The sequence below is a fragment of the Salvia miltiorrhiza genome, chromosome 5 (genome assembly GCF_028751815.1).
Source record: "Salvia miltiorrhiza cultivar Shanhuang (shh) chromosome 5, IMPLAD_Smil_shh, whole genome shotgun sequence".
NCBI classification, from domain to species: domain Eukaryota; kingdom Viridiplantae; phylum Streptophyta; class Magnoliopsida; order Lamiales; family Lamiaceae; genus Salvia; species Salvia miltiorrhiza.
The window spans coordinates 11,713,631-11,857,809 of NC_080391.1; the positions used below are offsets into that span (position 1 = coordinate 11,713,631).

Here is a 144,179-nt window from a genome sequence, read left to right on the forward strand (position 1 = left end):
ACACAAATAAAAAAATAAAAGTACGTAGGAGAAAATCAAATATTAAAAGCAACTGATCCTAGGGTAGTAAATTCATTAATTAAATCCACATAATAAATCTATTAATCCTATGTACCAGTTTAATCCAGTTATGATGAGAGATCACTTAATTAATCAATCACTCTCGCTAGAGCAGCAACGATCGTAGATTAGTAAATTATCTATCTCCGTTAGGTCTCAAGAAAATCTACTAACTCCCAATAGCTCATAAGAATAGCTCCCTATGATCCACCTATCTCCGCTAGGTCTCAAGGTTAAAATCATATCATACATTCCTGAATCCGCTAAACAGTTATCTCTGCTAGGTCTCAAACCGAATAGCTAAACATGCAAACTATTGATCAGATAATTCACAAGAAATTAAGCACCAGGAATTATGAATCATAAACTGGAAGGCACAAAGGTATTAACAAATAAATCACATAAATTCAATCAACTATTTACAAACCCTAGAATCAGCTAAAGGAAACTAGCCAGACATGCTTAAATAAAACATAAACATAATTAAATAGAATGCAATTGTAAAAACTGAGTTATATAAAAACCGAATGAAAAACGATTGTAGCGCTTGAATCTTCAATCTTGATCCAAGCCTTGAAAACTAGAAAACAATAAAAATCTAAAGCTAAAAACTAAAGTATGAATGCTTGGGTTCGGGGGGTTGGTGCTCTCCTCGAATAGGTCAAAAGAGAACCTATTTATAGATTTCAGATTTCCTTCGGATCACTATGGAAGTTGCCATGCACAGTGGAATTCTAAAGGTAATAGAATCGTGTGAAATAAGGCAACTCTCCAGCTGGATGCGCGCTCCGGAAAATACTCCCACTTTTGCCAACTTCGCAGCTCTCGCCAGAGGAACGATTGTCTCTCGGGAAACGGGTCGCCAGCGGAATAGGTTGCGCCAGAGAAATGACGAATTCTCTGCTATCGCCAGAGGAATGGTATTGCCAGAGGAATAGGTTGCGCCAGAGAAATGGACCTCCGCTCTGGCATTTCTCCGCTCTGGCAGCGGGGAAGCGAATCCTCTGGCATCGACTCCTCTAACCTCGACTCCTCTGACCTCGACTCCTCTGAAATGGCGACTCCTCTGGCGCCTTATGAGTCCTCTGGCGTTTCCGCGCTCGCTTCGATTTCTCTGGCGTTCGTGGATTTCGCTGCACTGAACTTTGATTTCTCTGACTCCAGAGGAATGGTGATTTCTCTGCTCTGGAAATGTCGGTTCCTCTGCTCTGGAAACCAGAACACCTGGAGAACGCCAAATTCTTCCAAATTCATTCAAAACTGCATTCTTCCATCTCGAAAGCCTAAATCTCCTGCAAAGCATAAAATACACCATAAACGCACCAATTTCCAGAAGATTATCTTAAAACATGCACAAACAAACCCTAAAAAATAGAGTAAATTAAGCATAAATCAAGTGCACACGAAGGTATTTTTTAATACACATGTTTTTTAAATTATGTACTAGAAATATCCATTTTTATTTTATTTTGCTATACTCTATATCCATCTTGATTTTTTAAACATGTTTGTTGAAAAAGATAAATTGATTGTGACATAAAAGGCGATCATTGTGATTGAAGTTATAATTGATACTATGATTATTCTTCTTTTGTCATATGGTAATGCATGCGTGTGAGTGTGAGTGTGAGTGTGCATGCCTTGAAAGTTTTCCTTCTTTTGTCAGATTGCAATTGCATGCGTGTGAATAAAGTTGAAAGTTTCCGCCTATGAACTTTTCAGTTTTTATTTGCATGCATGTATGCCTTGAACGCTCTATGATTTGCTTCATTAATTGAAGTTTCTCCCTATTAAGGTTCCCTCTTCAACCAAGGTTTAGGGCTATAATTAGAGGTGTAAAACGGTACGGGTCGGGCCAGCTCGGCCCGAATCCATCGGGCTTTCAATTTTTATCGGGTTAGGCCAGACCGGCCCGAAATTAGATTGAGAAGCAAAATCCGTCCATAATTTTCTTTTTGACATCTTATTTTTTTTGTTACGAAAATAATAAAAAATAATTTAAAGTCTATTACATACATGCTGCATGTGAAGAATATGTGATGGAATGTGCGATGTAGACATGTGTAGCCCACCTATCCTTATTAAATAAAATAAATTGTTACTATTTTTTTTTAAGTTTACAAGAGGTATTTGAATACAAGCAATTACACGCAGGCGAAACCTCAACACCACTCAACAGTGGAAAAACATCCTAATATAACAATTAACTCATTTGTTTATACACCTTAAAGCTTACACGAAACTGCAAGTGAGGCTGGTGGATGAGATTATCCTCATTTTAATTAATCGAGTTCACTAAGATAATTTATCCATTTATTTTTCAAAAAAAAGAAGAAGATAATTTATCCATTTCAATTCACAACTAGGAGACAAAAATTGTGCTGCGGAGATGTAATCCATTAATGTATCATCTTAAATTAAATTTGTATGATGATATAAAGATATTCATAGATCTTTAATTCAAATTTTAAATTGGGTCACCAAACATGACTTTTATAGTATCTAGATTTTATATGTAGAATATCAAATACATAAAAATAATATTAATTATTATTTATTAATATAATCTATCTTAATTTAAGCTATCTTGCTGTATCCTAACATGGCTACCGAAGGTCTAAATTAAATTTGTATGATGATACAAAGATATTTATAGACAAAGGAGCCCAAATCCAAAATTCAATAATTGGGGTGGAAAGCGGGTCGGACCCTGAAATGGTCATTTGATATAGTAGCAAATTATTTGAATGAAAATGGATGGGGGGCTCCGCCCCAATTTGTTTCGCATCTACTCCTCCGCCTGCGCATCCTTCTCCCTCTCCCCAATTTCTTATCCTCAAATTTACCTCATCTTCCTCAGATTCATATCTGTGTCAGTCTGCAACTATATTAGAATTTGATTTGTTCATAAATTATAGCTGTTTCAGATTGAAGATCTTCTTATTGATTTTTGCATCGACCGAGTTATTTATTAGTGCGGACTGCGGTGGGATTGGTGATCGGAGATGGCTTCGGGATCACCGGCGATTAATAAGATTGAGAGGGCACACCAGATGTACAGAGAGGGCAAGTATGCCGAAGCACTGGATTATTACACCGACGCGCTTTTCATGGCCAAGACCACGCCGCAGAAGATTGCGCTCCACAGCAACCGCGCCGCTTGTTTTCTCAAGCTCCACGACTTCAACAAGGTATCTATTGTCTACCACTTTCCGATGTTCTAATACCATGTTAGTTTATCAGCTCAACCTAGTTAGTTTTGGACGCTTAATCCGTTGGTTTTGTTTGGTAAATTGGTATTATGTATCGTTGAAGTCCCAGAATTGCCACTGCTTTTGTTATGAACGGTAGATGATAGGTTGGTGAAGGATGGAGTTTTGAGGATGCTATCAAAGACTAAGAATCATCATTTGCTCTTGAATAAATTTAGTTCCTTGGGAAACCTCTGATTTGCTGTAGTCTAGAGTATATTTTAATGCAAGATACAAAATTTGATAACCTTCTTTATTCATTGATATAGTATATCAGATGATAAATAACGAAATTATTGAGTTTAGTAGTGAATTGGTTCTCAAGTTAACTAGTATCTTATTCGGTTGGATATCTTGGGAGGAAACTTTACCTGGAAACTGCTGTACTATGCTATATATATACATATATGTGTGTGTATGTCTATATATATAAACCATTACATCTAACTAGTTATGTGCAAAATAACTGGAAAAGGAAAGATAGGATTAGCATTGTGAGTGCAGTAATGTAATTTGTTTGTCCTTATAGTTCTGATTTTTGAATTTGTGTTTCCCTCCACTATTGTTAGTACTGGATTGCTTCTGATGAAGTCAGCTATTTAAAAGGATCATACAATTCTCCCTTGATAATGGAAGTTTTCACTTGATTTAGTCAGTTTTATACTTATGACCTTATCTTCTGTATTCGTTAATTTAATGTGATAAACCAGTACAAATAAAGAGAACATAATGATTATTTTATTAAACTTAGTATAAATTAACATAATGATTATTTTATTAAACTTAGTATAAATTGGTAAAGTGTTCATTTTTCTTGCATCACTTAATTAATATTTATATTTCTCAGAGTGTGCGGGGAAACTAAAAAGGAAAGTTCAAATAACTTGTTAAGTTTTTCCTTGAACATATGCTAATCTTTAAGGTTGATACGCCATATTCTTACAGGCTGCAGAAGAATGCACCTCAGTGTTGGAACTTGATTACAATCATACTGGAGCACTGATGTTGCGTGCTCAAACTCTGGTCACCTTGAAGGAGTATCATTCGGCACTTTTTGATGTCAATCGGCTGATAGAGTTGAATCCATCATCAGAAGTATACAGAAACCTTCACACCCGTTTGAAGACACAACTGGTAGTTCCTAATTTTTCCTTATTGTGCTTTAGATGATGTTTATGGTATTGATACCTATTTTTGCTTCTATGTACTGTCATTATTTTCTTTTCATGAGAATGTCTTTTTTTAAAACATAGTACTAGTATGTTACTATGTTTTACTTAATATATGACTGGCCCAAACATTATGGCACTCTAATTAAGTTTATCTTTTATCCATTTGAATTCTTATGGAACTTTTAGACTGGTGCTGCTCTTGTTTTTCCTAGTATGGACATGAGAATTGTTTATATGCATCCCTCTTGTATCAAATGAAAAATACATATATATAGAATATAGGTATCCTATTGAATTATATCGTGGAATGGAGGGCATGAGTTTTAATACAATGGTTGGAAGATGTATTTTTCAGTGTAAAAGGGGTCCCACAAAGTGTAGTCATTCTTGTCCTTAAGTGGTGTCGGCCCACCCAAATTGAAAATTAAGGGGTGACATTTTTGTAAATGTTAAATGTGAATGAGGTTTAAGATATAAGGGATAGTTTCCAAAAAAAGGAAAGGATACAATTTTGTGGACGGACGAAAGTAGTAATAAGATTATAATTTTCGTGGATGGAGGGAGTAGTTTTTTGGTGCTCTGTATTGTATTTGCAGAAATTGATTATCCATTTTGTATTTTGTTGGGAACATTATCTTGGTCCTTTGTCAATAATTATGGTGTCTTTTGTTTAAGGAAGTCACTTGCTCCAATACCCGAAGATGAAGCAGAGTTTGAAGAAGATGATGAATATCTAGATGAAGATAAACAGGAACCATACGAGGAAGAACTGGACGATGAAAAGATTGAAGATCTTGGAAGTAGTGGAAGTGATGTGACTCGTGATGCTGCAAAAAATAACAACGGGGAATGTAATTTTGAGGATGTGAGTCTAACAGAGGAGATATTACCCAGCCAGAATATGATCAGACAACTACCATCTGATCAAACGTCCTCGGGTTGGCGGACAATTCCGAAACCGAAAGGACATTCTCAGCTAGACTACTCAAGGTGGGACAGGGTTCAAGATGACTCGAGTGAAGAAGATGATGATGATGATGAGGACGACGAAGATGATGATGATTCTCAACCTCAGTATCGATTTCGTGTTAAAACAGTTGGCGTGAAAGCAGTTAAATAGTTGTAAGGTGCCTCAACGGAGAGCTCTGTGGACTGTGGTGACTCATTTCCAGAGATCAAGTTACTTCCAGGATTGAGTAAGTTACTGGATTAGGATGCTTGGTAGTGGAACGAGCACATAGTTCCTAAGGTCGGAGAGCTGCATTCGCTGTGTCAAAACATGCTTGATTTCACGGAGACTGAATTATACACATATACTTCCATATAATGTTGCTCTCTACTGGAACTGTGAAAAAGTGCAGTTCCAAATTTTGACCCATCTTGCATGCATCTGCTGAATGCGTGCCTGCCTTGTACACACCTTCAGTCCTGAGTCGCAAAGGTCAGACTTGTGGCTTATTCTAGACAGATCGTTATATTCATTCTTTTGTTTGTATGTAAGACCACAGAAAAACAAATGTGTTGGACATATTGAGGAGTTGTGTGCATGTAAACGGAGTGTTGTTGTACAAATTTGGTATTGTTCATAATAAGATGAGATGTGATTTGGCTAATACCCATATAAGGAAGAGGACTGCTGTATCTTTATCTTCTTTTTTTCTTTCTTTTAGGGTGCGTTTCCTCTGATGAAAAATGAGAGAATGTATAAAATTTCTCTCTTTTTCGTTCATTTTCACATATTACTATGATAGAAAATTTTATCCGAACAGGATGGAATATTTGTTCGGATAGCTCATTTTCACTCATTTTCACTTCAATGTTAGATAATATTATCTTTGGATAATGGTGTGAAAATATTTTCTAACATCTCCTCATCTTACAACTAAAGTAAACGCACTCTTACGATAAACTGTGAGATAAGAAAAGGTGTAAATAGGTTTTAATATATATTTACTTGTGGTATTATATATATTTACTTGACTGAGAATCAATAGGTTTTTTCGATATAAAATGATAAGTCAAATAAGTATTATCAGCATTGATACCGATCTTGTTTCCATCAGGGTGGGATACTTTTATCACACTATTTTTTTTAATAAAAAATCTCATGTTCTTTAGGAGAGAGATACAGAGAAAATTTCATCACACCACTTTCCTATAATAATATTATCATGAATTAAAAAAAAAAAAAAAAGGAAAAATGAGATGTCCGAATTTGTTTTCATGTTAGCTTGAAGAAAATTATTCACCATCTAGAACATGCCTTTTTCCAGATAATGCACCTTTATGATGTTACATGTGTAAAGTTTCAAAGTGAAATATCAAGAGGTGGAAAAACTCCTACTTTTGCGTAGATTTTGTATAGCTGATTCATGATTGTGATGAGTGGCTGAAAACAGAAATTGGAGGTGATTAAATATGTACATGTATTGTGCAAAAATTGCAACAAGTAGTTGAAAAACTGAAAAATTATGCATAGGTTTTGCAATACAACTAATATTCCTCCACCTAGTATTTCAATTTCCACCCGTGCGTTGTAGATTTTTACATAGATAATTAATTACTCTCTTCGTTCCGTGAAGCTTGAACATTAGTATATGATAGTAAAAGTTTTCTCCTTTATTCACGTTTTCATTTTTTTCACATATCACACTTAACACACAAAATACTAACTTCTTAAAATCTGTGTTGAAAAGAAATTGCTCAAGTTTTGCAGAACGGGGGGAGTACATATTAGTTAATGCTATGTTGTGTTAAAATAATAAATAAAAATATTGTGTTATATTGTATAAAAATGCATAATTCATAATTTTTCAAATAATTTATTTTTTTATAATTGTACTATTACAAATAAGGGTGCTTTGTGAAATAATAATAAGAAATATAAACAAAATTGACAATTGTAGTATTGAATAAATCACACTAATACAAATTAGTAAATTTATAAGTTTTGAAAAAAAAAAATATAGACACGTTCATTGTACTTCATATTTATTCATTTATGTGTGATTATACTATTATTTTTTTTAAATAAACTACAAAGCTAATTAGAAATTTGTTATGCATATTATTATGATATTGGGAATCCTATTTATGAATGTCGATTATGCAAAATTCTCTTTTAGTACGATGAACAACAATGAAAAGATTACAGGCCACATATACCATCATACTTTAGTGGTAAATTTAAACTTGAAGTACTTAAAAAACCTCCACAATTACTGAATGAGCTTTTGTTTGGTGTTCATCGAAGAAGCAAACACTTCCAAGCCAATATTCATTCCTTTAATAATATGTTCAGTTTTGCATCTATGAGAGGCAAGGTTGACATACATTTTAATACAATATGTGTTCAAAACTAACATCGTATCCTATTAAATAAAAAAATAAAAAAAAACTAACATCGTATAGGTAGTTTAATACTAAAGCATGTGATAAAAATAATAATAACATATCAAGTACAATAAGTATTGTCTATAAATAAGTTTTTCAAAATTTATAGATTTACTAATTTGTATTACCATGCTTTATTCAATATTACAATTGTTAGTTTTATGGAGTATTTATTTTTAATATTATTTCATAAATCACCCCTATTTGTAACAGTACAATTATAAAAATTTAAAATTATTTGATTAATTAAAGATTATGTATTTTTATACAATATAACACAGTATTTTCTATTTGTTGTTTTATTTCGACACAACATTAATTATTATATAATTAATTATATCCATATAGAAAAATCTACAATAATTTACCCGGTGCATATGCACGAGCCTTTGAGGTAGATTGTAAAGTTAAACATGTTTGAAGTGGTCTTTAAAACGCATATGGTTGTGATGCACTTGAACAAATTGAAATGCATACACCTTACCAACATCAAAAATCAATTTTCATCCTTTTATGATCGGCGCGTTTAATAGACTCATGTATGTGATTGTCACTCCCATCATGGAATACTAACTTGTACGAGGAAAAATTGTTTGTGTTTTCGTACGAAGACATCTTATATGCACGAATAATTCGTAACTTTAGAATCAAATCATCTCCACTTTCTTCAGTGTTTTGTATATGTTTAATCAAGCTATAGAAATGGGCCATACTTTTTTTTTTTGTGACATGTAAAACAATGGATGCATATTTTCGGTGCAAGAAGTGGAAGATGATGTTGTTTAACTTGTATTAGAGTATTCATATCGGTCGACTCATCCGTAGGGACTCGAGTCAATTTTTGGATGAGTCAACCGATGTAAGCTCTCTCTTACTCTAGTCTAACTCATCCGGATGAGTAAGGCTCATCCGCCCATTATGGAAGGTGCGTGCCATGCACGCGTCACTTTTAGCCGACTCGTCCACTTTTTATATGGATTAGTCGGGCTCAACGAATGTAGGGGGTCGATCATAGCCGACTCATCCACTTTTTATATGGATGAGTCGATTTGTGACATTGACTCATAACCGACTCAATGTGGGGGCATTGACTCATCCGTGGATGAGTCTCTGACCGACTCAACGGATGTGGATGCTCTTAGCACATATATTTATAATGAATGATTTACAGGGAAAAGAAATAAATTGTTACATATAATTCTTCATGTCATTGCGTAACATATTTTTATTTCAATTTATATTTATTATATCATATGTTCTTTTATAGATATTTTTTATCATAACAATCTATAGATTTATAAAGTATAAAAATAGAGATAAATCAATCTCACAGAATTTGCTAACTCTACATAGAATTAAGACGACCCATGGAATTAGCAGAATCCGCATATTATATATAAAAAGTCTATCAAAATCTTTTAAATTCTTAATTGAATACACCCCTTAGGATCCTTCTAACTTCATTGTTAAATCCCCAAATTAAATTTGTCGTAGATGAAGTAACGTATATAAATAGATATATTGATTACACATATTAAAATTGAATAAACCCTTATTTTGCATTGATAAACACTCATTTTGCATGGTTTTTATGATTTATATTCTTTGGTATTGTGCATTGTGTGATATCTTTTGAAGTTAATTTCATACATTATTTTGTGATGTGACATTTTGGTATAGTTTTGACCAATTTGATCCAGGTGAGTGTTTTGGAGTAGTATTATTAAGGGAGAATGTTCGAGAGGCGAGAGCGTGGAGAAAAACGTCCAAAAATTGAGAAAAAGGCGAAGAACAGACAGAAAGACGGAGGCGATTGCCGAGTTCATGAAGGAACATAGAAGAAAATCGGCGATCGCCGAACATGCTGTCTAGTTTTCGGTGCCCAGCTTTGATCATCGACGATCGCCGATGTTTGCTTACGTGCGTGAAGGATTTCAGCGATCAGGACGACGATCGCCATTCCGATCGTTGATGTTTTCGTGTTTTTCTAATTTGCGCAATTTTATTTGTATTTTTGAATTTTTAAACTAAGTTTTTTCCTGTGCCTATAAATAGGTCTCATTATTGACCTATTTAGAGGACAACTTTCATATTTTCTTTTTCCTAGACTTAGAATTTTATTGCTTTCATAGATTAGGTTTCTTTTCCTTCAAGATTCAAGCTGTCATTATTTCTGGGTTTTATCAATTTCATTTATTTTTATTGTTTTATTCTCTATTATGTTTTTATTTTCTTTTTTGATGTCTAACTAGTTTTCTCTTCTAATTCCAGAGTTTGTATATAGTTGATTGAATTTATGTGATTGATTTATTGATACCTTTTTGCATTTGAGATTCTGATTTACAATTCCTGGTGCTTGTTTCTTGTGGATTATATGTCCAATAATTTACATGTCTAGTTAATCAGTTTGAGACCTAGCGGAGATAATTGTTTAGCGGATTGTGGATTGCGAATATTTGAGACTATAATATGTGTTGGTATCATTTTCTTATGTTTTAGATATGAAAATTAAGTGCAAAATAGGAAAAAAAAAAATTAGATTATCAGTGGGTCGGACCCGGACCGACCCGCCAGGTTTGTTGGACCGAAATTTCTAAAAAGTTGAACCGACCCGGACCGATCCTTGTGTGTAAACTGACTTGGGATTGGACCGAACCCGAGCAATGGGTCCGGTTCGGTTCGGGTCCAACCCGTCGATATTCTAATTATTTTTTTTCCTATTTTGCACTTAATTTTCATATCTAAAACATAAGAAATACGATACCAACACATATCATAGTCTCAAATATTCGCAATCCGCAATCACAATAAAAAACATAAATTAAAATCAATCTAATACATAATAATCCAAGCATTGAAGTTCATAAAAAGAAATGTGAAATCTTCAATCCAAGCCTAAGTTGCATTGGTGTTCATCATTTGTACTTAGCTTTGTTGAGTTTGAGAACTCATCCCTTGAGTTTGACTCACACTCTCCTCACTTTCATTAATGGAAAGGTTCCTCAAACCTACATAATAATATTTAAAATTTCAAATTAATAAACATCGAATAACATAAGTAATACATATATAAATAATGAAAAAAATACTTTAAAATGTTACCTTATTCATGCTTTTGTATGTCTTCAATGGTGATATTTTCTTTTGTCTTCCTTAGCCAATGTTGAGTGCATATGAGGGACTCGACAATTGTAGCAGATAAAGAACTCCTAAAAGGGTCGAGAACTCTTTCTCCAGTGCTAAAAGCTGATTCTGAGGCCACTGTAGAGATTGGGACAACCAACAGATCTCGAGCTAGATGGCAAAGAACAGGAAAGCGGTGTTGGTTAATCTTCCACCACATCAAAATATCAAAGCTCTCATTGTCTGTAGACATAACAAGCTCATTGCAATAGACATCCAACTTATCAATTGTAGAGAATGATCCAACTTGAACCTTTCGCCTTTTGAATCTCTCAAGCATGACCCGTTTTTTTTAGCTTTGAGATGATTCCTTTTGCTTTGTAGATTGAGATTGTGTGGCTGCGGTGGTTGCAGGTTGATGAATTTCCTTGTATGCATCATACAACTCATGCAAGCTAGCCAAAACCTCTTTGCCCACTTTCTTTCCAAGTACTTCACCCCACTCTTGAACTAGTACATACTCAAGAAATTCAAACTTGTACCTAGGATCAACAATCACACAAGAAATTATGTGATTCGTTTTATATGGATCTCCCCAATAGTTATCATACTTCTTTCTCATTGTGGCTCCCATGGATTTGACTACTTCATCATTACTTATCATCCAACCATTTAACATAGTACTAACACAAGTAATCTCATGCACAAATTCATTACATGTAACATAATTTTTGCTCGAGACTCTAATTGTCAACTCATAGAAAGCAAGGAGAAGATCAGACATTCTTCTCCCATTAATCCAATCCTTACCCAATGGAACACCATCATGATGAGCAAGATCAATCCCAAAGTAGGGATCTTTCACACTATAAGCCTTAAATGTCTTCTCAAACTTGCAAGCCACACTCAACATTAGATAAGTTGAGTTCCATCTAGTAGGTGTATCTAGGCATAAAAGACTTTTAGTGGAGATGTTTTCTTCAATACAACATTCCCTAAACTTGACCAACCTTAAGGGAGATTGCCTAACATACATCACCGCATCTCTAATCCTCTTAACAGAAATGCCTATTTCTTTCAACCCATCCAAACTACTAAAGCAATTATATGAGCAACACATTGCATATGTAGGAATTTACCCTTCAATAGGCAACAACCCTTCGCAGATAACTTATTTTTCAAAAAAGACATGCAAGTATCATTTGATGAAGCATTATCAACAGTCACATCAAATACCCTAGTGTTGGATTTTACACCAAGAAATCGAATCAATTGAACACAACAACAAGAAAAACAAATGCAAAACAAAGTAAAAACACTATCAAATACGTGGTTCGATCCAGTTTGGATCTACATCCATGGGCCAAGAGAAGGTGATCTTTATTGAGTATTCAAACTATGATTACAACCGCAAATCGAAGAACTCAAATCAGACTTAGAACTCGAGCTCTCGATTTACAATACACACACAAACTGTGAATCTCGACTTAGGAAGAAGAAGACTGTAGCTACATGCAAGGTTGTTATAAACCAACTAAAAGCCAGCTGCAATCTGAGCCGCTTGATGATAATCAACGGCTACGACTTAATCCGGCAACTTAAAGTTTTGTTTGCAACTAAACCCCTCCGCATCAATATAATTGCCACAGAAGTTCTTCCTCCTAAAATCGAAATGAGCTGAAACATTTCTAAGGCATTGATCGTCACACCTAGCAATCCCCCACTCACGCAAACAAGCATCAAGTTGCCTACCCAAATCATCACCCCTATGACTCTCTATTGTGCAAAAATTGATTGTCCTTTTGTTCAGCTTCCACTCTTTATCAATAAAGTGAGCAGTAATACACATGTAATTCAATCGTTGAATATAAGTCCAAGTGTATGTAGTAATACAAACACTTTGACCACTTTCAACGAAAAAATTACATAGCTTATGTTTTTCATCAAGATATAACTGAAAACAATCCATTGAGATTATCCACCTAGAGATAAGCCTAAACTTAGGCTGCAAGGTCCTAACGAATTTCTTAAACCCTTCACCTTCAACGGTCTTAAAAGGCAATTCATCCTTAATTATCATATCAATTAACTTTGTTGTTGTTTAGGACCGACTCCTTGAGGCTTCTTTTTGCATTTTCTAAAGTGTTTCATCATAGTAGACGTACCATTTTTTGAGGTATTTGCACAGTAATCCTGTTTGTAGTAGTTGCAATAAGCTCTTTCTGCTCCATTTTCATCCGTAAATCGGTTGAAGTGAAGCCAAATCACAGTAGTTTTTTTCCTGGTTCTTGTTTCTTTTGATGCAACATCCTCGTCCTCGGGTGGAGTAATAGCTTCACCTTCTGCTTCTACCGGCATATTAGTTCCTGATGTCGACATTTTATCACCTACAAATTTCATATTCACCCACATTAATGAAAAATCATATATACACAAACTGACTACTGACATGATGTACATTGACTTTAAAGAATCACAAAATACATAATATAAATAATTAACCAATTTAGCCTCGGACTGACAATACAATATCTACATTCAATAATAACCAATTCAGCCTCAAACTGATAATACAATATCTACATAAATAATCGATATCTAACAACTAAATAATTGATATCTACATAACAACTAAATAATTAACCAATTCAGCCTCAATAATAACCAATATCTATATTATGAAATATACAAGACAAGATTCAACTAGATGATATAATTGCATTTGCATGGAATCGCATACTTCACTTTCTGCTAAACACCAATTAATTAAATTGCACTTGCAGGGTGAAAACATCAGCTCTGCTATATCGAAGAGCTAATGAGCATGATTTTGCTATTAAACAACAATAATTAAAATATATATACATGTAGGGTGAACAACTAAAAAAAGTAATACGAATTTGGTAATCGATTCAGCCTCAATAATAACCAATATCTATATTATGAAATATACAAGGCAAGATTCATAATATACAATCACTTGAAGTTCACATACACGAGACAAGATTCATATTTCATAATATACACATACATAAATACACAAACACACAAGATTCATAAACTGAATATCAAGCTCAGCGGCGAGGACTTACCGAAGTCGGCCGTTGGGCGAGGCGGCGAGAACTGCCTGCTGGCTGTTGCGGGTTTGGGCTCGGTGGAGCGCGAGAATGGAGAACGGAACGAACTGGGTCACTAGAGACAGAGAGCCGAGAGGAAGAGGGTGCTTCGCGGGACTGTTCGGCATGAGGCTGGGAAGCGGTCCGGTTCGGTACAAGCGGGGCAGCGCCGCGGAAGGTTTGAGTGGGTGGGGTGGCACTTGGCAGCGGCGGCTAGGGTTAGACGGGTTTGAAAGTTTGAGTTCAATGCAATATGACTCACTCTTTCGGTTTCCAGATTTTTGAGCACTCTATTTACTAAAAATTTGAATATTAATTTTATTAATATTATTATAAATACTCCCTCCGTCCCATTAAAGTTGGCCACATTCTTTTCGGCACGGAGATTAAGAAAGGGATAGTTAGTGGAGATTAAGGGTGGTCCCCTCAAATTTGATGTACTTTTTGAAACTTAATTAAATTGTTAATTTCAACTAACTTAACAACCACCTTTTTCACTTTTTATAAATTTAATTTATTTTATTTATTAAATTAAAACCAATATTTTCAGTTTTATTTTATTCACTCATTACATTTAATTAAATTAAACAAAATTATTTTATTTAGTTGTATTCACGTGTAATTTTCAGTTTTATTTTATCAATCATTTAATTTATTCAATCTACCCATTATATTTAAGGAAATCAATATTTTAAACAATGAGAAAACTGAAACATAAACACTTGCAATGAAAAAAGCGGCTGTTAGATAAACTAATTTAATAATGCACACATTTTGGACTGTTAGATAAACTAAAAAGGCGGCAGTACATAATTTTGTTTTGCCACCAAAAATTTTCGGTGCACTAACACAACTAAAAAGGCGGCAGAACATCTATAAAAACAAGGGCTGATTCATTTTTACAAATTCAGCCGATTCCAAAAATCCTAGAAAAACACATCTACCAATGAGACCTCTTAAGGATCTCTGTAACCAAGATCGAAATAAGATTGTGCAATATCTTCTTGCCAACTTGAAGAATGGCAAGCCTCGGTACGGAGCCATGAAGGAGGCGGCATCCCTCTTCAACACATCACAACGTACGATTACTCGTCTTTGGGCGGCTGCAAAAAAACAAAAGGAGAATGGTCAAGAAATTTATCTAGCCAATGCCAAACTAGGTGCAACAAGAAGAAAAAGAATACAAGTCGACATAGAGCTCATACAAAGTCTGGAGCTGCAAAAAAGATCAACCATACGACGACTCGCACTCATAGAACAACTTCCAGCCAAGCGAAACAGCAAGAACAGGCCGGCTGGAACTATGGAAACAAAGCCCATACAGTCCGTGACCAAGGAAATCATGAAAGGATGCTACATAAATCAGGTATGCAAAAATGCAGCTCAAGTATGCAAAGAATGTGGATGTGATATGTATTGTATTTTCAAATAAAATGTTTTCAACTGTTCTTTCATCTTTATTACAGCTTCTACCAGCAATATATCAAAAGTGGCCTGAATTTGGAAGTAAATTGATCTATATTCAGCAAGATAATGCAAAGCCCCATATACTAGACTCAGACCCTGAATTTAGGGCAGCAGCCACAGCTCATGGATTCAACATAAGAATAGTTCAACAACCACCAAACAGTCCGGACACAAATGTGAACGACTTGGGATGGTTTAGAGCTATTCAGAGCATACAAGAAGAGCATGCATGTTACAGTTGGGATGATCTTGTGAAGGCTGTTGAGGCATCATATGCAGCACTATCTCCTCACACACTTAACAAAGTGTTCCTAAGTTTGCAATCATGCATGGTAGAGATTATGAAACAACGAGGTCATAATGCATACAAAATCCCCAACATGAGGAAAGATGCACTAATGAGAGCAGGGGAGCTGCCAAGGGATTTGGAGGTTTCTAAGAACTTGGTGGAAGAGTGCATTACTTACTTGACTGAACATGCACCTATGAATTTGGTGCAACAGATCATGGAGAAGTTAGGGTATCCCTTTGCAGAAGAAGGCCTAATCAATGACTTCCAACAGTTAGAAATTTAGGGCTGCTAGGTCTCTTTTTTTAAAAAAAACAAGGGTATGTTTTTTGTAAAGCAATGGTCTGTTTTTTTGTATAGCAAATGTCTGTTTTTTTGTATAGCAAAGGTATCTTTTTTGTAAAGAAACTCAGTTATGCATTTTGTAAAGGGCTGGACGCAAATGAATGAAAGACCAAGCAAATTAGTTATGCATTACTCATGTGTGCAGCCTAGTATGTGATGTTCAAACATAACAGAAGGCACCAGCCGGCCTTAAAGCTTCAAACAACACACATCAAACAACAAGGCACCAGCCGGCCTTAAAGCTTCAGACAACAGAGACATCAACACACGAAGGCACCAGCCGACCTTAAAGCTTCAAACAAGGCACAACATCAAAACTGAAGGCACCGGGCTGTACATCACAGCCCGATACATCAACAACAAAGATGGCACCAAGTGGCCTTAAACATAATGCAAACAAAACACCAAAAGCCAATTTCACAAAAAATCTCAGAAATACAATTCAAAATCATTTTTCATCACAGAATTTGATTCAATATTTTCATCATTTCAGCACCATGTACACCAACAACCAACAATGCAACAATTAATCCCCACTCAATCATCATACAAAATCAGATAAGACACACTAAAAGGAACATTCTCACCGAGTAAGGAAACATTTGCTTCAATGTTTGCCAACGGGTCATTTTCTTCACCGGAGGGGGCTTCGTCGGAGAGGGCTGCATCTCAGTCTCAGGCACTGGCGTCCACCCAGCGGTGTCAACGTCGTCATCGAGGGGCACAACATACTCCCCAAGAGACCACGGTGACAGTGTGTCCGCCACAACACAGCCATCAGAATCGGGTGTTTCAGGCGGAGACTGATACGGCTCCCGCTTCGCCGGAGACTCAGGGCTCGATTGAAACAACAATTTGCGTCGATTTGAGTGTAGATCGACGCCACCCGGAGAGGCGAAAGGCTCTGGTGACGCCGGAACACCAGTGGACGCAACGGGCTTCCAGGGAGAACGGCGACTACTCAGAGAGGCGAAGGACTCAGGGCTCCATTCAAACACCAATTTGCGGCGATTTGAGTGTAGATCGACGCCAGCCGGAGAGGCGAAAGGCTCCGGTGACGCCGGAACACCAGTGGACGCAACGGAATTCCAGGGAGAACGGCGACCACTCAGAGAGGCGAAGGACTCAGGGCTCCATTCAAATTTGCGTCGATTTGAGTGTAGATCGACGCCACCCGGAGAGGCGAATGGCTCCGGTGACGCCGGAACACCAGTGGATGCAGCGGGGTGCCAAGGGGGACGGCCACCGCTCAGAGATGCCGGATCTGCACTTGAGGAGGGTTTTTTCTTCATCGCGGCACCAAATCGGAACAGACCAGAGGCGACAAGCTCTGGGCGAGGAGAACCCAATGATGGGCTCGGGAGAGGAGAATCAAGGGTCGAAACCCTAGATCCGCCGGTCAAAACCCTGAATTTCCGGCGAGAGGGAGGCGCCGATAGAAACCCTAGAGAGCGAGAGGGAGACGCGGTGTGAGAGTGAGAATGAGTGAGGATATGATTGTTTAAATGAGTGTAGAAGATAGGTTTAATTAGGTGTAGATTAGTTGATTAATTATAGAGTTTAATTTGGTGTAATTTTTACCCAAAAAGGAAAGTAGCCAACTTTAGTGGGACGCCCAAAAAGGAAATGTGGCCAACTTTAATGGGACGGAGGGAGTATTAAATATATAAAATAATTAATTAATTATAAATGTATGGGCCGGTTCGGGTTCGACCGAGACCAACCAAAAAAAAATCGGTTTTATAAATTAGACCCGACCCGAACCAAACATATATAGTGGGTCGGTCCGGTTCGGACCGAACCCGTCGGTCCGGGCGGATTTGGCGGGTCCGGTTTGGGTTTGCTCACCCTAATCATAAGGAGTTATTCTTATGTGCTTCTGGGAGTTAGTAGATTTTCTTGAGACCTAATAAAGATAGACAATTTACTAATCAACTAAGCAAGAGTGTATGATTATTTTTGCGATCTCTCATCAAGACTAGATTAAATTGGTAATTAGGATTAATATGTTAACTGTGTGAATTTGATTAACAACATTACATCCCTAGGATCAGTATTTTGTTTATCTGATTTGTTTCTTTTTATTTATTTATTTTATTTGAGTCTAGTATTTATATTTTCCACTTTATATTTGTATTTTTGCCTGAATATTGCTAGAATTATGATTAATTAGAGTATTTTCACTTATCAGACCTTATAGATATGATACTCGATTGCTACATATGCTACAATTGCACCATGTTAGTTGCAGAATTTTGTTACTATTAAATTAGTGATCAATAGATTATGGTATAATTAATATTATATATATATATTATAAATAATATAGCTATACAAATATTACAAATGATTGACCGATAACTTGTAATTTCTAAATATGTTTTTCTTACACTTTTCTTATATAATTGTACTTCTATATAAAAATGTTGGGCTTTTTTCATAAAATAGCATAAAATTAACTATTAACATTCAAGGATAATTGCAACCTTTCACTTTAATTTAAACTTAGAATTAATATTTTTTTATAATAACTAACATTTTTAGTTACAACTTATAAATGTGAATACTTTTGAATTGAAAAGATTTCACTTTTCTCTCAAGTGGAGCTACTGTAGACTTTTCTCTCCTCCGCGTGCTGCTTTGCGTGACATCCGGTTCCGCCGACCCCGAGGCGATCTGCTGCTCTCCTCCGCGTGCTCCTCCGCGTGCTGCTTTGCGTGACATCCGGTTCTCCGAGCAGCAGCAGCAGAGAGGCGATCGCACGTCAACGGCGGCGATTGGGGAGCGGAGTCGAGGCGGCGATTGGGCAGCAGCAGCGATCCAGCAGCAGTATCGCCGATCCAGCAGAGAGATCCAGCCTCATCGCCGATTCGCCACATCGCCGATCCAGCAGCAGTTGAGAGAGCTCGCCGATCTACGGTCTGCCGCCACCACCGACGACCGGCGAAGATCACGCGTTCGGTGCAGCACAGCAGCGTCGGCCTCCTGGTAGAAGAGGAGCAGCAGCAGCGCGGCTCTCCGGTGAGAAATCGCAGTCAACGCTGCGCCCCGCCTTCTCCGGTTGCGCGTAGCCACGCTCGCCATCTCTCTCCGGTCTGCCGCTGCCACCAGATCGACGAAGATCAGTCATCCGGTGCAGCAAGCAGCATCAGCAGTTGCGGCTTCCAGGAGTTCGATGGCTTCAGCAGCGTCCGACGAAGAGTTCTGCGCGGCTCGTCCGTCCAGACGACCCAGGTTGTGGGTGTTGGCTGGTGTTTCTGGTGGCCCAGCCACCCGGCGTTCGCCACCTCTGCCTCCGCCCTGCAGCCATTGGTGAAGGTCCGCTCCCTTCAGGAAAATGGATTTCTTTGCTGAGATCGCCGGCACGCCGTTGAACGACCAACCGATGCCGCCAACGTCGACGAGCAAGTCATCGACGCCAACCATGCAAATCAACCAACAACCGATAATGGTTGATAAGTCAGGGCTGAATCTGCCGAAAGTTTCCAATAATTTCTCTAGTCATAGCCATGGAGAATGTCACGACAAAGAGAAATTTGCTGCTGAATCTACTAAGGGTGTGGCTGAGGAATCTACGCCGACGACATCCAATACTAGGGTTCCGAATTTGATCAATGAAAACAATACTAAGAATGCATCAGCGACGGAGCTTCATCGGCCGAGCACCACTTCTTTTGCTTCGCTTCTGAGGAGACCCCGACAAATTGAACGTACGCCGGATGTGCTTGTTCATCGCTTCACTTCGCTGCAACCGGATTTCTCTGGTGAAATACCAACGCTTAAGGTGCCAAAAGAGCATCTGCTGCCCAAGATAAATCAATTTGAGCATGCTTTAATTGGTCGTCTTCTTCTTAGGAAAGGAGAGAAGCCGCGTCTCCTCACGGATCTTAAACGTGATCTTCAGGTGGCTTGGAATTTTGACAATGATTGGCAAATCATCCCCATGGGAAAGAGCTTCTACACTATTAAATTTAATACCGCTGAAGACAAGGCGTTAGTTCAGAAAAGCACCTCTTGGGAGTTACCTTTCGGAACCATGCGAATTCGCGAATGGGTAAGATTCTTCGATCCCTATAAAGAAATTTCCTCACTTTGTGAAGTTTGGATGCGCATTTATTATTTGCCCTTAGAATTTTGGACTCTGGATGTCATTACGGGTATTGGAAGGGCGATGGGATCGCCTATTAAAGTTGATGGGGCTTCTGCACGTGGTGCTGCTGGTCATTATGCTAGAATTTTGTTGGAAATTGATCTCTCGCGTCCTCTTCCGGAGGCTTTGCTGGTTGAAGGGGAAGAACGTTCCTTTCACGTCGAATTTGAATTCGAACAACTCCCGGCCTTCTGCTCTAAGTGTAAGATCACTGGACATTCTATTGATAACTGCAATAGAATGAAGAACAATTACAAGGAGGACAGCAGGAAGGGGAAGGCCAAAGACATGCCGCTGGGTAAAGACAATGAAATAATTAATAAGGGAGCTGCCAAGGATGTTAGGGCATCTAACTGGAAGCCTAAATCTTGGGACCAGAATAGGACTGCCCAAGCTCACAGACCGCAGATTATCACTGAAAATCAGTTTGGGGTTTTGGAACAGGTGGCTGTCGAAGAAGAGCAGATTATAAATCAGTTGGGGGTTTTGGAACAGGTTGCTGTTGAAGAAGAGCAGATTCAGACACCGCGGGGAACAAAGAACCACAATCAGTCGTTGGCTTTAATTGATAGGAATATTGATTTTGAGGATGTCAATGGAGATAGATTGACATCGGGTCCGGATATCTTACAGGCGATCACTATGCCGGTTATGGAAGAGAGAGATTGGGGAGACGAGTCTGATGGGCAGTCGGATGTTGGCAATACACTGCCTGAAGCAAATTCACAACAGATCGTTATTTTTGAAAGTTCGGACAATCAGGATAAAAATTGGGAGAAACAGGAAAGGATGATGGAAAGCGCTATCAAAGCTCAGCGGATAGTGGAAACTTTCAGGAATTGTGAGGCGGAGGCGCAGGTGAAAAAAAGGGGGAGACCGCCGAAAGATTTGGCGGCAAAGAAACCGATGATTCGTGGGGAAGATAGTATCAAGAGTCGTCTCCGAAAGTCGGTGGAGCAGCAACCTAACCAACAGGCTGAAGATTTCATCAAAAATAAACTTTACAAAGCTTGGGAAGCAGGAGATAAACCTCGAGATTTCATTATTACGTCAGGGAGCTCGAAGAATGATAGAGCCCTGAATAATGTGGCGGCCAAGAGTTGGGCAGCTGAAGTGGAATCGGGTGAAAACCCGAACACGAATTCTCAGTCTTTATGATGAATGTCCTCGTATGGAATGTCCGGGGCCTTACGGACGAGTCCAAACGAGTTTTAAAGGAGCATTGCGACTCCTTCTCCCCTGTGATTGTTGGGATTATTGAGCCTAAGACGAATCTCAAGAAGACTTATTCAAGATTTTGGCGTTCTCTGAATCTTATTCCTTGTTTTCAAAATTCAAGACACAACATGAGTTCGAATATTTGGGTTTTTTCTCATCCTTCTGTTATTCATGATGTGATTTTCTCCTCGGAGCAGGTGGTTATCATGAACTGCAGATGGTCGACGTGGAATTTTAAAATCGCGGTGGTGCATGGCGTTAACACGTATGCTGGCAGACGTCGTTTGTGGTTGGATCTTCTGGATCATATTGATGGTAATGTTGTCTTTATTGGCGATTTTAATGCGGTGAAAGGCGCCCATGAAAGAAGTAGTGACTGTATGCCTAACTCTACTTCTTGTGCGGAGTTCTGTGATTTCATTGAAGCCTCCGGTTTCATTGAGGCGCCTATGGTTGGTCTGCATTATACGTGGTCTGGTCGTAGATTTATGCCAACCCATGTGGAGTCTCGTCTGGATAGAGCGATTTTTGCTGACTCTTTTGCGAATCTCTGGAGTTCAGTTTTTGTTCAAGCTCTTCCACGTATTACCTCGGATCATTCGCCGCTTGTTCTTCATTGCATGGTGGATGCTCCTCCTCGCCATCGTTTCTTTAAGTTCCTTAACATGTGGACCTTACATCCGGATTTTCTCAATACGGTGGAAGGGTCCTGGCATATGGATACCGAGATTGGTTGCCCGATTTTTAAAGTTATGCATAAATTAAAGCGTCTTCGGCAGGTTCTTCGCGAGTGGAATCGGAATGTTTTTGGAAATGTGGATTCTTGTATCATGAATACTCAACAAGAGCTTTTGGAGATTCAAGATCAGATTGCCAGGGATGGTTACACGGAGGATCTCTTTGATAAAGAAGTGGAGGCCCAAGCTAAGATCAACGTTGTGCTTTCCAGGCAGAGCTCGCTTTTACAGCAAAAAAGTCGGGTGTCTTGGATTCAAGACGGAGACAGGAACACGAAGTTCTTTCATGCAATGCTTAGGTTTCGTCGTAAACCTAACATCGTTTCTCACATGGAGATCAATGGTGTTATGAATTATGATCAGACGGCTATTGGAGATCATATCGTGGATTTTTTCTCTTCTTTGTTTTCGACTAGCAGCCATTCTAATACTGATATTACGGCAGTGGATGCGGTTATTGAGGAGATGGTTGAAAATCGTTATAATAATTCGCTCATTCGTTTGCCGGATGAAGAGGAAATTTCTGCTGTGGTTTTTCAGATGGAGCCGAACAGCTCACCAGGGCCAGATGGTTTCTCGGGTAAGTTCTTTCAGCATTGTTGGTCGATTATTAAAGTGGATATTTGGTGTGCTGTTCAAGCTTTTTTCAGGAATTCTTATCTCCCTCAAGGCTGTAATTCTAATACCTTGGTGTTGATCCCTAAGAAAGATGTCGTCAATTCGGTCTCGGATCTGAGACCGATTGTTTTGTCCAACTTTCTTTACAAGATTATTACTAAGGTGTTGGCGTCTAGACTGAGTCAGGTTGCTGCTGTTTATGTTTCCCGTCATCAGTTTGGTTTTATTAGCGGCCGTTCCATTCACGATTGTATTCTGATTGGGTCGGAAGGAGTGAACTGTATGCATCGTACGAGCCGTGGTCAAAATATGGCTTGCAAGATTGACATCAAAAAAGCTTTTGATACTCTTAACTGGGACTTTCTGCTTAACGTTCTTCGTGTTGCTGGCTATGATCCAAAGTTCATTACTTGGATTGAGATTCTGCTTCATTCGGCTAGGATTTCTATTCTGTACAATGGTCAGCTTAAAGGCTATTTTGCGTGTTCAAGGGGTGTTCGTCAGGGCGATCCTCTTTCTCCGATTCTTTTTGGAATCGCCGAGGATGTTCTTGGTAGGCACTTTGCAAATTGTGTTAGCGCGGGCACCCTTACACCGATGCAAATGAGACAGGGAATTAATTTTCCCACTCATCTTTTATATGCGGATGATATTCTGGTTTTCTGTCATGCCACGGTCACGAACGCTAATACCATTCAGAAAATTATGGAGTATTATGGTCAAATTTCTGATCAAATTGTTAGCCAGGATAAGTCGCAAATTTTTTTTACTAGCAAAGTTCCATCTCAGACCTGCAGGGCTATACGGAGCATATTGAGGTTTTCTCAAGGCAATTTTCCGATTTCTTACCTTGGGGTTCCTATCTTTAAGGGCCGTGTGCGTGCTTCATATCTTCGACCGATACATGATCGTGTGATCAACAAGTTCGCGAGATGGAAGGGATTACAGTTGTCGATGGCTGGGAGGATGTGCCTGATCAGGTCGGTTATCCAAAGCTCCCTCACGCACTCCATGATGGTTTATAGATGGCCGACAGCTCTTATTAAGGAGCTCGATGCGTGCTGCCATAATTTTCTTTGGACTGGCAACATCAAGCAAACGCCGTCTTGTTCTGTGAGTTGGAAAAGGGTCTGCTCGATTAAGGAGGAGGGCGGTCTCGGGGTAAGGTCGTTCGAGCTCATGAATAAGAGCTATCTCATGAAAATGGCGTGGAAGGTGGTTGGTGGGCGTGAGTTCGGATATGATTTAATTAGAGATAGATATCTCGATCGCTTTGGGCGTAGTAAATCTCTGGTGGCTGCTTCTACTATCTGGATGAGCTTACGTGAGGAAATTGATGGTTTGGTGGCGGATTCGTACTCATATATTGGTGATGGCGCTTCTACTTCGTTCTGGTATGACGACTGGCTTGGGTATAATCTTTTGAATAAATGCGGTATTCCACATTTCATGCTTCCGTTTCTTACTCAATCGGTGGCAGATTACTTCTATGATGGGGTCTGGCATTTCACGCAAGCCTTTGTTAATGCTTTTCCTGAGATAGTGTGTGATATTTTGCTCACTCCTCTGGGCACTGACGGAGATGTGCATTTCTGGAAACCCTCGTTGCACGGGAATGTCACTACTGCGCTGGCCTTCAACAAGCATTGTCATCATTTTCCGAAGGTGTCTTGGGGTTCTTGGCTTTGGGAATCCTTTGTTCCGATTTGACGTTCCTTGATATGTTGGCGTCTTCTTCATAATAGAATGCCGACTTATGATCGCCTTATCCGCTACGGCATGATCACGCCTAACGTTTGTTTGCTTTGCTTAAAAGGAAGTGAGTCTCAGGATCACCTTTTCTGGAATTGTGAGCGTGTGAAGAATATTTGGGTTACGTTCCTTGGGTGGTTCAATTTCAATCAAGGGTTGCAAGAGAGTGATATTCATAGTTTTTTGGTGGTAGCTTGGCAGTATAAACTTAGTCCCCTCATCGGTAATTTCTGGAAAGCGAGTATCATCACGGTCATCTGGGCCATTTGGATGCAGAGAAACAATTGTATCTTTGATAATCAAAAGTTCGAAGCACGTCGTGTCATCCACACTGTGAAAGTTGCTTTCAAAGAGATTGATAATAACTTTGCTAAATTAGGCTACATGTGGAATTCTTGGTCGGATTATCTGATTCTCCGGGCAGTGGGTGTTAATACCAGGAGTGCTCCTCCTCCGGAGTTTGTGGAGGTACATTGGTGGCCACCGGTGGCGCCGTGGATCAAAGTGAATACTGATGGTTCAGCGACGGGAACTCCGGGCACTATTGCTGCAGGTGGGGTGTTTAGAGATAACTGGAATGTGGTGCGTGGTTGTTTTCACTTCAAAGGTGGCTCGGGTTTTGCCTTTGAAGCAGAGCTACTGGCAGTTATCTCGGCGATTCAAATTGCTCACAATCGTGGATGGCACAGACTTTGGATTGAAGCCGATTCCACCTACGTGATACTCATTCTTAATTCTCGTTCTTTGAATGTGTCTTGGCGTTTTAAGGCGGCGTGGAATAGGATTTTAAAGATGTTAGATGATTTCTCGCTGCAGGTTTCTCACATCTTTAGAGAAGGAAACAAAGCGGCCGATTTAATGGCTAACCAACAACGTTCGGAAGGGTGGTGGCCGCACGAGATTGAGGAGATTAGGGCTGCGGTTCGTCTTGACATGGCTTCGCATAGCCATCTGCGTCAGAAACGGTAGTTGGGGCTGATGTGTGGCTGTTTGGTTCTAACCGCCCGTTTAGTTTTTTTTCGTGGGGTGAGAGCCGGGATAGTTTGGGGACGATGGTTAGGCCGGAGTTCCGGAAACTTTCCCTTCCGCTCTTCCCTACTTTCGTTTTGTGTTTAGACGAGTACTCTTTTTCCTTTTCACGGTTTTTCCCTCTGGGTTTTCAGTGAAAAGGTTTTAATGAGGTTCGGCCCTTAGTCTGCTCCTTCTGTGCTTTCAAGGGTTTTTTTTAGGTTTTTTCTTTCCTTTTTTTTATATAAAATCGTCATTTAATATAAATGTGAATACTTTTACTATTAACACAATAATTAAATGTGAATAGTTGTGTATTGGTGCCTTCCTATTATTTAATGAGAACCCAACTACAATAGCTATTTTGAAAATTTTAACTTATTGTGTTGTTCTTTTCTCGGAAGTTGAATGTCCACCAACTTTCAATATTTTTGCTATAAAATACTTCAAATAAAGCAAAACGCTGATCTCATACGTTAAAAACAACAATAAATCTATGCAGCCATATTATGGCCACCCACATATTAATATGATAAATTTTTTTTGATTTATTTAATTTATTTTTTAAAATAAAAATAGAATTTAGTTATTTTACTATATTCTCTATATTGTACTTATTTTTTTTTATTTTTTTTGCATTTTTTGTCTTTAATTTATTTTTTAATAAACATAAAAAAGTTACTAAAAAATAATTACAATGTAGAGAATATGATAAAAATAACTAAATCCTATTTTTATTTTAAAAAATAAATTAAATTAATTAAATTATTTTTTATTTAGGTAAATTATGGGTAGCCACAATGTGACTATTTAGCATTACTCAAAAAACAAACTAACAATTTCAATACTACTCCCTCTGTCCCACGAATCTTGATACGAAAATTAAAGAATTGTAGATTAGTGTTTTAAGTGTGTAGGTAATAAAGTATAAAAGTGATAAAGTGGGAGATAGAAGGTAATAAACGTTAATTATTACCTTATTTGAAAATGTGTCAAGATTCGTGGAACAGCTCAAAAAGAAATACGTGTCAAGATTCGTGGGACGGATGAAGTAGTATTTTTTTTATTTTTTTTGATAACTTAACAATTTTATTCCAAATATTTATAAGCTTATGTATAACTCAAATACTAAATACTTTAACAATTAAATAAAAAATATTAAAATTTGCATATTATAAACTTGAATTCAAAAAATTCGATCTTATGCACGCAAATACTGTACATAATGAAAAAGACAATAAATATATTTAAAAAAATAAAACAAATAAGACCGGTTTGAGGAGGGAAAACCCAAAATTTGAAACCCAGACAAAGCCACCGCATTCCACGTATTCTCGCACCTAATACGCATTGACATTCCTCTCTTACACTACAACCTATTTTCCTAATTATTAATTCCCAAATTTCGCACATTTCTTAATTTTTTCCAACATCGAACTCTCCGACGTCGTCAAACAGCTCCGCCGTTCCTCCCCTTCCGCCCTATTTTTCTAGTCTTAATCAGTCGAAATTTAGGGTTGTTTGGTGGTGGTGGCACATGGCGAACGGTGGAGAGGACGGTGGCGGCGGTCGGGCCGTAGGGCCGGATTTCGATTTGCCCGACGAGATATTATCTGTGATACCCACGGACCCCTACGATCAGCTGGATCTGGCGCGTAAGATCACGTCCATGGCGATCGCGTCGCGCGTCACGAAGCTCGAAACGGAGGCCGGAAGGTTCCGCCAGAAGCTTAACGAGAAGGACCGCCTTATTCAGCAGCTCGAGGATAAGGTCGCCCAACTCGAGGCCGCCTATCAGGACGCCGAATTCCGCTTGAAAATTACGCGCGAAGATAATGTATGCTTTTTATTCTATTCTTTTTCCGCATTGTTTTAGAAAATAGAAAAAGAGAGAAAAAGAAGAAGATTTTTTCCCTTGCTGTTTTTGAATTGGTGATTTAGGGCTTTTCTCTCAATTTGTGTTGCAGATGAAGCTATTGAAGGAAAGAGATTCATTGGCTATGACAACAAAGAAGCTCAGTCGTGATTTGGCGAAGGTAATAACATTTCTCTTTTACAGGAGGAATTCATAAATTTTGACTCTCTCTCTATCTTTCTTTTCAATTTTTATTCGGACAAATGGAAAATAAATATATATATATATATATATATATATATATATATATATATATATATATATATATATATATATATATATTGGTTGTGTTCATTATCATTTCGGTGAGAACACGAGTTGTAGTTGTTATTGCTTCGCAGTTACTGTTCTTTTATCCCTATATGTCAGGGAAAAACTCTAATTTCCTTACCAGCGTGTAAATTAGGTCATTGAGTCTTTACAGTATGCTATAGTGAGCAACAAGTGCAAGAAAAGTCTAGAATCTTTAGTAATTTGATTCATTGATTGTCGCACATCGAAGAATAAAACGCCTTTTGTAACTCTTATACGATTCACTGAGTTAAATATCAGGAAGTCTTGATTTTCTAGCTTACAACTATGACTTGCCCCAAGGCGAAAAGTATTGCCATTTCTTGTTCCTTTGGCTGGATTTGATATAAAATGACATGTAAGCACTAATATTCAAGTTTGTAGGCTGGCAAAACTGCATGAATTGTAGTATAAGACAATGATAATTCTGAAAGTTGAAATTTACTTGGTGTTTAGCCGCATAAGAGTCTTCTCAATTTTGTTTAGTGTGAAAGACATGCTTGCTTTCAGATTCTGTTTTAGGCGCCTCGTACTTCATTTTGTCTGTAAATCTGAGTGACATTATAGAGTGTCTTTCTTTTTTTCTTTAATGTACACATCATGATGTAAAATGGCTTATCTTACCTTATTAACATTATTTTTTGGTTAACAACAATTTTCTTTTGAGTTGAGGTGATTTAGTTTGGGCTTCTTATTAGTTGGCGTTATGATCTTAGGGTGTTGGTTTAATTTGCAAATACCCATTTATTTTGTTGTATAACTTGTATTCATTATATTCCCATTTTTAGTCAAACAAACCACATTAAGATCAATGCACATTTTGTTCTTCCTTTGCGTTATAGTTTTAAGTGAAAAGATAATTGGAACTAAGTTATTTCTGAAATTGATTATATGTCACTTGTCCAATTCCAAGATAGTTGATACCTGATGTAACAGCTAGATTACGGGTTCAGTCTTCTTTGTGACTTGTGTCGTGTCTTCTCGGCTTTTCTTTTACTCCTACTTAACATTCTAATTTCTGATCTTTTGACAGCTAGAGACATTTAAGAGGCAACTCATGCAGTCACTGAATGAAGAAAATTCACCAGTATGGTTCACTAGCATTTTGATGTTCTTTTTCCTTATCGATGTTGATTCTTTCCTACTTAATATTTAATCTCATCTTTAATAGCTAATGTTATTTACTCACTAAGTTTTAATTGTTCTAACATCAGTCAGAAACTGTTGATATTGGAACTTATGATCAATCAGTGCCCAAGGCTTACTCCACAAATGGTAATGCTGATCAATTCTGTGTAATTGAATGTCCCATTTGTTTTACAGTTAAGATTTTGTTTCTGTTTTTGCTGCTGTAATATGCTATTGTTGATTTTTTGTTAACTATTGCTCTATAGATGATTCAAATGGCTATACATCTTATAGTGGTTCTACCGACAATGCAAGCACAAATGATGAAGGTACTTGAAGTTGGATATTGAGTCCTTATTGATATTCTGTATATATGATTGAAGTACTGATTTCGTGGATTTCTTTTGTTGCAGTTTCCAAGCAAGCTGGGCAAAAGTTCTCTCTCACACCCTATATAACTCCCCGCCTCACTCCTACTGGAACTCCAATGATTTCCACTAGTGCATCCCCGAGAAGGTACTCAGCTGCTACCTCTCCTCAGAAAACCTCTGGTACTACTTCTCCTTCTGCAAATTATGAGGGAAAAGGATCCTATTCGTCTTGGTACCCTTCCAGCCAGCAATCGTCAGCAGCTAACTCTCCTCCTCGGGGACGTCCATTGCCAGGTCTGTAAAAGCTTGAAATATCCTAGTTTGGTTTTATACCTGTTTGATATGACTTGCATATTTCTTCTTCCCATCAAGTCCTCAACATGCTTAGTTATTTTAATTTGAATAGGTCGCGCTCCTCGAATTGATGGTAAAGAGTTCTTCCGTCAAGCAAGGTAAGTTTGAGATCACTATCATAATGATGATTTTGTGGCTGAATATCTTCGCTTTATGTCATGGTGGGTTTATTTGTTAAATGCAGGAGTCGGTTGTCACTTGAGCAATTCAGCGCATTTTTGGCAAATATAAAGGAATTAAATGCGCAAAGGCAGTCACGGGAGGAGGCACTGAAAAAAGCAGAAGAGATTTTCGGGACAGACAATAAGGATCTGTATTTGTCATTTCAAGGGTTGCTAAACCGCAATACGCACTAGAAAGGGGTGTCGTGCTCGTTGGTTTGTGCTCAGTTCTTTTCCCTTTCCTCTTGGGAGATGTATCGTCCAATTTTAGCAGGTACTGTTGTTCCAGATTATAAACAAACTTCACATCCCTTTTTTTCTTCTATTTTGTGCAAGGACACATGTAGTTGTAAATAATGGCATTTTTGGTTCCGCTTTCATCTGTCTGCTGCTATTTGATGTCAATTTCATTAAATTAAGGGTCCTCTACTATTAAGGATTGATAATATATGTGATTGAGTACATTTTTATCTTTATTACAAGGATTTCTATAATCCTGGCCCTTTTATCAAAATAGGATATCCAAATCCATCTTAAAGTGAATATTTTAGCCTATAAAATTTTATCTATTTGAGCTATCTTCAATAGTATGCAATCTCAACGACTGAAGTAATTGCTAATTAAATTCAACATTCCAATATTGTTTTAAATTAGTTCCAACTTGGAAAGACTCCCCAATAATGTCACAATCTTTCGATTTGTCATAAATTAGTTGAGGACTTTTGAAACTCGTGTTTGGAATGTCCTCTATGTCGTCAAGATAAAAATTTCTTTCTCACATTAATAACAGATTTAGTGAGAGAAACAGAAAGCATGAAGAGAGGGAATTTTGATGTTATCTTGTTCATGGCAATACAACAGTAAGAGGTTGAAATGGAAGCTTACGTGGATCAGAGCTAAAAGAGAGAAAAAAACGAAACTAATTAACAAAACTAATCCAAACTACCTCTTAAGGCGGTGGTGGTCTGTGGATAGCGTGTGTTGTTTCTTAGACTTCCATGATACCAAGAAACAAACAAAATCTAGTGAAGATATTTGTAAGGATAATTTAGATTATAGACCACGACCCTTAAAACTCTTATAGCATCTTGCATGTAACAACTGACTTAATTTACTACACAAATATAGTAATCTTCCAATCAGGCCTTTGTAGAAAATACAATTCATCACTATTGCTATTGCTGGTCATTAGACGACAATGCCTGTTTGAAGACAGAGTGGTCAGAAGCAGACTGCTGCAAGAGCAGAAAATTTTAAATACCCCTGTTTGAAGCTTGTTTTAATGACAAAATAATTTGAAATTACAAGAAACCGTTGAAAGCTTAATAAATTTTAGACATACATTTGTCTTCCTTGATGATTATAATTACAAAATCGCCACCAAATCAATTTGAAATTGGGAGTTGTTTTAATATAGTATAGATTTCTTCCGACCTCTTTATTTTTATTTTTATTTTTATTTTTTATTTTTTTTGTTGAGACGTAATAAACAAGTGAACACCCTAATCTTAATTTGAATACAGATATTATGTGGAATTTGCAGTGAATTACATTTTAAATTCGTAAATTCGAGGCCCATGTCACTTTGCTGCTCTGTATGAAAGCAACTTTATATATCTAGTTTTTATTACAATCTTGAGGAAGAGCCCCGGTTCACATGTGCGTTCGTTCTATTTAAAATTCGATTATAATTAATAAATTTTATTAAAAAGTAATTAAAATTAATAAATTATAATTAAGGTGAATGTATCCATATATTCGTATACATTTTCTGCGCGCCTATCCAAAAACAAATTCCTAAGGAAGTTCTTCAACTCAAAATTACAATTTACAATGTTTCGGCGCATTTTGCAGCTACTGCATAACAATTTTTCGTAAATTTATTCTTTTAAGAATGTAGTTTGAAAATAATCCAAAAGGTATATGAATTCTTGATCCATAGATTTGATAAAGTGAAATGAAAAATGTGTATCAGCTGTACTATAAAAGTTAAGATGCCCAAGAGTCTTCAAGTGGGCTGCAAAAACTGCAAAGCTGATTTGATTTCTTTTGTTTATTCTTACACTGGTATCCGCTTCTCTTTTGATTTAATAAAAAGTTGTATTCATTTTTAAACATCTTTTCTTTTTTTCTTTTTTTTCTTTCTTTTTTAATTATTATTATTATTATTATTATTATATGTGGGTCGGGACTAAACAAAATCTGGATACAGTCTTAACTTGAAGAACTCGTGACACTTGTTCAAAATTGAAGACATGCATTAACCGATTCACTTAATTTTGTTGATTAAAAGTAAGTAGTTAATCTAAGATATGAAATTGCATGCATGTGAAGCAAAGAAAAGGTTGGATCCTGTTTTGACTGAGGGGATTGGGTTGCCTTCCTCATTCCACGGCAAAGAATTATATGTGTACATTAAAAGTTTGACAAATCCATGGCCACCATGTATGCACATTAATTTAGTTTGTAGAGAAAGAGAGAGAGAGATTAATCACGGAATCTGGTATGATATGTATATAGAAAAAGTAGGTAAGCTAGGCAAAGGAAATTGGAATTGTATGATATAAATGTAGATGTGCAGGCAACATGCAGGAACATGATCATGTTCCCGCACCATATATTCAAAGAGAAATTGGCACCTGCCTGATTTACTTGTTTTCTTTGCAGATCTACTGGGAATCATATCACATACCCCACTTCTCGAATCTCACTAAAGTATGCATCCATATCATCTACTTCATTTTTATTTCCCATCTCAACTTGATTGCAACTTAGTTTGCGTCACATCGCAACCCACCTTTAATTAATACATATAGTACTCCTTGCGTCCCACGAATCTTGACACGTTTGATTTGGCACGGGAATTAAGGAGTTGTAAATTAGTATTTTAAGGGCATGTTTGATTTTGAGTTTTACAGCATATTAGTTAAGTTAATACAGAGTAGTAAAGAGTTTGGTATTCTATACCAATTATGCGGACGACCCTGCGATATGTGAAGGCCCTGAGCTAAAAATCCGGATTACGCAGGATAATTAATATCGCCTCCCCACTCGGATTACGCAGGATAATTAATACGGCCATGCATTATGTCCATTTTTAAGCTTATCTAACGTAGAAATATGGATACCAAACGAAAATCATGATTAATTAACCAAAATAGCAAACAACCAACCAATATTAGTAACACATATTTATCCACGCTAATAATCTAGTTTACTAACTATCCTGACTAATCCATTACCCAAAACCAAACACGTTGTGTGTAGTTAATAAAGTATAAAAGTGATAAAGTAGGAAAAAGAAGCTAATAAAAGTGATAAAGTAGGAGAGAAAAAATAATAAAAGTAATAAAGTATGAGGAAGGTAATAATTATTACCTTATTTGGAAATGTGTCAAGATTCGTGTCAAGATTAATGGGACAAAGAAAAACGTGTCAAGATTCGTAGGACAAAGAGAGTATAACACAACAACTAGCTATATATATATCGTTCAATTAAACGCCTTCAAATTTATTGTTTAGTGACATAATTTAAATTCGTATTATTATCCGAGAGAAATAGTTTTGCTTGCCGCGACCACAACCAAACTCCTCTTGAAAAATAAGTACTTCCTCCGTCCATGAAAAAGAGTCCTACTTACCCCATTTTTTTTTGTCCATGAAAAAGAGTTTCATTTAACTTTTTGAACCATCACATAATACATTTTCTCTTACATTTAACTATAAATTGTACTTGTATTCCACTTTTTAATTAAAAATGTACTTTTATTCTACTCCCTCCGTCCCACTTGAAATGTCTTGTTTTCATTTTTGGGCTGTCCCACTTGAAATGTCTTGTTTCCTTTTATGGAAAAAGTTATTCTCAAAAAGTAGGAATTTTGGGGTCCACAATCACCTTTTTTAACTCTACACCACACTATTTAATAATCTAATTAACATATTCCTAAATAACCGTGCCGAAAAGAAACAAGACATTTTTAGTGGGACGGAGGGAGTACTTTTTTGTACTAATAATACCCCTACAAATTATACATTTAGTTCACTTACACCTACAATTTAACAACTTTCTTAAAATCCGAGCCAAACCCCAAATGAATTTTTTTTTTCATGAACAGAGGGAGTAGTAGAAATCTCCATTACAAAAACCCTAATTCTTCTCGATCGGGGCAACCAAATTTATTTTTAATATTCATCGTGTAACAGAATAACGGCCATTGTAACGGAAGTGGCCTTAAATAAACTCTTTAATTTGTTGATATCCAATCATCAAATTAACAACTAATTAAGGACAACTTAACGAATTTAATACATGGCATCAACACAACACATCACATGAATGTAGGATAAAAAAGGATGCAGTTTGATGTTACACACCTCTAATAATCATTAAGAGATGATGAGGCATATTAAATCTTTTGACCATATTCTGTGATGTGAGTGAGAGAGAGCTAGAGAGAGAACCGTGCGTAAAATTCTGATTCTCTAATACTAAGATGTTTCTTAGGCATGCTTTTTGTGGAGAATTGCCACAAAAAACAAGCAAGTAGTTACCCTTGTATAAGAAGTAACTGTATATATATATGTATTCGCTGACATGAAACCACCACATAATATTCCTTTTTCTATTTCTCGATATATATATATAGGCATAAACAAATTCAAATCAAATAATATTATATTTTGTCGTCGAAAAGCAACAGATAAACACGAAATCGAACCACCAGACACCAGAATCCTTCTTTTGGTCCTAAATTCTTGTTTTGACTATATTTGTTTTAAGATATTGATAGTTAATTCCACTTTGTAGTTTACTCCCTTCAACTATTATTTTGTATTAATTCTGCATTCTTCCATGCCGAATTTTAGCCCCTTCTACCTACTCTTTATTTAATTATTCACCCGAATGTTATTTCAGTTATCATATCTGAATCAAATGTTTTTTAGTATCGAATGTAATGTATGAGCTATATATTACAATTAGGGATGACAATCGGATACAACGGGTACGGATAGTGACTATCCATACCCATACCCACGAACTAAATAGATAGTGGTTTTTAATCACGAAACTATTCATGAATATCAAATGGTATTCAAACCCGCTACCCGCGGATATCCGCTACCCATCGGGTATCCGTCAACCCGCTATCCGTCGGGTATCCGCCACTCGCTATCCGTCGGATACCCCCACCCACTATCCATCAGATACCCGCGAAACAGAATTTAAATATAAATTTATAACAAATTTAATACAAAAAAAAAATCAACACAAATAACATAGTTCAAATCCACATCCTTCATCCATGTTGAAATCCACAAATAACAAAGTTTAAATCCAAATTCATCAATTAAAATATAAAATTCCAATGACTGAATTAGTGTTTGGGCCTTAGGTTTAGATTCTGTTAGGGCCTTTTTTAAGATATAATATGCTGGCCCATATCTCAAATGTATATTCAAAGCCCATATTTTTAGGATTTTTTTGTGGGTATTTGAAGCGTATTTCACGGATAATTGACAGATATTTTCGCGGGTAAACGGGTTTCGCGGGTATGGATAGTAAGTATCCAAACCCATACTCACGAATTAAATGGATAGTGAATTGAAACCATGAAACTATCTGTGAATATCAAATGCATCTCAAACCCACCCTAATAGGTTCGGATTTTCGCGGATATTCGTTACCCGCGGGTAAATTGCCATCCCTAGTTACAATTGGATTAGATAATGAGCGCAAATTTAATTTTTGTAGGTCTTGTATGCATACATATATGTTCATAATTTTATGGCAAATACTCGCATGCGACTAGCTCTCGTGTATATAAGATCAGTCGCATAGGATAAGTATAACAAATATTTTCATTGAAGAATACCAGAACAATGTTGCGGTCAGTGGGTAGAGCATTGAATTTCCTACAGGGTTCGAATCCTATTGCATGCACTATTTCTATGCTTTTTCATGTTTTAATAAAGTAAAAGAATACTTTAAGGTATTGATTTATAAATGTAGAAATACTAGGTTCAATTTATAGTTGGGGCGTTTTTATATATATATATATATATATATATATATATATATATATATACTCCTTCTGTCCGCGATATCGTTTCTACATTGTGGACGACGCGAGTTTTAAGAAAAGTGATGGACAGTAGTAGATAATAGTAGATATTGTAGTGAGTGAGTTTGAATCCCCCACAATAAAGACATTTTTTGATGAAAATATAAGGTTAGTGGAATAAAGTGCTATGTGGACCCTACAACTATAAATAAAAGTGGAAACGATATCGCGGACGAACCGAAATGACAAATGTGGAAATGATATCGCGGACATATGGAGTATATATATATATATATATATATATATATATATATATATATACACACACACTTTTATTTTTTCACAAAACTTTTGATACTATTTATAAAATCAAATAAAACTTTTCTTAGCAGCAAATAAGATTTTTCATAAAATTAAATAAGACTTTAAAACATTTTATTTGTAAATGAGACTTTGTTAAATATAAATTAGATTTTTTATAAAATCAAATAAGACTTTTATTTAAAGTAAATAAGATTTTATGACATTTTATTTGTAAATGAGACTTTGCTTAAACGTTGCTGAATTATAAAATGTGATTATACCCAGATCGTTGGATTACCTGCACAATCGTGTGTAGTGATGAAAGGGACAGTGCCAAGGACGTAAAAAAGGATCGAGTGTAGTATTTTTTTTTAAACGTATATATCCTGCCTTACAATAAGTGGGTAGGAAACTATTTATAGGATACATGAAAAGAGGGGTAAAATGGTAAATTCCTATCCGAGGGACGTAATGTGCATGTAAAATAATGACTCCGGTGGAGAGAGTGAGTCAGAATCTGTCGGCTTTTGGACTTTTGTGGCATCGATGCAAGCCGGCAGAGATGTTGTAAACCACGGCTGGAGATCCTTCTTGACTCATATTTGACTTCGATACAGCCCTGTCAACTAGAGACATCCATACCTGTAATGCAAACCTAGAAATATTCAAGTTCAGCCGTGTTAACTAGGGACGTCTATACCACCTGTGTTTATCACTTTTGATTTCTTTTTGAATGGCGAATTTACACGGTTGTCGACTGCTTCCCTAGCTCATAAAGGCGATATCCTTATACGGATCCAACTTCATATTCCACTCGCCATTATACGCGTATAACGATCTCAGCCATTCACATACTTTACTCCTCATCAAATGTAAATAAAACTTTTCATAAAATCAAAGAAGATTTGACCTTTTATTCATAAATGAGACTTTATTTGAATGTAAATCAAATAAAACTTTTCTTAAGAGCAAATAAGACTTTTCTTAATAAAAAATAAGACTTTAAGACTTTTTATTCGTAAATGAGATTTATGCTTAAATGTAAATAATATTTTTCATAAAATCAAGGGTAAATATCACTTTATGTTCCATCGTTTGGCCGAATTATCGATTATGTCACAACTTTTCAATAATATCTAATTGGTACCCAATCTATCAACATTTTTTTAATTGTGTCCCGTAAAAATTTTCCGGCGCATGGAAGTTGACGTGGAACGCCAGAGTTTGATTACGTGGACTTATTAATCCACTTGGAATTGCCAAATTAATTATATTTTAATAAAAAACTTAACATAATCCATATCACTTCATCCTCTTCCCCTGCGCCAGAAGGACCACATCATCCCCTTCTCCGCCTCGCCGCCGACCTCCACTCTTGCAACGCTGCCGCCACCACCATCATCACCGTCAAGCCTACCGTCAGCGCCGCAGAAACACCAAAGGCCGTCTACCATCTCAAGCCTACAGTCGACTGTTCTCTTCTCCTCACCTTATTTCTTCACTCTCGACGAAACACCACAGGTCGTCTACTATCTCCAGCGGAATCCCGCATTCTCCGCCATCGCAGTGTTTCCGACGATGAGAACAATCGGCCACCTCCTCCCCAATACTCATCAACACAAAGAATTTTGTTTATAAATCCTTATATTTCGATTTCTCTTCATTCTTCGATTTCTGTTTCAAAAATTATCTATTGTGTAATAGTTGAAGTAAATCATGAATAGAGAAGGGAGCAAGAGAAAATCTTGATAGAATTTTGATGGGTATACGATTTTGCTATAATTCTTGTAAGGGAATTTTGCTATGGTCCTCGACATCCCCAACTCCCTCATCCGCCCCCAACCTCCCTGACGTCTTCCACTACCATGTAGCCCTCTTCCCCTGCACCAGAATGGGTCACCTCATCCCCTTCCTCTGCCTTGCCGCTGACCTCCACTCCCACAGAGCTGCCTCTCGCCGCTTCCCCTGCCCCGTGCTTTCTTCCCTCTCGCCGCCTCTCTCCATTGCCGTCGTTGATTTCCCTATCCTCCGAGAACATCAAATTGATGTTAGGGTTCGAAATCATCGCACGATTGGAACAGAGGAAGGGTATTTCGCGGCGGCGGATGAATACCTGAGAGGAGAGGCCACTGCGTTGAACGTGTATTTCGTGGCGGCGAAGGGTGGCGGCGACAAGCTTGGAGCGGCGGCCAGCGTAGGTGCCCTTGCCCGACGAAGAGTTCTTCACTTTTCCCAAACTTTAGAATTTTTAAGTTTTGATTTGGGTTTTTTTTCTTCACACTGGTTAGTATTGTTTTAGTGCCACATAATCATATCTTTTTTTTTTAAGTTTATTATAGCTAGCCAATCCAACTGTTTTAATATTTCCACGTCACAGTTTCCGGCGTGCCACGTCAACTTTCGTGTGCCGAAAATTTTTTAGGGGACACAATTGAAAAAATGTTGGTAGGTTGGGTACCGATTAGATATTATTAAAAAGTTGGGACATAATTGATAATTCGACCAAACGATATGACATAAAGTGGCATTTACCCTAAAATCAATATAAGACTTTTGTTAAGAGCAAATAAAACTTTTCTTAATGGTTAAGACTTTTTATTAGTAAATGAGACTTTTGCTTGAATGTAAAATAAAGGGTTAATTGGATGTAAATCCAAGCATTATAGTCAAAATTTGGTTTTTCCCGTACTCTATAAAATTAGTGTTAAAATACATAAACTTTCATCATTTTTGGAATTTCCCCCGAAATTAAATTTCGACCAAATCAAATCTGACTTGGCACCCAAATTTTAATATGTGGCATAATTAATTTTAATATTTTGGCTCATGACATGGAATTATATGTCCTCTTTCCAGGGAAGTCCTCTCATCTTTTCAGGGAAGTCCTCCTCTTTTTTTTTTACCATGTTTGTTTTTATTTTTTGTTATGCTTGGGTATGGTTTGGGGCATTCGGTTCCCCTTGCTTGATTGACTGCTGGTCTCGGGTGCATCACTCTTGTTAAGGTCGGTTCACATGTTGATTCTGGTGTTGTGTTGGCTCGTGTTGTTGTCCTTGTCTCTCTTGGTTTCGCGCTACCTGCGTTGTGTTATTAATTTAATGTTTTGGGTGCAACACCTTGGTGAGCAATCTTTGACGTGATTTGTCCGATAGGTGCTATGGGGAGTATTTTCATTGCATTTGCCTAATATCTTTTCTCTGGTTTGAAATGTTTGGTTGGTTGTTGAGTTTTTAATAGCTCTGGTCTCTACTCCTCTGATGTTTGCATTCAAAATATGTTGTTCATCATGTGCATGGGAAACCACGCGAGAATATTTTGGACCACCTCCAAAAGTGTTGATCTCGTGAAGTTGATCTTCTGTTGAGAGCAAAAATGATTTGACCTTTTTATTTGAAATGAGATGGATTGTAAAGGCAATTGCATTAGAAAACTCACCCATATCGGAGAATTGAGTCTAAAATGATTGGACTGTTTCAGTTTGTTGTTGCATTTTAAAGTCTTAACTATGCACACTTCCCGGGGACTGTTGATATCTTGCGAGACTTGGATGGGTGGGTGTTGTGTTTGGAGAGTAGAATCGCATTTGTTCCCCTTGGCTGTGGTGGTTGCTGCTTGGGCTATAGCTTTTGGTCTTGTTTAGGGGGGTTGTTTTCCCCGTCTTTGGTTTTTGGTGCGAGTTTGTGTGTGCTTTGTGCTTTTGTGTGCTTCTTTTTCGTGCTTACTTTTTGGCATTTGGTGTTTTGCAACTGGTTGGTAGGTCTTGGGCGTGCATTGGTCCCGGTTTTGCCTGTCTTCCGTTGGTTGTTTCCTTTTTGTTTCGCTGTTCTTTCCTCTCCGGGCCGCTCTGTTTTGGCTCTTGCTGTTCTTTTGTTGTCTTCTCTTGTTTCTGGTTTGTGTAGGTCGGGCTTTCTAGGGGCGATGGTTCGGCCGGAGCCTCTGAGGTGGTCCTTTTCCCTCTCGCCACCACTTCTTTTTCTGTTTTGTTTTGTCTTTCTTAGACGGGCTCTCTTTTGAGGCCCGGCCCTCAGTTGTGCTTGTGCTCTCATGGGTTTAGGTTTTATTCATTTATAATAAAATTTCTTTTTCAGCAGACATGGAATTATAGGGCTGATTAAACAAATTCTATTTTATCTTCACTATATACTTAACTCTAATCAAATTGTTCTAGAGGCCGTAAGTAAGCAAAAATGAATTAAGGGGAAATTCCAAAAATGATGAAAGTTTATGTATTTTAACACTAATTTTATAGAGTATGGGAAAAACCAGATTTTGATTATAATGTTTGGATTTACAGCCAATCAACCCTTTATAAAATCAAATAATATTTTTCTTAAAAATAAATAAGATCTTTTATTCGTAAATAAGACTTTATTTAAATGTGAATATGATTTATCATAAGAGTAAATAAGTTTTTTCAGAGAGTAAATAAGATTTTTCTTAATAGCAAATAAGACTTTTTATAAAATCAAATATGACTTTTTCTCAAAAGCAAATAAATTTTTTACTTGTAAATGAGACTTTTGTTAACATGTGAATCAAACTTTTCATAAAATCAAATAAGACTTTCTTAAATGTAAATAAAACTTTTTTCTTAACAATATATAAGATTATTCTTAATAAAAAAAGACTTTATTGGAAAATAAAACTTTTATATAATCAAATATGATTTTATAAATAGATCGCGATTTCTAAGGTAGTCATACAAAATAGTGAAAATTAATAGATGTCCACAAACATAGTTTAAATAAATTGTAGCAAAAATTAAGTGTTTTGGACGAAATTACCCCGATCCTTTTTACATATAAAAAAACACCGCTAGCTCTTTCCCTCACTTTTGCACTTCATCTATCTCTAAAATCCCAGTTCGCCGCCACGCCTCCACCGCTCAAAAGTATCTCTCTTGATGCGTTTTATCCAATAAGCCCGTCTATTTCCGATTTTCTTTATCACTGCTGTCAACCTAATGTTCTTCCATAATCCAGCGAAATATGAATTCGAGAAGTTGCAAAAGTTCAAGGAGTTCAAGATATATGAAAATCATGAAATGAAAATTCAGATCTAAGAATATCTGGAACAAAATGGTATGAACTCGTACCATCTGTTCCAAGATCTATCGTATTAAACAGATGAATCGATGAGGTCAACGCGTCCATTAGCCTCATCCACGCCGTCCGTACCAAGATCTGTTGGGACAAGGACTGGTACGAATGGTGCTAATTGTTCCATTCGTGCCAGCCGCCCCGAGATCTGCCTCGTATATGCAAGGAACGAGTGGAACGAAAAATAATTTTCGTTCCAACTGTGAAGAGTGTCTAGTTGGGGACGAATTCGATCCATCTGTGCCAAGTGCGCAGGATTGATGTGAGGAAGAAGTATAATCATACATATTCTAATTCAGTCATCAGCCCTGATTTAGCCCACGTCAATTTTAATTCTTAACATCGATATGTTGCTAATTAAAATTCAATATAAGAGTGGTCAATGAGGCCTAACTCAAGTGGTAAAGTTGAGGCACCCAAAGACTCTTCTTTATGAGAGGTCTTAGGTTAAATCTCATCTGCGTGCAGTATAATTTTTCGACTTTTGTATGGTGTAATGGTCATGTCCTTTGTATGGTGTAGAGGTCCTACATGCATGCGACTTATTTGATTACATATTACTATATAGATAACTCTTGTAATTAAAAAAAATATATATATATCAATATAAGAGTGTGAGTGTGTTGGCCTAACGATAGGTGGTTAATGTCCAACTGTCCAAGGCCTGAGATTCTAGGTTCAAGTCCACCGTCGTGCGCTCTTTAAATTTCTTTATTATTTATTTATGTAATATATATACGTGTGTGTGTATATATATATATATATATATATATATATATATATAGAAAAACTCAATACGAGAGGAGTGCAAAAACGACCTAAACTTACAATATCACAAATTCATTTCTCCCACTTTCAAATGTGCGATATCCCTCTCAAAAAAAGAAAAAGAAAAAAAAAGCACCTGCGATATGCTATTGATTTTCATCTTATAAATATTTTCCATATTCAACCAATTAATCGTATTTAAATAAATGAAACTAAATAACACACTCAATATATATATATATATAGGGGCGCGCTCCAGTGAGACCCCCTATTTTTCGTGTAACATGAGTACAATGAATAAGACATATAATACTAATGAACAAAACGTATATCTAATGAACAAGATGTATATACTGATGAAAAATAAAATTTAAAAAATTTGTAATGAACAAGACATATATACTGATGAACAGGGTTGTATATACTGATGAACAATGCATTCATACTGATGAATATCAAAATTTAAAATATTCTGCTCCCTCCAGGAATCGAACCCTGCGAAAAAAAATCACCCTCCAGATACAATATCAGCCATAGGATTGATAAAATAAACGCACCAGATCGTGCCCTAGATCTCACTAAAATTAGGAGGTCTCATTGGAGCGGCCCCTATATATATATATATATATATATATATATAATGGTAGGTGGAAAATCGAAGTAACTGGTCCGAATCATAGATTCTTAGGCTACGTATATAGGTCAGATCAAAGCAAACAGCTTTAAACAGTAGAGAATAGTGAGCACATGAAGCGCTCTTTTCCTCTGCTGCCTTTTTTCTTCTTAGCGCGTATTTACTTTCGCGAAAAAACATAGAAAAAGTATATTTTCATATATTTTCATCATTTTCATTCATTTTCATTTCTTCTTTTCATTCATTTTCTCTCTATTGGATAATATTATCCTAGGATAGGAATATGAAAATATTTTTCAATATTTTTTCATCTTTTCATTTCTAGTAAATATAGGATTAAAAAAAAAAAATAGTAATATTTTCTTATCTTTTCTTATCAATTATTTTCAAATAAAATTTTTACCATCAAAATAGACACACCTTTAAACCTCATTAAACGAAATCACCCTTTACCTAAAGAGCGAGTGCATTTTCTTCTTAAAATGTACTATTTGGTAAATTTAATCAAACCTTTAGATGCAATTAACCATTAATAAAATGGAGTGGCAAGTTTAGAAACAAAAATTGAAGTACTCACTAGTCACTACTCACAGAATATAGTTGTAAAGAGATTAACTAGTTTAAATAACTCCAGGTGTGTGAAAGTCTACCCAAGAGCCAATAAAAACAATGAAAAGACAAGAGTGGGCGTATATGTAGAGAATAATATAACCTGCAGCGACAATTTCAAACATTTGAGTTTTATTTAATTATTTCTCTCTACCATATCATGATTTGGATGCTCAATATCTTTAATTATGCCAAACAACATCACAACCTAGCCATCTTAAATTATGCCAAACGACATCACAACTTAGCCTTTTGAGATTTATATGTTTTCCTCATCTTAGAAGCTGGATGCAGCATAGTATATAATTTCATCATTATTTTATATAATATATATAGAAACAATAGGGCCAAATGACCCTATTCAATATACAACATCAAATTTTGTCCACCATTTGAAAAAAACATAAATTTTGGCCATTTTTTGTATGTCATGACTATTCTACCCTTCTCTCTCTCCTCTCTTTTTCTCATCTCCCTCCCTCTCTCTCCAGCGGCTCCTCTCTCTTTCTCATCTCCCTCTCTCTCTCCAGCGGCTGCACGGCAGCGGCGCCGAGCTTGGAGAATTCGTCGGAGCTCTCGCGGCTTGGGCAGAATTCGTCGGAGTAGAGGATGAGGCGGCGGCGGCAAATCTGGTCTGATGAGGCGGCGGCGGTGGATTTGATCTAATCGTTGCGCCGCCTCCTCCATCGGCAGATCTGATCTCCGCCTCCTTCGATTTCAGCCATGGCTGATCTGATCTGTTATTGTGCTGCACGTATGGCACTTATGGCACTATTAGTGCCATAAGTGCCATAAGTGCACACTTCCCCCTAGGGTTTAGATATTTCATTTAGGGTTTAGATTATTCATTTGGGGTTTAGATGTTCCATTTAGGTTTAGATTATCCATTTAGGGTTTAAATGATGTTGTTTCTGTATTTGTGCTGCACGTATGGCACTTATGGCACTATTAGTGCCATAAGTGTCCAAATGACCATTTTACGTAGTTTTATTTTGAATTTTCGTTGGCACTTATGACACTAATAGTGTCATAAGTGCCAAAATGACTATTTTACTTGGTTTTATTTTGGATTTTCGTTGGCACTTATGGCACTAATAGTGCCATAAGTGTCTAACCCGACCCGGCACGCGACCCACGTGCCTGATCCTACCCAGTCCGCCTCATTAAGGGTAAAAACGTCCAAATCAATAAAAATGGCCAAATTTTGTGTTTTTTCAATGTGTGGCCATAAATTGTGTTTTATGCTTCATTTTGACTACTTCAAAATTTTACTCATATATATATATATATATATATATATATATATATATATGTATATGATAAATTTGCACACAAGTATACAATTTCATTATTATTTTATATAAACCAAATTAAACCAAACTATATTATTACAGTTTGGTGCAGTATGATTTGCGGTTTACATATATTTTTATTTTTCTATTTAACAATAATTCAAATCAAATATATATATATAAGCTTTAAATAGGAAAATATGCATTAAAAAATAAAACTAAAAATGTTCGTACACATGAAGAGCCATAGAATTTGATTATTTGACATAGGATTTGATTATTTAGCTTATTCATTATTCTCATTTCACAAGATTAATTTGAATAAATATCATCTATAGAAGTGAATATTTGACATTCTAATTTCTCACCACAGTTGATCATTCTCAGAGCATCTCCAAGAGATCATAACTCTTACATTGCAATGAACACACTATTATAGAGTAAAATATAGAGTAATGTTATTTTTACCTCCAATAATTTGTACATTTCACTCTACAATGGAATATTCTATTTTTATCTTTCTATTATTAAATTAATTGAGACGTCACCCTATTCTAGCCAAAAACATATAGTAAAAGGAAATTCTAGTCACAAGGAGAAAATTGTGAAAATAGTAATATTTCTCACAAAAATATTCTTGTAGTGTGTAAAAATGTTTTATTTAATAATGTAATGTGTAACAATGTTAAATACACTATTATACACTTCTTCCTGTTTACACGATTTTGTAAAATCGTGTAATAGTCGCGAAAAGTTTGTAACATAGTATTTTGAACTATTACATTTTTGCAATTACACACTTTTACTATTACTACACACACAAAAAAGTGTGTAACAGTGTAAAATGCACTTTTACACACTCTTTTCACAAAAGTGTAAACATTGTTACCCACTTTTTGACAAAAGTGCCTAACAATTGTGATTTCAGATAGGGCAGACGGCGGTGGCACTGGAGAATCTAAAGAGGGGAGAGAGATTGGCAGTGAAACAGATCTCGATCAATGTTGACGGCGGAGCGAAAACGGTTGTGTAGCATCAACGATGGTGGATAGCAAAGAAGCGAAAGAGAAGGGATTGACGTTGGATTTTAGTGGGAGAGGAGACGTTGTGGTAGCTATGATGTAGTAGGAGAAGCGTAGGCAGCACAACGAACTAGGGGGAGCCGTTGTGGCGGCGAAGACGTAGAAGGCGGAGAGAAGACGGCGCCGGAGAAAACCGTGAGGGGAGGCCGCTACAACGGTGAACTAGAGGGACAAAGAAAGACAACCCCTATGGCGGTCGCGGCATTGAAGCAGGCCTGGGGGAGGGACGATGCTAGAGAATTTGGGAGGGGGGTGTTGGAGATTGGCAGTGCTTTGGTGGCCGTTGCATAGAAGAGCAGCGCTGGGAAACTTTATTTGGGGAGGAGGGGGGAATAGATGTTGGGAAACAGGTTCAATGTTAGGGTAGTTTTTCTTTCCCTCCGTCCCAGTTTTTAGTATCTTTTGAAAGTGGCATGAGTTTTAATACAGTGATAAGTATGTTGTGAGTGGAATAAAGGTCTCACATTTTTTGTGAATGTTAAAGTAATTAAAGTGGAGTAAGGGTCCCACCTATTTAATTTGTACTAAAAATATAAATGGATACCAAAATATTGGACGGACTAAAAAAAAAAGATACTAAAAGTAACAGGGACGGAGGGAGTATTATATAATCAATTAGGATTAAAATGGTTATTGTAAAATACAAACAAAAAGATAAATAAGAAATCAATCTATAAAAAAGAATAAAAAAAATTGAGCTAGCGTGAATGAACAATTCTCGCTACCTCAAGCGGGACACTGTTCAATTCCGCTCAATTACCATAGCGTGAAGGGACTAGTTGGAGAAGAACTCTCCGCCATTATAGTGCTCACCACTATTATAGAGAGATGCTCTCACTGGATCCTTTATCTTTGGATCTTCTCTCTATATATATATATACATACGTGGATGAGTTAAAATAAAAAGTTATTTTAAAATATAAACTAGGAATTATTTTTAGTTGTTAACAGTGGCGGAGCCAGGAATTAATTTGGGAGGGGGCTGAACTTACATGGGGGGTTCGTATATTTAAGGCATTATTTTATTAAAAGACAAGCATAATAGTAATAATAAAGAACAACATTTTCATTGATTATATAATTTAAATATATAACAAATTAGTTTCAATACATTATAATTTTTTTTGGGACATTCTGTATTTTTAAGGCATTTTTTATTAAAAGACGAGCATAATATCAATTATAAAGAACAACATTTTCATATACTATATAGTTTTAATATATTAAAAATTAATTTCAATACATTACAAACTTTTTTTTTGTCATTTCGTACATTTTAGGCATTTTTTATTAATAGACAAGCATAATAACAATAATAACGAACAATATTTTCATAAATTATATATTTTCAATAAATTACAAGCTAGAATCAATAATAATAAAAGACAAGCATAATAATAATAGCAAACAATTTTTTTTGAGCATTCCATCCATTTTAGGCATTTTCTATTAAAAGACAAGCATAATAGTGATTATAATGTATAATATTTTTATAGATTATATAGTTTTAAATAACACAATTATCCTTAAATTAATTATAAATGGCAATATAACAAGCTAATTAACTTTTGTAAAACAAATTTCTTTTATAATATAAACATATATCTATATATATTATAAAAATAAAAATAAAAATAAATAAATAAATAAACTCAAAATTTGGGAGGGGGCTTCAGCCCTCCCCCCCCCCCCCCCCCGACTACGCCCTTGGTTGTTAAATCATCAAAATCTATAGTTGATTCATTACTTTGTTAGATGAATTTAATGTTTTGAATTCGAATCTCATAAAAAATAAAAATTTTAATTTTCGAAATTCAGACATTTACACAGTTAATTTAGACGCGTCTATTCTACAAAAAAAAAATAGAGGTTCATAATTTATATATATTTTAAAAGGGATGGGATTTGTACCCTAACCCATATAGATTTACGCTTGAATCAAAATGCATGCTTGACCCTAACATATTCGATTTGATCGCTTGTCGCTTAAAGGTTTAAATTCTTAAATGCGTATTATTTATATATTTTAATTCGTATGAGTAATGTTTTAGTTTTTACATATTGGGAGCCAAATGTGTACGTCTCCTTTAAAATAAGTTGGCACAAGTTCTGACATGATTATAGAACAATAAAGAATCCGTTAAAATGAAACAAAACACACGATCAGTCCCCACACAACATATACTAAGATGAAATATAGTATAACAGTACTATTGATTTAATATAATATAATATAATGCAAGTTAAGACTAGTGTAGGAAATCCTCGTACACAGTTGAAGATTCTGCATAGATACATAGATATATAAATATGCATTAACATCATAATAAGACCTAAATCAAGACTAGACAGAAAGACAGAGAGTGGAGAGGGGCCAGTTTTGTTTGATGCTATAAATAGTTGCCACCACCATCAAATTCCTTCACCATCCCATCCACAACATACACTTTTAATTTCTTCTTCTTCTTCTTCTTCAATGGCTGCTTCAATCCCTCATCACAACTGCTTCGATTACCCCATCGACTTCTGCACTCTCCCAAACGACAGCGTTTCCGGAGAAACCTCAAACATGTTCAACTCCAACATGCAGCTTCCATTGCTGAGCTACGACATCAACTCGCCCGTTTCAGTGGCGTCGTTTCCCGACAGCCACTTTGGCCTCGCTTCAGACTACATGGTCGTTCCTCAGATGTCGGAGATCGAGACCGGATTTCGCCATTTCTCGGTCTGCGATTACAATCAGAGCCAAGTTTTTGATTCCGGAGAAGAGTGCAGTGGATCGGTGTGGCCACCTTATAATCCCTTGCTTCCTGAAAATTGGGTTTGGTTTCCAACTCTATATATATATATATATATATATTCAACTTCATTAAATAGCTAAATTTAATTGTATATGATTGTTGTGTTGTAGGGAATACAAGGGAAAGCGGCGACGATGGTGGATCATGAGAGCGATCAGGTGAAGGTGGGAAGATATTCGGCTGAAGAAAGGAAGGACAGAATTCTCAGATACTTGAAGAAGAGAAACCACAGGAATTTTAACAAGACCATCAAGGTTTATACATACCTACACATCTGCATATTTTGATTTCATTAATTTTCGTCAAAAACTCATTTGTTTGAGTGTGTGTGTGTGCAGTATGCGTGTCGTAAAACCCTAGCAGACAAGCGTGTCCGAGTTCGTGGGAGATTTGCCAAGAACAATGAAGCCTCTCAAGATGAAATACACATCGACTCCTCAACTTCTTATCAACAAGACAATTCACTATTTCACGACTCCTTCCAGGTACTATATATAATATATATATATATATAGATGTTCTTAATTTTGAAGAAATTAATCTTGTTATTTAATTTGTGTTTATATATATATATATATATCTGTGTGTTTGGCAGATGATGAAGTACGATGAGGAGTATTGGTTGCAAGCAGCAATGGACAATCTTGGCCACTTTCCTTATTTAGGCAGCTAGAATGTGGGAACTCTAATTAAAAATGTTGTCAGAATTGAACTACTGCCTAATTATTGTATAAAATTGAATTGCAAGCTCTGGTGTCAATCGACAATGATTTATAGTACTCATCATTATTCCAACTGTACATACTTTGCAATTTTAATAATTTGAATGATAACTCTGAGAAATTAAAGTAATGTCATGCCAATTAGTCTCTAACTAATTTTAAGCCACGAATCCGATGTTGTAAAAGTCTTAAAATGATGAGCATATAAGGACTACCTTTTGTGGCATGTGATCCTTTGATTAATAAGGTTTTTATTCCACTCACTACCATATCTTTATATCCACACACACACACACATATACACACATCTAAGTTTTGGCAATCCCTTTCACATTCTTTATCTCGTCGTAATGTGCTGTTTTTATAATATATATATATTCGCATTGATAAACGTTGGATGATTGTAGATACACAAATATCATCAACTTTTGCATGTACAGTATTAATTTATCAATAATTAATTAATGGATTCATTTGGCAGGCATAAATGAGAACTGAAAACTTGCAAGAATCTAAACGAGAACAAATAAATTCAACATTCCACATTAATGCATTCGAAGAGGTAAAAAATCATGTGGCGTGTAAGAAATTAAGGAAAAAAGAGAGAATACAAGTACAATTAAAGTCACTTTCATCAAATGCCAAGCTACCACTGCAGTAATGCTTTCCTTTTTTACAAGGTCAAAAACTCCAACAAATAAATGTATATATTCTCAACTGTCTTTGAAATTTAGCTCATTCAAATAATGATAATTTACAGAAAACCACGAAATGGATTGCCCCAAGCATGCATTCTTTCAAGCGTAAGAAGCCACTAAATTGAAGTGACTATTAACATATTATTTAATTTTAAGTGTCCCTATCACACAACATGGATCACAATTCAACCATGAATTCACAAATGATCACTATATTCGCACAATTTTCCAAACCTATATATCCATCAACTAGCTAGGTCCTGCTTAACTAAATCAATTAATCAACCTAGAAACTTTGATGTTGAATTTTTCCAGCTTCAATTCCGCACAAATTTTCTATATAACACTACAAAAAAATCTGTTTCTAGTGACGGATTTAGAGACGGAATTATAAATGGGTCGTGCTTTACGACGGATTTTACGTACGACAGAATTTTCATATTTTCATGCTTGAGAATTTGAGACGGATTTTGAGACGGAATTTCCGTCTAATTCTTAACGACAGAATATTCCGTCGTACAATTTTAATTAAATTTTTTTAATTAATTAAAATTCTAACGACAGAAAAATTCGTAGTAACATATGATTTAAATAAATAGAAAATTTAATTTTAGCTTTACGACAGAAAAAAAAAGGTGATAATGAAATTTGAAGAACACATGAAAAGGGAAATATACGTACATTATTATTTATCTAAATTCAACTGCAAAATACACATAAAGAAAATCTCTTATATATACACTAACTAAATACCCACCATGGGCAAGCATAAGGTGCTCAACACTGATGTGACAATTTTAATTAAGAAAGAGAATAATATATCTTACTCTAATTAAAATTATTTTACTCTAATTAAAATTGTCGCATCAGTGGTGAACACATTATACTTGCCCACGGTGGATATATAGGTGATCGTTTCTTAAATAAATAGATCAAGTCCGTAAACTGAAGCAAGGGAAATAAATAAATGACAGACATATAATAATTTAAATAAAAAGTAATTAAAATAAACTAGTAGTATTAAATAGAACATTCCTACATCATTTTCCATCAAATTTCTTCGAAATCAGCAGCATGTATATTTTTCCAGTGTCGTCTAGGAAGTCTAAGGAAAAAAGACAAACATACATACGTTTCTTGATCCATTTTCCACGCTCAATAAAATTAATTTTAATTGGAATTTGGAATATTTAACACTGTATCCTCCAACGACTTGTAGTTGAATTAGGCAAGTTATTTGTAAGTAAAATTAAAACTTTTAATAAAAATCAGTGTTGTTTGTAAACCCACGACGTCAACATTTTTAAACAATCAACCTTTATTTTGCTTAATGGTATATTATATTTAATTCATTAATGATTTGATGACTATTATTTTTCACAATTCTCATTTTGAAACCTATAATATATACTTGTTTAGAACGATTATTTGTGGTAGATGACTAGCTAGCTGGTCTTTAATATATATAATATGTATTAATTGTTTAATATTTTCCACACTCAACTCCAAGTCATTCGACTAAAGACAAAAGGAACCCACAAAATTAATTCTTCTTACTTTTCTTTGTTCCTGCCTAACATAAACTCTATAAATACCTGCAATATATTGCATTAACATGCATCACAAAACAAATTAAATATTCTTAAGAGTTTTACAAGTATTCATTCATGGCTTTTAAGATTTTTCCTCTCATCTCCTTTCTCTTCCTCATTTTCATACTACTTGCTCCTAGTGGCCATGCCAAGAGGAGCACCCCAAGTGGCAAAAAATGCTCACTTTGATTTCATCAAGAAATTAAAAGGTTGTCACAAGGGAAACAATACTATAGAGATCCATATGAGCTCAAAGCCTACCTCAAGAAATTCGGTTATCTCAAATATCCAAACAAAACACAAGCCACTAATGATGATTTCGATGATATCCTCGAATCAGCCATCAAAACCTACCAAGAAAACTACCACATCAAACCCTCAGGGATCGTGGACGATGAGACGATATCAAAAATGACAACCCCACGATGCGGCGTGCCTGATATCGTCAACGGCACTAACTACATGCAACCTCGAAACAGAAACCACGAGTTTGGCTCGAGTGGCGTCCACGTCGTGTCCCACTTCTCTTTCTTTCCCGGAAACCCTAGATGGCCATCTTCCAAAACCCATTTGACCTACAAATGTTCCCGCCGCCGCCATGGACCCCGTGGCACGTGCCTTTTAGAAGTGGCAATCCTCCACACACTTCACCTTCGCACGTGCCCAAACCAACCAAAATGCGGATTTGGTTATAGGGTTTCACCGCGGGGACCATGGCGACGGATTCCCTTTTGATGGACCCGGCGGAACCGCAGCTAATGCATTTGCACCAACTAATGGAAGGTTCCATTACGACGCCGACGAGACGTGGTCAATTGGGGCCATTGCCGGTGCTATCGACTTCGAAACCGTCGCGCTTCATGAAATCGGGCACCTTTTAGGCTGCAACATAGCTCGGTTGTGGCGGCAATCATGTATTCTGAGATCATAGCCGGACAGACTAAAAATTTGCATGCAGATGATATTCAAGGATTAAGATCTTTATACAATCGCTAAAATTAATATTAATTAGATTTAAAGGTGTGTGTTTATTTGCATGTGAAAATAATTTCCACTATGTTGGGATTTTTGTAATAGTATCTAAGGTTCGTCGGTTTTTATGTTTTGTTGTAATTTGTAAGGTATATGAATTTTGGACATTGAAGTCCACAATTCTTTAAATACTTATAATTTTTGCATGAAATAAAGCCTTTAATTAATTGACCAGCCCATCACATTGTTGTTCATATGTAATGTAATTCATACATAAGAACTATGAAATTAAACGTAACTCCAAATTTTTTACTTCGGCTTAATTTCCTGTTAATTAAAAATGTACGTATATATGTGCCAATAATGTAATCAGTTTTTATTAGAATATCTTGATAGTTCTTACTGGGATCCGAATTGAAAAATAGATAGAACAATATAAAGTTGACTCGAAATGGAATGGATTAGCCGAATCGAGCGTTTGGTTAGGTGGATGTGATAGATAAGATTGATAACACTATTGATAGAATTGTAGAGTAATTAAATAATTCACTCAACTTTGCGGTGATAAATCACTTAATTGGATGATTAGAGTGTAAGCAGAGTTATGCATCATGCACGCGTCGAATCATATAAACGAAACACTTGATTAAGTTGAATTATTTTTTTAATCATGTCTTATCACTCAAAACAAGCGCCTCATTTAATTTTTGGATATTTAATTAAATCTCGTTAATCCAAAGCCGATTTATGACACGCTCCCTCGATCTTCGTAATGATCAACAAATACATTCTTAATTTAGAAATTTGGAGGATTATGCAATCTTGGATCAGTTCTATATATATATGATTAGAAATGAGGACTAAAGTCCAAATAAATGGAGCAAGAGTGAAGTCGTTTTCGGAGGTAACAGTGTATGTGCATATATATAATTGATTCAAGAAATAAGGAAAAGAAAGCACAACAAAGACATGGGAACCCCATATCTGTCCTTTGAGGTGTGGGGAGGGTTAAGTCTCATGCACATATATATATATATATATATAGTGGGATGAAACTGTTATTATTATTTTCATCATTATGTGCACTGTTTGTGTGAATATTATAATACTCGAGAGATGTGTCGGTGAATTGCCACCATTTTATCAGAAAATGACATCGCTGCCACATTATATATATAATCTTAATTAATCATCATCTCCGAACGCAAATCATGCCTTGAAAATGAGGTTTAATTCGATCACGCCAGTGGAAGATTCTGTGGTTCCACAAGATCACCACATGAATATATGTGTGTATAATTATCTGGAGTTGACTATTAAAGAAAAATAATTGAAGCCTCGAAACTGATGGCGACTTGAGTTGTTGACTCCACTATATATATGTTTAGTATAGTGTTGTTTGGACCCTCAAATATTACTCCGTATCATTATATATATATAGTCTCAAGACCTAAGTTTCAAATTCACGTGATGCCTTCACATATAGCCCAACTAGCACGGCTCCACCTATGCATATTTCTACTTGTATATAGAAATTATAGGATCAGCTACAGAAATCATTCATTCCGTAATATCATGTGTCATACATCTTTATATACTCGCTCCGTCCCACAAAAATATGAATCACTTTTGATGCCATAGATTTTAATAAAATATTAGATAAATATATTAAGAGTTAAAAAGTGATTTACTTTGTTATATACTATAAAATAAGAGTAAGAAATAAAGAGTTAATGATGGGGTAGTGTCCAAAAATGATGAGGACACACTCTTATGGGGCGGAGGAAGTATATTGTAGTGTATCTTTTAATGATAATCATGAATTATATTAAGATTTCAAATGAGAATGGACAAATGTGGAGAGAATGGAGAATGATTGCATAAGCTAATATATATGTTGCATAAGCTGCTTGTAATGATTGCATAACGAAATTCAATTAACTCGTGTATAATCCGTCGAAATTCGACGGGAATTTAAATCATTATTCAAATTATTTATATTATTTTTGTATAATATAATTATTTTTTAATTAATTTAACTTGATGCTATAGAGTTCATATTACTCGTTCCGTCCCGCTTTAAATTATCCAAAATAATTGGACACAAAGATTAAAAAATGTATGATAAAGGTGTGAAGTGGTGGTGGGACAACAAAAAAAAGTAGTGTTAAATGTCCAATTTTATTTCTAAATTTGGTTTGGTTCATTTGAGATGGGGCAACCCAAAATAAAAATTGGGTCATTCATTATTAAATTGAGATTTAATATAAAAGAAAAAGAAAAAATCTCTTGAAAGTACAAAGACGTAGACTAAGGGCACGAAACTCGAAAGGAGATCGTAAAAATAAAGAAGACTAAACAAAAAAGCAACAACTCAATCAGGATATTCGTCTATTTCATCCGACCAACGTCCATGAACAATATTATTCATTGCACGCATACTTGGACTATTGTTGAGATCAACCACGAAGTCTCTCGGCTTGTAACCCATTTCCCCCGCATTCCTGAGACGACTTTTAATGCTACCTTCCGGAGCTGTATACACAGGCTCCTTGCTCATGCCCTTTCCCGATCCCATTGGACGACCACGTCCTCGTTTTGGCTCAGAGAGCATCTGCATCCCTTGATTAACTTGCTCCTCTAATCGACTAACACGATTAGCAATATCCCCCGGAACAGGAGTGAGCTGCCTATCAAGCTCCTGGCTCACTCCAGCCTTTTATCGTTCCGTACTCTGTCTCCCAGCCATATGTATCCCATCAACAACTCCTCCACCCTCTCCTGGAGCATGAACTTCCTCATCATCCGATTCATGAAAAACCTCTTCCACCTGTCCCTCCTCTAGTATAGCCGAGCCATCTTTATCAATACTGGCATCAAGCAAATCAGGCCCTCGAATGTCCTCTTCTTGGTTGTCTAGAACTGCAAACCGATTTTGTTTCCCAACGTCAACCATCTCACTATGTGGTTTAGGTCTCCAATTATTGCGTGGTTCAACATTCTGGAATTCATCACTATCTGTCGTATACTTTACCTCATTCACCACTACTGCGCGAGACACCTCTAATTTATTAATCTCAATTATATTCGTCAATTTGATATGGGACAAAGGGAATATATTAATCTCAATTATATTCGTCAATTAAATGTTAACTTTGTTCTAGAATAATGAAAATACTATCTTGTAGTATAAATTCTGTGCTCCCTCCGTCCCAATTTTTCTTTTTGGGCGTCCCATCCTAACCTCAAAAAGAAAATATTTTACTTTATCTACTCTCTCTATCTCTCTCCTCATTTACTTTATCTCTCTGTTACTTTTTCATTACTCTATCTATCTCTCACTTCATTTATTTTATCGATCTCTCTCGTACTTTATCTACATATTCTCAATTTGCGTGCTCATTTTTTTGGGACGTTACTATTGGGACGGAGAGAGTGCAATTTTTCTATATTGACAAATAAGAATTAATTTAAAATCTCATCTGTCATCTAAGCATCATCTCATCTCAACTCTGTAAGACCACTTAATCATTAAGAACTCGAAAAATGATATCTGATTTTTGAACGTCAAACTTTTGAACATTATCTTGTCTAGGCCCTGATGCTTTAAATATCATAACTCACTTCTATTCATCATTTTCATTATGAGCTTGAAAGACCAGAGCTGAGTTGTGAGATTATATAATGTGAAGCTTGTAAGATCATAACTAACTTTCAAACATCATCTTATATGGAGTTTGAAAAAACATAACAAACTTTTGTGCATCATCACATTTGAAACTTAAAATACGATAACTGAGTTTCAGGCATTATTCCATTTTGAGTTTGAAAAATAAAACTGACTCGTGACCATCATCTAGTTTGAAGTTTGAAAGACTATAACTAAGTTTTGAGAATCATATCGTCTAAGGCTGGAGAAAATTGATGTTAGATTCAAATTATATCATATCAATTTATTTAGTACTCCCTCCGTCCACGAAATGAGTACCCATATTTCCTTTTTTGTCCGTCCACGAAATGAGTACTCATTTCCCTTTGGCAAGTGTACCCCACAAAACTCTATAATTAATACACTCAAAAAGGTGGGACCCTTATTCTATTCACACTACACTCAATACATTTCTTAAAACCCGTGCCGTCCACAAATGAGTACTCATTTCGTGGACGGAGGGAGTATTTCAATTGGTGAATTTTCATAAAAAATCAATGTTTAATCCATTTTTCTTAAATGTGCAAAATATATTATTTTATGATTAAATTAAAATGAAGAAATAATTTATTTAATACAAGTATTTATTTTAAAAATAAATTTAAATCTTTTTTATTTAATTAAATAAATTTGATCAACTTAAATTGACAAAACAATACAAATTGTATTAATCTCAATCACTCCACCAATTAAATGTGGGTATTTGGTTTGGAGAGTAAGAGCATCCTTTTATATAGGTTTTTATTTTGGTGAATTCTCATAAAAAACAATACTTAGATAAATAAGAATGAATAGATATGTAAATGTTTGGAAAATTAGGATGAATAAAAATGCAAAAATATGACGATGGCACATAGGAGTGTATATATGTGATGATTTTAATATATATTCTCGTCCTAAACATATAATAATACCAACTAATTTCTCGAATTTATTATTTATAATTTATATATATATATATATATATATAATCAAATAAAATATATGAAGAAATAATTGGTCAATAATCTTGATAAATTCAAACAATAAGAACCTATTTATTTCAATTATATTTTTATTATATTTTCAAAGTTAAGTATCTTTTTATTTAAATTTATAAATGGTAAACTTTAACAATAATTTTATTTTTAACTTTGATTGTGAGATTTAATATAAATTCAATATATATGAGAATGTGTAAGATCAATTCAGGAAGGATAATTTATGTGAAATTATTTTTCATGAGTAAATTAAATAGAAGAATCTATTTGTTTTAAATGCATCTCAAAAGTATCCTTTTATTTATGTTTTTTTTTTCATGGCGAAGTTCTATAAAGATCAATGTGAGAATGATAGCATATCAATGCGGGAACGATGATAAGCTAATATAGGAATGGAGATTAAACATTTTATTTAGATACTCCCTTCGTCCCACAAATCTTGACATGTTTGATTTAGGCACGGGAATTAAGGAGTTGTAGATTAGTGTTTTAAGTGTGTAATTAATAAAGTATAAAAGTGATAAAGTAGGAGAGAGAATGTAATAAAAGTGATAAAGTATGAGAGAGATGATAATAAAAATGATAAATTAGGAGAGAGATGGTAATAAAAGTGATAAAGTATGAGAGAGAAGGTAATAATTATTACCTTATTTGGAAATGTATCAAGCTTCGTGGGACGGCTCAAAAAGAAAAACATGTCAAGATTTCTGGAACGGAGGGAGTATATCATTATGAAATTAATGTGGGAATGAAAATTTATTTCAAATTATTTTATATGAGCTAATTAAATTGAAGAATTTATTTTATATATATATATATATATATATATATATATATATCTTGGTATCATTTTCTTTATTTTATATGATCAAATTAAATTGAATAACTTGTTAATTTAAAATACATGTAAGTATTATTTTATTTATTTTAAATGATCAAATTCAATTCAAGAACATATTTATTTCAAAAACATCTATACTTTTATTTAGGTTTGCAAATATCGAAATCTAATTACAATTTTTTTAGACCTTGAAAATTATGAAGTTTAACATAAATATAAATTTAATGTGAAATACTATTGCAACTATAAAAAAAATGTGGTAAACTATTTTTTATCTGAAATACATATTATAAGTATTTCTTTATCAAGATTTTCTCATGATTAAATTTAATATAATATCAATGTAGGAAAGATAGATGATCTAAAGTATTAATGAAGATTGAGCCTTTTATTTAGGTTGTGAATTGATGAAGTTTAGTAGAAATTCAATGTGGGATAGATTAAAACAAATGTAAAAATATCATAAAGTGTAGAATTGAGAGTGCCACATATGATATAGAGAATAGTGAAGAGCTCTTCAATATGTAACTCTTTATATAATCAATAGATTATTTATTTAAAATACACGTGTCACGTGTATTCAATAACGTTTTACGTATATGATAGAACAAGTACATTTAAAAAAAAAATTAGAGGATTCAAATTAACTTATTACTAGGGCCTATGTATCCCACCTATTTGAGTTGTAGAAACCTCTCTACTTAGTACTATCATGATTTTAGACCCCTGAGTAATACTAGTTCCGTTTAATTCATGAGAGATTCTCTTTTTCACGGAAAAAAGAAAAATATATTACTTCAAATCAGATCGAACAATATCAAAAAATCAAGAAAATAAAGTCGACTTTCAGATCATTACATCATGAAAAATATATAATAGCAAAACGAGCAAGCTCATTAACCGTGCTTTATTAACATCACGAGGAGCATGAATGAAATCAATCCCCACATGCTTATGGGCGTGTTCAAATAGCTCCCATAGATCATTACATAAAGATTGAGATCCGTGATGCTTGTCATGAAGAACATGAATGGGTGAGTGAAGAGAACAAGCATCCCCAAATCATTGTCGAGACAGAGACCGACACCTAACATCATGACATGGAATTCCCCGAGCAGGCAACCCCCGACCCTCTTCCCACCTCACATCTACGTCCAAACACAAGAGTCCCGTCGATATTTCCATGCTGAGATCACACAAATACTTACAAGCAATCCAGATCTCTCCAGACTGTCCTTACCCCATTTATCACCAATCCATGAGATATTCATAGTAGTTAATTAATTCGCATTATAAATTTTAGTAGGATCTATAAAGTTAAAAATTGCACGAACTATATCTAATTCATATATATATATGTATTATTGGTGGAACAAACTAAAATGATCCTTCTACGGAAAATGGTCTCCTGAAAATTTCCCCACGCTCATAAAGGAAAAAAAAAACAGAATTTAACAAAAAGAAATATTTGCAGAATTGTCGAGACATGAAAGTGGAGTGAAGAGGCAAGAAAAGCCCATTTATGGAAACGACCCGAGTCCTTTTAAAGCCCAATGAACACCACCGCACCGACTTCCAAGATTATTGAATTTAAGAGTCTTTATACCAGCCCTCAAAAAAAAAAAAAAGAATCTTTATACCAAGGATTTTGTTTTGATCGTTGTCTGACAGCGAGCTTCAGCTGGTTTGGTTTAGTTAGCCGTCTTCAAATTTTCTTTCTGTCTGAACGAAATATTTGAGCGTTAGAGTCGAAAGATGGGTGGCGAACCCGATAAGGAACGGTTCTTGAAGGAGTTTGGTCGAGATTATGGATATCCGAATGCACCCCACAACATTGATGACATCAGAGCAAATGATTTTAAGCGATTGAATGGTTTGAACTTTTTCCCCCTTTTTGTTTATTTTGATTTCGATATGTTACTACTGCAAGATTCTCGAATTCCATCTAGAAGGTATTGTTCTTGCTTGATAAGTAACATGAAGGACTGAACAGTGCTAGGCATACTTGATTATTGACCTCTCTTGAATACAAGAATAAGAATTTTGATCATTGAGCAGCATTTGGAATTTTTGTTTTCTGTTATGTGATTGTGATATTGTGATGTTGATGTCATTAAGAAAAAAAAGAATCTGATATTATCAAGAAGTAGCGTTTTGGAATTTGTTTTCTGGTTCTTGATTGTACTGTTGTAGTGTTGGTTGGGCTGTGCAGATGTAGTGTACTTGGATCATGCTGGAGCAACTCTATATTCCGAGTCGCAAATGCAGGGTATTTTTAAGGACCTGAGTTCTACTCTATATGGAAATCCCCGTATCCTAACCGTGTCTTCCCTTTGTTTTAATAAACTGTTGTTTAGATTTCCCTTCGCACCTAAATTCTCAATATAGGGATGGGATTCTTAATCAAAATCTATAGATAGCCAGAGTAATTGCAGTTTGACGACCAGCGACATTGTGGGGGAGGTTCGTCAGCAGGTGAGACCTTATCTTGATACATGTCTCTTTTTGCTTGCATTTCAGAGTATTAGTCTGACCTTGTTTATTGGAGAACATGGTGGATACCATTGTTTTTCACACAGTGCTTTTACAGCTCTTTTTTTTTTTTGAGTTATTAAAGACATCGCACAGTCGCTCTCCGTGTTTGCTGTATTGAATTTTTTGTATAATATTTGAGGGGTGGTTTTTAATTTGGTGCAGATCCTTAGTTTCTTTAATGCTTCCCCTACCGAGTACAATTGCATATTCACCTCTGGGGCGACATCTTCATTGAAACTTGTTGGTGAGACATTTCCATGGAGCAGTAGGAGTAATTATATGTACACAATGGAGAATCACAACAGCGTTCTTGGGATCAGAGAGTATCTTTCTCATTGAATGATTTAAATAATACTCCATGCTCAAATTTGAATGATGAACTGATGAAGATGGTTGTATGCGCTTCATTTTTAGTGTTCCAGTTCCATGCTCAATAATAGTTGTGTTTCAGATATTTTCTTCCTTAATCTTTTTCATTAGGTATGCCCTTAGAGAAGGAGCTGCAGCCATTGCAGTAGACATTGAAGATATTGCTGATTTTCATACAACGAGTGGTAGGAAATCTGTCATTAAGATTGTACCACACACTGTACAAAGAAGAGGTGAAGCTGACTGTAGGAAAATACATGAAACCAGTTGAGTTATTCTTGAGATATTCCCTGCAAAATTTGCCGGTTTAGTGTTACTATTGCCAGATTTCAATGCCATAAAATTGGCATAGAGATTAGCATAAATAAGCGGGTAATCGAACGAACTAGCGAACTAGAAGTGTGGGGAACAAAAAATTCTAGGAGGCATTATTTGTTTTGTCTTCCTAGTCTTCGACACAAGAAAAGGAATTTTCTAAACCCCCCTTCTTGTGTCGAAAGAGTAATCTGTTTGTCAAAAACTCCTAGTCTTGTTTTCGGTTTTACAGATGTATCGGAACTTTACTTTTTTTTCGATTTATTACGTACAATAAAATATATAACATTCGAAGACGATCCTCAATTGGATTTTGGAGTGAAAACCCTTTATGTATAAAGTTTTTGACCAGATTGTATTATTTACAAGGATGAGATTTAAGCAGTAACATATAGTTTCTTAAATCACTTACAGAAATGAGAGAGACATAATGGTAGTAAGAACTATTTTTTCTATTAGAATCATCTAACGTTGTTTAATGTGTGTAAATGCGTTTTACAGGTGAGACGTACAATTTATTTGCATTTCCATCGGAGTGCAACTTCTCAGGTCTTAGATTCAACCTTGACCTGGTTAATTCCATAAAGGAAGGTTCTTATCAAATGCCTGGAACTTCTCCAACTCAGAGGTATTTAAACATTTTAAGAATAGACATTGACTTTTTACTTGAGGCATGCTCTTGTTTTGATGTTTATGAAGCAAAAACCTGGAGATGGTGTATGCTATCAATATTAACTACCAACTTTACTATTATTGAGATCTTTGTATTTCTGCTGCTGAACACTTGAGTGATCGAGATCTATGAAATGGAGAAACATGTCCTCTGTTTTACTTTATTTGGATACATTCTATTAATCATCACCCAGTATCAATTCTATGTGTTATTTCAGCATGCTATTTGGAATGTAACGATTTCATAGCTGGAGATTCATTGCTTGATATCTGTGAACAGTGGTCACTGGATGGTCCTGATTGATGCTGCAAAAGGAAGTTCAACATGCCCCCCTGATTTGTCAAAATACAAGGCAGACTTTGTTGTCGTCTCATTTTATAAGGTATTTATACAAGGCAGATTCATTGCTTGCATGTTTTCATGAGGGCTGTTGCTTATCTCATTATTATTTTGTTCCCCCAGCTATTTGGCTACCCAACTGGAATTGGAGCTCTTATTGCTCGAAACGGTAGACTTGTGTTTCTTCTCTGATATTAGTACATGAAATTCTTATGGAAGTGCAGCAATCTAACAGCAACGCCCCCCCCCCCCCCCAAAAAAAAAAAAATGTTTCAGAGTCAATGAAGTTATTGAAGAAGACCTATTTCAGCGGAGGTACATATTTTTTCATTTTTCTCCAAGTTATTACCACATCTGGTAGATGCAGTCTTAACTTTTCATTGCTTCAGGCACAGTGGCTGCATCTGTCGCAGATATAGACTTCTACCAAAGAAGAGATGGTGTTGAGGAATACTTTGAGGATGGCACCGTATCTTTTCTGAGCATCGCATCTCTTCATCATGGATTCGAAGTTCTTAACACATTAACCATGCCTGCTATTTCCAGGTGCCATGGAACTTCTTCTTATCACCAACACCAGTAGACATACATGTCGGCCAGCTTATTATGATTTACGACATTTGAGACACTGCTTCTGGTTTTAAATTTGGCAGTATTATATAATACTCCCTCCATCCCTGAATGAGTACACATATTTCCTTTTTGGTCTGTCCCTGAAATGAGTGCTCATTTCCTTTTATGGTAAGTATACCCCACACAAACCCACTCACAATATAAGTGGGACCCTTATTCCACTCACACACACAATCAATTTTCTTAAAGCCAATGCCATTCTCAAATTGGTACCCATTTCAGGGATGGAGGGAGTATGTGATATCTAACAAATAAATAAGTTTGAAGGGAAGATGTTTGGTCCTATTTTGTTCCTTCTTGACTAGCGACATAACAAAAAAAAATTATTTATATCTCTAATGTTACTTCTATAATTTCCACTGCTATTGTCTCAGTTTTAGCTAGATAATGTGCTGTTAGAAATTTGGTATTGGACTGTGACAAAATAGGTTGGTAGTCTGTCCTTAGACAGATATCTTAATATTAGGCTTGGATAGCTTATATTCATGTTCTGAAAGTATAGTTGGATACATGTACCAAACATACAACAGCCTTGTAATGCTCCTTGATAATTTATTATTGTCATGACTGCCCACTAGCGAGAATGTTAATAACATCTGGAACAATTTTATACAGTTTGGGACTTACTCATTTCACCTTTAAATTACTTCTTTTGTTTCATTGTACTTTTATACCTTTCAGATCAATGTACTAATTGGGCTTTCATGTCTTAAGGCACACAAGCTCGCTTGCCTCATATGCTAGGAATGCTCTGTTGAAGCTGAGGCATGAGAATGGAAATTGTGTTTGCACACTATATGGCATTAATGAACCTGAGGTATTCTTATATGAATTTAGAATGTAACTCTATCCCATTACTCAAACCTTACCTTCTCCTTTGACTTGCTCAAAAGTAGTTGAACATTATGATATTTGAAACTCAGTTTATTTCTAGGGTTATCTAATTTTGTCTCTATTACTTTTGCTTACTCTGGTTATAAATATTCTTCCTTCAGTCATTGTTCGATTCAATGGGTCCGATAGTTTCATTTAACCTGAAAAGGCCCGACGGATCTTGGTTTGGCTATCGAGAGGTGGAAAAATTGGCTTCTTTGTCCAATATCCAGTTAAGGGTAAGACTGTTGAGTTCAACCTCTGTATCAGGATACACACAATTTTTCCCTTTAATTTTTCTATGGTTATAAGATTGTTCTTTCCATTAGAGTCTTTATGAATATCACGACATCTAAAGATCCTTCCATTCTTCTTCAACTTCCATCAGTTGTGTTGATAAAATCTTCTCTATGACTAAGATAAGATTTTATGTGGTTGTACATTGTTTCTAGCACCTAGCATGCCATTCCTAATACCTGTACAATGTATTCTTGTTTTGAGTTTTTCTACAACCTCTTGTAGAATTTTGTTATATTATCTAGGTTTTGGAACTATGCTTGCAATCAATTGTGGAAACTGAAATTGGGGGAATGGGTCATAAGATCTTATGAGTATCACGTGTGATGACCACTTACTTTTACTCCTTTATAATTACTCAATTTCTCATTGGGCAATCAACATATCGAACAATTCTTGCATTTTGTGTCTTCAAGATTCTAAAATGTAATTGAATAAATAAACATTTTCTAATTGTTTCCATTTCTTTTTTTTTCTTTTTTCTTTTTGATAAATTAACAATATTAAATAAATAAATTTAAAGGCCGCGCCACAGGGGACTCGAACCCAAGACCTTTGGCCTTGGGTTTAACCCCTTACCGCTTGGCCAACACACGCACATATTGTTTCCATTTCTTGTGAGTGGTAATGATCTTTAAAGGATATGTAATATTTTAAAATGATAGTTTTTTCTTGGTTTTTGTTAATAAAATAGGAATGAATACATGTTTCTCGGAGTACAAGCTTTTTGGAGATCTCTGATGTGTTTTTTCCTTTTTCTTCCTGTGCTCATGCTTAGACAGGGTGCTTTTGCAATCCTGGTGCATGTGCAAAACATCTTGGTTTGTCTCATTCAGATCTTCTTTCTAACATTGAGGTAGACACTGATTACTTAACCATCCATTAACATGTTACATAAATTAAAATCTAGTTGGAGACTTGTAAATTTTTTAATTCAGGCAGGACATGTTTGCTGGGATGATCATGACATATTGAATGGCAAACCAACTGGAGCAGTTAGGGTGTCATTTGGTTACATGTCAACATTTGAAGATGCCATGGTATACTTTCTGGATCTGTGGAATTCTGATGTCCATTTGATGCCAAGCTGTAAATTAATTTGATCTTAGCTTTTGCTTTCAACGCTGTTTATGTGGTTTGCAATTGGTTTATCTCAGTGTGTTTCAACTGAAGAAACTAAAAATATATTTCACAACTGTTCACTAATAGTTGGCTTGGCTACAACAAGTGCACATTGTGGCTTTTATGGTTTTATAGGTTATGGTGCTGTTTCCTGCTTGAATTGATATCGTGATACCTTTATTCCATTCCTTGATGTTATTCATTGCACCAATAAAAATCAGATCTCATTGTAACATCTTATAAATAATAAAAGTTACTTATGACTGATGGAGGAATTCTGCCACTACTTAATATCTCTTTATTAGATAATTGTAATAAATTCTTATAGCTTTGAATTGTGTCTCTTCATTTTTGGTCCCCCATATGAAAATACCTCTAATACTTGCAGAAACTTTTGAAGTTCATCAAGAGTTCATTTGTTCCCCAACTGACACATAATATATTTGGAGAAGAACCATCTTCTGCAACTGAAGGTGGTTTTATAATTTGACTAGCTATAGGCCAACCACATCACTTCTTTTTGTTGACTAGCTGTCATGTTGTTATTGCAGGGGTTGAAAGGACTTCAAGATACTTTCTCAAATCAATCACTATTTATCCCATCAAATCTTGTGCTGGTTTCAGTGTGGAGAGCTGGCCTTTATGTAATACTGGTATTACGTTTAAATTGCTTATAGTTTGAGGCAAGCTGTATTGTCGCCTCATTCTTCTATAAGTATTAGGTAATAGATGGAAAAATGTTGTTTCTAAGAATCACTCTAAGAATGATTTGATTGGTTGTGAAAATACTTAAGAATGAATTTTAAGGTTCAGTTGCTATGTATGTTCCATAGATATTTTGTTTGCAAATAGAGAATCATTTTTTCCCAAAATTAAAAGGATGATATCTTGTACCCTCACAAGGTGACTATTATGTTAATTTAATGTTTTGCTGCATAATTTTGAACTCTGTACTTTCACAAAAAATTCAGGATTGCTGCATGATAGGGAATGGCTTCTCAAGAGCTTCAATGGAGAAATTTTGACCCAGAAGAAGGTGAGTCTTAATCTTTTGGAGGTCTTGCATTTAAAGGTGGACCATGCATGAAGTAATGAAAAGATTCCTAACTTTGTTTTATAGTAGACAAATGATGTGTGTGTATGTCATGTTGTGTAAGATCTATGCTTAATTAGTTGTACGTATTTTTTTATTACCCTCCTAGTCATTTGCTCACAACTTGAGTGCTGAAAATTATTTTGATAGATGTGCCCTTGTTTGTTTTGTCTTACTTGAGAGGAAACATGATTAACTTCTTTGAATACGTTCTGCAAAAGGGTTGTGTTGATGAGTGGTGGGTCTATTTCAAATTGTTGAAGGTTTTTGAATGAATAATATGTTCTGAGTGTGGGGACTAAGTCCTTGAAAGAATGTGGTGCAAAGTTTCATTGTGAAGGATATGAATGCAAAAGGGTTATGGTTTTCTTGGGTCTTGAGTTTCAAAGTAAGTTCTGTCATGATAAGTTGAATCTTTATTTGCAATTGAACCTAGGTTCAATAGCAGCGTGTGCTATGAGAGTCTAATGTCAAAATTATGGTATTGTGTCCTTAAACATTTTTGTGTATATTAAACTAATGTATGATGAAGTGACTAAGAGTTTCAGAAGTTCTTTGTCAGCTGAAGTTATGAGTGCATACTTCATGTAATTTGTTGTTGTTTATTGAAACTTAGGTTTGTATAGCTTTTCCCATTTCTCTTCTCTTTTCATGGATGGCTTATGTTTATTGTCATTGCTGCTGATCACTGCTAGCCTTATTAATCCAAGTATGTTTTTGAATTTAAGGTTCCTGAAATGGGTTTAATTACCACATCTGTCGATCTCAAATTGGGAGTCCTTATTGTTGAATCTCCCCGTTGCAAAGAAAAAATGCAGATAGAGCTTACTTCGGCTCAATCTATAGGTAAAAGAGAAGTGATGGAAATACATTCTCAAAGGTATAAGATTTCTATTTCAGGTAAAACATTTTGCATTTGATTGGGTTGAGATGCCTCTTCAATGTGCACCCACCCCACCATTGGTGTTTGTTGTCTATTTGTTTACATTGTATAGGATACTCACATCTTAGATAATTCAAGTGAGCGTTTTAAGATATGTGAGAAAGGTTTAGGGAATATGCCAAATAATGAATATTAATATATTAATTAAATAATGAACCTCTCTCTCTCTCTCTTGTAATAGCTGATGGAATTCTTGTTGACAATGCTGGAGTGACTCACAACTTTATTTGTTTTCACCCTATTCGCATAAAAAATGTGAAGAATATGATGGAACTCTGTGAAAGGTTCAACTACCAGAATCTCATAAGATAATATTTCAAATATAAACTTACAATCTAATTCATTACTACCATCTAGAATGCATATAATCTGCACCACATAAAATCATGCGGAAAATCAAGCTCTAACATGCTCCAAGAGTTCGATTACCGACCTTATTTTGCGGAACCTTGGATTGCTGATTTAGATGTAGATGGCTAGAGTTCCCATTGGTCTTCAATTGATTTGACCTTTGATCTTCTCTCGCCTATAGCTCGTATGTTGGATGGACAACAAACTGACGAGCTTATAATCAAGAATGGGACGATTTTTCTCTCTTTCTAATGCTCTGAGAGTGGCGCCCCATGCCTCTTATTAATAGGGGTTGTGGGCTAAGTTGGGGATTCCTAGGAAGATTAAGACTGGGTCCCCTAATGGGCTTAATTTTTCCTTGTGTTGAGTCCAATATAAGTCTATTAATATTAATTCATTTCATTAAAAAATTAATATTGCACAGACTACCCTCACTCGTTGATGAATCAAAGCAGTCAATCAACCATGTATTCTTAACATTATTATCACAAATTTAGAAATAATAAATTGTCGAGACCTCATTCTTCATTCTTTCAATTATGGAGAAACTTATCTCACTGTCAATCCTCGTCAATGCAACAAATGCACCAATATGGAACTTTTCTCATTTCTTCTATCTCCTCTTGTGTCTAACACATATCCTTAGAGTGATTCAATGCCGAAACAGGAGAAACCCTTTCTTGGACTTCTGCATACTAAATCGTCTAAGCACAATAGGATTCTTAAGATAAGCGGAGCATTTTCTTCTTGCGAGTTTGATCCCAATAATATGCATCTCTTTTTCGAAATTCTTCTCAAATTGTTTGGATAGCATACTCACGTCTAATAATACTTTCTTATTATTTTCAATTAAGAGAATATCATCTACATATAGTACCAAGAACACCATGATTATTTTCAGTCACATTTCTTTTACACACGGCTTCATCAGCGCATTAATGTGATCTTCTATGATCATCAATCCACCACAATGTCTACAATGTAGTGTTTTGGACAAATTTGCATAAAATTAGCATCAAGCTAAATGTGCAAAACATGTAACAATAATATTAAATTCTCATAAAATGAGAAATAAGGTTTTACAATACTACGTAGCTCTAAAGCTTGCTTTTTAGTATACAAACCCTAAGGAAGCTTTTACTTTGCATGATTGCTATGATGCATGATTGAGTATTTTTATCCTCAAGAGTAGGATTTCTTCAATCCCACCATTTCGATGGGATATGAATCAAGCAAAACTAGCTTAAATGATAAAAATAATCAAGGACCTTGGGATATCCCAAAGTTTCAATCCATCAAAGTAAACAAGGGATTAGCCTTACTATTTTTATCTATCAAGGCTAATCCTCCAAAGTAAACGCCCCCTAATAGAGTAGGACTAGGGATAGATGAATTGTGTGTAATGAAGTGCCTACAAAGTGGAGGGATATTGATATCCTTTTTGTTTGTTTTCATTTAATGGATGACTTGATTGAGTGTAATGCCCCAGATACCTAGCATCCTTTATGTTCACATCAAAGGATGGGAAGAGTAGGGATAGGTAAAATGTGTGGAATGAAGTGTCTACAAATTGGAGGGATATTGGTTACCTTTTTGTATGTTTTAGTTTAATGGATGACGTAATTGAGTGTATTGCCCAAAATACATGGCATCTTTATGTTCTTTTTGTTTCTTTATTTCCTATTATTATTTATTATTATTACTTTTTTTCTTTTCTTTTTGCTATCTTCTAGTATTTTTATTGTCTCTCATCATTCCTTTCTCCCTTTTATGGTTCTTTTCTCTAATTATTATTTCTTTTATTTGTTTAGCTGACATGCCTACATTTTTTCACTCTCCCCTACTGGCTGTACTGCCCACATTGTCTCCCTTTTTTGTTTTTCGTTAGACTGCCTTCATTCCTTTATTACGTGAAGAAGGTTATGGGTCTAATTCAAAGCTTAGGTTTAAACGTACTGCTTTAAAGGCAAAGAATAATCTGCTCGCATAAGTTACCCAAATTAACTGGGTTTTATCCAACCAATTTTAGATGGATTGCCTATCAAATGTGAAAAGCTCGCAACAGTAAAGCACTTCCCAAACACAAGTAATTCTTGAAGGATTGATGTGTTCTATTTATACTAAGGAGATGCACGAATGACATAAGGGTCTGATAGTTATAAGGGACATTTGGACTTCAGGCTTCATATAAACATAAGTCACCAGTTTGGATTGTGCAATCAAGTTAATAAATTCGATCTTGTCTTCAGTTTTGATTTCATGAGCCATTCATCAAGTAAGCTCTAAGTCCAGTATGTAGACAGTATTATGTGGGGCAATCGCATAAACTCATTCCATAACGTTAATGTGCAATTTGTTTCCTATTAGATTGTAGTTGCTTGAATGTTCCCTGAAGCGGCGGCGATTTCTGATTAATAATGATCTTCTTTGCCAGTTACAATTTATTGCTATACTATGCTTGTTGATTATGATTCATCCTGTTGAACCTTTTCGCTTTCATGTTTTGAAACACATAATTTACTGTTCTTGATCCCGACATGTCTATCTATGTCTTTGACTTTCCATGCAAAACTGTACTTCATCATATAAATCGTACATTCACAAGGGTAACGTTCTAACTGAAAATAAATTTACTAAGGATGAAATCAATTTCCTGGCTAGATATGAAGTTGGAGGCTACTGGAATGAAATCGACATTTGGTTTAGCAATGCAGTTGGTCGGCCTTGTACCCTTGTCAGAAGCTATGCTGTCCAAAATCAGATGTGGTCAAATAGGGAGCAGTGCATAGTAGGGATGTGCAGAGATGTGGAGACTAAATTGAATTTTGTCAATGAAGCTCAGTTTTTACTATTACTGGAAGATAGCGTATCAGATCTGAACAACAGATTGAGATCAAGTATGCAGTTATCCCATCTTTAATTTTTCTTTTGCATAATTCAAATCATGCTTTTTGTGGTTGCAGGGACATTATAAGGTTCTTGGGCTCTGTTTTATGTCTGCAAGTTAGCATCCAATATTTGTGGTGCCATTTATAACTGATTTCTCCTTAAACTAGAAGAGTTCCATTTATTGCGATATTTGACCTTATATTGTAACAGTCATCAGTGTGTACTTGAAAGGAGATAGTTTCCAGTCAATAATTTGATGTTATCATTATTTTGGTCACTAGTTTCTAAGGAATATATCTGAGAAATTTACCTCGCTTTATTTCTTTTTGTCAACAGAGTTGCATAATGGCTCACATAACCAGCCTGCTGAAGTTGATCCAATGAGGTTCCGTCCAAATTTTGTCGTCTCTGGTGGAAAACCCTATGCAGAAGATGGATGGAGAAGTCTGAAGATTGGAGAGAGAAACTTTAAGGTTATCTTTTTGGTGTACTTTTTATGTTCCATTGCATAGTGCACTTTCCAGCTTCCAAGTGGCAAAAGAATTCTTTTACTTTTTTTCCCTTAACATGACAACGGGGATGTACTTGTTAGTGATGAAACGATTCATTGCAATGTTCATATTTCTTTCCAATGTGAAGATTATTATAACCATATACTTATTTATCAATTAGGTTGATGCTTTTTAAAATCCTTAATCTCTTTCACCTCACCCTCGAACTAACAAATCAATGACTGTGACTCTGCATGCTTCTTTGCGAAAATGCTAGTGCTCATGTTCAACGATATTGACTCGTGCAGTCCTTGGGTGGTTGCAACCGGTGCCAGATGATCAATATGACTTCTGCAGACGGGACAGTGCAGAGGTCCAATGAACCGTTAGCCACTTTAGCATCTTATAGAAGATTAAAGGTCAGCAAGATTAATTCTATATAGCTATACTTATTGTTCTCTGTTAGTATATGACTGCATTCTAGATTGCATTTTCATGCTACAGGGGAAGATATATTTTGGAATATTGTTAAGATTGTGCGATTTTATCGATCAAGATACGTGGATTTCTGTGGGACAAGAAACAATTCCAAACACAGATTAACTTTGCAAGTGATAAGGAGTGCACACTTTCTGGGTGATCTGAGGTTTTCGTATAAATTACTGTAGATATAGATTAACAAACTATCTTACAGCTGGCTGAAAGCAGGGGAACTACTCCAGTATCACAACTGCTGTCTGCAAATGGAGTTAGCTTGACCCGTGGAAAATCGGTTAGTCTATTCATTTCAAACAGTTTGTTAAAAATAGATATTTAATTATAATGTAATCAGTATTATCCATAGTCCAGCGTCAATCCGTCATATATGATCGACTGTGTGCAATTTCTGAGGCATTGCAGGATCAGGCATTGCAGTGATATATTTCGTTTACTTTCTCTTTTTCTAGACTATGTTTAGATCCCATAATCTTGGAATTAAGGTTTAGAATGTTTTATTCATGTTGTAGTTTACATCTCGATAATCTTGGAACAAGTCATTTTAGAGCTGATTAAAATATATCTCTTGTATACAAGACCTGGTACGTCAAATAAGTTCATCTTTTAGATTATGACCATATCTGCTGCTCGTGGAACGGGTATAGAGTCTGGACCTGGTCCTCTTCACGTTGACCGGACTTGTTATATGTCGATGATGTAGGAGACAATGCTGATATTAATTAGGTATTGCCGGCCGTGGAGAATTTAGATTATGGCTTGACTATGGCGTCTGCATAAACTAATCATAAAATTAATGTTTCACTTCAACTTAGAATGACTAGAAGTGGACAAGCTAGATCCACGGGATTTGTCTGAGTTGTTTTTTGTTGCTTGCAAATAGAAGAGACAGATGTTTAATTATATTAAAACATGGTGATTGGTGAATTTGTTTTATGGAATGTTGTTGAGTATGACTTGGTCTTTTCAACATTCTTGTGTGCATCTATTTTGTTTTCGATGTGTGAAGTTTGATTTAGGAAGAGGTCTTTCTTTAGTCATAATAGAAAGGATTTTCAAAAATTGTTGATCGGTTGAGGGTTTATTATACGGTGTTTGAGGGTTCAAAATAATGATTATTCAAATTTGATTTAATGCGAGTATCTGTATAAGACTCGAGTACATCATACAAATCTCGTTTTCTTATTAATTGAATTATGATAGAAAGTAAAAAGGGATAAGCATCTAAATGTTTTCATTTTATTTTTTGCTCACCTATTCAAAATGCGTCAGAAGCCATGAGTTATTAAAAACGTATCTAATTACACTATTAAGGATGCGTCTACAGAGAAAAAATATATTTTTACTCATTTTTCATCATTTTCACATGTTTACTATGATGGAATATTTTCTCGGTCAGCTCATTTTCATTTATTTTCTTTTCAATGTTGAATAATATTATCCTAGAGTAGGGGTGTGAAAATATTTTTTAACATTTTCTCATCTTTTCATCTCTAGTAAACATATGATAAAAAAAATAGAACAATATAATATTTTCTCATTTTTTCTTATCCATTCTTTTTCAATGAAATTTTACAACCAAAGTAAACACACTCTTAACACATTAATTTCATGAAGTCCTATAATTTCTCCACGCCTTCAATTTGAACGGAGGTTTAGAGGGTGTTTGGTTGAGCTTATAAGCTGTTTAAAAGCTTATAAGTTCCTTGAAAGTGTTTGGCAAAATAAGCTTCAAAAAGCTTATAAGCTGTAAACATAAGCTTTAAGAGCTTATAAGCTCCCAAAAAAATAATGCATTATAGATTTTTTTAGGTACACTTCCCAAATCAAACAAGCACTTATGTTGCATAATTCTATTTTATAAATAATTAGTTAAAATAATTTATTAAAAATACTACTCCCTCCGTCTCAAACGAAATGTCATGTTTTTCTTTTTGGGCTTGTCCAAACGAAATGTCCTGTTTTCTTTTTTGGCAATACACACTCTCTCTATACTTAATATTTAAATAATTTTCACCAACCCACTTTATCTACTTTATACACATTTCTTAATCTCCGTACCGAAAAGAAATAGGACATTTCGTTTGGGACGGAGGGAGTATATTAATATAAAAAAGTTAAAAACTAACCTTGTAGATAGAACCGAAAAATAAATAAATAAATCAATGAAAATATGTTAGCGTGATTTATAACGGGAAGAATAACAGTAAACCAATTCAGTTTCCTGAATTTTGGGGAAAAGGTCATGCTTATTTTTATGTACAAGGATATTTATTTACATCCCTATCTATTACTAGTATGATAAATGTAGGATGAAAAGCTGAATGATGGACAATTCGTCAACTTTGACGTTTGGTGAAGAAAATTTTTATGCAAAGATTTCCAAACCAATCTCATATAACATAGAAATTAATGTAACGTAACATCGATCTTACGTATGCTAGTGCTTGACTGCATAGACTTTGACCACTTCATTTTTTAATATTCACTTCCTCCAAAGATAAATATGATTTCTTTTTTTGTATCCTAGGGGGATATGATTAGGGGATATTGTTATGGTTATCTTTCTTCTCCTACTAATTTTGTTTTTCTTGGGATGTTTCTATGTATTATTAGAAGGAAGTCAAACACATATGGTCTGATGACTGGAAATGGGGGCTGCAATTCAATAAAAATAATACACGCGCAGAGATTCATTGTATTTGTATCTCAACTTGACCTTCCAAAATAAAACTACTAGTATTTTATATGCCTCGGCATTCGCTACTTCTGTATTTCTAACTTCTAACTGCTATGAATTAAATATTCTACAGTATGATTGAGTTATGATAGACGCATAGTGGAGCATTATATCTTACAATATGTTACATCACACATAATTAAAGGGATGAAATCTTCTTTAATCCTATATTACATGATTATTTACAGAATACCCACCTATAGTGGAAAGCTCAATAAAGTAATGTGCATTTGTTCGTGGGAGATTGTTGAATATGATTTATAACTATAGTTTTTAATAGTTGTTTTGAAGCGGTCCAATTAAAGTAGTAGGGTAAGGTTTTGTTTTGGATTAATATATTAAGTACTACTCCATAATTATGAAAATAATGTCAAGATGTCATAAAAGTATCTTTATTTTATTGATGGATTAGTCAAATTAAGAATATTGTACGATAAAATCTTGTATGAGATCGTTACGCTATTGAAATAACATGAATTTTGAATTTGGATCCAGCGCTAGTTTTGTGAATTATTTTCAGATTATAAGGTCCCTTAAATGATCAATTCAGATCCTTTATTATTTTCTAGTGTAAGATTTTTTGGATAAATATCACTTTATATCCCAAATCCCAATGCATTAATTAGTATATGTCCTATCGTTCGGATAAGTGCATAGAAGTATCCGGCGACTTACGTGACATTTTTGTGCTGGAAAAAAAAAAAAAACAAAAAACTAATCTAATCTTACATGGCTTCGTCTCACTTAATTTCTCCTATTTCTTTTCTCCCCTTCTTCTTTTTCTTCTTCTTCCTCTTCACAATCACTGCATGTACATTTCCGGCGACTTCAGTCGACAACCCCCAAATTACCCTCTAAAAAGCGAAAGAAACCCTAGTTTCCATCCTCCTCTCTATTTTTCCCTCGGTTTGCGGTGAGCAAACAGCCAGCAAAGGGCCGCCTCCTCTCCATCTCCGATGGGTTCCGCAGTTGGCCATCACTACCACTACTAATCTTATCGGTCCCCTTTCTTCCAGAAAAGGGGCGAGCCCTAACCCAATTTTCTCCTCTTCCCTTTCTCTCAATTCCGACAAGAGTCGTCGTCGTTGCCGTTTCGCCATAGTAGCAACGCCTCCGCCGCCTTATCTGTCTGCTAGACAATCACCACCACCAAACTTTTTCCCATTCTATCTCGGCCGAGCAGTAAGAGCGAGGCAGCAGCTGTAATTAGATTTTTTTTTTGGGTCCAAAAAAGCCATGTAACGTGCCTATTTGGCTTTTTGTCGATCCACGTCATCACTCTGATGTCGATTTTTTTTTTTCAGGACATAAATAAGAAAAAAATAATACAATGGGTACTTATATGCACTTATCCAAACAATAAGACATATTCATTAAAACACTAATAAGTTGGGATATAAAGTGATATTTACCCAATATTTTTTATTATATTCGTGGATGATTTAGTAATGGTAATACAAGAATTTAGGATTTATAGTTTATATAAGGAAAAATAAACTCTTAAAATTGTCACATATATATGCTTTATCTATGCATACAATGGATAATGTCACGCCTATTGACAATAAGGAATCTTAAATGCTAAATGTGGCGATCAACCCTGAAACCTGTTGTCTCTCTACATAATGCAAAATGGATGAGAAATCCAAGTTCATCCTGATCAGGGGAGGGGATTTCTTGGGTGATTCAAGCAATCATAGTAATTAATGTCTTGATTATAAGGTTCGGAATTCGACCTATATATCTCATTAATTTATACTAAAAGTTATGAAAATATTATTATAAACATATAATGGTGGATGGTTTTATGCCTGTTAATTAAAGGAAGGATTGAAGAAAAGTGGGCTTTATAAGGAGATTCGTACGAGTCAGCCTTGACAGAACTTTGTGATTTGACAGTGTTGATTCACAAGATTAATGGACAATGTTATAAGTCTATTGAGAGAAGACAAACACATCAATTGTTTGGGAAATTGGATATTATGAATTTAGTTGATGCCATCGTAGAGCGTGTGTGCATGGCTGAGAAGCCCATGATGTTTTAGCGTAGAGTTTTTTTGTCTATAAATATGTATTGTTTGGTCGATTGTAGACAGCCTTGTTGGCATACTATACTTTTCATTATTATTATAAGAGGATTAATTTTAATAAAAGGCTTTCGTTTTTCTTGTTCGTTCGTCGTGTTCTTCATTCTTCGATCGGCTGATTCTATGTTACACTAGGTTCTTATTATTATTCTTTTTATTTGTGAGTTTAATTTGTTGAGATTAAAACCCGACTCGACACGTACGTAACAATCGAATGAAATGACATTGTTAATACATGTCAATAAGATCAGCATAAAGGCAAACATCTTTAATTAGCGATAATTAAATGCATATGTCTAAAGAGAGATGACATATATACATGTTGATGTGGGGCGCGAGTTTAATTAGTCGTAGAAATTGGTATTTCAATTTAATTAAATAGAGTTGTTTACTTGTGTAAATCACTTAATTAACAAATATCAATTTTATAAATTTTGTATTGTAGACATTAAGATATTTCGCAAAATAAAAAATAAAAATCTCAAAATCAAATTAAAATATATATTAATGGTATAAAAATTAATAAGAATAAATGACAATTTTGATAGAGAATAGTACTGGCCCCGGACACCATTCAACGGGTGGGAAAGGCATGCAATTAATACTACAATAGATTTGATGCATTGGCTGTGGAGACTTTTATGCTGCTTCTATGTCACAGATTGTCACTACAATGTCTTTTCCTTGCATTTATTATGCGCTAATCACAATTGACATCTTCCGACATAGGTTACTATAGATTTTCTAATTTGTCATTTAGTTTGTGATTTATTTTTGGATTGTATGCATTATTAAGCAAAATAAAAGTATTACGAAATATTAATATTCAAAAATATGATAAACTAGTGAGAAAATAGTCAATAACTATTTTTTTTTGGGGGGGGGGGGGGGGGAGTTATGAAATGAAAGTCATTTTATGAAAACATCACTTAATTATTTTAAAACGCAGATGGTGCACGGCCGTTTTGGACGACGGGTCATTCCGTCGCTAAGTTTATTACAATTACAAACTAAAACGTATATTCGTGCAATGCATGACGAATATCGAAATTAAATAACATGTTTAAATAATAAAAAATATTAAATAAAATTAAAATATAAAAAATGAAAAATATATAATTGTAAGCCGAAGAACTCCTCGCGAAACAGATTGAAATGCATCAAACTTTTAAAGTAAAAGATTGAAAACAAGAACGCGCTTGATTTACGTGGTTCGATCCTTTCGGATCTACATCCACGGGCAGGTCAACTCGATCTCCTTTATTGATATGAATAAACAAGGAAACAATCACTCTACAATCTCTCAATACAAGCAATGAAAAGAAACTCTAAAATCGCAGCTAGAATTCTCTCTCTCAAAGCTCTCGAATGACCTCAGTTTCACTCTTCTTGCTTATCAACTAACAACCCTAAAAGAGAAGTAAAATACACCTATATATACACTGAAGAACAGACTACAAAGATAGACAAAAAACTCTCTAAAATCCTTGCTTGAAAGCTAAGCTATCGAGCTCCAAAAACTGCCGAGCAAGTAACAGAAATATAACAGCTTTTCACCAACTTTGCACTTAAGTCCTTCCAGCTTTAGTAATTGCAAAATACTCCTTCAAATAAGTTGCATGCATGATCAATTAAAATAGTTAACAAATCTCCACCTTGAGCATGCATGAAAACATCAATAAAGCAAATCAAGAGCTTCCCTACCAGTAATCTCCACCACAGAGCATCCTTCAAAAAATTATTGAAGTTGAACTCCTATCAGCTCCAAACAATAATTAAATTTGGTAGCTGGGAGTGACTTTGTGAACATATCAGCTGCGTTGTGTTCAGTAGCAATCTTCTTTACCTTAACAACACTTTTCTCTATTTCATCCCTTATGAAATGTAGTTTAACATCATTGTGCTTCGACCTCTCATGAAATACCTGATGTTTGGCAAGATGTAAGGCGCTTTGGTTATCACAATATATCACAACTGAGCTCTGATCAATACCAAAATCTTTGATAATGCCTCTTAACCATATGCTCTCCTTAACTGCCTCTGTAAGAGCAATATATTCTGCCTCTGTTGTTGATAGAGTAACAAATGACTGTAGTGATGATTTCCAGCTTATGGCTGGTCCATAAAGATTAAAAACATAACCAGTTTGAGATTTCCTCGTGTCAATGCTTGTAGCATAATCTGAATCACAGAATCCAATGAGAGCATCTTGCTTATAATCTTCATTCTTTCTGAAAATTATACCATATCCTGCAGTACTTTTCATATACCTTAGTATCCACTTCAATGCTTGCCAGTGAGTCTTTCCATGATCTGACATATATCTGCTAGTCACACTGATTGCATGTGCTAAATCAGGCCTTGTACAAATCATGGTGTACATAATACTACCCACTATGTTAGCATAAGGAATATGGCTCATCTCCTTTCTTTCCTTTTCTGTTTTAGGTTTCTGATCTGCAGATAATTTGAAGTGTTGAGCTAGAGGAACAGAAACTGATCTTGTTTCCATCATTCTGAACCTTTTAACTACCTTCATAATATAGTCATGCTGAACAAGCTTCAACTCTCTTCTTTCTCTGTATCTCAGTATATCCATGCCAAGAATCCTCTTTGCATTCCCTAAATCTTTCATTTCAAACTCATTCTGTAAATCTTGCTTAACACTTTGTATCTCATCTTTACTAGATCCTGCAATAAGCATATCATCTACATATAGTAATAAGTAAGCCACAGCAGAACCATTTCTTTCCTTTATGTAAACACAACTATCATAATCAGATCTTCTAAAACCAATTTTAGTCATATAGTCATCAAACCTTCTATACCACTGTCTGCTGCTCTGCTTAAGACCATACAAACTTTTCTTTAGCAAGCATACCTTATCTTCTTCACCCTTTATAGTGAATCCTTTAGGCTGTATCATATAGATTGTCTCCTCTAGATCTCCATGCAAGAAAGCTGTTTTTACATCTAGTTGTTGCAATTCCCAGTCATTCTGAGCAACCATTGCAAGAAGAATCCCAATGGAACTATGCTTGACTACAGGAGAAAATACTTCATTGAAGTCAACCCCCTCCTTTTGAGTGAAACCTCGGGCTACCAATCTAGCCTTATACCTTATTCTTGTTACTTTACCTGTCTCAATCTTCTTTTTAAAGATCCATTTGCAACTAACTGCCTTTTGAGATTTTGGCTTTTTCACAAGTATCCAGGTTCCATTCTTGAGTAATGAAGATATTTCTTCATTCATAGCCTCTATCCATTTATCTTTCTCTTTGCAAGTAACTGCTTCTTTGTAACTGCTTGGCTCAGAATACTCTATTTCCTCAGCAACATTAAAAGCATAGTGTATCATATCTGCTTCTGCATATCTAGATGGCGGTTTGATAGTTCTTCTATCTCTGTCTCTGGCCAACTTATAATTCCTCAGGTCATCAACATCATCATCATTGATTCCTGGTTCATTATCTTGTTCTGTATCAGATGGCTCTTCTTCACCAGAGTCAGCTGGCTCCACCTTCACACTGATATTCTCATTTCTCTTATCATTTGGCAGGAGCTTGACTTTCTCTTTATCTATAAAAGGCATATCATCCTCATTGAACTTGACATCTCTACTTATGATGATTTTTTGCTTTCCTGGTTCTATGCACCACAATCTATAACCCTTTACTCCCTTTTGGTAACCAAGCATCACACACTTGAGAGCTCTAGCTTCTAGTTTATCCTGTCTAATATGAGCATAGGCTGTACAACCAAAAGGTTTAAGGATAGTATAGTTACCTGCACTGCCATACCATCTGAAATCTGGTGTTTCATTGTTGATTGAAGATGAGGGATATTTATTGATTAAAGCAGCAGCAGTAGATGCTGCTTCACCCCAAAACTTCTTGGGCAGCCCGGAATTCAACAGCATGCATCTTACCCTCTCTAAGATTGTCCTGTTCATCCTTTCAGCCACTCCATTTTGTTGGGGATGGCCTGGTACAGTCCTGTGTCTCTTCATCCCTTTTTGTTTGCAGAAAACCTGAAAATTCTCAGAAAGAAACTCAAGGCCATTGTCAGTCCTTAAACACTTAAGAGTAGTTCCTTTCTCCACCTCCACTTCTTTACACCATTCCTTAAATTTATCAAAGGCTTCTGTTTTATCTTTTAAAACATATATCCAAAGTTTTCTTGAGTAATCATCAATTATGCTCAAGAAATATTTACCTCCACCTACAGTAGCAGTTTGTGAAGGCCCCCACAGATCACTATGAGCATATTCAAGTGGGGCTTTGGATGTATGTTTTCCAGTGGGGTAAGAAACTTTCTTGCTTTTACCAAGAGCACAGGATTCACATATCTCAAGTTTATGATGATTATCTATATCAATAAGTCCTTGTTTCTTTAATTCTTTCATTCCTGATTCACTAGCATGGCCTAATCTTCTATGCCATAAATCAACACTTTCAATAGCATGAGAATTTCCATGAATAGTTTCAGCATCTAGATAGTACATGCTATTATTCCTATTCCCTGTCATAACCACATTAGAGTCCTTAATAACAGATAAATGACCATTTTTAGACAGGAATGAATAACCCTTTGATTCTAGCATGCCAAGTGAAATCAAATTTCTCTTCAGACCAGGTATGAACCTAACATCAGACAATATCTTTATAGATTTATCATGCATTCTTAATTTTATAGTGCCAATACCTTTCACCTTGCAAACCTGATTGTTTCCAAGAAGGACTGATCCTTGATCTTCCTCAGTGAGCTGCTGGAACCATGACTTGTTGGGGCACATGTGAAAACTGCACCCAGAATCCATGATCCATGAGTCTTCAATGGGCCCTTCAATAACATTCAGGACTTCTGCAGTCTCCATTCCTTCTGCTACATCAGTTGAGCTTGTCTTTTCTTTCTCAGCCTGAGTCTTTTTCCAAGCAAAACAGTTCTTCTTTAGGTGGTCGGGCTTCTTGCACCAATGACATGTCCTTGTTTATTTCTGATCAATTTTCTTTTGCTTTGACTGGCCTTGATTATTGTTGTCTGCACCAGCTTTCTTGCCCTTCTTTTCTTTGAATTTCTTTACATTCAAGCTTTGGGCATTAGGATCTTGAACATTAGTGTTCAATTTCTGCAGTTCCTTGGCTTTGAGTGCCAATTGAACTTCCTCCAGTGTGATTGAGTCCACTCTACCATAGAGCATTGCATCCTTTAATTGATCAAAGGATTTAGGCAGAGCATTCAGCAGAATGATTGCCTTATCTTCATCTTCTAGACTCACATCAATATTCTCTAAATCATCCAAAGATTTATTGAATTCATCAAGCTGCTCACTAATTCCTTTGTCCTCCAAGAACTTATAGGAATAGAGCTTTTGCTTCATGAACAGCCTGTTTGCTAATGACTTAGTCATATACAAACTCTCTAGCTTGTTCCATACGCCAGCTGCAGTGGTTTCTCTTGAGACTTCTCTCAAGACTTTATCTGTCAGGCATAGAATGATCGCGCTATGCGCCTTCTCCAACATCTCCTTCGTGTGTTGATCGATCTTGGCATCATCTCCCTTCTTTTCAAAGTCAGGATTCAGCGCACCAGCCAAACCTTGCTGAATGAGCATGGCCTTCATCTTTATGCGCCAAAGACCGAAATCATTCTTTCCAGAAAACTTTTCCAAATCAAAACGCGCTGCCATCGCACAATTTCTTCAGCTCTGGTTCGTTCCAAGAGATTCCCACAGACGGCGCCAATTTGTAAGCCGAAGAACTCCTCGCGAAACAGATTGAAATGCAGCAAACTTTTAAAGTAAAAGATTGAAAACAAGAACGCGCTTGATTTACGTGGTTCGATCCTTTCGGATCTACATCCACGGGCAGGTCAACTCGATCTCCTTTATTGATATGAACAAACGAGGAAACAATCACTCTACAATCTCTCAATACAAGCAATGAAAAGAAACTCTAAAATCGCAGCTAGAATTCTCTCTCTCAAAGCTCTCGAATGACCTCAGCTTCACTCTTCTTGCTTATCAACTAACAACCCTAGAAGAGAAGTAAAATACACCTATATATACACTGAAGAACAGACTACAAAGATAGACAAAAAACTCTCTAAAATCCTTGCTTGAAATGAAAGCTAAGCTATCGAGCTCCAAAAACTATCGAGCAAGTAACAGAAATATAACAGCTTTTCACCAACTTTGCACTTAAGTCCTTCCAGCTTTAGTAATTGCAAAATACTCCTTCAAATAAGTTGCATGCATGATCAAAATAGTTAACAATAATAATAAAATAATCCACATTAATTACTCAAATAAAATCTTGAATTTGAAACTTATATTTTCAACTTTGTATTAAGTATAATGTTAATTATAGTTATTAAATAAATTTACATTATTTGATAATGAAAATTGATATTACATTATTATTATCATTATTACTATATTATTATTACAGAGTATTAAGCGTCATAATAAATAAATTAATATTTTCATACAAAAATATAAATAAACAGTTGTAAATGTTAAGGAAGAGAGAAAAAATAAACAATTTTAATTTTATTTTTTTCATATTCAATTTAAATTCATTTTTGATGATTTTTTATGCCATATTAAAGATTTTCTCACGAACTTTAATTTAAGATGTAGTATATTAAGTATTTTTTTCATGTATTAAATTTGGTAATGTTTAGAAAAAAAAAAGTAGAGAAAAAAAAAGTGAAATAAAGAGAAAAAAATGGAGGGAAAAGTTGGAGACAAAAACTCCTCTTTTATATACTCCATCCGTCCATGAAAGAACTTCCTAGGAGGAAGTGACACGAGTTTTAAGAAAAAGATTGTTGAGTGTATTGAGAGTGAAGAAAAAAATTGTTGAGTATATTGGGAGTGGTGAAAAAGTGTTATAATTAATATCGGAAGTTGTGAAAAAGTGAAAAGTAAGTAATTATAAATGGTGTGTGGTATAGTCCAAAAATAGGTAGGAAGTTTTTTTGTGAACGTCCCAAAAAGGAAATATAGGAAGTTCTTTCGTGGACGGATGGAGTATTATATAGATTTGTCACCGAATCGAATAGTCCCAAAACTGTGTTGGTTAGGGCTGGGAATCGGGTTGGGATCCGGTACCCTACCTAAAAAAATCGGGTACCCGATCCCGAATAAGCCTAAAACCCTATACCCGACCCCGATTAAAAAATTGGGTACCCTAATACTCAACTCAAGTACCTGGGTCGGGTATTCGGGTACTCTAAATTACCCGGTCAAAATTGTAATTTTCAAAGTCAAACTGTGAATTCGGGTAAATCGGGTATTGGGGTATCCGAATTATCCGATTTGGCTTAATAGGGTATTCGGGTACCCTACCACCTGATTTTCTTAAAAAAAATCGAAAAGAATTCGGGTCAATCAAGTGCTCCCTTGCCTCCAACAGTTGCTTACTCAAAACCATAAGAAAAGCATAAAAAGGAATTCATTTCACATACAGAGTTTGGCACTAATCAAAGGAATTCATAAGAATGTATATTGTGTATACCACATATGAAATATCAATCACCGTTTGGTCTGTTTCACCAAGAATATTTAAAGAAATCTGTAAAATAAAAAAAATAAAAAAATAAAAAAGAAGAAGAAAAAGAACTCAAGAAGCATACCTATTGTGCTGTTGGAGCTCGGAGGCGGCGCGGTGGTCCGGTGGAGGCCTGGAGTGCTGCTGCACGGTGTGTCGCGCAGTCGGCTGTGGGTGGGTACGACGGAAAAAGGCGACAGGGAGTGGGAAGCGCACGGAGGAAGACGACGGGCGGGCGAGGGGTGCTGGAGCGCCGCTGGATCGCTGGCCGGAGGCGGGACACTGGAGGCAGGGAGTGGGAAGGGGGCAGATTTGGCAAAACAGTAGGGTACTAGGGTTGGAGTCGTGACATTGAATTTCAATTCAAATTTTTTCAGATTTTTAAATTAAATTTAATTAATAATTTAAAATATACTCCCTCCGTCCACAAATTAATGCCCTACTTGGGTCCTGGCACGGAGACTAAGAAAGCTGAAAAAGGTGATGTGGATGAAATATAAGGGTAGTTGACTAAAGTGATAAAGTAGTTGACTAAAGTGATAAAGTGATAAAGTGTAGTAAATATAGAATATAAAAGTGAAAAAGGTGTTTGAAGGTGGGTCCATTAGTGGCAAAGGGTAGTAAATATAGAAAAAAGTAGGAGAGTAAAAGAGTACAAAAAGCAAAACAGGGCATTAATTTGTGGACAGTTTTTTAAAGCCAAACAGGGCATTAAATTGTGGACGGAGGGAGTATTAATTAAAAAATCGGGTATTTTGGGTATACCCGATACCCGATTTTTTTACACCCTAAATACCCGAACCCGACCCCGACCCCGACCCCGAACCCTAATTTTTCAGGTATAGGGTACCTGATACCCGATTTTTTCGGATCGAATAATCGGGTACCCTATACCCTAACTAACCCTATCTTCCCACCCCTAGTGTGACTTAACAATTTCACGTCCAACCCCGTCCATCGCAAAGTTCGTTTAGCCTTAGGAAATTGCTCATTGGTGAGTGGTGACGGAAATTTCCGCTGCAAATCAGCGAAATTCTTAGGGGTGGGAAGATAGGGTTCGGGTATAGGGTACCCTATTACCCGACCCAAAAAAATTTGGTATCGGGTACCATATACCCGAAAAATTAGGGACCGGGTTCGGGATCGGGTATTTAGGGTGGAAAAAAATCAGGTATCGGGTATAGCCGATCGGGTATCGGGTATACCCGAAATACCCGAATTTTTAATTATATACATTTTAAAATTATTTAATTAATTTAATAAAAAAACTGAAATTAAGTTTGACTTTAAAATCGGGTATTTCGAGTAATTCGGGTACCCTAGTACCCTATTAAGCCAAATCGAGTACCCTAATACCCAATTTACCCGAATTCACAGTTTGACTTTGAAAAATGCAATTTTGACCGAATAATTTAGGGTACCCGAATACCCGACTCGGGTATTATAGTACCCTATTTTTTAATCGGGTTCAAGATCGGGTATAGAATTTTAGGCTTATTTGGGATCGGGTACCCGATTTTTTCGGATAGAGTACCCGATCCCGATTCCCAGCCCTAGAAATTCCAATAGTGAAAACAATACTAAATTATTTTAATTAGAAATAAAGCATGCAAACATCAGATGATAATCTCCTAATCCGCTTCAATTAGTAATCGACAACTTTGAGTTAATTTTATAAAATGTTACTCCCCCCTCTACAAAAAATAGTTCTTAAAATGGATAACACAAATTTTAATAAAAATAATTAAATATATTGTGAATGGAGAGACAATCCACTTAAAAAAGTAAAGTTAATAATGATAATTTATTTTATTATAAGTGGAGAAATTGGTCCACTATGTGATATAAAGTTTTCAAAAATGAAAATTGATTATTTTTTTGGACGCTCCAGAATGGCAAAAATTGACTATTTGTTGTGGACAAAGGGGTACTAAATTGTGATATTTATATTAAATTAAATATTAAACTTTAATTTATTTTAAAATAATTATTAAACTTATATTTTATATCATTAATTTTTTTAATAATTTAATTCCATATAACAATTAAAATGGCACATAATGTCATTGGGTTAATCATGCAGACACAAGGAAACCGCCAATATGAGCCAATTACTCGCCGACGAAGATATCAAGAAAGAAAAGATCTGACGACGCCTTTGGGTTGCAATTGGCTTCTCCAGCACAATAGCGAGAACGAGATACCAACTCTGCATTATCAACACATGCATTAGGGATGGCAATGGATCCTGGATCCGGTCCAGATCCTTTTTACAGGATTTGGAGCTATGGATCCAATGGATCTGGATCGAATCTGGATTACTCTTAAGATTTGCGGATCTGGATCTGGAGCAAAAGTTTTGAGATCCAGATCCGGTCCAAATCCGACCCACAGATCCGATTATATATAAAAATATATATATATTTTATTTTATTTTTATCAAAGTCTACCTTAAAGATCTATTACTAATCTAAACATCTATTTTCATAAATAATGTATATAATTCTATTAAAAATAATATTTTATTTTATCTTAATTTAAATTTTAGTTGTTATTATTATTATTATTATTATTATTATTATTATTATTATTATTATTATTATTATTATTATTATATCTTTTATTTATATTGATAATATTGTTTTTTTTTTTCAATGTAAAAATGGAAGACACATTGTTCCACTGTTACTGAATATTGTAATGAAGATAGAGATAAAATTGATTGTAATGATATGATAATTAATTTTTCATCCCTTTTTATATATACAATTAAAATAAGTGTGTATCTACTAATATATTATTTAGTACTTGAATATCATATTCTTACTTATTATGAAATTTTATACTAATATTTTTATCTAGGTTATGATTTAATATTTATTTTTAAATAATTGATAGTCTAGACAAAATTTGATTTTTTTAGTTAATTCAAAATTTATAAATGTTTTAAAAGAGTAAAAAGTATGGGTCTGGATCTAGACCCGAGACCCTGTGGATCTAATGGATCTAGGTCTGGATCTTATTTTTTTGGATCCAATGGATCTGGACCTAAGTAAGAAAATTCGGATTTGGATCTGGACCAAGCAGGATCTGGTCTAGATCTGGCTCATTGTCATCCCTACATGCATAAATACCAATTTATTAATTCCTACCAACTTTTTTTCCTTCAAAAAAAAAAAAAAAAAAAGCCTTTCATCATCTGATTTGATCTTGTTAAGAGCTTCAAGGAGTGATTTTCTCCTCTTCAATTCCTCCCCGAATACTGCACGCAAACGCAAAGCAACGTTAGTATGATATAAACATGATGGAAATTCGTCATGATATGATTTTGCAAAAATTAACAATGGCTAATAAATGAAGGAATGGAAATCGAAATGAGAAGGAAGCAAACAGTAGCCACCGCCCATATCCGCGAGGCGCACTTTCTTCGACGGAGATATCAAAAGGAATTGCCTCAAATTTTCGGTTTCCTTATGTGAGGGGAGGTGCTTACGTTATATTTTAATTAGGGGTTATTGCCATAAAATACATGAAGTTTGTAAATTTTCTGGTTTATATCATCACTTTTTTTTTTGGCCAAAAAATACATGAATTTATACTTTATTTGTAATTATCCCATTATTTATAATTTTGTCCAAATTAAATCTGAGGTGGAAGTTAAATTGCCAATGTGGCAGCCTAAATTGCCAAATCACACATACACCCCCCCTCTCTCTCTCTCACACTCAGACACACACAAACACACGCACACTTCCCCAACCCCCCTTCCCCCACAGACCATCCCCCTCCCCCCACCCCCCAAGACCGTCCCCCTCCCCCCACTCAGTAGCACACCTCCTTCCCCCCCCCGCTCTCCGGCCAACAAAACGATGTCGTCCAGCGCCGACTCCCCGTCCCCCGCCGCCGTAGATACAACGCCGTTACTCGCCGACCAGATCTTCCGCGCCCGCCGCCGCCCCCGCTTCCTCCGCCGACCACCCAGCCTCCGCGGCGCCGCTAACTTCCTCCGTCGCGCCAGCAGCCGGAGCCGCGCCATGCGCGAGCCCTCTGTCCGCGTCCGAGAAGCAGCCACCGATCAAATCGAGGAGCGGCAGAGTGATTGGGAACATCGCCTTCGTAATCGTCTCGATTTCGGTGCTGATTATGAGCCGGAACGAGACGCCCTCGATGCCGTTAAGGCTCTGGACTGTGGGTTTGTGTGTGTGTCTGATAGAGAGAGAGAGAGACAGGGGGTTAAGGGCGGCGGCGGCGATGATGCTGCGGTCGCCGGAGAAGGAAGAAGGGGTGGGGGTTTGTGTGTGTCTGAGTGAGAGAGAGAGAGACAGGGGGTTAAGGGCGGCGGCGGCGATGATGCTGCGGTCGCCGGAGAAGGAAGAAGGGGTGGGTGTTTGTGTGTGTCTGAGTGAGAGAGAGAGAGAGGGGGTGTATGTGTGATTTGGCAATTTTGGCTGCCACATTGGCAATTTAACTGTCACCTCATATTTAATTTGGGCAAAATTATAAATGATGGGATAATTACAAATAAAGTATAAATTCATGTATTTTTTTGCTAAAAAAAAAAAGTGATGATATAAACCAGAAAATTTACAAACTTCATGTATTTTATGGCAATAACCCCTTTTAATTATCACGTGCAATTAAATTATTAGAAAATTTGAATTAAAACTTTAAATGTGACAAAATACTAAATTAAGTTATTATTTTAAAACAAATTAAAATTTAATAATTAATTTGATACAAGTACCATAATTTAGTACTCCCTCTCCCTCCACAAAAATTTTAATGTGGTTTGGAGTAAACTAATTTTAATAAATTGTTGAGATATGTGTATGAAGAGTTAGAAGGGAGATCCATCAAAATTGAGTGGAGGAGGGAACTCCTCAAAATTGATGGGTCAAATATATAATTGATTTTTTGTCGATATTAAGTGTAAATTAAATTGAAAAAATAAAGGTTAATTTTTTTAAAAAAGAAATATTATAATTTTTGTGGACATACGGAGATAAACACATAATAAAATTACAATTTTTATAGAGAATATGAGTAACATTTTATGAAATTAACCCCACAACTTTACATTTTTTGTTTTAGTATGTATTCGTACTTCTATGGGTTAATAGTGTTTTATGTCCCAAACTTTCAGCATTTTCTATAAAATGTCCCGAACTTTCATTTTCTCTGAAAAAATCCCGAACTTTCAACTTTTTCAATAAAATGTCCCGCTATACAAAATTCGGTGATGGAAAAATGACAAAAAATCCTGAACTTTCAACATTTTCCACCATAATATGGTTTTTCAACAATAAAGATTTTCAAAATATTTCGTCCGCGCGAGATAAGTTATCTTTCTGTCACCAAATTTTGTATTACGGGATATTTTGTGGAAAAAGTTGAAAGTTCGGGACTTTTTAGGAGAAAATAAAAGTTCGGGACATTTTATGAAAAATACTGAAAGTTCGGGACATAAAACACTATTAACTCTACTTCTATAGTTTATCTGATTGGAATTTTAACTAGTTAGTGAAAATAGTTAAAGTAATAATAAATTAAGAGGGTATTTATTTTAGAGGATTAGTCTTGACAGGTAAAAATAAAAAAGTCAATCTTTTATTTATTTTAATGGAATGAAATTTTGGGATATCTCAATATTCTTGATTAGCTATGCAAAATAAATGCCCCAAACACTACTAGAAAATGCGGCTTTATCAACGAAACTTCTATAGTTAATGTTTTGAAGGACCACTTCAAATTTATTTTTAAGTTCAAAAATGTAATTTTGCTAATTCTTAAATTTTTGGTTCCGCCCCTACGGTGAAATAAAAATAATAGTAAAATTAAGGAGATGCTTGTAATTAGAATACCAAGGCAAATCGAGGATCCGGGTCAAAGGGGAGCTACAAGTCAAACATTTTGTTCTGGACTTTGACTTTTCACCATTTCTATTTTTGATCTCTTCATCCCTTAATATCCGTGCCCAATGACCATCACAAACAATTCACACAAAAACGAAAACTCCTTTTACGAATTTTAGTCACCAGCCATTATAATAAGTAAATAAATGGAGAAAACATCATAATCAATATTGAGAATTTTATGGCCACAAGCAACACTTATAGTCACTGGCTGCAGTCTGTCTCTCAAATTAACTGGCGTGTGCCTTCTGGAAGGCATTGAAAAGGTGGTTCAATAAACAATTTATTATTGGAAATAATAATATAATGGATAAATAGCACGAATATGTACATGTTGTGCTGTGCATGCTACAATTTAAGTCATTAGGGAAAGAAGTTTAATTAGATAATCTGAATCAGCGTTTGCAGATTTTTTTGCAGAGTATACGAAATGTTTGATTTGGGAAATTAAGCCTTGTTGTTGACATCTTTCGGGAGTTTGAAAATTAATCAATCAATAATTTGTAACTTTGCGACATATTTTCAATGTGCGGATCCCACCATATTTTAATTTATAGTTATCATATAATAATAATCACAATATTTCAGTAACAAGTAACTAAAGTTATGATGTATATCCCACATCACTTGGTAAAAAAGAAAAAAGGAAGTTTGAAAAGCTTCTATTTGTGTTCATAGAACGTGGGAATAATTCAGAGCACAGTGTTAATGTCGTCAGGCATAAATAATTTAAGAATTACGTGATATTTTTATTAATTCTTATTTATGTATGTCACGTACATTAATATCACATCATTATATCAAATGATATTTATGAATGAATTTTGTGAGGGCAGACTCACCTTTGAGGCCTTTGATCTAGAATATTAAGTACGAAAATGATACAAAATTTTCAATTAAAGTGGTCGTGTGTATTATAAATAGAGAAAATATATCATTATAGGGATAGTGATTTATAGGGTGTGTTTACTTTGGTAGTAAAATTTTCATTTGAAAAGGATGGATAAGAAAATGTGAGATAATCTTATTTTTTTCTCCTTTTTTTATCATGTGTTTACTTTGTTAGAAATAGATGAATAAACAAATTGAAATGTTAGAAAATATTTTCACACCCTCCCAATAGAATAATATTATCCAACATTTGTGAGAAAAGGAGTGAAAAGGGCTGCCCGAATAAATTTTTCAGTCTGACTGAAGAAAATTATCCATCATAGGAAACATGTGAAAATGATGGAAAATATACTTTTTCTAACATTTTCTATCAAAGTAAACACACCCTTAGTGAATAATAAGGATAATAATGATGGGGTCTTATGTGATGAAACAGATAAATAAGTTAAATAAGTTGATGTATTGAGGATAAAATGTTGTGAGATAGGTGTCTATAGCTGAAATGAGATTATTATGTGGTCATCTCAAAATGACAAATTGACACTATTTTTTCGAAGACGAAGTATTATTTATGTATGTCACATGCATTATTATCACACCTGAAAGTGTAATCCATTCGAGCGCCAAGGTGAACCGAATACTATTGTGTTTGAGTTTAATTTGTTTATTATCTAGTTGAGCCCCGAGCTTTGTTTACCGGATACTTCGAGCCTCATGAACTTATTCGAGCTCAATCGAATTACTCGAATAAACTTTTTAAATTTGGATGTGTCTTTAAAATATTAATTATTTTCTTTAAAAAAATTATTTCATTCAACATAATATAATATACTTATTTTCTATAAAAAAAAATAGAGTTAATTAAAGACTTAATACAATTATTACTAATTATAGTATATAAATATAAGTTGTACATACTAGTAATTTTATATTTTCAAACTAAATCGTCTAACGAACTTGTTCACAAGCTATTAAGCCTAATAACATGCTTAAGCTTGCTTTATTTAATTGACAAGCTTCGCTAAATAAATTCGAACAAGCTTTTATCGGTCGGAGCTTTGAATGACTCATAGGTAGCTTATTCTGTTTTATATTAAATGATATTATGAACATAGACGTGATATTACCAAAAATAAATATAGACATGATGTACTTTAGTTGCGAATACCATATATAACATGAAAGTATAACTAAAGTCTACGCAACCAATTGCATGGTGTACTGTACTATACTTAACTAATATTTGTAGCTATATATTCATATCTATATACTACTAAAATGAAATTCGTCACGTGTTAGATTCTAGTTGAATTTTATTAGAGAAATCATTTATACATTAGTACGTCCTCTTGTGCGATGCACGAATTACGATATATTTATTTATTTTTAAAATTTTAAATTATGTAAAAATATAAAAATATTACTTTATGAATTAGATTAATTAGTAACAAAAAAAGTTATGTTAATTCAAACGTTATTATTTAGGGTTAATTGACTGTAAATTCATAACGTTTACACGGAATTGATTTTGTTTTTAATTTAAAAAATCTACTTTTAAATACATAACCTTTCGTTTTTGTCTCAAATTTGTCCGGTGACCGATTTTTTCTTACGCCAGCGCCGGAAATTGACACATAGGCGTATTATTGATATGTGGAAAAAGAATTGAAAAAAAAAGGAAAAAAATTCCATATCATCATCTTCCCCAACCTCCCCACTTTCAAACCCTAATTACCCTCCCTCGTACCCACGGCCGCCCCCTCCCTTTCCCCCACCCTCCGCAGCTGCCACCTTCCCCAACGCACAGAACATGAAGAAGGTGATAGATCTGAAGCCCAGATCCGACCAGACGCTCTCGAAGCTTTGAAGCTTCGTCTGCTCTTTCTTATGCATCGCTTGGGACGCCGCCTCGAAGCTTTGGATTCGTGGAGGCCGGCTTGGCGGAGGCGTCGCCGAATGTTGGCTAGCGTGAGAGGTTTGATGGTGCAGGCCGGAGGCTGAGAGAGTGGGGCGGCGTTTGCAGAAAAGGGGAGCGATAGGGTAGACTGGTTTGAGGGAGTAGTGGTGGGCGGAGGAGAGCATCGCTTCGCCGCCATTGGCGGCCGGAGTTGGCAGAGGTGAGTTTTGTATAAATGGATCTGAATTTTTCCCTTTTTTTCTTCTTATTTTCTGTTGGGAGAGGGAGAGTGTTGTATAGAGCAGGATGGGGTGGGGGTCGCCGGCGACGGCAAGGGGAGGGGAATTAGGGTTTGGGGGTGGGGGTGGGGGTGGGGGTGGGGGAAGGGGGAAGAAGAAGGTGGGTTTTTTTTTTTCTTTTTTTTTTCAATTTTTTTCCACATGTCAATAATACGCCTATGTGTCAATTTTCGGATGCCACCTTGTCGATTCCGGCTGCCGCTGTGTAATTTTCGGCGCCGCGTAAGAAAAAATCGGTGACCAGACAAAAATGAAAAGTTATGTATTTAATAGTAGATTTTTTAAAATAGGAGCAAAAACCAATTCCGTGTAAACGTTATGGATTTACATGCAATTCCCTATTATTTAATATAAAATAGTGTATAATAACGATATTATCAACTTAATGAGTATGATATTAAATTTAATGAGTATTATATAATCTATATATAATATAAAAAATAATTTTTTACATGAATCGAAGTTAACGATTTTTTAAAAAGAATTAAAATAAAAAAAATGGTTGAAAAAATTGAAAGGGGAGAGAAAGTTTGGAGATAGAAAACTCCTCATTTAAATTATATTCCCTCTGTCCGCGATATCGTTTTCACATTTTCCATTTCGGTCCGTCCACGATATCATTTTCACTTTCATTTATAGTTATAGGGTCCACATAACACTTTATTTTCTCACCTTATTATGTCACCTTTATGGTGGGGTCCAAACTCCACTTACTACAATATCCACTACTATCTACTACTATCCATTATTTTTCTTAAAACCTGCGCCGTCCACAATGTGAAAACGATATCGCGGATGGAGTGAATATATAGATTTTAAATTTGTTATACTAGCTTGTGTCATTTATGCATTTTTAATTTGTTGTACTATCTTATTCAGTATTAATAGATTTTAAAGTTTTTCTTCTATTTCAATGTTATGTGTTTTAGAGTTATTTTATAACTTTTACTCTCTTCGTCCTCCAGTTTCATGCACATTTTGAGAATAACAAGAGTTTTAATAAAATGATTGAGTGTGTTGTAAATAGAATAAGTGTTTCACTTTTATGAGAATGTTAAATTGATTAAAATAGAGTAACGGTCCTACTTTTTTAGGGTTGTTTGGAATAATTTTTACTAAAATTAGAAAGGGATATAAAATTAGAAGAACTAAAATGACAAAATAGACATGAAATTGGGGGACGGGGAATACTTATTAATGATCATTGGGGATGATTATTTCATTTAGAATTTATAACTTTGTCGTTTCGATATTTCTTAATACTTTTTTCGTTCCAAAAAATAGGTTATCTATTTCTTTTTCAAATGTTCTAAAATATAGTCTATTTTTTATAATTTTAAATTATCTTTTAGAACTTTCTTTTATTAATAATAACTTTGTTTTAATGTTTGAAAATAAATATAAATAAAATAGAACTATGGCATATAAATTAAATTTTTTCAAAGAAAGTTAAAAGAATGTTCTCAAGCAAAATAGAAATGGACTATTTTAATGGGACCAATAGAGTGAGCCTAAAATTTGTTGAGGCCATATATGTAAAAAGCTCACTTCCGCGACGCCAACTGAGTTACATAATGATGAGTAGATTTGTAAGGAGGGTAAAAAAAGATAGAATAAAAGGAGATATTTTTCCTAGAAGTTAGGAACCAAGTAGGAAGAGACAGTTGATGCTTGACTTTCCATAATTTTTATATATATTTTATTATCGATTTTTCCAAATTTTTCCAATCTTTTGTCCTTTATAATTTTTTATGTTTTTTTTTTCTTTCACAACTTGGAGCTCATACGAGGGACTAAAATTTATCCAATCTTTCGTTATTTATAATTTTTTATGTTTTCTTTTTCTTTCACAACTTGGAGCTCATACGGGTGACTAATAATAAAATATATTTTTTAATACCCTCCAATAAACTTCACCAAATTTAGATTTTCTTAAACACAATCACCTCCCATCGTTCGAAAAAATAAATAAGGGCAAAATAAGCTCGAAAATAGTAGTAAAGGTGAATTTTTCATTAAAGCTAGTATTTAGCTAAATATGTGGTTAATAAAAGATAGCTTAAAATCATCTCCTAATTTAAACACAGCGACAACCTCAACACATAAACAATATATTACAAGTATGCTCAAATTATCTTAAAAAATCAGAACTCATAATTTTTAAAGAAATCCTCATCGGCACCTTACTATAATTCAATGGAGTAAACAACTCAAACACCAACCAATCAACCAAAATAAGACAAATAAAACAACAAGGTAATAAAAGTGAAACACATATCTAGTCTCACACCCTTCTTCTAAACTTATTGCATAATAACATGTTGAAAAATAAGTTTGGAGGAAAGAAGAAATACAAAGTATGTGTGTCACTATTCACGAAATACCATGCTCAAAGGTGGTGGAGTAACAAATCTCGAAATCTGCATCTGTCAAGTTCTGCTGCAATATTTTTCCCAAGAAAAACAAAACAAAACAAAAGGCAAAAACTAAAAGAAACAAAGAAAAAGAAAACAAAAATAGGAAAAATAATTAGGTTACCTTCCAACAAGTGCTTCATTTAACGTCTAGAGCCCGATGATACCTCATGGCTTTAATAAATATCAAAAGAAGTGGGAACGACAGAGCTAGCTACTCAGATAGTGGAAGATGAAGCATGCTTGTATTTGTGAATCTTGAGCTTTTTTTCATAGTGTCATGGAGTGATATGGTCGATTGCTCGTCATTCACTCTAAAGGTGAGATCTCCATGGTGCACATAAATCAAATCTCGACTTGTGGCTAAAAATGGTTAACCAGACATGTCAAGCACCACGAAATGTGTAAGAAATACGACCTCTTCAATCTTGACGAGGACATCTTCAACTATGCCCTTGGGATGTGTCAATGATCGATCCACCAGAAATCGTAAAGCTACTCGGATCTTTCTTCTTCGATGGTAGCTTATTCTGCAACATGACACTGCACTCTTTGGACATTAGAATTATCTCAAATTTGTCACACTTACTCTTGTGAGAGACAACTTCTTTCAAAACTTTGGTGCAACCAGGCGAGTTTAGCAGTGTATCAGGTAGGGACTCATCTATGCTCACATTTTTATACATTTCTACAGAAGGACTTTGTTTTGCAACTGCCTCCACTTTAGCCAATCGTCGAGAAAAATACTCCCTCCGTCCCAATAAAAGTGGCCACTTTTTTTTGGGCATGGAGATTAAGAAGAGGATTGCTATGTTTTAATTGAGTGTGACCCACCAAAATTAGTGAGTAATTTTTAGAAAGTGGCCTACCATTGTTGACCAAATTAGTGAGTAATTTTGGCATTTTTAGAAAGTGGCCTACAATTGTTGACCAAATTAGTGAGTAATTGTTGACTTAATTAAAATAAACTTTTATCATTTTTAGAAAGTAGTCACTTTTAATGGGACACCCAAAAAGGAAATGTGGCCACTTTTATTGGGACGGAGGGAGTAAGCTTTAGGGACGTATACCCTTCAGGGGGAATGAGCCTTATATGGTTCATCACATAGAAAAGTGTGCTACTTTGCTACCTATTCCTCTGCCGAAATCTCAGTGCTTGCAACGACACTCAGTGACTAGTGATTTTTTGACGACATGCCATTACTCACGAAAACCACATTGCACTGACTCTTTTAATTGACTTTCATACTGCTATGAAATTATCTCGGCTTGTGTTGCACAGCTACTTGGTTCGTCATTTGACCCAATTGATGCTCAACTATCTTTGTCTGCTTAGACAAAGCAAACACAATATTTTTCAAACTTGTCATTTTGCTACCTGTCTACACTATCCATTGTTGAAGCATCACCCTCATAAACGCTTTCCTGGTCTCATTGATCACTGATCCACTAGAGACAAAAAAAGGCAGCAAGCGGAGGCTGTAAGGCATTGTTCGGGTTGGTATAGGAGAAATTCAGATGGTTCATGTTGTTCGGATGATATGGCAGCCCTTTATGCCTTGAAAACTTTGTCAATTGTACTAGTATTGGCTCTAATTAACAAAGTTGACATCCTCAAACTGTGGTTGCTCGGGCTGATACTGCTGGAATGTGCATTATGTTGCTATCTGAGTCTTCATTCCTGCCTTATGTTGTCGTTGAAGATGTGTGTATCTCCATAGCTCTCCTCCTTTACAGACGCAACTCTTTGCGTTGAGCTCTAATCATTTGGCCACTGATAGGGTCATCTCCTCAATCACTCTATGAGCAAGACATCCCCCAACTATAACATCCACCATACTCTTTGTGAGATCAGTCAAACCATTATAAAAGTGAATGATGGGTTGTTTCTCTGTGAAACCATGTTGGGGGCTACGTCTGAGTAAATACTGAAATCTCTCCCAAGCATTATTTATCGTCTCATCCCCCATCTGAGCAAAGTGTGAGATCTTCAGGATGACCTTGTGAGCCTTGATAAGAGGGAAATACTTGGTTAGAAATGTATTGCACAACTCATCCAACATTGTGATTGCGGTACAATCAAAACTCTTGAACTAATCCTTAGCATGATTCCTGAGTTAGAAACCAAACATCCCCATCCTGATGACATCCACAGGCACTCCGTTCTGCTTGATTGTATCATATATATCCAAAAATTGAGTCACATGTGCATGCATGTTCTCTGTCGCGGCTCCACTAAACTGCAATGTTTGCACCATGTTGATGAACATTGGTTTCAACTCAAAAGTATTGGCCTGAACAATTAGCTCCCATCTGCCTCCTTGAAATTGACCAACTTGAGGTTGGTACATGTGATTGAGAGGTAGAGGTGGTGGAGGAGGTTGTGCATGTCGATTGGCCTCTGCTAGTTGTCGTTCCAAGTCTACCATCTTGCGCATTACTTGCGTCGGATCAAATTCATTTATAGCCACCACTTGCTCCATTTTCTCCCTGTTGTCATGTTTGTGTTGCTTTTAAATTTCCAAGTTCAAAGGAATTAGATGGTCATTCCCTTAGGATCTTGTAATCATGCACACCTGAAACAACAGTTAAAAATAAGAAGCCAGAAAACAGAAATAAACAAAGAAAATACAAGCCTGATATAGTGGAAATATCAAAGTGAAATCTACAATAGTCTTCGGCAACAGTGCTAAAAAATTGATCACTAAAATACTAACAATAAAATACTGCAACTAACACGGTGCAATTGATAGTAAATAGTAAGTCGAGATCGTATACACATGAACTGATATGACGAAAGCACAATGAGTAATTCAACACAAACACTTACTCAATATTCGGGCAAAGAAACAAAAGAATGATGATGAATTAAGACTACGCAAAAATAAAATCAAATCAAATAAAAAAAGATAAAAAAAAAAGATAAAAGACTAATCCTAGGAAATGCAATTATCCTAATTAAATTTACATAATTAATCTATTAATTTAAATTACCGATTTAATCAAATCAGGATGAGAAATCATATAAATAGTCGTCTCCGCTAGATCTCAAACTGAATAACTAAACATGCAAATTATTGGTCGGATAATTCACATGAAATAAGCATCAGGAATTATAAATCAGAAATTGAAAGGAAATATATATTAATAAATCAATCACATAAATTCAATCAACTATGCAAACCATAGAATTAGAAAAGAAAACTAGTTAGACATAATAAAATAAACAGAAAACAAAAAAAAAGTAATTGAAATAAATAAAACTGATAAAACCCGGAAAGAATTCGGGATGGACACGTTGAATCTTCAATCCTTGCAAAAAATAAATTTAGGCTATGAAATTAAAAAAAAAATACTGTAATAAATTCTAAAGTTATGGTATGAAAAAAAGTGTAAAAAGGTGTCTAATAGACCAACAAAAGGATCTGTATATGAAATAAATACAGTACAAAACTAAAAAAATATAGATAAAAAATTGAGAACATGCCAAAAGGCGAACACCTCGGTGACCACCTCTGCATGTCGCCGAGCTCATGTGTAAACTCCTTTTTTTGCTCGGCAACCACTATTCACTACTGCGTGCAACTTTCTTATTTCGGCCATATCTCTTTCTTTCGAACTTCTATTTACGATCTGTTTGCTCCCACAAATTCGGATCAAGATTATCTAAAACATTTATTTAGACCATTCTTCTTAATTCAACTTTAATATTTTTGTAGATTTCATCAAAGTACAAGTAAGTATCACAATTCACAAGATAAAATAATTCAAGTACAAAACAACTATCAAACACTTAATTCCCCACAAAATTAACACCACAAGAACAATAAAAATCATATAAAAGTGAATGTTATCAGTAATTAATATTCAAATGGACCACGTGGACTCTTGGTTGATTTTTCAATCTTACATGTGTGTTTATAATGAAATTTTGGAATATTTACATGTTAATTGACATATATATAATTTTTATTATTTTGAAAATGATTATCATGATGTATATACTATATTGTGAAGAACCAAGTTAAAAATTAAAAATGTTACTTTCTTCGTCCCTCATATTTATGTATACCTTTCATTTTTCGCATATCCCCTAAATTTATACACACCCTATTTTTGGATGCTAGCTCAGTCACATGTAATTTTGACAATTGTATCCTTGTAACTTATACTTCTTTACCCACAATTTACTTAGCATGTGGGACTCTTTATCCACTATCAATACTCTAAATAAATTTGTCATTTAAATTCGTGTCGAAAGCAGTTATGCATAAATATATTTATGGGGGTGAAGGGAGTGGTATTTTTTTAAAAAGGTTGTGATTTTTAGTTAACAATTTATTTTCTAATGTGTGTTTAATAAATTAACTACTCCATTCATCTCCCAAACATCTTCCTCTCTTTTCATTTTGGTATGTCTTCAAAATATTTTTCTAACCTATTTTTGGAAATAATTGCCCTCATTTACAATTTTCACTTTTCGTAGGACCTATTCTCTATTTATCAAATATACAACTAATTTTAATTAAAAATTATGTCACCCTCTCTTAGAAAGATGTTTGGGAGATAAAAGATGTAATATTTTTTTTGTCAATTTTCGATAGACTATATATTTTAAATTTTTCATTCAGATCTATTGTTTATATTGTCATATTGATCATATGACCACTATCACTGATATCCCTAGATAAATCATTTAATATCCTTTGTCGATTTGTGTGATATTTCTTATTACATATTTAGATAAATGTTAGGAGTATGTGGTAATTAATCTTAAAAAGTTAAAATTACTCAATGTAAAGCATATATTTTTCTTATAATAAATTTTGGGGTAAATATCATATTAAACCTTGAACTATATTCGGTTTATCAAAAATACCCTGAAAGTTTCGAAATGCTCTCTAAACCCTCAAAGTATCAGGGTTTTATCAAATATATCCCGCATCTATTTTCCGATCACCAGAAATGTGACGTGGCTCGCCGGATAACATAGTGCAATTTAAATTCTATTTTCTTTAATCCATGTAATTTTATATTCTATTGTTTTAATTCATGTCATCTATACTCTCTCTCTCTCTCTCTCTCTCTCCGGTGAGTGTCGCCAGTTTTCGCCGCCTCCGGCGCGGCGAGGCCGGCTTCTCTTCTTCAAAACAGAGAGAGAGAGATAGAGAAAGAGAGAATTGCATTTTCTAAACCCCAATTCCCAATCTCAATTTCAATTTCAAGTTCCTGCAACAATGGTGTTGCGCAATCCAATGAAAATGGCGATGCTCCTCATCACCGCAAATAACCCTAGCTATGGCGGAAGAAAATCCGCACCCCAAATCAGCGCAGCTGGTGACGTTTTACGACATCCTAAGCTCACACGGCCTCTCCATCGGCTATTCCCCAAAAGCATCTTCGGTTTCTCCATCGACCCCGCATCCGGCGGTTTCCGCCTCTGCTTGCCGTCTCCTTCGCCGTGCGACACCGTGTTCGAGACCCACCTCCGGTATGAATACGACATCACTGGGCGCATCAACTACGGGAGGATTTCTAATTTGACGGGCATTTTGGCTCAGGATCTGTTTCTATGGCTCCCGACGAAGGGAATTCAGGTAGATATTCCGAGCTCCGGGTTGATTTACTTTGATGTGGAGGTGGTTTCCAAGCAGTTCTCCCTCTCGCTCTTCGATACGCTCAAGAATTGTAGTTCTGCGGAGGATGTCGATGGCTATGGTGATTTGCTGAAAATTCCTCAGGTTTGATATGGTTTCGAAGCAGTTCTCCTCCGATTTCGAAGAAGAGGAGCCGTCCTCGCCGCGCCGGAGGCGTCGAAAACCGGCGACATGCACTCACCGGAGAAAAGAGAGTGGGAGAGAAAAATAGATGCGCGATATATTTGATAAAATCTTGATACTTTGAGGGTTTAGAGAGCATTTCGAAACTTTCAGTATATTTTTGATAAAACGAAAATAGTTCAAGGTTTAATATGATATTTACCCTAAATTTTAAATCATACTATTAATATTATCAAATGTCAATCATCCAGGCATAAAATAGGTGATGTTACACGAACTGACAATAAAGAATCTAAATTGGAAAGAAGGGCTCCAATGTGTGTGGATTGATTCACAAATTGTTGGTGCCCTCATTACGTGATTGTAGAATTATACCTTAATAATTAGGAGTAGTTGTATTGTAATTATGTTTATTTCTTTAATTGTCTTAGTGATTGCATACAAATAGTACGTATATTGAGTGGAATAGAGAACTTGGTGAGAAGGTAAGGTCCGTCCAGATCGTATCCTCTGTCCTAGAATATTGTGTGTATCACGTGTACAACTCTTCATTTCTTTGTTTTATAAATTGTTTTTTACTATAAAAATAAAAATTATTATTATATTATAAACTCTAATTAGTATTTATTATTGAAAAATTAAAATTTTAAAAATTATATACCCTAACTTTGAATTAATGAACCCAAATAATCTATTATTAAATCAAATAAATATAAAAAAATAATTATAAACTCCAAATGGATGAGTGAACCCTTGTTAATTATCTTTATATTATATAAGCATAATAAATTAAAATTGAATAAAAAATAATTTAAAATTTTAAAGAAATAAAGAGTGGTACACACTATATTTTGGGACAGAGGATCCCATTCGAAGATCCGTCTATTATTTGCCTAACTTGTAGTGAAATATTTCCGAGTGGAAAATAAAACTTCCAGTAGTACTGATGTCACAGCACGTCGGCAGTTGGTTGAATTAGTAGCATCAAAGATATTGATGTTTTCTAATATTGATTTAATTGGAAAAAAATATCTGTGGGTTTAAAAATCAATGCTGAAAATAGAAAACCAAAACGTCATAAAACACTAAAGACCTCTTCCAATTTCCATAATCAAAAGCATTAGGACCCCGGATGCGACAAGTCAACACTCTTGACTTGACCAAATTAAATATTGTACACCTCTTTAATACTTCAACCCTACACACACACACATTGATTATTACAAAATACATGCATTATAATTTATATATATAGCTGAGAATGTTCTTGTTTCAAAGGTGAACCTCAAGTACCAATAGTTCCTTTCACATAGAAAATTCAACGATAAGAAAAAGGTGATCGATTGGAAGTACATATATATATATATATATCTGTGGAAAATTAAAGTAATAGAGTAATTAGTGATGGAAGTGGAAAACATGAGCAGCCCAATCTCGTGTGGTAGTAAGGAAGAGGAGGAAGACGCAGAGCTTCCCGGTTTCCGGTTTCACCCGACAGACGAAGAGCTGGTGGGGTTCTATCTCCGGCGGAAGGTGGAGAAGCGGCCCATCCGCCTCGACCTCATCAAGCACGTCGAAATCTACAAATTCGATCCCTGGGATCTTCCAAGTATGTATGTTTAATGATTAATACAGATGATGAGATGGAGGTATATAATATGTATGAAATTGGTGCAGAGTCGAACGGCGCAGGGGAGAAAGAGTGGTACTTCTTCTGCAGAAGAGGGAAGAAATACAAGAACAGCCTGAGGCCCAATAGGGTGACGCGTTCAGGCTTCTGGAAGGCGACGGGCATCGACCGCCCCATCTACTCCTCCCGCCGCGACTGCATTGGCCTCAAGAAGTCCCTCGTCTACTACCGCGGCTCCGCCGGCAAAGGCACCAAGACCGACTGGATGATGCACGAGTTCCGCCTCCCCACCTCCGACAGCAAACAGGAAGCAGTAAGATCATATATATATAGCTACGTAATAATCCAATCTCTAGATCTTCTCTAATTAATTCATCCTTGCAGGAAGTGTGGACCCTCTGCCGCATCCTGAAGCGCAGCGCCTCCTACAGGAAGTGCGTGCCGGTGCCGGTGCCGGTGGAAATGAAGAGGAGTGCCAGCTCCGAGACATGCAGCCTCGAGTCCTGCGATCAGAATGGGGGCAGCTACATCAGTTTCACGGCTCCCCTTGCCACTCATCAGACTAGCGTTCAACCCCATTTCATCACCTCCTCTTCTTCTTCCACCTATACTATGTACTCCGACATCAATGAGTTTTTGAGGCATGCAGATTGGGAGGATCTTCGATCCGTTGTCGACTCTGCTGCTGCTAATCCCACCTTCTATTCTAATCGTTATTAATATTCATCATCATCTCTGTTTTGTTAGTTAATTAGATTCCCAATAAGAAGCGCCGCTAGCTGGGACTGGACTTGAGATCACACATGTATTATGTATAGTTTGTCTCCGCTCACTTATATATACATACACCTAGGTATATAGTGTGTATTTAATTTCTATGATTTTAACCATGTTTAATTTATGCTGCGCCACTCTATATATGCTAATTAATTAACTCTTTAATTACCTTATAATTTCTCTTTCTATATATGCCTTCCATTTCATGATACTTTGAGCTAGACCTAAATTCTGTGTGCGATTATGCTTGTAATTACATACAAATCTTCACCTGCATTGCTCCATTTAGATTGTTAGATCCAGATTGTGTTGAAAAATATGATTGTAGCTGCATATATACCAAATTAACTTCAAGTTCCAACTCTTTTCAGTGATTTCAAAATTGTTTCTGATATATATTATCAAAAAAATATCTGCGATTAAATTAGTTGGAGTTATTCTGTACGTCAACTTTTCGAAATAATATGAGGAATCGGAAAAAATATATTTGGGTCCGTAATTAAAGGATGACAACTCTAGTCGGTCCTAGAAACAAACAGAAATCGTGCAATTTAAGTCAATTTTTTTACGTTTCCGTGGTGGCGGTGTGGGTTTTATGGTTAATTAATTGTGATTTTCGATCCCATTTTCGTAATTACTCGTGACAAAACTCAAAATATCCATTAATTAATCTTCACAGAAGAAAATTTAGAATTAATAAAATGGTTCATTATTTGCATGTTTGTAAATCAAATTAAAAAATGCGGTCGAAACCACGACAGTGAATCACGTCGCCAGAAATTCCCAGTTTTACAGTGGAAAACAGTTACCTCAAGAAACCAATAGTATCGACATAATTAAATAAATACTAATTACTGAACTTGATTACAATATTACTCCCAATTAATATTTCATAAGTTTAAGTAATCCAGTTGAAGAATTTGAAGTAAGAGATTATCCAAATTCAAATGCCTCCATAACTCAATTAACGTTACGCCGAATTGTGCATACAAATTATCCAAATTAATAAGCACATGCAATAAACTTGTTTATTGTGTGAATTTGATATCCTCGTTTCAAATGAATCCATCAAGCCAAATAGAGTTTCATAGTAGTCAAATTTATTATACATACAAAAACGACAAGTCTGGTTTTAGAATAATGCATCACGATTCACGCATAACAAAAAAAATTAATACATTAAACAAATCTTGTTGACTGATAGACAAATAACTTTGTTGACAGTTAAACTACATTTTCAAATAATCATCATTTATTTTCTTTATTATTAATTTGAACAATGAACAGGGTGATCTGCAGTTACTGGACCACATTTTCTTTTCTTTTTTTTGCTTACTAAACTTCAAAAATTATGTGATTGTTATTACGTATAGAGTCATCATCTTTTTTATTTCTTGTTTACGACCAAACAGATTAAATTGAATTAATCTGAATTGTCTTCGTATTTGACTATAGTAATGAAGAACTTGCGATGAATTCGAAATGTATAATAACGAAATAAGACCCTCTATTTTTCGTGAGACACTGAGTACAATGAATAAAACGCATATACTGATTAACAAGGGCCACAAGGCAGTATATACTGATGAATAATGAAATTTAAAAAATTGATAATGAATAAGATATATAAACTGATGAACAAGGTAGTATATACCGATGAACAATGCAGTATATACTGATGAATCATGAAATTTAAAATATTTCGCTCCCTCCAGGATTCAAACCCTGAGAAAAAAAATTCTCCCTATAGATATAATATCACGAGGATTGATGAAATAAATGCACGAGATCGTGCCTTAGGTCTCACTAAAAATAGGGGGTCTCATTGGAGCGCTCTCCTATATATATATATATATATATATATATATATATATATATATATATATATATATATTATATCAAATTGAGAATTTTTTGTTCACATCAAATCATGTGATCAGCATGCATTTTAGATCAAATTGAGAATTTTTTTTGTTAGTGTTAACTATTCATGAACTATAATCTGGGAATGGTCATAAAAAAAAAACTTTTTCTCTCGTAGATATTATGAACTATGTTTCTTTTAATGAGTCAAGGGATTTTTTAGGACAGTAACTTAGATTGATTTGGAAATTAGGACAATAACTTTCGGACTTGTAAAAATAGGACACTAATTATTTTTTAGAGTAAAATAGGACACTAATTAATAAGCGTCGTAAAAATAGGACATTTTTCAGCCGATAATTGGCTAAAAAATGTCCTGCGGATGCAACACTTATTAATTAGTGTCCTATTTTACTCTAAAAAATAATTAGTGTCCTATTTTTACAAGTCCGAAAGTTATTGTCCTAATTTCCAAATCAATCTAAGTTAATGTCCTAAAAAACCCTCGAACTCTTCTTTTAATTATATAAATAGGTAATACTACTTTTTTATATATACGTTAATGCTTATTTTATGTAGTGTTTCTTTATACACACAATAAGACTTTTTATATTGATACGTTTTATATATTAGTATTATATTAATGCTAGCTATTTTAATGATCTACAGTCCAAATTAAATTCTAGTTTACACACTGGGTAAATAAATTGTCCAAATTAGCTCTTGCCCGATCTAATAGGATCAATATCTTAAATAACCTCGCCAAATTCAACTATAAAAGATTCGGAGATATATAAAAGTAGTAAATCTTGTGGATGAATCCTTTATTTTGTTTTACAAAATTACATCTCGAGTTTAATTACTGTGTAGCTAAAAATATTCACTTGTTTTCGCTGATTTTTTTTTACCTTCGATGAAACTATATTATAAGATTATTTAAAGAAACTTGAGGAGTACATCTGTACATGTTTATACATAAAAAATAATAATAAATTAATTAATTAGAAAAAAAATCACTTCATCGGTCCTTAAATAAAGATGAAAAAAGGTTTTGAAAAGGTAAAATAAAGATCAGTAATTAGCAAACGAGTCACTTTGAAAGTAGTCAATGGGGGTAATGATGATGAGTCACCACTTGTGTATCCTAAATTCTTTCATTAAGCTCTTCTCCCTTGATCATTTGAGATGATGTGTCAGAAGATACAGTTTGAGATTTGAATGGACTTTTATATTTAAATAAATGGGTCAATTCTGATGGGTACGTAAATTAATATTCTCCATTTGATTCAAACTTGGCGGAGAAAATTATACTTGCACTCCTAACTTTTTAAGAATGGAAATAAATTTTTTTCAGATATTCATCTAAAAATAAATAAATTATCACCTCATATTTCTTAAAGAAAGTAATCTTTTGTCCATTCATCAACACCATGTGAACGGGAACGGGTCCTGACTCAAAAGATATAATCCAATCTTGATATCCAATTAAGTTGCCCGTGTATTAAGAGGGTGTTTGGCTAAGTTTATTTTAAAGAGCTTATAAGTTCTTGGAGTTTATAAGATGTTTCAAGAGCTTATAAGTTGTCAAAGTGTTTGGATAATTGAGCTTATAAGCTAGAGAAAGAATTTTTTGTTAGAGAGAGAATTTTTTTATTAGAGAGAAAAAATCGAAAAAAATGAACTTGAATGATATATAATGAAAATAATAAATTATAGCTGAAAAATATTTGTAAAATGATTGCTGCATATGAGATTATAAAAAAATAAGTTGGGGTAGAGAAATTTATTTTTTGGGAAGCTTATAAGTTTTTGAAACTTATTTTTGGAGCTTATAAGCTGTTTGAGAGCTTATTTTGCCAAACACTTTGGAGGAGCTTATAGGCTGTTTTGAGTAGCTTATAAGCTCAGCCAAACACTCTCTAAGTCCAATAAAATGCTACGTGTCTCATATATTCAGTACTATTATGATGGAGTTTCCTATTAAATGGACATCTCATCAAAGCCCAATAAAATGCTACGTATCCCATTCATTTTATATATATTAAAGAAAAAAAAAGTAGGAAATAGCACCTTAGTAACTCTTAATATATTTATTTTTCTATTTTTTGAATTTGGCAATTAGCCTTTTAACATTTCATAAACAGAGTAAAATTTTCCCTAATTTTAATGGACACTTAATTCCATTAATATATTTTTTTTTCAAATTTTTTAAGCGGATTCCACTTTATTTATCAATATATTAGAAAGAACAAACTTACTTTATTTGGTATTTTTAACGAACTTTATTTTGTTTAATATAATCTCGAAAATATTGTCTCAAGTTTTGTAGAAGCAGAAAAGTTTCGTGTCTTCGTTTTCTATTGCTTCATTTAGTTCTATTTTTTTCCATCGAATTTCATTGAATTTTGCTAAGAAATTTTCATTTTTTTTTCTTTAATATATTTCTACATGCATTTGATTAATATGGATGTTGATATTTTGAGCAGTTGATATTTTTAAAATTCAAATGTGTTATTTCGTAGATACAATTCTGGGTTATAAAATATTTTGCTTATATAATGGCTGCTAGTAAGAATATAATTTCTCAATTGAAATTTTAAGAATTAGGGGTCTTATGCATATTTTGTTTCTCTTATCCTTCAACTGGCAGTTTATATCCGTAGAGTGAGTGGTACCCATTTGAGAAATAGAAAATAAAGAAAATAAAAAATATTAGACATAGTTAAGTGTTCGTCAAAATTAGAGAGAATTTTTCACTTTTTATGCGATGTTGAAAAGCTAACAATTCAAAATCAAAAGGTATGAAGGTAAATATGTTAAGGAGCTATATAATAGGTGGCTATTTAATGCTTCTCCGTATATTCAATAGGTTGGATTCTAAATATAACTCCCACTTCTCATTATAACCTTGTATATAAAAAATATATTACTACTATTTATCGATTTGCAATTTTAGCCCTACAGCTCCAATCAAATCTATTTCAAATATTCTCACCGAATTTGATTCTTTTTATAAATTAACTTGATTATGCCGAAAACACTACAAACATTGGATTAGACATATAGTGTTAGTGATACAGAGTACTCCCTATATACCACTTCAAGTATTTTATTTTTCTTTTTGGATTGTCCCATTTTAAATATCATATTTCCCTTTATGAAAATAATTAATCTCAAAAAATATGAATCTTTAGAGTTCACATCAACTTTTCAACTCTACGTCACACCACTTAATAATCTAACTAACATCGTCTTTCAAAATAACTGTATCGAAAAGAAACAGAACACTTGAAGTGGGACAGAGGGAATATTATTTATGTGAGGGTCTTCTATATGGGACAAAATAAAACATAAGTTATTGAAAAATCTCCAATTTCATATCGAAATTTTAGTAGTATATAAAATGATTAGATATAATTATATTTTTAATATTATTTAATCTTTTTGGCCAAATAATTGTTTTATGCAATGAATTTATTGTATATTTTCTCAAATCAAATAAATAGTTTTGATTAATATCGAAGTCGATTCTTAGTTGATTTTTCAATCTTACATGTGATGGCTATGACACAATTTTGGAAGATTTATGTTCAACTTACATATGTATGGTCTTTTAGAGTTAAAAAATAAAGGGCTAATTGCCGCTAAATTCATATACTTTTTCAATTTTCGGTTATCTCTTATGACAAAAAAAATCTACTTTAAAATCCATGAATTCAAAATCAATTGGAAATTTTCCCCGCATCCGATTTCCGGCCATCCTCGAAATGACTCTGATCCCATGTGTCTACATTTATTCCAGATGTTAAAACAAAAGCATGACATGACTGCCACATAAAATATCTTTTCCACCTCTGCAATTTCCTTAATTTCCCCTAATATATATGAAAAGACCCAACGCCACTGGCGGTGGTGTGCACAACGACGATGTTGATCTCGGCGGCGGCGTTGGCAGGTTCTACGGCTGGCCTTCCTCGCGAATTGTTAGGGTTTCGCGAGCATTCGGCGGGAAGGATAGGCACAACAAGGTGTTGACATCGAAGGGGCTGTGAGACCGGCGGGTGAGGCTGTCGGTGAACACCGCCATCCAATTCCAAGTTTTGCAAGATCGATTGGGGTACGATCAGTCGAGCAAGGCGGTGGAGTGGCTACTCAAGGCAACAACGAGCTCGATTGAGGAGCTATCGCCGATGAACACCTTGTTCCCCGACACACCCAAGCAGCTGAGCGATGAGAAGAGGTCGAGCACCGCTGGCAGCGATCAGCTCTGCTTCGACTCCGCTGAGATCGATTTGGACGGCAGCGGCGATCCAAATTACTCCCAGCAGCAGCAGGTGACCAAATCGTCAGCGTGCAGCAGCACTTCTGAAACCAACAAGGGTTCAGGGCTGTCTCTGTCTAGATCTAAGAGCCGAATCAAGGCGCGGAAGCGGGCCAAGTAGCGAGTCGCGGAGAAGGAGAAGGAGAATGAGCCGACTCACGCGGGGTCTCTGAACCCTATCTCTCACACCACTTCCTTCACGGAGCTCTTGAATGGCGGATGAAGAGGAGAAGGGAGATAAATGTGGCAGCCATGCATGTCATGTTTTTATTGCAGAGGTAGAAAAGATATCTTATGTGGCATTGCAGAGGTGGGAAAGATATCTTATGTGGCAGCCATGTCATGCTTTTATTTTAACACCTAGAATAAATGTGGACACATGGGATCATAGTCATTTCGGCGATGGCCGGAAATCGGACGCGGGAGAAATTTTCAATCGATTTTCCAATTCATGGATTCTAAAGTAGATTTTTTTGTCATGGGAAATAACTGAAAATTGAAAAAGTATATGGATTTAATGGCAATTAGCCCAAAAATTAAGGTTAAATCATGTTTTGTGTCCCAATTTTCATTATTTTTCAAAAGATGTCTCGCTATATAAAATTTGGCCACAGAATGATGAGTCACTTTGTCAAATTCTTAGGTGAATCCACAATGTTATTTTATTAGGTGCGGAGGGAAAAAAAACTACCTAAGAATCTGAAGGTATTTGATTATTCATCGCCGAATTTTTGTATAACGAATTTTTTTTTGTAAATTGTTTTGAAAAAAATGAGGATTTTTAATAGAAAATAAAATCTATTCATATTTTTAAAAAAATGTAAGCTGGAGACACAAAAATGACTAACCCAAAAATAAAAGTATTTTTTTAATAGAGAAATGTGTGATTATTAACGAATAATTTATTAATATGTGTCTAATAATTTACTAATATTATTAAATAATGATTTTTTTTTTCAATTTTCTGACGGGCTTAGATATATATGCACACTTGTTTTACTAAAAAAAGTGTAATGGAATCTGGCCCTTACTTATACGGGACATAAAGTCGATCTTAATGTCATCAGCACCCATTGTGAAGTTAGGTAGGCTCTCTAGTTGGTATTAGGTTGAATTACCACTGTTATCGCTCGACAATTATTTCTCAAACTAAAAACCAGTAATGTCCATTAATCTTTTTTCTTTTTTGTCGCTTGCAGTGTGACAAAAATGCTCAAATATGACTATATTAAAAAAATTAAGAAAAGCATCAATAGAAAGAAAATGTTGAAATATGTTGGTCAGTATTAATCCATAAGTTTGTGGTATGTCCTGCGGTAGTAGAAAAAAAAATTAAAATGAAGAATTTGATAAGAGGAATTGCTATGTAATATATTATGTGTTACACGTTGTGATGCAAAAACACACACACACACACACACACTAATCTATGGTGTGTGAGAGATGTTCAATGCCTCCATAATTCCAGGGCTCAAAGAGCTCATAATGGGTAGGTAATATGCCTTATTCCACTCCTATTTTTGCTCTCATCACAAAATTTCTAACTTCTCTTTCTTGCTTTGACTCCAGAATCTTGTCAAATTTTGGATTATCATCACCAAACTGGTATGTCATTTTCTGCAATCGCCATTCATTTCTAATTCATTTTACTTATTTGATGCTCTTAATAGATTCAGAAGCCTTAATCGGATTTGTTTCTAATATTTTACAACGTGAAAGCAATGCGAAAGTTTCGTAATAGAGCGTCTTCACTTTAATGCCGGTATAGCTTCCCCTGCTTTAATAATAGCTATCTTTTTTCGCTATAGAATTGTAGCAATATCAGCCTACCGTGATTGATGTGATTAGAAATTGTCACTACAAATTGTTTGGTTGATGTTGAAAGAGGTTTGCTTGAATCTTCGAGCAAGGATATTGTCTATGATTTTCTATTATTGTGTTTCAGTTGAATATAGTATTGATAATTCCTTGATCAATTAGTTGTAGTTGTTATTAGCTTGTTATATGAAAATGTAGTATCATGTAACAACCATTATGCAGTACTGTATGTAGAGATGCTAGTTTCAGTTTCAGATAATTTTGCAGTTTTATGGGCTCAATTAAGAATCATTATAGCAAAAGTGTGGGCTCATAATCACGCTTGGAACAGATTTATGTACAGATGGCCAGATGTTGCTGGATAATTTGCTTTCTGGTGTTCTCTTCCCTTTTTAGAGCATACGAGGCTAGTCCTGGTGATTCTGACCAATTATATAGGTAAACCTAGTTGATAGACTTTCACTTGATTAAACTTATTTTCTGTGGAAGTCAAATTCTCTAGATATGAGATGTTTTTTCACTAGCTGTAGTAGAAAATAAACATCAAACTCATTTCACTTTTTTGTATTGGTTACACATCTTGTCGTGTCTGCTTTGGTTTAGTAGTAAACAATTAGTTGTTTGTAATTAGCAACCGTACCAAATTAACTTACACTCTTTTTGTTTGAGACACTTGCCTTGATCCTATGTTTACTATAGAATTTACAAAGTTATTCCTTCACTTCATGTAAAAGCAAAGGCAATAAAATTTTGTCATTAGTTATCCCAACATATCATGTATGACAATGTGGCCATACACGATACGTTGTGATAACTACTGACATAGTGGATATAACAACGAATCATGTTAACATTATAAAGTTAATGGTGAATATGAAATGACAGGCAAATAGTATCATCCTAGATCATCAATGGGGTAGCAGCATTTTGCAATAAGCTCTTCTGCTTGGGATGTGAATGAATAAAATATAGGTTGACTTGCTTTCTTTAATGGACTTTCAGGGCTTGTCTTTCACAATGTCAAAAGACTAGTTGTGTTGGGGCAAGATGTTTCTCATGCTGCAACTCAGCTTCAGATGGTTCTCCTCTTGATGCCTCTTGGTATAACATAAAACATCTTTACTTTTGGTGGAACCACTGGGATTGCCAAAGCAACTGTCGTTACCATTGTATGCTTTACAGAGAAAATGAAAGAGCAGAACTTGGCTTGGAGCCTGTTAAATATCATGGAAAATGGCTTTCTCGACGTCAATATGGATTCCAGGTTAGATGCCTTAAGAGTTGAGCCAAGTCTTTTTCTTCTATTTACCGTTCTTTTGACACATTTCTACATGCACCTGATACGATGCCCTCAATTTGCACAGGAACCAATCTCTGTAGCCATTTCAGCTCTAAACCTTGTGATGCATTTTCATGGTTGGCGTTCTTTCTCCAACCTCATTTACTATAGCTTGCCTTTGAAACCGGATAAGACACCATTTTATGATTATGCTGGCCTCTTTAATATCTATGGGCTTCTGGCTATGAACGCATGGTTTTGGAGCGCAGCTTTCCACTTTCGGTATATTTTTTCATTTAAATGTTTCATTTCATCTTGTACTGTAAATCATATCATCTTTTATTTCTATTTTAGTCTAAGCCTATGGGAGAGAGAAATGTATTCATTTAACACACTTTAACTTATTTGTCTTGGTTGCTATATATATATGGTTACTTATATGGCATTCAACTTGTCTAAAGCCATGTCCCATAATTTTCTTGCTGCTTTGGTAAAATTTTGACACCTAGAATTCTTAAATGCAGAGAGATGGACTTGACAGAAAAGCTAGAGTTTTCATCATTTGTTGCATTACTTGGATACTCAATTATATTGGCAATCATTAGAAGCTTTAGCTTAAGAACTGATGCTGCCAGAGTCATGGTTGCTGCTCCAATCGTTGCATTTGCGACCACCCACATTTTGTTCCTTTGCAATTATAAGATGGACTATGGTATCATCTTATGTCTTTATCTTAATATGATTTGTCATATTTTAGATTTAGTATGTGTCCTTGAGAGGTATCTATCTATCACATGTTCGTCCTGAACCTGCATATCACTGCATGTTTTGATACACAATTATTAAAAATGTGAACAAAAACAAAGAATGGATGAGATATGTGCATTGAAGCTACATCGTCACGAACCCTCTTTTTGAACTCTCACTTCATGTCACTGTGTGTTTGCAAGCATGCGAAGATGTGTGTTTGTTCATGATTTTTTGGTTTTTTCTCTCATCACACTACAATGTTCAAAATCTTTATAGCAATATGCCAATATTTCACATTTATGATCTTATCGAGACTCAATTTGAACTAGTGTTTTACTTGAGTAGTGCACATTGAGAGGATGGAACAACATGTGGTAATTATATTTCAATGTACCTTGAATTTTTTCATTTACTTATCAATTTGAAGTTGGATTTCACATAAAAAAAACAACAACAACAAAGAAAAGAAAATTTCTAAAACAATTTCATATATGAGTCTCTTTCTTTTATCTAGCTTTTGTAGTTGTAACCCTATAAAATTCTTGACAGAATGGAACACAAAAGTGTGCATTGGCATGGGCATTGCCCAAGTGGCGAGTTGGTCGATTTGGTGTGGGGCGACAGAGCATCCTTGCAGATGGAAGTTGCGGATGGTAGTTGTGGGAGGCATATTTGGTGTGGTGGTGAAGATGTTGGATTTCCCTCCTTATCAAGGACTAGTTAATAGTGAAGTTGTTTTGAATGCTTCCAATATCCCTCTTACATACATGTGGTGGAACTTCATCAAGGATGATGCTGAGTTTAGAACAGTCAACCTCTTGAAGAAGGTGCGATAGTGTCTCCCATTTCGAGTTGCATTCTTTTTGTATTATAGATAACCATCTTTGCTCTTTAGTTTTCTGTATTAAATCCCTCGATTTATGTCTTTCTTATTGATCACATCTATTTCTTATGAAAACTCTCTCAATAGTTAGCCTTAGCTTAGTGTATCACAATCTATAGTATTATTGCTTTTGCATATTGAGTTATGCTGCATTCATTGCATTAGTTGGGAATTTCATGAGTTATCTTTTTGAGATATTGTATTTTATTTTAGAGCTACAATATCTAATTTTGAAGACTTGCTTACGGCTGTATTGACTAATAGGAATATTCATATTTTAAGTTAAGTGTTCATTCCAACTACTTTTTCCAAACATAACCTCGACAGTCAAATTTCTATGTTATATTTTCTTAATGAGATACCTGTGATAACATATATAATTTCATAACACTGACAAAGTTAGTTTTCTCTTTGATTAATATACATATTTGTATTCCTCTAGAAAAATGTACATATTACATGTTTATAAATGTATCAATATATGAATATTAAATTAATGTCCAATTGATATAATATTTTTATTTGTCTTTGGTGTTTTAATTATTCTATTTATCTCAAATAGTCAAATGTTTATAATGCTGACACTAATAATTGTCTTATCAAGGTTCAGAAACTTAATAATAAATCGCTTGAACTAAACGTATTCTAGTTTTTACTTAGGTATAATGGTTCTCATCCTAACCACTTCACGTATACGTGTGTTTAAATATAAGGGTTGGTTCTAGTAAAAAACTAGAATATTTGTCGTGAAAATATGAGAATATAATATTGAACATATAATGTTATTTCATTCGCTATGATGTTAACTTTCCCCCTTGTGGGATTTGGACCGAGGTGATGCATTCGTCCACATTAAGATGATGCATTCACTTTAAAGAGTCAAATGATTCTCAGGTTCTCAATTTAAACAAGAGTTCTCATTTGAATCTCCTCTTATACATACATCAAATACAAGTCAACGCAAAATGAAATGTCAATAGAAAAGCGAAAAATGGTATATATTATACTCCCCTTTTCTCCTAAAAACATACGACATTCTGGTGACACGAATTTTAAAAAATGTTAGGTGAATATCTGTCAGTGAAGAAGAGGTCCCACTTTGTTGTGAGTAAAGTGGTGTTCAAAACTGAAAAGTGAATTGTTTGAGGAACATACCAAAATGGTAAATTGGGCATGCTTTTAGGGGATGAAGGGAGTACTGACGAAGCCGTCGTTTGAGTTTCGCGCAAATAAAATATCATGTGCCCACAACTAGACTAGCTAGTGGTAAGTCCAGAGTCGAATCCACAAGGAACTGAGCAGTAACTCCACCTGCAAGGGTGTCACTAAAAAGGGTTTGTTTTCTGACGGTTTCTGACCACAACCTGCTTATGGGCAGAACAGAGTTTCCAACTAAACTGAAATGACAAAGGTAAACGAATCAAATAACAAAACAATCCTGACTTGGGTTCGAATCACTAAACATGAACTAGGCACTCGATCATCGGTGCAAAGATAAATTACTATACTCGCATATCAGTGGTTATAGGCATAAGAATTATTGCGCCTCTATTGTCACTCGTCACGCACGCAAAAACCCTTTGCCCAATCTATCATTTCAGTTTATGATCCCTTAGAAGGTTTAGTTAATGGAAATCAACTACCCCGGGCAACATCCACGCTCTCTGCGATGGCCTATCCCTAGTTGTGTTTTGTCCAGAATGCTTTAAGATTGAGATAGACCCACTTGACTCTTACGCAGATATTTCACCGCAGTCACGGCTCCAACACTCGTTGTACTATTTTGGAGGTCGATGGTGTTTCACCTTTTGCCCAAAGTTTACTTGTGGCCAAAACTCCCTAGTTAACTAGTGATCAATTAATTAACCAAGTTGTTACAACCTTATTGGAATCAAACCTAGTGTATCGGGAATATGCTCATATAGTGATTATGCCCAAATAGACCTCTCGAGTTAAGTGTTCATGCTTAGATCATCTTGCCCAAATCAGAATATAAAACTTAGCCAAACATAATGTAAATTACAAAGGCAAAAGACATAAAGGAAAACATAAAGTAAAAACTGAAATAGAAACTTACTTAAGGCAAAGGGTACTTACGGCCAAAAGTGCCGCAGAAAACATGAACAGAAAATTAAACAATTATGCCCATAAGGGGCGACTACTCCTACCTAACTATGGAAAGTAAAACTACAGCAATGGTCTCTCAAAATTCGTCCTCCCCTCCTCTCTACCTCTGAATGGTTCACAACTATGTGGTATTTATAGGCATGAGTTAGGGCTACGCAAGCTGGGCCCAAAAGGAGTGGGCTGGAATTAGGGCTCCTTTTGCCAGAGATTGCATTGGAGGCTGATTCTTTCCTTATCCAAACCTCAAGGGATAAGGTTTTTGGATTTCTTTCCTTATCTACATCCTCTGTACTCTTCTTCTTTGCCCCGTCTGTACCTTCTGCCCACGATCATCTTCTGGTGCAACTGGATCCCACACGGTGCTTATGGACAAAACGCTATTTTGATTTGAGCAACTCCAAACTTCATCTAAGCTTTTGTAACCTGCTGCTCCAAGCTTCAATTGGTTTTGTATTTGTGCTCACACTTCTTCCTCGAACCGAAGTCGCATTATGCCCAGAACCTTCTTCCCATGCAACTGGATCCTGCGCGGTACTTATGGGCAAAAGGTCGGTTTGCCCAACATCCTGCTTCTCGGACTTTTGGTCTTCAAAATAAGCTTTTGAGTGTCTCAAACTCATCTGCTTCAAACTCATGCCTCTTTCGCGGAATGCAGCAGCATTATGCCTTAAAAAACACCTTCTGCCCAAAGAACGGGTCTGCCCTGGAACTACACCCTCCCAGGCGACAAACTCTAGCAAAACAAAGAAAAAAGACTCTATCTAGACTTAAAACAGACACGAAAAACGAGCACAAACATGGGCTCATCACACGCACACACTTTAAACACGATTGTCCTCAAGCGTGCACATGCAATTATGCCCAAAAGAAAGACACAAACAAAACGGACAAGACTCGAAACAAGGGTTAGCACAACCAAAACGCAATACAAAAATGCAAAAGAATATCTAAGCAAAAACATGCAAGCAATCAGAGACCAAAAAAAAATCATGCAATGCCATCAGTTGAGTCAAGAAGGGGTTTGTGGGCGTAAGGATGTTCCTCCCCATCGCTCATTCTCTTAAGTGTTTTTGGGAAGTGTTTACGCTCGTGACATCATGCTAGGTTCTGCCATAGGCTTGCCTATCTTCTATTGTCTCCCCCTTTAGTCAAAGTTCTAGGTGCATTTCATTAGGTCTTTTATGGGTTGTAACGTGGCTTAAGGCATAAGGTGAGAATTTTTTGGTACGAGGCTAAGGTCATTCTGAACTTCATTCTGGGCAAAAGACTTCCAAGATTTTTAAGATCCCTGCCTATTCTTGCGGGCCTAAACACATACTAACCAAGACATTAACTCTCTCTTTTTTTTCTTTTATATTATTTCCCCCCATTTTTTCTGGACTTTTTCTTTATTTTGGGATTAGATGTCCCATTTTACAATTTTTGCACTAGTCCTGCCCATAGGATCCACTACACTATCTCCCTTTCTTTTGCCCTCAAGTTTAAGTTTGACCGGGAAGGCTCAAATTTGGGCAAATTTATTAGTGAATTCAAATGAATTATTAAGCTCAAAAGGGTTCACAAGTGATAGATGTAGGGTTGATCAGTTTGGCTTTGTGGGTGAAAGAAAGAATTGCCTAAATCATTTAACACACCTAGACTATGTACACAAGGTTCGACTAAGAATCAAGGCAAGTTCTAGCATTACCCTAGTCAAGATGTCAATTTTCACACAAGAAAGAAAAAGCTGTTATGGGCATAAGACAACATATATCAAAGCTCAAAACCTCACATGGTATGCCCACAGCCCTATCCATCGTCCTCAACTACATACGGCATGCTTGGAGATTCGAATCTCAGACTACTTGCACAACAAACTCAGAATATAATCATGCTTAATTGATTGCAAATCGAAAGGCTAACCACATGACAAAGAAACAACGCTCGGCCCACCCCACACACACACTTTGCCTTGGGCAAAGTAGGTGTGTAGAGGGGGTCGAAAAACAGACTCAAAACGAAAACTAAAAAGAAACTAAGACCTAGGGAGGGTTATGCCCAGAACAGAGTTCAGGTGGGCACCTGAATCCAGTGCTCGCAAAGTAGGCAAAGAGTGCTTTTCTGATCTTCATCATCATGGCTTCTGTTATGCCCATACGGGCGTTATTATTTGCTCTCAGAAGGGCAGGGCTCTCTGACTTTTCCTTGTTCTTACTTGCTGGGGGCAGATGGCTGAAAGATTGCTGTGGGCGTAATCTCTTCAGGGATGGTGAATCTAACTCTCTTGCCCTTAATACGTACGTCCTTCAGGAGAACCATGCTGAAACACAAACAAAACACATAAAAAAGAGGTATTCTTCCCCACTCATACACTTTGCCTTAGGCAAAGGGTGTTAGAAGGAGGAATACCAACAACAACCGAAAACAAAAAGTGCCCTTCCCACACACACACTTTGCTTTGGGCAAAGTGGGTGTGTAGAGGAGGTCGAAGCACAGACACTACGAAAATAAAAACAAAAACAAGAAAGAAGGTAGAGACGAAACAGACTCGAAATAAAACAAAATAAAAACGAAACCATATGAGGGTTATGCTCAAGAGGAGGTTTCAAGGGTCTCTTCGTTACCACATCTTTCACGGTAGGATTGAGCTTTCGTTGTAGGTAACGAACTGGAACGTCATCCTCCTCCATGAGAATATGATGCATGCACACAGTCTGGCTTATGCCCTTGATGTCTGCTAGGGTCCAAGTGATTGCCTCCCCATATGTGCTCAAAATCTCTCGGACTTGCTCCTCCTCTGTTGGGCTTAACTCCGAACTGTCGCTCAAGGGCATAGTCTCATTCTCGCCCAGATAGATGTACTTTAGGTGCTTGGGCAAATTCTTCAATTCGAGCTTGGGTGCTCTCTCGGGCGACGACACCAACTTGTCCTCTGGTCCGATGGTGGAAATATTAAGGGCTTATGTGTATCCCGCTTTCTTCTTTAGGGTATCCATCATTCCAGCACCTTCCTCCATATCCTCGTCTTGGGCATAGTCTTCTGTCAGGCTTTCTTGGATCATAACATCCACTTGGTCGAGAAGTGCTTTTTGGGGCAGGATATCTTTCCCACTCATCAGCATCACGGCATTTACCCCCTTAACCTCCACCTGGGCAGGAAGCTTTCCCTGCTTCTTTTCCATCCGAGCGATCGTTTGGCCAAGATGGGATAACTGAGCATTGATATTTTGCATTCCGCCTTGAGTTTCCATCTTGAATTTCTCAAACTCTTGCTCGAATTTCATGTTTTCTTGTGCCATCGTGTGCACAAGTTCTGCCAAGGAAGCCCCTCTTGCCTGTGAAGGCTGTTGTGGGCACTGCTGTCTGTAGGGCTCAAAGAGCTTTTGACCATTTCCTCCATTGTTTCCTCCCAGCTGTCCCAAAGAATTGACTTATTCTTCATCCTCAAAGAGTTGTGGGCATTCATCCATTGCATGGGTGTATGCCATACAAAGTTGGCATGCTTTCACCGACTTCTTGATCAAAGGGATCTGGTTGCTCATGAACTTCTCCAAGGCACTGCACAGCTTGTCAATCTTATCATCTTGGGCAGACGATGGTTCTGGTGGTGATATTCTCTCTATTGTGCCTTCTTCATCCATTGACTCATCCGCCATATCAGCTATGAGTTTGAAAGCCTCGGCAGCCGATTTGTTCAAAATGGATCCTCCACATGCAGCATTCAGCCATTGTCTTTCTTACCTTCGAAGTCCTCCCACAAAGTATCGAACAAGATCGTGGGCTGGTATTTGATGTTGTGGGCATTTGGCTAGCATTTGTTTGAATCTTCTCCAGTAGTCATATAAGATCTCTCTATCCCCCATCTTGATGTTGCTTATTCTGGTCCTTAGGCTCTGGATCCGGCTGACTGGGAAGAACCTTTCGAGAAACTTCTGCTGCAACTACTGCCAGGTCGTAATGCTGTGTTTGGACAAAACGTACAACCAATCCCTCGCTCTCTCTTGAAAAGAGAACGGAAAAGTAATGAGTCGGATGTACTCAGTAAGGGCAGGAGATGCGGTGCGGGTAGTTCTACAAGCCATCTCAAAATCTTGCAAGTGTCGCATAGGGTCCTCTCCGGGCATATCACTGTATTTGGGCAATATCTGGATTAGGGTGTGCTTCAACTCCCAATTCTCAGTGATATTGGGCAACACTATGCCCGTAGGTCGGAGGTTCAGATTGTTTGGGAACATCATATCCCGAAGGATCTTATTGGCTGGATTGTCTTCTCCGACCATATCTCCCTCTTGGTTCCTGTTCAGCTGTGTCTCTTGCTCAGCTCGACGTCGTTCTCCATTATTTCAGTGTGCGGTCCTTTCGATCTTGGGATCAAACAATAATAGCTCATTATGACCTGCACTCCTAGTACAACGCATACACAAACGTTAAGGCAAAAGTCACACAAAAATTTGCAAAAGAAATTACTAGCGCACTCAGTTCCCCGGCAACGACGCCAATTTGACGAAGCCGTCGTTTGAGCTTCGCGCAAATAAAATATCATGTGCCCACAACTAGACTAGCTAGTGGTAAGTCCAGAGTCGAATCCACAAGGAACTGAGCAGTAACTCCTCCTGCAAGGGTGTCACTAAAAAGGGTTAGTATTCTGACGGGTTCTGACCACAACTTGGCTTATGGGCAGAATAGAGTTTCCAACAAAACTGAAATGACAAAGGTAAACGAATCAAATAACAAAACAATCCTGACTTGGGTTCGAATCACTAAACATGAAGTAGGCACTCGATCATCGGTGCAAATATAAATTACTATACTCGCATACCAGTGGTTATAGGCCTAAGAATCGTTGCGCCCCTATTGTCACTCGTCACGCACACAAAAACCCCTTGCCTGATCACTAATTTCTTAGCAACAAAAACTGCAACTAACACAGGTAATTGTAGCAAGTAAAAAGTAACCGAGTATCATATCCACAGGGACTATTATAACGAATCACTCTAAGTAATCCTAATTAAACTCTAGTAATATTCAGGCAAAACAAAAATGAAGGTGAAACTCGAACTAAATTTAACCAAATAAAACTAAAGAACATATAAATAACGATAACTAACTCAAATATAAGGAAAACTCTGACCCTAGGGATGTACTTTCACAAATCAACTATATGCATTTAACCTATTGATTCAATTACCAATTTTAATCCAACCCTGATGAAAGATCACTATATTATTCACAAGCGTCTCTAACGACCACCTATGAACGTAGATTAATAAACCCCTTTTCGCATTCAAGACTCCAAGGAATAAATTAACTCCAAATAGCACATAAAGAATAGCTTCCTATAGGTTCACCTATCGCATTCAAGACTCAAGGATAATACTATATCATGCATTCCTGAATCGGCTGAACAATTATCGCATTCAAGACTCAAACTGAACAGCTAGACATGTAAATCATTGATCAGATAATTCACAAGAGATTAAGCACCAGGAATCATGAATCATAAGTTGGAGGGCAAAATGATATCAATAAATCAGAAACACATAATTAATTAGCTATGTACAAACCCTAGGTTCAGAATAAAAGACTAGCCAGACATAATGAAATCAAACATAAACATAATTAAAAAGAACGCAATTGTAAAATCTGAATTAAATAAAAACCGAATAAAAACTGAAGTAGCGACTTGAATCTTCAATCTTGATCCAAGCCTTAAAAACTAGAAAAACAATAAAAATCTAAAGCTAAAAACTAAAGTATGAATGCTAAGGTTTTCGGTGGTCTGCCGTCTGATGATGTCCTTAGGTCAAAAGAGGACCTATTTATAAGCTTCAGATTTCCTTCAAATCACCATAGGAGTTGCCATGCAAAGTAGAATTCCAAAAGGAAATAGAATTCTAAAGGTAATAGAATCGTGTAAAACAAGGCAACTTTCCAGCTGGATGCACGCACTGAAAACACTCCCACTCTCGCTGCCTGCCCATTCTCGCCAGAGGAATGGATGTCTCTCGGGGAACGGGTTGTGCCAGAGGAATGGTTGACCTCTCTGGCCTCGCCAGAGGAATGGGTTCCGCTCTGGCCTTCTCCAGAGGAACGGTGACTCCTCTGAAATTTAGGTATTGACTTCTCTGGCAGCGGGGACTCGATCCCTCTGCAATGACTTCTCTGCTCTGATCTTCGGCTCTTCTGGCACTTCTCTGTTCTTGACGATTTCTCTGATCTGGGTTGTGACTTTGCTGGATATGACTTCTCTGACTTCGCCAGAGAAATGGATCTCGCCTCTGACACGCCTCTGACATTGATATCTCTGGTGCCAGAGGAACGGTGATTTCTCTGCTCTGGAGATGTCGGCTCCGCTTCTCTGATATTCCGCGGATTTCTCTGGACTGGCTTTTGATTCCTCTGCTCTGGCATTCCAGAACACTTAGAAAACGCCTAATTAATCCAAAATTCTCCAAAATTGCATTCTTTCATCTGGTAAGCCTAAATCTCCTGCAAAGCATAGAATACACCATAAAACGCACCAAATTCCAGAAGATTATCTTAAAACATGCACATGCAAACCCCTAAAAATAGTGTAAATTAAGCATAAATCATTGCCCAATCTATCATTTCAGTTTATGATTCCTTAGAAGGTTTAGTTAATGGAAATCAACTACCCCGGGCAACATCCACGCTCTCTGCGATGGCCTATCGCTAGTTGTGCTTTGCCCAGAATGCTTTAAGATTGAGATAGACCCACTTGACTCTTACGCAGATATTTCACCGCAGTCACGGCTCCAACACTCGTTGTACTATTTTGGAGGTCGATGGTGTTTCGCCTTTTGCCCAAAGTTTACTTGTGGCCAAAACTCTCTAGTTAACTAGTGATCAATTAATTAACCAAGTTGTTACAACCTTATTGGAATTAAACCTAGTGTATCGAGAATATGCTCATATAGTGATTATGCCCAAATTAGACCTCTCGAGTTAAGTGTTCATGCTTAGATCATCTTGCCCAAATCAGAATATAAAACTTAGCCAAACATAAAGTGAATAACAAAGGCAAAAGACATAAAGGAAAACATAAAGTAAAAACTGAAATAGAAACTTACTTAAGGCAAAGGGTACTTACGGCCAAAAGTGTCGCAGAAAACATGAACAGAAAATTAAACAACTATGCCCATAAGGGGCGACTACTCCACCTAACTATGGAAAGTAAAACTACAGCAATGGTATCTCAAAATTCGTCATCCCCTCCTCTCTACCTCTGAATGGTTCACAGCTATATGGTATTTATAGGCATGAGTTAGGGCTACGCAAGCTGGGCCCAAAAGGAGTGGGCTGGAATTAGGGCTCCTTCTGCCAGAGATTGCATCCAGATCTGGAGGCTGATTCTTTCCTTATCCAAACCTCAAGGGATAAGGTTTTTGGATTTCTTTCCTTATCTACATCCTCTGTACTCTTCTTCTCTGCTCCGTCTGTACCTTCTGCCCACGATCATCTTCTGGTGCAACTGGATCCCACACGGTGCTTATGGGCAAAACGCTATTTTGACTTGAGCAACTCCAAACTTCATCTAAGCTTTTGTAACCTGTTGTTCCAAGCTTCAATTGGTTTTGTATTTGTGCTCACACTTCTTTCCCGAACCGGAGTCGCATTATGCCCAAAACCTTCTTCCCATGCAACTGGACCCCGCACGGTACTTATGGGCAAAGGGTCGGTTTGCCCAACATCCTGCTTCTCGGACTTTTGGTCTTCAAAACAAGCTTTTGAGTGTCTCAAACTCCTCTGCTTCAAACTCATGCCTCTTTTGCGGAATGCAGCAGCATTATGCCTTAAAAGCACCTTCTGCCCAAAGAACGAGTCTGCCCTGGAACTACGCCCTCCCAAGCGACAAACTCTAGCAAAACAAAGGAAAAAGACTCTATCTAGACCTAAAACAGACACGAAAAACGTGCACAAACATTGGCTCATCAAGTACTAATATGAAGTAGTCTATATAAAAATTCCCACCAAAAAAATAGGGTACCTCCAATATGTATTCTTTTATTTAATTAATATATATATGTAAAGAAATGAAATAATAATATTTATTTCATGTATTGCATAAAAGTATTATATGAATTGCAGTTACTTTTGGTAGATTAATACTCTTTTCTTCTACGGAAAAATTAATGTGAGGACGAAGAGGGATTCTGACGAGTTAAGAAGCCCACGACACACATTTTGGGATTATCGGGTATTTTCGGTAAGTTTCCTGCACCCAAAGCTGCAATCATAGCGCCACAAAAGGAATAACCTAATAATCTCGATTCTATAATAGAAATTCTTTGTTTTAAGGGAAAAAATGTAAAAATAAATTATGTAATTAAAGTGATTACTTAAATGTGTATCACATTGAAAAATTATATAATAACACAATAGAATTTTTTGAGAAAATTCTATGTTTTGATTAATGCCAAAATTCAACGATATGAACCCTAATGATGACCAAGACCAGTTAAAGGATCAGAAAATTATCAGTTGAAATGTAGTGTGCTGAAATCTAAGTCTAAAGAAAAAATGACTTAGAGAAATTATATGAAGAAGTCTAAGGCTGCTGAAATCTCAGCTGAAGATCAAGCTGCAAAGAAAAACCAACAGACAATCCAGCTGAAGGAGAACTAGACTGATGAATAAATCCCAATCTGAAGGATTAGCATACGATTAACTGATCAGGTTCATGCCAGGCCACCAGCACGATGACTTTGCTGAACTGAAACGTGAACTGATGAAAGCATCAATCTACTCAAGCTGATCGACTGAAGGATACAAAGTTGGCACACGCGCAGACTCACTTATATCACGTCAATCATGAAGTCAATAAACTTAAGGCAAACTCAACCTTTAAAGTGTATCAAGCCATTCGGACATTTAATGCTACAGAGCCTAAATTAAATATGAATCCCGCTTTTCAGAAGAAAAATAAGTACAAGGATATCTGCCGAATATAATGATAATCTATGTAAATTGTCAATAGGTATTGCAACCGCGTAACCCGTCTGATCAATCTAAGGAAACTAACTAGTCAAGTTGACTTGCAGCTATAAAATAAGAAATCCAAGGTTACGGGATTTACTTGTTTATCAGGGTCAAAGATGTAAGAGGAGTTGCTCTGAATCACTTTAAAATTGCTTGTGTGATGTACTTTATGTTTTTACTTTAGCTTTGTTGTTTTATTGCTCTGACTGTTTTTTAATCATTCCAACAAAATGTACACCTTCAAACCAAGCAAACTGATTGTGTTTTTACAATCTGTATTTTAGTTCAGTGTTGCTTTATTTGACAAACCTTTCGGCACACTGACTACTTTCGTTGGCACTCAACGTAAGCATAAAATTGATTTTTATGTTTTATAAGAATGACTTAAGTCACTGATACTCAAACTGAATTTTGCATGAATTGAAATGAAAGGTCAGAAGATTTTCTATGTGAGTTAAAACTTACCACCATATTCTACACACACTTCAATTTCTATTATAATTGGCTAGCTGACGAGTAATCAACAAAGTAGATAACTGATTATCTGTTAGGCAAGAGCTTTTCTAAACAATAGTCAGTATACTTCAGTACGCTGATCTGCATCTTTCAGGTTGACTCATTATTAGCCCATTTGACTTAGAACATTCAAGTTGAAAAAGAGCAAAATAATTAAAAAATTGCTAACTAGTGTATTCTCCCTCCCCACACCAATACATACTCGCCTCAAGACCAAAATAATTAAAAGAATATGTTTGTTAGGGAGAATCGTTTTAGAAATTATCTTCAAATTGAAGAATTTATAAATATGTAATATCTTATAATTTTCATACAACTACAAAATATTCATACTATTTTTGTAGTACCATATAAGCTCTCATGTTTGAAAATGAATTGCATTTTGTGTTTGGACCCATTTTTTTTTACAACTAAAAATGCATATTTGTGTTTCTACTTATTATGATTTAAACAATAATTGGATCATAATTGTCAAATGAATCCTCAACAATAATGCAAGATAGCAAACAACAAGATTGAAATGTAATGGGACATTTATTTTACATGATTGATAAGATGTTTGATTGAGTAATTTTATCTTATTTTTATAATACCATTTTTTTAATGAGATACGAATTAAGCAAAACTCGCTTAAATGATACTCCCTCCGTCCCACTATAAGTGATACTCATTTTATTTTGGATGTACCACCATAAGTGAGACTCTTTCCTTTTTGGGTAAAAGTTTTACCCTTTAAACCCCTTTTCACTTTTTCACCTACACACAAAATACATCTTTCTTAATTTTTGTGCCCAAAAAAAAGGGTATCACTTATAGTGGGAATGATGGAGTAAAAATATCCCATGATTTCAATCCATTTAAATAAACAAGGGATTAGTCTTATTATTATTATCTATCAAAGTTAATCTTCAAAAATAAACGGCATCTAAAACTAATGGATGAACTAATAATTGAGAGACAATATTTACGCGGCATAGGGAAGAAGGAAAGAAAAAAGAGAACAATGGTGAAGAATTAAGGGGAGTTTACTTTGCATGATTCACAAAATGAACAATTGAGCATTTTTATTCTCAACATTATGATTTCTTCAATTTCACAATTTTCAATGGGGATACAAATCAAGCAAAACTAATTTGAATGATTGAAATAATCAAGGGCCTTAGAATATCCCAAAATTTCAATTCATCTAACTAAACAGGGGATTAGTATTACTAGTTTTTTCTAGGTAAAACACATCCTACTATTATATTATGTTTCAATAAATCCTTATACAATTTCTTTATTTTAATAGATCCTTATACTTGAATTATTGATCACATCAAATCCTTATTTAATGGAACTAACTGATCTTATAACTTCGCCTCAAAAAAATTGATCTTATAACTTTTTTATTAACTAGGTCAACTCATTTTTATTTAATTAAATTCCATGTCATATTATTTAAATTAAAACAAAATTCACCATTGTACTAGTTAATAACAACAATAATTATATTCTTTGTTTTGTTTATTCTACAGAGATTTTTGTTTTACCCATTTTTTTTCAAGTTTGTTCTTCAATATATTTGAAAATCCATACAAGTAGAGACGACGCAAAAGCAAAATGTCGAAAATTGGAAGAAATATTCATCCTAGTTTTGATTATACCAAAACCCGTAGCTTTTTAACATCTCAACTGAAGAATACAGGAGAAAGAAGCAACTGAAGAGACTACAACTGAAGTAACTACAACTGAAGCTCTCAAAGACTGAAACTCAACTAAAGACTGAACAACTGAAGGAAGAGACTGAGATCATAACTGGTCGACTGAATCAAAGTCAATGACTGGTCAAGAAAAGGACGCAAGTATACTCGCCTACATTAAATGCTTCGGCAACAGCACTTAATGTACCAAATAAGAAGATGTCCTTGTACCTGAGCCAGAAAAGAAACATTATCTCCCAACGGTAGGATTTGAAGAAGAAGATCTCCGCCAACGGATCTATTCCTCAGAGACACCTATAAATAGCTCAGAAGATCTCTCAATCGTTGAGAGAGAAAAAAAGAGAAGAGAAGATTCCGATTCAATCCTCAATGCCAAAGCTACATCAGAAAATCAAATAGAGCTCAAAAGTCCTTAAGCTTTGAATCGATGAAGAGAGGATTTAAATGTTGTAAAATCAGTTTCACTAATTACTTAAACTCTCTTATTGTAACTAGGATTTTCACTTAGATAAATCACTAGCCTAGTTACCGATTACTTGAGATTCTATACTCAGTAATCCTAGTTGGTATATTACAATACCCATTTTCAAAAGAGCGAGAAGAGTGTTTGTAATCGAGCTTGAGACTTAGACCAAGCTCAGTGGTTGTTTAGTACCACTAAACTAAACAGTTAGGTTCCTTAGCACTCGTAAGCTAAGTGTGTAAATCCAACTCAATGAGTTGGTTGTTGTAAGGAGTTTCCTTTCAGTATAGGTTGTTTTTCACCCGTATTGCAGATAGGTTTGCGTTGCACCTGTAAGCATCGTGGTTAGGTTTGTTGTGCACCCGTAAGCACTAGCAAGTGATCGTCAGACTAATCATCAGGCCGTGGATGTAGGAACGTTATTTTCCGAACCACGTAAAAATTCCCTTGTGTTCTTACTTGTTTTTATATTCAGTATTTGTGCATATCTCTGTTTCTCTAATACTGACTAACTGAAAAGAGTAACTAAGAGATTCTCTGTGAAGAAAATCTTTCAACGCTATTTCACTAAGTTTAATATTCCGCTGCTAGAGTTATAGGTTTAACTGATCAATCTTTCGATAGTCAGTTGAACGAGCAACTCTACTCTGTTTTACTTACGACTGAAGCTTTACTTGGACGGAAGTTAATTGACCAGCTCAATTAACTGAAGTCACCCACTGAACCTCTGTTTCAGTATCAGTCCCCACCCCTTGTCAACTAAAGCGTGCATATTCAAAGTAGTCAAACTGTCTTTTAGAACAAAGGTGTTAGTTTTAAGTAACTTTGTTTCGAAAATAGCCTACAGGTGTATTCCCTCCCCCCCATCCCTTCATACACATGTCCTTTCAACCTTCAGGGGACACAACACAAAAGTAGAGTGTTAGAGTAAGCAATAAAAATATAGCAGATATGCTTTCTTGAGTGCTTGAATAGTACAATTTTATTGGAGAAAGAGGACTGAGAGTGTTCGGCGGCCCTTTTGAGTGCTTAAATCATTAATGCTAAGATTTCTCATTGTCACTCTCGCGAAGAAAAAAAAGAAGAATCAAATTGTGCCATTAAATTTAATTTGCAGACGTCTCAATGCTCAGACTTATCACTGTGGTAGAGATATGAGGAGGAGGTCGACTAGCTAAGTTTATAAATTTGCAGATTTTGTATTCTTTTTTTTTTTAGATAGGGCTGGGAAGATAGGGTTTGGGTATAAGGTACCCGATTACCCGACTCGAAAAAATCGAGTATAGGGTACCCGATACCCGAAAAATTAGGTGTCGGGTTCGGGTTCGGGTATTTAGGGTATAAATAAATCGGGTATCGGGTATATACCCGATTGGGTATTGGGTATACTCGAAATACCCGAATTTTTAATTAAATATATTTTAGATTATTTAATTTAATTTAATTTTTTAAAAACTGAAATAGTAAAATTAAGTTTGAATTGAATCAAGTCCAACCCGAATTTTTAATTAAATATATTTTTAAAAATCTGATATTTGTGCTTGTTGATTTTTGAGTTGATGTTATATATTATTTGTTAATACATGGAATTGAAAACATACACAATTATATAGGGCAATGGCTGAAAATAGGGACTACATTTTCGAATTCTTTTTAAGAAAATCGAGTATTAGGGTACCCGGATACCCTATTAAAACAAATCGGGTAATTCGGGTACCCTAATTCCCGATTTACCCGAATTCACAATTTGACTTTGAAAATTGCCATTTTGACCGGGTAATTTAGGGTACCCAAATACCCGACTCGGGTACCCGAGTCGGGTATTAGGGTACCCGATTAAGAAATCGGGTTCAGGTCGGGTATTGGGTTTCGGCCTTATTCGGGGCCGGGTACCTAATTTTTTCTGGTAGGATACCCGATTCCGACTCGATTCTCGGCCCTAATTTTAGATATGATTTAGAATTGAATTTAAATTAAAATCAATTCACATGTCATTAAGTTAACGGAAAAGTTATATAATGTCCGTTAGTTTCTTTAACTAAGGATTTGATATTATCAATAATATAAGTATAAGGATCTATTAAACTAAAATATTGTACAAGGATTTACTAAAACAAAATATAATAGCAGAGGGACTTGAGGATGTGTTTTGCCTTTTTTCTATTAAGGTTACTTCTCAAAAGTAAACGCCTTCTTAAGATAATGATGATTCTCTTTTTATATATGAGTTTCTTATTTTTGTAAATTTTATATTTTATATTTTAGTTTTAATTGTACAATTAACTTGGAAGAAGTGGACTATTGATTTTTCAGATTTATTATAGCAAAATTATGGCCCAAAATCTATTTTAAAATGGACTATTTTTAATTAAGTATTTCTAATATATTGTTGATTTAAATTCATTATATATTTATGAAAAGAATTAATTATTTAGCTTTGGATATTAGATTGAGTCATTTATTTGATTACATTAAATTCAATTAAGTTACTTCCATTTAGATTTTAACTAGCATTTGCATCCCGTGCAATGCACGGAAAAATATTTTTTATTTTTTATATTTATATAAAAATTAATATTAATTTAATTATCATACTCATAAATATAATAAAAAATAATTTTAACTAAATATATTTGAATTGAATATTAAAAAAATAAAAAATAATAAGAATTTACAATTATAAAATTTGATTTTATGAAAAGCGAAAGAAAAATAAGTTTAAAAAAATACTAATAAAAAAGAATTAAAAATACATTTTTTTTTCAAAAAGATGAGAGAGGAGAGAGAAATTTATAAAATTTTAATATTTAAACAAATTTAATTTGTACATTTTAAATCAAATAATTACATAAAATATATCAAATTAAGCTCTTATCGTGATCTTTAATTTGATATGCACATTAAATATTTTATAATTAATCGAATTTCACAATTCTAGAAAGAAATAAAACAACAAATAAAAAGTTAAAGAAATAGAAAATAAAAAGAAAAATATAATTTAAACATAAACCTTCAATTTTATTATAATTACAAAATTGCCACTCAATTTTGAAATTGATTTTAAATGGAAAACTGCCTTTTTAATATAGTTTAGATGTAATTGAGGTATGTTTTAATATAATTTTATTTTCATGAAGTTGTGCATTTGTCTCTTATCCAACACGTGATAATTTTAATAAAAAGTGATGTGAAAAGAGTATTATTTTTATAGTTAGAGTTAAGTTATTATTTATATTATTATTATTATGGATAATTTTTCTCATAAACATATATAATTTTTAAAAATAAATAAAATATTGATCACACATCGCCTAGTGTAATACTAGTGTAATAACAAAGAAAAGGAGGAGCAACAGTGTACTGGTAAAAGTTGAGTTTTTTGGGTAAATAACAACTCATACAAAACCTTAGCAGGGAGAAGAAAACCCACGCATCAAATCCGAATATCCTATCGAATATAATCAAGCAGCCACTTTTATAATTTGCTAATTTTATTTTAACCCGAAAGTGACAACATAATTTCCTATTATTCTCAAAAGGTGGAAAACAAATTTACGAAAGTCACAAACTTTTTTCTTAATGCTAGTTTCACATAGAGCAACGTATAACCGTTTAGATTATTCCTATAACATTTTGGGTTAATTATAACTTATAGCTCCAACTTTAGAGCCATTTGTAAAAATAGTGAACTTTAAAATATACAAAAGAAAAAAAAATTACCTGAACTCTGAAACCATTTGTAAAAATGGTACAAACTTTAAAAAATAGGAAAAAAAATTGCATGAACTTCGAAGTAATTTGTTAAATTGGTCTGAACTTTAAAATCATTTGTAAAAATGACATGAACTTGAAAAAATATAATAAAATGATATCAACTTTGAAGTCGTTTGTAGATATGACACAAATTTTATTAAAAATACAAAAAAATGACTTCAACTTTCATTGAAGTTTTAGAAATTGTATAAACTTACATTTTCATATTCGAATTATGATAACCTGGAAAGCACGAAATTGACGTGAAAATTCGAAGTCACTTAGAATATTCCTAACAAAATATAATGATTCTCTTTTCATATGAATCATAAAATTGCACAAATAATTTTTCTCTCGCAAAATATTATTGACAACAAAATTTGTTAACTTTGAGCTCATAAAATCCTAATTACACACAAACAAAGAAGAAAATTTTGTATTGAAGACATTCCTCAACAAGGAAGATCAACATGTATTTCATAAATTATTCATTAGATTACCATGAGTATGAAAATACAATTTTTTTTGCTAGAGAAAATAAAATTATTTATGCTAGGTTAGGGTTCATGAGAAAAGATAATTCTTATATTTATTTGCATTTTGGGAATGCACCAAGCGAGCTTAGAATTTTCACATAATTTTCATATCAATTGCGGGCCTTTTACGTCATATAATTCAAATCATTTTCTGTATTTATTGAAAATTTGGGCCGTTTTAGTTTTTTTTTTTTTTTAAAGTTCAAACAAATTTTATAAACAATTTCAAAATTCAAATAATTTTTTTTTTGTATATTTAAAAGTTTAGATCATCTTTATAAATGATTTTAAAGTTTGGGCAGTTTTTACAAATGACTCCAAAATTCATGTCATTTTTTCATATTTTTTAAAGTTCATACCATTATGATAACTGATTTAAAAGTTCAGACTATTTTTTTTGCATTTAACAAATGGCTTCAAAGTTGGGCTATGAACTACAATTAATCTTATTATTTTCAGATAGAATTATTATATTCGTATAAGATAAAATACAAAGAGCAAACGTCTCAAATCATAGGACTGGTGAGATCGAAATTAGGATACGTGAGAAAGCTGATTAATTAGTACTTCCTCCATCCATGAAATAAAAGTCCTAAAGGAGGGTGATACGAGTTCTAAAAAAATTGTGTTATTTATTTAATGGATGAATAAAGGGACCACAAATTAAGAAAAATTGAAAAAATTAATTAAGTTAATGAGTAGAGAAAGTGATTCACAAATTATTACTAAAAATATATTAAAACATTTTTTAGTGAACGGACCAAAATGATAAATTATGATATCTTTTTGTGGATAGAGAGAGTATATTTTTTTGTGTTATATGTATATTTTATGCTCACAAAATAATTAGTGGGTGAGTCTGATATTTGGGAGGGGTTTTGCACTAGTTTTAAATTTTTACTAAGTTGGGCTCGCAAATTGAACTTACTTGGGGACCTAACTGCAATTTGTTCCTTATATTAGGGTTTGAGCAATTCCACCGCCTCACACTTTATATCTTGGTCAGCTCATTGCTCACTCTCCGTTTGCAGCCTCGAGACTATCTAACCCTCCCATCTAAAGTGAGTTTTTCTCTCGCTTGATTGCCTTTCTCCAGTTGGGTGCTTGATTTATCGTGAATTAACTTGGAATTGTACGTGTTTGTTCTGATTCATGCTTCGATTTCATCGCCTATGGTTTTAATTTCACCTGTTTGAATCTGACCAAACATATTAGTGACCAAAGTTTATTCTATCAGTTTTTTTCATTTCGTTGCAAGTTTTTTTGTGATGTTAAATTCTCCGGATGCCATGTTGCCTGGTTATATGTATCTTTTAGATGTCTCTTTGATGTGCTGAGGAGAAGTGCGGCTACTTCCAGAATTTCGTTTTCGTGTGCAGAAATTGTTTTCAATCGTGTATCTAGCTTTCTCTTATAAATAATTGGAGAATATTTTTCTAAGATGTGATTGACGCATTGTGGGATTTAAAAGTCAAGTGATCTTTTCTTAAATACACTAGCCTTTCTTTTGTTACAAGTATGCATCAATTCTACCATTGAAAATATTGGGTCATTCATGTACCAACTAACGATTAGGCATCATGTCGAGTAATATAAGTACCTTCTTTTGATTAATAGGATAAGCATATGCGATCTACAGCTCCGTTGTGTCTTGTTCAATTTCGTTTGAAAGAAGTTGGAGATTTTTTTATCGTTGTGTTTGGTCTAGCATTCTTTCTGTCTGTTAACTGAAGGATTTGTAATATCAACTTTTCAGATTATGTATGACTCAAGTTTTAACATTTTTATGTGTTGATTGCATAATTGAAGCTTTAATGTCTGTACATAGAGGAATATTATTGAATAGTATATTAGAATTCTTCTGTGATTTATTGTGATGGTTGGGATATTATTCAAATAGTTACTTCTCTGTCCTGCAAGCAGGAACTGATATTCATATACTTTTTGTTTAGACTCTCAACTACATTTGTTGCTGATTGTTTAGATTCTTAACTATATATATGTTGCTGATTGCAGGTAATTTGGCTGACTTGTGAAACTATAAGAATTCATCAAAATGGTATGTAGAAAAAATAACTTTCAGTAGTAAGTTGTAATCTAGTTATCAAATTATGTAATTTGATCTAACATTAAGTACACATTTGATGTTTGCAGGTGAAGTTCACAGCAGATGAGCTCCGTGCAATTATGGACCACAAGCATAACATTCGTAACATGTCTGTTATTGCCCATGTTGATCATGGTAAGCAATCTACAATGTTGATGTAATTTTTGTATGATCATCTCCATTCTGAATGAAATATTCTGGCATGGTTCTCTAGTGTGAAAGATAAACTTATATTTATTTACTTGTGAATGGTGTCGCAGGGAAGTCCACTCTTACAGATTCTCTTGTTGCCGCTGCTGGAATTATTGCCCAAGAGGTTGCTGGGGATGTCAGAATGACAGACACTCGAGCTGATGAGGCCGAACGCGGCATCACTATCAAGTCAACTGGTATCTCATTGTATTATCAAATGACTGATGAGTCCTTGAAGAGCTACAAGGGAGAACGGCACCTCAATGATTACCTCATCAATCTTATTGATTCACCTGGGCACGTTGACTTCTCTTCTGAAGTGACAGCTGCTCTTCGCATTACTGATGGTGCTCTTGTCGTGGTGGACTGTGTTGAAGGTGTGTGCGTCCAGACCGAGACTGTCCTTCGACAAGCACTTGGTGAAAGAATTAGGCCTGTTTTGACTGTTAACAAGATGGACAGGTGTTTCCTTGAACTTCAAGTGGATGGAGAGGAAGCTTACCAGACATTTCAGAGGGTGATTGAAAATGCAAATGTCATCATGGCCACATATGAAGATCCCTTACTTGGTGATGTTCAGGTTTACCCAGAGAAAGGAACTGTTGCCTTTTCTGCTGGTCTGCACGGTTGGGCTTTTACTTTGACAAACTTCGCTAAGATGTACGCAGCCAAGTTTGGTGTTGATGAGTCCAAGATGATGGAAAGGCTTTGGGGAGAGAATTTCTTTGACCCAGCTACCAAGAAGTGGACTGCCAAGAATACTGGATCCGCCACCTGCAAGCGTGGTTTTGTTCAGTTCTGTTATGAACCCATCAAACAGATCATCAACACTTGCATGAACGACCAGAAAGACAAGTTGTGGCCAATGTTGCAGAAGCTTGGCATAACGATGAAGTCTGAGGAGAAGGATTTGATGGGAAAAGCTTTGATGAAGCGTGTCATGCAAACATGGCTTCCTGCCAGCTCTGCTCTCTTGGAAATGATGATATTCCATCTTCCCTCACCAGCTACAGCTCAAAAGTATCGCGTTGAGAACCTGTACGAGGGACCTCTGGATGATCAGTATGCAACTGCTATCAGGAACTGTGATCCTAATGGTCCTCTCATGCTCTATGTGTCTAAGATGATTCCAGCTTCTGACAAGGGTAGGTTCTTTGCTTTCGGCCGTGTGTTTGCTGGAAAAGTCTCAACGGGTTTGAAGGTCCGAATCATGGGCCCGAACTATGTTCCTGGTGAGAAAAAGGACTTGTATACCAAGAGCGTCCAGAGAACTGTCATCTGGATGGGTAAGAAGCAGGAAACAGTGGAAGATGTACCTTGCGGAAACACGGTTGCTTTGGTTGGGCTTGATCAGTTTATTACCAAGAATGCTACCCTGACTAACGAGAAAGAAGTTGATGCTCATCCCATCAAAGCCATGAAGTTCTCAGTCTCACCTGTTGTTCGAGTTGCTGTGCAGTGCAAGGTTGCATCTGACCTACCAAAGCTTGTTGAAGGTTTGAAGCGTTTGGCCAAGTCTGATCCCATGGTTGTCTGTACTATTGAGGAATCTGGCGAGCATATTGTTGCTGGTGCTGGGGAGTTGCACCTTGAGATCTGTTTGAAGGACTTGCAGGATGATTTTATGGGCGGTGCTGAGATTATAAAATCGGATCCAGTGGTTTCCTTCCGTGAGACGGTCCTGGAGAGGTCCTGCCGTACCGTGATGAGCAAATCACCTAACAAGCACAACCGTCTGTACATGGAAGCCAGACCGATGGAAGAGGGGCTTGCTGAGGCCATTGATGATGGGCGCATTGGTCCTAGGGATGATCCCAAGGTTCGGTCGAAGATCTTGGCAGAGGAGTTTGGCTGGGACAAAGAACTGGCTAAGAAAATTTGGTGCTTTGGTCCTGAAACTACTGGTCCCAACATGGTCGTGGATATGTGTAAGGGAGTCCAATACCTGAACGAAATCAAGGATTCTGTAGTTGCCGGTTTCCAGTGGGCGTCTAAGGAAGGGGCGTTGGCTGAAGAAAACATGCGAGGCATTTGCTTTGAGGTGTGTGATGTGGTTCTTCATGCTGATGCTATTCACAGAGGTGGTGGACAGGTCATTCCCACTGCTAGGAGGGTCATCTATGCCTCCCAGATTACAGCCAAGCCTCGCCTTTTGGAACCTGTGTACCTTGTTGAGATCCAAGCGCCGGAGCAAGCTCTTGGTGGAATTTACAGTGTGCTGAATCAGAAGCGTGGTCACGTGTTTGAAGAAATGCAGAGGCCGGGCACCCCTCTCTACAACATCAAGGCTTACCTTCCCGTCATTGAATCCTTTGGTTTCTCAAGTACTTTGAGAGCTTCAACCTCCGGTCAGGCGTTCCCCCAGTGCGTGTTTGATCATTGGGAGATGATGGCTTCCGATCCTCTTGAAGCGGGAACCCAGGCTTCTACCCTTGTTGCTGATATTCGCAAGAGAAAGGGTTTGAAGGAGCAGATGACACCTCTCTCTGAGTTCGAGGACAGGCTGTGAGTGGCGACAATTATCATGTTTGTATTGTATTATTGGATATCCTTGCTGCTGGAGTATTTTTCTTATTGCTCGGTTTTGGTTTTAGTTTTTCTATTTTTCATTCTTCTTTTTCCGCGTTTGGAACTGTCTACTAGGGTAAAAACCTTGGTTGGTATCAATCTGGTTTACTATTGACTTTCATTGGGAATATGGTTATGTATCTTTGTGCCTGCTTTACCATTCTGTCATAATTAATAATTTTGTGGTGTTGCCAATTTGGTCATGTCTTGTTTTAGTGCTTTGCCATACATAGTTTTATACTATAGTTCTAGAAATGTATTTTTCCTCGCTTAAATTCAGTTTATGGATTTTTATTGTGTGATTGATTAGAGACGAGAGGTTCTTGGCCGTGTGGGCAAATATTCCTGGTTTAACACTAAAAGGTGATTTTAGTTGGTTAAATTTCACTAAACACTAAAAGGTGATTTTAGTTGGTTAAATTTCACTAAACAGGAGGATCTGTAATTTGCATTATTATTCAAATTTGGGCTAATTGCATGTAAATTCCTAACGTTTACACGGAATTGGTTTTTGCACCCATTTTTATTTTTCTACTTTTAAATACCTAACCTTTTGTTTTTGTCTCAAATTTATCCGGTGACCGGTTTTTTCTTACGCCGGTGCCGAAAATGCCACTGTGGCAGTCGGAATAGACGAGTTGGCAGCCGGAATTCTCCACTTGGCTCATTTTTGACATGTGGCAAAAAAATAAAAAAAAATAATAAAAAAAAATTCCAAATCATCATCATCTTCCTCAAACCCTTATCCCCCTCCCCCAACCCACCGCCGCCTCACCCTGCCAACACCATCGGCGCCGCCCCCTTCCCTCCCCCAATCCGCCGCCGCCTCCCCCCTGCCACCACCACCACCATTCGCAGAATTCCACCACCATCAAATCAATCCAACAACCACCACAATCCCGTCTTCCTTCACCTCCACAAAGATCCTCAACAACTACCGCCGCACCCCTCGGTCTCTGTTCTCCTTCACCTCCACCAAGATCCTCAACAACCAATCGCCGCCGTCGAATAGAACAACCAAATCGAATTCCCCATCAACGACGCGGTGGTTGAGAGACAGAGATGACCTCGTCGAAGGTCAAACCAGCACGACCTTCCGTCGGCCCTCAGCCGCAGCCCAGCGCGACCTCGAATTCCCTTAAAATCACTGGGGAAAACCTCCATTTCATCGGCATGCTCGGAATGCTCGGAACCACTGGGGTTGACGCGCAGGGACCAGGTGGAATATTCGGTTGTCTTCCAGGTAAGGGCAGGCAGATGGGGTTGCGCTGGGGTGCAACGGAGGGTGGGGAAAAGGGAGAGAGCGGCGGTGGGTGGGAGAATTATCGAGATCGAGATCGGCTTCGGAGCGGGGCTTCTCGATCTGGAGCTTGGTGAGGCAGAGGACGGCGGCGGCAATCGGCTTCCTCTGCTGCTCTAGGCGGTGGAGCATTCGTGGTGGTGGTGGCGGTGGGTGGCAGCGCCGGCGGTGGTGGAGGCGGCAGAGGGCGGCGCTGGGTGGGGGGAGGGAGAGTTAGGGTTTGGAAAGGAGGAAAGGACGATTGGGGGGGAGGGGGTGATTTTTTTTTTTTTTTTTCCACATGTATTTTTTATTTCAATTTTTTTTTCAGATTTTTTCGCCACATGTCAAAAATGAGCCAAGTGGAGAATTCCGGCTGCCAACTCGTCGATTCCGGCTGCCACAGTGGCATTTCCGGCACCGGCGTAAGAAAAAATCGGTCGCCGGATAAATTTGAGACAAAAACAAAAGGTTAGGTATTTAAAAGTAGAAAAATAAAAATATGTGCAAAAACCAATTCCGTGTAAACGTTAGGGATTTACAGGCAATTAGCCCTTCAAATTTTGCAGTATTTGATTGATCATAATTCTAAATATTTCATTTACTATAGAAGTTATACAACTCTTTGAGCTACCTATCGGCTATTGGCAACCATCCCACACGTCAAAATAACAACAATCTCATCACAATATTAAGAATCAAAACGTATATAGCAACTTTCTCTCAAAAAAAACAAAAAAAAAACGTATATATCAACTACTATCTTTTCGCTGTACAATATATACTCCACCCGAAGTGTCATATGACGCGAACACACATATTTTCCTAACTTTAAGATATTATTGTTCAATTCTCAAGTTTTTATTATTCGAAACACCATAATTGCTAACTTTAATTATATTTTTCTAACTTTAAAACAAGAGTAAAATTGGAAGTGTAATTTTACTCTAATATTCCATAATATGACACTTATTTAAAGATGAAGGAATTGTTTTGATACATGTTTATTATACATCTTATTACATGAAGAAGAGTTGCCTTCGGTGCATTTTTGTTATGCTTTGGTATGATTATTTTGTTAGAAAGAATGCATTGTTGGCTTATTTTTCATGGATTATGTGATATTCTGTGGAGAATGGATGATGTTGCTTTGTTTTGGAATGCAGGAGTTGAAGAGGGGATGTTTCTTGGCATTTTTCCCCGAAATTAGACCGCCCTACCTAGTTGCTCTAGAGCCGCCGACGCCCCTGCTCGCGCTTGTTTTGAATCACTCCTCTAATAGAAACCCGTGGCCGACTCCTTCTTTGGCTCTTCAGAGGCCGCGGTCACACCCTACCCTGCCCAACTCTATGATTACTAAAAGCACAACCCTGATGCTATCCAAGAGCTGACAAAGAGCCTGAGATAGAAGCACGAATGGAAAAAAACTAATCAAAGATGTCAGCTCTCGTGTACTATTTGTAGTACAAAGTAGTCAGAAGGCTCATGATGAACTAACAAGTTAAGCTCTAATATCACTCTCAAAACTTTCCAAGAATCTCAGGGCAATGCACTGGATGACAAGCTGACTGCACTCAGAGAAGAACAACAGAGACAACTTAATGAGGCCATCACTAGATTTTAAGCTGAACATCAACAACTGATACAGGATGCTATTCACATTCTCTGCACAACCATAATTGGCCAACTCAAACCTATGGCCACTTCAGCTTCCATGCAGGAATCTCAACGTCAGCTCAAGGAAATCAAGCGCACACAGAACAAGTACGAGGTGGAGGCTACTAGGAAGCTCAATGATCTAGATGCCTCAGTCCACGACATACTTGAGAGGATCACAGTTGCTGAAGACGAGCAAGAAAACCTCAAGGGAGTGCAAGCTGCCCTCCAAGAATCCTCCTAGCTGATGATGCCAAAAAATGGGAATGAGGGAAGAAGATGAAGGTTGCCCCTGCCTCTACATCTGCTCCAGCTGCCCAAAGAAGAAAAACTACGAGACCAGCGAAATGCAGACTACTGGATCTCATAAGTGAGGAAGCTGCTGAACCATCCACCCTGCGTATGAGGGAACCAACAAAGAAGAAGATGACAAACGACGAGAGACAATGGGCAAAATAGGAAAAAGAGAATAAAATACTTCATGTTGTCTATATCTCAGGGGTGAATATTTGGAATGAAGCTGAGCTGACAAGTTTCAAGAAAATTGGTCAAAAGGGTCTGCTGAAGAGAAGAAACCGAAGCTGAGAAAGCTCGGAGATGCATGGGCAGAAAAATACTTCTAAGGGAGTGTTCATGCATATGAAGTTTTTGGTGAGTGGAGTGCAAGATAAAACACAATATAGACATACAAAGACGATCTGCACTAAAAGTGGAATTAAATCAAGATAAAGTTTGGATCCCAGTACAACTAACCAAGAAATGGAAGACTCACAAGCACGAGCTCATCGCTGAGGAGTAAGCTGGTGAAGGCTTTCGCCATTTTCTCAGCTATCACCTTGATAGAGAAATGGTAGATATCGCTCTTGATATTGTTGTGAGAAAATATAGGGAAATCTTTCCACCCAAAAATAAACTCATTTATCCTCCTATCATAAAAACAACCAGAGCCATAAATTCCTCGAAAGTTTTGCCAACACTATTACCTATGCGATAGGCATACACTCTCTGACCCACACCAAGAAATATGAGGCTCTAAGAAAGATGATGTACACACCCTTCGGCCAACAAACTGACAAACAAATCGAAGCTCAACAAACTGCAGAAAGAAGAAGACAACTGGCACAAGACTGAAGCGAATTGATATAGGACTTACTAAACCTATAATAGTCTTACATTCTTACTACACTAACCCATGCTGAAAAGTTTGTGAACTGACATGATTTCAATATATAAACAGTTAAGGGGAAAGTATATATTGAGTAAGAATAAATTTGATATTAGTCCAGCTTGAAGATTCACTTTGATTACCGACCAAAAAGATGGAGGACTGATCTCAAGCTTTAGCAAGATAGACTTTGCTCTAACACCAGACCATGCTAATCAGATGACATATCTCAGACTACTCTAATACCCAACCAAGTTGATTGATATCTTCTGACGCCACCAAGTTTACCAAGCAAACAGATGCTCAACCACGACTCTAACTAATAAACTTTAAATACTTGTGTGTTGTGTTGGCCTAGTGGTAAGAGGTTAATGTCCAAGACCTGAGGTCCTGGGTTCGAGTCCTCTGTCGCGCGGTCTTTAAATTTTATTTATTTATTTATGTTATTTATCAAAAAAAAAAAAAAACTTTAAATACTTGCTAATTTTCAGCTTTACTTATAGTACCAGTTTTGCTCTGATACCTACTGACTAGCTTTCTCTAAGTTAACATTGCTTTGATACTTTAGATAGTATAGTTCTGTATAAGCTTGTGCACTATTGCTCTAACCCGTATCTACTGACTAGAATTGTTTAAATGTCTTGCTTTGTACAATAAGTATTACTTTTATTGAGTGTTTGGTTAAACAATGGAAATGAATCATTAGTAAAAGATTCCCTTTCTTTTGTTTCCCCTTTATTTTGAGGGGTAACAAATTGGGTGATTGGATTACCCCAAGTATGGGTAATGGTTACCTTATTATCCAAACAAAACAATAAGTAATGGATTCAATTAATTGATTCCCTTTTCAACCTCCAAAAACACCCAACCAAACATGGGCTTAGTAGTTTTAGCTTTGGTTAGTTGTTTTGGCATCATTAAAAATGGAAAAATTGTTGAAAATTTTATGAAGTTTTGGTTAAATATCAAAATCCTTAAATTGATGATTATATGCCAAAGTTGTATTTCGTAGATTGCACCTCAAATATTAGGGAGCGTGCATTTTATGTTTATTGCCACACCCCAATTCTTGAATGGATAATTGTAATTGAGGTGCGACCAATTCATAGAAATAAACAAGGGAAAACCTTGTTGAAATCCGAATAATAGGATAACAAGTCTGGCTACGCCTCTTGGATCACAAGTTTTATTTCATGTTTCTGATGACCAAGATTCATTAGCATAAAACTAGGACTTGAGAATCAAAACTTGACAAGAAATCATTCAGAGTATAATATAGAAGTCTTAAGTTGAGAAAACGAAAGACATATAAGAGCTAGTGTTACAGCGGTAGTCTAAATATGAAGTTGAACCATAGCCCCAGCTCTGTCCCGTCAACATCAATCAATCAACCTGAAAACATTTGGGCTAAGTACTAATGTACACATTGGGCATGCATTTTCTGAAACATTTCATATTTTAGTAAAGACAGTTTATCCAATCATTTAAAACATGATTTAGAATATTTTAAATAAAAGTAATTTTAAGCATACAAAATCATTTCATTTTATTTGGCGCCATTGTCACACTATGTTCTGTTACTTGCTGTGATCCCGGACCTTTTAGCCACCGACGGATCGCTTACTCTCATGATACTTGCCCTGATGACGTAACTTAGACAAGTTTAAATTGATATCGGGACGCTACCCAGACAGGCCTTACATGATACATGCTCCGAAACACATCCAGCCAAGCACCACCCTTATAACGCATCTTACATGAATTAGTGCTCGATGGAGATCAATCCACTGAATCAATTAACAAGTGTACACAATTCTTAAACAAGGTGTTAGGTCATAAGAGAACCTCGATCGATCCATGAATTGTTAGCCTTAAACATAACAGAGCTCACACAATATTTTGGATAAACAATTTCCATTTCATGAAACATTTAGAGTTCATATAACTCATTCATACATTTGGAAAGTAAGTGGTTAGGTAAAGGTTGAATATCATGGTCATATAAACTTGTCTTAGGAAAGCAGTGACAATCCCTTTGGTCCACAAAATAAGTCTCCTAAAGCTAATCTTAAGTCATAGTGAAAATGCTAAATGTTCTTAATTCATCACACCGGGTTTCCAAAATTTAGATTATAAATATTGAAAACTATAATTCTTGAGCTAAGGACACCAACAATATCCTTACTCATTTTTCTTTGATAATTGAATTTATAAAAATCAATTTAATTCATAGTTGTTTTCATTCGCAAGAATGCATAGTGCGAATCATGTCATGCTTAATTCATATAATAAGTTATTACACTTAATATATGCACATAATAATTATTATGTAATAATTTTTTAAAATAATTAATTAAATTTCATTAGAGTCTAATTAATAAATTATAATATTTAATGAATAAATCTTAACTCCTTGACCCAAATAATAAATAATTTAAAGGTCTTCTTTTAATTAAATAAAATGCAGCTCAATTAATAAAGTAATTGAGAGCCCAATCTTTAAGTTGAAATCTGAAGCTCCTAAATAAGAAGGCCCAAATTTTAATTAAAAGAGAGCAGTCCAAATACCAAATAAATGCAGCCCAATTAATTTAATTTAAAAAAGAACGGCCCAGCCCAACAGCTTAAAAAATTTGACCCACCTCCTTAGCACCCCTTTTCTTTTTCCCCCACAGCCCCCCCTTCCCCCATTCCCGTCTCTCTCTCTCTCTCTCTCTCTCTCTCTCTCACGCAAACACAG

At 35.6% G+C, this 144,179-nt stretch overlaps 9 protein-coding genes, 1 non-coding gene and 1 pseudogene across 21 annotated transcripts; all 11 read left to right on the plus strand.

Moving 5' to 3' along the window:
• The first annotated feature begins 2,702 nt into the window (after positions 1-2,702).
• LOC130986032 (uncharacterized) lies at positions 2,703-6,096 on the plus strand. The gene is made up of 3 exons (XM_057909298.1): positions 2,703-3,251; positions 4,257-4,445; positions 5,163-6,096. The coding sequence occupies exons 1-3, from the start codon at positions 3,066-3,068 to the stop codon at positions 5,601-5,603; spliced, it is 816 nt and encodes a 271-aa protein (XP_057765281.1). The 5' UTR covers positions 2,703-3,065; the 3' UTR covers positions 5,604-6,096.
• Positions 6,097-26,996: 20,900 nt separating this feature from the next.
• On the plus strand, positions 26,997-30,299 carry LOC130986033 (uncharacterized protein At4g15545-like). Its single transcript, XM_057909299.1, has 8 exons — positions 26,997-27,536; positions 27,667-27,735; positions 28,939-28,992; positions 29,120-29,180; positions 29,300-29,362; positions 29,447-29,698; positions 29,811-29,856; positions 29,943-30,299. Exons 1-8 carry the CDS (start codon positions 27,237-27,239, stop codon positions 30,112-30,114), a joined length of 1,017 nt encoding a protein of 338 aa, XP_057765282.1. The 5' UTR covers positions 26,997-27,236; the 3' UTR covers positions 30,115-30,299.
• A 17,821-nt stretch (positions 30,300-48,120) lies between these two features.
• LOC130986035 (uncharacterized) lies at positions 48,121-49,369 on the plus strand. Its single transcript, XM_057909300.1, has 4 exons — positions 48,121-48,589; positions 48,680-48,823; positions 48,908-49,054; positions 49,165-49,369. Exons 1-4 carry the CDS (start codon positions 48,245-48,247, stop codon positions 49,240-49,242), a joined length of 714 nt encoding a protein of 237 aa, XP_057765283.1. The 5' UTR covers positions 48,121-48,244; the 3' UTR covers positions 49,243-49,369.
• A 2,262-nt stretch (positions 49,370-51,631) lies between these two features.
• LOC130986036 (metalloendoproteinase 3-MMP-like) lies at positions 51,632-52,726 on the plus strand (annotated as a pseudogene).
• Positions 52,727-59,599: 6,873 nt separating this feature from the next.
• Positions 59,600-74,431, plus strand: LOC130986037 (molybdenum cofactor sulfurase). 6 transcript variants are annotated; one of them, XR_009089142.1, is made up of 23 exons: positions 59,627-59,956; positions 60,296-60,394; positions 60,500-60,558; positions 60,781-60,941; positions 61,099-61,253; positions 61,804-61,930; positions 62,255-62,357; positions 62,438-62,483; positions 62,591-62,629; positions 62,704-62,860; positions 63,662-63,764; positions 63,943-64,059; positions 64,896-64,973; positions 65,056-65,157; positions 65,628-65,712; positions 65,791-65,892; positions 66,211-66,275; positions 67,061-67,212; positions 70,288-70,523; positions 70,852-70,988; positions 71,315-71,425; positions 71,511-71,778; positions 74,118-74,431. XR_009089142.1 is itself a non-coding variant. In XM_057909301.1 (22 exons), exons 1-22 carry the CDS (start codon positions 59,839-59,841, stop codon positions 71,607-71,609), a joined length of 2,451 nt encoding a protein of 816 aa, XP_057765284.1. In that variant the 5' UTR covers positions 59,627-59,838; the 3' UTR covers positions 71,610-72,079. The 6 variants fall into 6 exon arrangements, 1 of the variants encoding a protein (XP_057765284.1); XR_009089143.1 differs by having other exon boundaries at positions 74,121-74,431; XR_009089144.1 differs by having other exon boundaries at positions 59,628-59,956; positions 60,277-60,394.
• A 22,759-nt stretch (positions 74,432-97,190) lies between these two features.
• On the plus strand, positions 97,191-97,297 carry LOC130987319 (small nucleolar RNA R71). Its single transcript, XR_009089707.1, has one exon. It is a non-coding gene; the product is annotated as a small nucleolar RNA R71 (small nucleolar RNA).
• Positions 97,298-100,531: 3,234 nt separating this feature from the next.
• Positions 100,532-101,041, plus strand: LOC131025515 (uncharacterized). The gene has a single exon (XM_057955308.1). It carries the CDS (start codon positions 100,532-100,534, stop codon positions 101,039-101,041), a length of 510 nt encoding a protein of 169 aa, XP_057811291.1.
• Positions 101,042-102,348: 1,307 nt separating this feature from the next.
• On the plus strand, positions 102,349-103,582 carry LOC130986038 (transcription factor JUNGBRUNNEN 1-like). Its single transcript, XM_057909302.1, has 3 exons — positions 102,349-102,683; positions 102,752-103,017; positions 103,089-103,582. Exons 1-3 carry the CDS (start codon positions 102,479-102,481, stop codon positions 103,422-103,424), a joined length of 807 nt encoding a protein of 268 aa, XP_057765285.1. The 5' UTR covers positions 102,349-102,478; the 3' UTR covers positions 103,425-103,582.
• Positions 103,583-109,228: 5,646 nt separating this feature from the next.
• Positions 109,229-109,786, plus strand: LOC131025516 (transcription factor TCP2-like). Its single transcript, XM_057955309.1, has 2 exons — positions 109,229-109,372; positions 109,472-109,786. Exons 1-2 carry the CDS (start codon positions 109,229-109,231, stop codon positions 109,784-109,786), a joined length of 459 nt encoding a protein of 152 aa, XP_057811292.1.
• A 1,212-nt stretch (positions 109,787-110,998) lies between these two features.
• Positions 110,999-114,559, plus strand: LOC130986039 (uncharacterized). 6 transcript variants are annotated; one of them, XM_057909306.1, is made up of 7 exons: positions 111,031-111,154; positions 111,235-111,270; positions 111,815-111,921; positions 112,486-112,747; positions 112,839-113,044; positions 113,287-113,474; positions 114,062-114,559. In XM_057909306.1, the coding sequence occupies exons 3-7, from the start codon at positions 111,827-111,829 to the stop codon at positions 114,346-114,348; spliced, it is 1,038 nt and encodes a 345-aa protein (XP_057765289.1). In that variant the 5' UTR covers positions 111,031-111,154; positions 111,235-111,270; positions 111,815-111,826; the 3' UTR covers positions 114,349-114,559. The 6 variants fall into 6 exon arrangements, with proteins under 6 accessions (XP_057765292.1, XP_057765289.1, XP_057765290.1 ...); XM_057909307.1 differs by having other exon boundaries at positions 111,054-111,158; XM_057909304.1 differs by lacking the exon at positions 111,031-111,154 and adding an exon at positions 111,336-111,427 and having other exon boundaries at positions 111,254-111,270.
• An 18,850-nt stretch (positions 114,560-133,409) lies between these two features.
• LOC130986041 (elongation factor 2) lies at positions 133,410-137,534 on the plus strand. 2 transcript variants are annotated; one of them, XM_057909310.1, is made up of 4 exons: positions 133,410-133,533; positions 134,489-134,531; positions 134,627-134,714; positions 134,840-137,534. In XM_057909310.1, exons 2-4 carry the CDS (start codon positions 134,529-134,531, stop codon positions 137,278-137,280), a joined length of 2,532 nt encoding a protein of 843 aa, XP_057765293.1. In that variant the 5' UTR covers positions 133,410-133,533; positions 134,489-134,528; the 3' UTR covers positions 137,281-137,534. The 2 variants fall into 2 exon arrangements, with proteins under 2 accessions (XP_057765293.1, XP_057765294.1); XM_057909311.1 differs by having other exon boundaries at positions 133,456-133,604.
• The last annotated feature ends 6,645 nt before the right edge of the window (positions 137,535-144,179 follow it).

Coding starts and splice junctions, on each gene's coding strand:
- LOC130986038 (XM_057909302.1), top strand. CDS start 102,479: ATGGAAGTGGAAAACATGAGCAGCCCAATCTCGTGTGGTAGTAAGGAA. Junction 102,684..102,751: donor CGATCCCTGGGATCTTCCAA/GTATGTATGTTT, acceptor AAATTGGTGCAG/AGTCGAACGGCGCAGGGGAG. Junction 103,018..103,088: donor CCGACAGCAAACAGGAAGCA/GTAAGATCATAT, acceptor TCATCCTTGCAG/GAAGTGTGGACCCTCTGCCG.
- LOC131025516 (XM_057955309.1), top strand. CDS start 109,229: ATGAAAAGACCCAACGCCACTGGCGGTGGTGTGCACAACGACGATGTT. Junction 109,373..109,471: donor GGAAGGATAGGCACAACAAG/GTGTTGACATCG, acceptor GGGTACGATCAG/TCGAGCAAGGCGGTGGAGTG.
- LOC130986032 (XM_057909298.1), top strand. CDS start 3,066: ATGGCTTCGGGATCACCGGCGATTAATAAGATTGAGAGGGCACACCAG. Junction 3,252..4,256: donor AGCTCCACGACTTCAACAAG/GTATCTATTGTC, acceptor ATATTCTTACAG/GCTGCAGAAGAATGCACCTC. Junction 4,446..5,162: donor CCCGTTTGAAGACACAACTG/GTAGTTCCTAAT, acceptor TGTTTAAGGAAG/TCACTTGCTCCAATACCCGA.
- LOC130986041 (XM_057909310.1), top strand. Junction 134,715..134,839: donor TATTGCCCATGTTGATCATG/GTAAGCAATCTA, acceptor ATGGTGTCGCAG/GGAAGTCCACTCTTACAGAT.
- LOC130986033 (XM_057909299.1), top strand. CDS start 27,237: ATGGCGAACGGTGGAGAGGACGGTGGCGGCGGTCGGGCCGTAGGGCCG. Junction 27,736..28,938: donor TCAGTCGTGATTTGGCGAAG/GTAATAACATTT, acceptor ATCTTTTGACAG/CTAGAGACATTTAAGAGGCA. Junction 28,993..29,119: donor TGAATGAAGAAAATTCACCA/GTATGGTTCACT, acceptor TTCTAACATCAG/TCAGAAACTGTTGATATTGG.
- LOC130986039 (XM_057909304.1), top strand. Junction 113,045..113,286: donor AGCGCAGCTTTCCACTTTCG/GTATATTTTTTC, acceptor TCTTAAATGCAG/AGAGATGGACTTGACAGAAA. Junction 113,475..114,061: donor CAATTATAAGATGGACTATG/GTATCATCTTAT, acceptor AATTCTTGACAG/AATGGAACACAAAAGTGTGC.
- LOC130986035 (XM_057909300.1), top strand. CDS start 48,245: ATGGCTGCTTCAATCCCTCATCACAACTGCTTCGATTACCCCATCGAC. Junction 48,590..48,679: donor CCTTGCTTCCTGAAAATTGG/GTTTGGTTTCCA, acceptor GTTGTGTTGTAG/GGAATACAAGGGAAAGCGGC. Junction 49,055..49,164: donor TATTTCACGACTCCTTCCAG/GTACTATATATA, acceptor TGTGTTTGGCAG/ATGATGAAGTACGATGAGGA.
- LOC131025515 (XM_057955308.1), top strand. CDS start 100,532: ATGGTGTTGCGCAATCCAATGAAAATGGCGATGCTCCTCATCACCGCA.
- LOC130986037 (XM_057909301.1), top strand. CDS start 59,839: ATGGGTGGCGAACCCGATAAGGAACGGTTCTTGAAGGAGTTTGGTCGA. Junction 62,358..62,437: donor TTGTCGTCTCATTTTATAAG/GTATTTATACAA, acceptor TTGTTCCCCCAG/CTATTTGGCTACCCAACTGG. Junction 64,974..65,055: donor ATCTTCTTTCTAACATTGAG/GTAGACACTGAT, acceptor TTTTTAATTCAG/GCAGGACATGTTTGCTGGGA.